Source organism: Ovis aries, chromosome 12 (assembly GCF_016772045.2).
Source record: "Ovis aries strain OAR_USU_Benz2616 breed Rambouillet chromosome 12, ARS-UI_Ramb_v3.0, whole genome shotgun sequence".
NCBI classification, from domain to species: Eukaryota; Metazoa; Chordata; class Mammalia; order Artiodactyla; family Bovidae; genus Ovis; species Ovis aries.
Window position 1 is genome coordinate 26,178,315 of NC_056065.1, and position 109,302 is coordinate 26,287,616.

At 48.0% G+C, this 109,302-nt stretch overlaps 1 protein-coding gene across 5 annotated transcripts; it reads right to left on the minus strand.

Moving 5' to 3' along the window:
* Window positions 1-915: 915 nt before the first annotated feature.
* Window positions 916-108,973, minus strand: CAPN8 (calpain 8). Of its 5 annotated transcripts, none has more exons than XM_060396341.1 (21): window positions 108,687-108,973; window positions 99,234-99,303; window positions 67,217-67,335; window positions 66,569-66,702; window positions 65,357-65,525; window positions 64,287-64,370; window positions 62,573-62,658; window positions 60,138-60,212; window positions 59,247-59,407; window positions 56,074-56,249; window positions 51,870-51,881; window positions 48,708-48,919; window positions 46,634-46,670; window positions 46,267-46,335; window positions 43,481-43,538; window positions 41,486-41,550; window positions 38,066-38,134; window positions 37,576-37,654; window positions 36,920-37,036; window positions 35,624-35,682; window positions 916-1,491 (listed from the first exon to the last, which is right to left on the minus strand). In XM_060396341.1, exons 1-21 carry the CDS (start codon window positions 108,921-108,923, stop codon window positions 1,426-1,428), a joined length of 2,154 nt encoding a protein of 717 aa, XP_060252324.1. In that variant the 5' UTR covers window positions 108,924-108,973; the 3' UTR covers window positions 916-1,425. The 5 variants fall into 5 exon arrangements, 4 of the variants coding, with proteins under 4 accessions (XP_060252324.1, XP_060252325.1, XP_027832092.2 ...); XM_060396342.1 differs by lacking the exon at window positions 108,687-108,973 and adding an exon at window positions 105,810-105,833; XM_027976291.2 differs by lacking the exon at window positions 916-1,491 and adding an exon at window positions 33,948-34,231.
* Window positions 108,974-109,302: the final 329 nt, after the last annotated feature.

Below are 109,302 nucleotides of genomic sequence, written 5' to 3' on the forward strand. Positions count from 1 at the left end.
CGCCCTCTCCCCATCCCCTCACCCTGCCCTTTCCCCATCCCCCCCACCCCGCCCTCTCCCCATTCCCCACCTCACCCCCTCCCCATCTCCTCCACCCTGCTCCTCCCTTTCTGTCCCTCCCTCCCTCACCTGCAGGCTCTCCTCCATCCAAGTTTGGTTTCACACACTCAGTAGACCGTCCTTGCCTAAATACTAGTAAAGATCACCCATCAGTCCTCAGTTATCTGCACAGTGATCAAAGGCAGCAAAACCAGCCCAGAACCACAGACACTGCCATTTGGAATGTGGGAAATGGTTTCATAAGCTACAGCTCCCCAGCATGCCTCTGCTAGTTACTGTTCAAATGAACCTCTGCAGGCAGGGTTCCTGGTGTGAGGTGAATTCTGTGTGGGGCCGAACAAGACTGCAGTGACAAGCAAACACAGTCCCCCGACAAAGTGCCACAGTCTCCGGCAGGCCTGGAGGCGGCTCTGCCTGGCTAAGCCTTTCCTCATGTCTGGCTTTACTTGGGAGGCACAAATGGCACCAAAGGACTCAGGATGGGTGGATGGAAAGACTTTTCTTCAAAAGGGAGCAGCCTGGTCAGAGCGTATGCTGAGAAGAGACATGAAAAAATAAACCCCCAGGATCCAAGCATAGAACAAGCAGTCAGCATGCTTTGGAGCAGACAGCTCTGAATCCCCATCACGGGGTAACTTCCCTCTAGCTGTGTGTGCAGAGTCTGCTTCCTCACGTCCGTGTCCCACACCACCCCCTTACCTCAGTACCTTATCATGTCACATCGGAGTCCCAACCTCCCAGCTCACCTGCCTCCCATTTCCCTTCTGTTACTGACCTGAGTCCTGGGACTCTTCAATCAATAGAAATTGATGAGTCCAGAAGAGAAATTCAGGCAAGGCTTTTTTTATTGGGACTCGTGCTACAGCAGGAGGGAATGAAAACTAGTAACAGGTGCCTTGCCCACTCTCTGGGGGATGGGGGGGGGCGTGCCAGCTGGTTCCTTAAATGGGGTAACAGCAGGCACAGGGTTGGGCAGGAGATGGTCTGCAGAATGTGAGGATCATGCACAGTCCCCTGCTTTTGCTCTTGGCAGCTCAGAAGTGGCAGTTGGTTTGTGGCCTTTTTGTATCTTACTGCTTATAGTTGTCCCAGCTGAGCATGCGAGCAGTTATTTTCAGTCCCTTGTAGTTTCTTCGTATTCTGTTGCTGGAGGAGAGGTTTGTCTAGGTGCAAGGACTCTGGTAAAGGATCCCAGGTCTCAGGTCCCAGCCTGTCTCCCTTCCACTCCACAGCTGTATCCGCAGAACCCGATACAGGGTAGAGGTAGTTCACTTATGTTTCTCTGCTCATCACCAAAGCAGAGATGAGCCTGGCTGTGCCAAGGTGAGAGGCGGTATAGCAAGTGATTAAGCCTGAAGCCTGGCCCTACCATCTTCCAGCCAGGTGACAATGGACGAGGAACTCACCTCCGCTATACTTCAGTGTTCTCCCCTATAAAGTGAAAGTGGAAGTGTTAGTCACTCAGTCATGCCCAACTCTGTGACCTCATGGTCTGCAGCCCACCAGACTCCTCTGTACTTTTCCAGGCAAGAATACTGGAGTGAGTGGGTAGCCATCCCCAACCCAGAGATTGAACCCAGTCTCCTGCATTTGCAGGTGGATTCTTTACCATCTGAACCACCAGAGAAGCCCCCCCTCTATAAAATGAGGCCAAAAACAATGGATTGCTTTTGTATGAATTAACATATGTATAAATTGCTTAGAACATTGTCTGATACACAGTGCTATGTGTTTGCAAGTGTCATTACTAAGATGTTTAACCCCTTGAGAGCGAGGGCTGTACCCTGCGTCCCCAGATCTCTATTCAGCTTATGCTACAAAACAGCAAAATCATTTAACAGAAAGGCACAGGAGAGAAATGAAGTTAGATTCAAGAACTGGCTGTGTGATCTTGGATGAATTATATGTTATTCAATACAATGACATTTAGTCTCGTGAAAAACTTGCAAGGCTGATGTAAGGCTTGGAATGATGTTTGTAAAACCTTTATTAGCATAGCGTCTGGTGCTACAGGACACTGGATAAATGGTGGCCGTAATCTTTGCTATTATTGCTGAAAGAATGAGCGGCGAGTGAGCTGCAGTCTCTCCAAAGCTGGAATTACATCAGTAAATCTTCAGGAAACCTGCATCCCCATGGGCGGGTCCTGCTAAAGGAATTGTGGGGCCCAGTGCAAAATGAAAACATAGGGCTCCTTGTCTACAAATATGATTCAGTATTTCAAGATGGTGATAGCGCAGCATTACACCAAGCATGGACCCGACCCAGGGCACAGGGGTCATTCCTGCCCCTGGGACTGACCAGCACTAGTTTCAGCTGAAGGGGCCAAGGCCGTCTTTTGAATTCAAGAGTCTCAACCCAGAGAATTCTGGGACTTCAGCAGAGTGAGAATGAGCATGCAGAGCTCCCAAGGCCAGGCCAAGTGTCCACAGTGACTTGACTTCCCAGCAGTGGCCTTAGCACCCCCTCCTGCACCTGAGACCTCAGTTCGCAAAGTGGGTGACTCAAGGCCATCCCTTATCTTTGATTAGGTGTGGACCAAAAATGTACTTGGTAGCTGCAGCCAATTGAATTACTGGCCCTAATCTCTCACTCCCCTCTTAGCATATTGACTTCAGGGTCAGCCTGAGTGCATCTCACTGCTGCTTGAATTTCATCCACATTACTCACTTTGAACAATAGGAGCAGCTGGGCTTGCCCTCTTGCACACCTGCCTCTCACCATGGGAAGTACACACCCAGGGTGGCCCCTGCCCCCCAAAAGAGGAGAGACACATGAAGCAGACCTGGGCCCACCTCACAATCTGCAGCCAAGCCCAGATAAACTCAGCTGAGATCAACTGAACCCTCCCGTAAACAAGGAGCAAATATTCTTTGTTTGGGGCCACTAAGCTTGGGGTAGCTTGTTGAGCAGTCACCTTGGCAATAGCTGATAGTTGGTATAGAACCTTGCAACCCAAAGAAACTGACACTCATCCCCCAGTCACTTGTTGAAAGTAAGGTACCAGGCACAATATATAGGGGTTTGCAAATAAAACACACACACACATCCCCCAGCCACAGTCAAGAAACCACCAAGAGGAGAGAGCAAATCTGTGTAACTATTACCTTGAGTCAACAACTCTAGTTTTACCTCCCAATTTCCTTTAAACCATATTCCTGGATGCCCATTTTCCCTGCTCATAGATGAAAAGATGGCAGCTCCATGACTCTCCTGAACACTCCTATGTAATACAACAGTTCTCCAGTCCTCGTGATCACAAATCTTGGTTTAATATTAATAATTAAAATGCCAGCCCTGAGGATTAGTCAAGACTCCACTCTTGATCCAAGTTAGAGACCTCTCCCTCCACTCCTGGATCTCACGCCTTGGGGGCAGCGAGGCTGGACAGGTGGGTGTGGTCACCGTCTTCTCCAGCCCCTCCAACCATAGGGTTCTACTCCTTCTGTCCAGCTTCAGAACTGGATTGGAACTGGACTGATGGAGGGAAGAGAAACAGGAAGTGGAGAGCCAGACATTCTCCCTCGACTGGCACTGCTGGGTGATCTGGCATGACTCCCTCTTAAGTGAAGGAAGACTGTTGTCTCAAGTGCATTTATGAGGGCACATCTGGAGACACCCTCAAAGCTGGGGCTCTCTTATCCACAGTTCCCCTGACCTGTGTCAAAGTACCTCCATTCCTGTTGGTTCCCTACTCTTTCCTCAGCCCCTAAGCTGTCAGCACTCCCTTCAACTTCTTTCAGCTGGTTCTGTCTGTCCTTCCAGGTGACTCTCTAGGACAGATCCTAAGATGGCCCACACTAGCCCTCTCTCACACCTGGTCAAAAGTGGTCCAGGGTATCACCCTGCACCCTTTGCCCTGGCAGATGCCAGGAGTGCAGGTCAATCCTGGGGTGACAGAAATTTCCCAGCCTTGCTCCTCTCCTCACAAAGCTGCTGTCTCTTGCCTTTTATATTTTCAAGGGGGGCTCAGACCATGGACTACGTACCCTCCAATCTGAAGGGGATCCATATTGAGCTGGGTGATCATATTTAAAACTCTTTCATCTGGACTTGAGATGAAGGAGGCTATATCTTCCATGTCCCTGTATCGGTCATGGTTCAGATAAGAAAATAGAAACCACTCATTATTTCCATCAGAAAGGTGAAAGAGTGTAAGTTTCCCTGGTTGGCAGTACTCTGTGTGTGTCGCCACACATGCCAAGAGACGAAAGCACCCTGGCTCCACAGGGAGAAGAAAATGAAGAGCCCACACTTGGAACTTTCCTGGGCTCTGCTCTATGCTTCTCTTCCCTTGACTGATTTTGATCTATCCCCTTTTCCTATAATAAACCATAATTGTGAATATAACGATCTTAATGAGTTCTATGAGTATTTCTAGTGAGTTATCATAACTGAAGGTCTTTTGGAAGCTCTTGAACTTGCAGTAGGTGTTAGAAGTGGGAGAAGTCTAGTGGAAAGTCCCCTTTAAATTTCCAGTTGGCTAACTTTGCAGAAATCAGGTGTCAGTCAAATTCTTGGAAAGGCTAGAGGAGAGAGATTTAGGAGTGCCTCTCCAGCCCATCACAGAATTTTAGGTTTATCACCATGGCAGTGATCCTAAAGATCATGAAGTTGTTGTGCTACCTGGAGTCTGAAAACTGCAGAAACCATTGCTGATGTTCACAGCCTCCCATCAGCCCTGAGGCAGGATACTGACTGGAAAACAGAGAATCCACTGGGAAAATTCAAATTGGCCAGAGCACTCACTACTTCTGCCATGCTGGAGGAGAAAGAATAGCTCTGACTGCTACTTGGCTTTCAAATCTAGCTCCAGGGCATCTCACTGGCAGAATTAAACCACTCACCAAACAAGTTAGTCTGAGAACTGGCCTCTAGACTTCTAAGGTGAAGGTGAAGTCGCTCAGTTGTGTCCGACTCTTTGCGACTCCGTGGACTGTAACCTACTAGGCTTCTCCGTCCATGGGATTCTCCAGGCAAGAATACTGGAGTGGATTGCCATTTCCTTCTCCAGGGGACCTTCCCGACCCAGGGATCGAACCCAGGGATCAAACCCAGGTCTCCCGCATTGGAGGCAGATGCTTTAAACTCTGAGCCACCAGGGAAGCCCCCTAGACTTCTAAAGAGGAGAGCTAAAGAGGAGAGAGCTAGAGTAGGGGTGGGGTTGGGGGAATGGCAATGAATGATTCCTGCCTTGGGCTCAGCAGGAGCTCTCTTTCTTGAAATCCATTTCCTAATTTCCCATCACCACTCTTCAAAGTCTTTACTAAGAATGAGGAGTTTGAGACTCACGTTACTAAATTTTGGAAAACTCCACAGTAAATCCTGCAGTCTCCCCACTCCTTTGAATGATGTATGTATGGTCCACAAGCTTCAGCCACAAGCACCATTTTAACATCACATTTTAACATCACACATGGAACAATTAGGATACACTAACACTTGGAATAATGAAGGTATGAACATCCTGAGTCTGGTCTTTGGAAATAATAGATGTCATCATACAGCCTGATATTCAGGAGAAACCTTCTCTTTAAGACACTTGTTTCCAAAATCTGAAATTAAACGAGATAAAGTAATACTGATTTGGTAAAGGATACCTTGTTTACAAAACACTTCATTCGAACGATAGGGATTTTCAGATGTTTACCACTTGTCAAAACAGAGGAAAGAAACTCTACAGTATTAAGAGGTGTTGTGAGTGGAAAACCAATCATTAGTTCAGGCAAAGTATCTTAGAAAGAGTTTTGAAGTCACTGGAGAATTATAACTGGTATAAAACGTAGTTTCTATGAAAGGATCTTTTTTAATAAAATAAGACCCAGCTATGCATTATGAGTATGGCATGAGTCAGTAAGGGCTTCCCAGAGGTCTCAGGGGTGCATTTCCCATCTCCCTTGGATGCTAATCTCCTAAAGGGAAAGATTCTACTGTGTTTATCAGTTAGGATGCTTTTGGCTGTAAGAAACAGAATATCATATCCCAACCAAAATAACTGAAACAATAAGGATATTGATTATCTTTCACATCAAGAAGCCTAAGAATATCCCCAGGTCTAGAACTGGTTAATTCAGTGTGATGAAGTCAGCAAGGACTTACTGCCTTCCGCTTTTGCACTCTTCCATCCGTAGTGTCTGCCTTTTCCCCTCAAAGTGGCAAGATGGTGGCCAACCACACAGCCTCAGGCAATCACATCACAAAATAGGAGGACAACCTCGTTTCCCACTTCTCTTTTTTCCACAGAGGAAATCTTTCCCTGGAAGACTTTCCTTTTGTGTGTGTGACTTACCTTGCAGGCTCCTTAATCAAGGTTGGGAGAGGAAGGAAGAGATTTGGAAATGTTATTGGTTCAGCAATTGGTAACCAACTCTTCCCCTTCCTGAAGCCACAGCTCAGTGTGCTGCACATAGTAGGTGTTCAGTAGACACAAGGTAAGAAGTAAAATATCCAAGAGCCAGCTGGGAGCAGCGCTCACTCAGTCTCAATGTCCAGGCTTAGTAGCCTCCATCACAGGCACCAAGAACTAGCCCCATTTTCCTTCTTCTTTTCCTAGAAGCGTCTGGTAAGCCTGGCCCAGGAATCAAGGAATGAAACTATTTCCATGTTTTGTCACCATCTCCTGCAAGCGTCGAGGTGCCCAGGCAGTAGGAGCCTGGAGACCCCAGAGGAGAAGAGCTACTGACAGACACACGGTGGTCCCCACAGAGATGAGAGAGCCCGTCCCGGGCTTGACCTCAGGAAAGCCTGCCTTCAGATCAGGAAATAGAGGGACCTGGTTCACATTCCCATGGAAACTGAGGGCAGCACTCTCGAGTTAAATGAATGCATCATGCAGGGCCCTTTAGAGGAGCTGAAACTCAATGGCTTTCGAGAGAAGAGAACAGTCGTTCAGAGGTGAATGGTGCTGGATTTGCAAAGGTCCCCATCCTCAACGGGGACACGTGGACCAGATGCCTCCTCTTTCCTCAAGATGGAGATGGGATTCACTAAAACGTCACCACCTCTTCCACTTGCCTTGGTGACCGAATCTCATTGATCTCAGCACTTACGTGGCCTCTGTCTGTGTCCACTCAGCTTCCTCCAAGAAACCACAGAAAAGTGAGATTTCAGCAAAGATCATGGGAAGTGAGGAGTCTGGTCACAGACTTAGCCTCAGCTGAGCCCGTGGTGAGTACTGGAGCAGCCCAGAGGGTGCAGACCATCAGGGCAGAAGGAAAGCAAAGCATTCATTTTATACCTAAGGAAACAGGAGCCCCAGAGAGGCACACAGGTACTTTGGCTCATTGGAGAGGCTAATGAGCCCACTCTCCACTCCTAATTAGTTGTATAATCTTGGACAAGCCGCATAACCACTTTGAATATTGGTTTCTTCATCTGTAAAATGGAGTTAATTATGTGGACTGCGCAGAACTGCCTCCAGCATTAAAAGAGATGAGCCAGGTGGGGGTGGCTCTTCCTGGACCGCAACGTCACCGTGACCATCTCCCTTCCTACTCCTCTCCCTGCTCTGCCTCCCGGCTCCTGGAAGCAGCAAGAGGCTGTATTTCGTTGCAGCACAGGTGTTCTCTCTCCCCAACACAGCTCTGAGCCTCTCGGTCAGGGAGCATGAGGCAGGCAGGGAAGCCCTCCCATGAGTCCCCACACTCGGAGCATCAGCCAAGGTCTGGATGGTTCCTTGGAGGAATCACAGGTGCACCTCTGGCCATCCCACTTGCTGGGAGCTGTCTTTTACTTATCCCCACAAAGGGGCACAGCTGCTGGTGTTAGGTCCGGGCTCCTCCCTCCTGCCTCTTCCTTCCCAAGCACCCAGCCTGGGTCTGCTCTCCCTACTCCCAGCTTCAACCACCTGGCAGGAGCAGTTTTGACCTTCAGAGACCAAGGACACCAGCCCCACCTCCCTCCCACCTCACCCTGGGAATGCCTGGACGGGACCCACCCGTGTCCCAGTTACACTGCAGTCAGTGATTATCTAAGTGAGAACAACAGCCTACGTGGACAGTTCTGGAAGCATGTCCTCCGGGAAGTCACTGTCTGTAGAGATGAGCTCTTCTGCTCCAAAATTCCTGCGACTCTGCCTTGAGCTCCATGCCCTAACCAAACACCAGCTACCCTGCTTTCCTGATCTTTCTAATCCCCACGAATCTCCCATTTTGAATTGGAACTATCTCCTGCAGAGGAAGCTTCCAGCATAAATAGAGATACCCTAAGCCCGTGGGCAGCCCTGGGGTGGCAGCCAGGATTCCTGTTTGTGACTTCTTATGGGACCCAAGCAAGAAGCATTATGCCTCCGGATCCTCTAAAGCTTGATGTGTAGACATGATCTTCGGCACAAGGGAGTTGTAAGGAATAACCGAATAGCAATTGTATTTTTAAAGCACTTTGCAAGGTGCCACATAAATAACTCTTCCTGTAAGTGATTGTCATATATATAAAATGCTAGAGATGGCAGGGGGAAATTATCGCCAGAGGCAGAGACACACGCCGAGTCAGGAAAGCAGGTCTCTCTGGAGGAAGTCATCGATGGCATCCTGAGAATTAAATGTCAGCCGGGACCATGTCCCTGGTCTTCATTCCCCAGTTGCCACGTGCAGACAGAAAGAGACATGTGCATGTGTTAAAAAATCACTGGCAGTAAAATCCACTTAAAATATTAAATCAGCCCTGATGTGGGGGACTCACAGTGGCGCTGATTCTACCTATGATTGCTTTTAATTCTTAGCAGAGAGTGAGATGATCAAACATAACCATTATTTTTCCATTTTATCTGGGGTTGCTAATTCTTTATTCTCCTGGAGCCTGTTAAGGGCAGTTTGCTTTCCTCCAATAGTGCGGCATTTAGCATTAGTTAGATGTCATTTACAAGGACAGCTTAAGGTCAAACTACCCTCACACATATTCTTTCCATGTTTAATTGGATGGTGTTAAGTCGGCTTCATTCCCAGTGTGAAAAAGCTCTCAGAAATAAAATACAATTGTGTAAAAGTCTGCACACAGTCCTTTAAGGAGGCAACTTTGGGTCCTAGTTCTCAGCTTGAAACAAACAAAAAGAGACCCATCCTGGTGACAAGCCAAGCCCGATCTCAAATGGTACAAACAGGGAGTATGGAAAGGCCAACACTTTGAAACACCAAGGAAATAGACAAGATTCAAACAAGATTTCATCAAAGAGACAGAGGATACAAAAAAAATACAACAGGAATGAAACAGGCTATGACTTCAAATACCTTAAACATTGTAAAAAAAAAAAAAATGCATGCACACTTTCGGGCCAATAAAGTTAAAACCTGGATGAACTGAATGATTTCCTAAACAACTTACTGACTTGAAATAGACTGCCCTGATGGTCCAGTGGTTAAGAATCCATCTTCCAATGCAGGCGACATGGGTTTGATCTCTGGAGAAGGCAATGGCAACCCACTCCAGTACTCTTGCCTGGAAAATCCCATAGCCGGAGGAGCCTGGTAGGCTGCAGTCCATGGAGTTGTTAAGAGTCGGGCACGACTGAAGCGACTAAGCAGCAGCAGCAGGGTAACTAAGATCCCTTATGCAGCTGGGCAACTACACCCACGTGCCACAATGAAAGATCATGTTCTACAACTAAGATCAGCTCAGCCAAATAAGTAAATGAATAATTTTTTTTAAGTACACTTCTGTATAAAGATAGTGGATTGAACACATGCCTCTACCATTTCACCCTTCCTTAAACCCCATTAAAACTACAGGAAAGGATTTTGTTTTTTAATTTGCTATTTTTAGGGTTTAGTCCCTTTTCAGCCCTGTTGAATGGTCTGGCTGTTCATTTCCAGTGAAATCTGGGGTTTTGTGTTTTTATTAAGACAATTTTTTAGAGCAGTTTTCAGTTCACAGTAAAATTGAGGGAAAGGTAAGAAAAAATGTTTTGCATATAATCTCTGCCCCCAAAAGGATTTTTTTTTTTTTTTTAATGAAAAAGACATAATCTAGAAGCTGTGAGTCAGCGGAATACGTGGGAGGTAACTCAGCTGTCTTGAGGTGGGGTGTCACACTGCGCCGCTGGCCCAGGTCTCCTCCTTTTCGATGACCACTGTCCAGAAGACACCTGGTGGCAGCTTCTCCTTGTGCCTGGTGGCTCCGGACAGAGCTGGAGTGTCCACCTGGCGCTTCCCCCCATGCTCCCAAAACCAGGAACACTCAGGGCAGAAGTAACGCCATGTTTCACCTCCATTCTTTTCTACCCATGGACTGGTACAGCAAGGCCTCCACTTCTGGGCTTCCCACTCCCCGGACCCTTGCCTCCCCAAGACGGAAAAGGCAGCTCTTCTGCTCCTGACACGGAGTGGAGGAGAGGACCAGAGTGTGAGGCCTGCACCGTCCTTCCTGTCCCACATCACACCCTACGCCCCTCTCCTCCACGCGTGCCCTCCCCCGACTGCACCGTAACACTTGGAAAACAAGGCCATGCAGTATCCCCTCCCCCATCATCCCAGAGGGCATGCCCAGATCCACCCCACAGGTTGCTATCCCCACAGGCTGTATCTTTTTAGATCTCCCATAGGTGTGAGGAAATAGAAAAATAGATCGTGTCTAACTTGTTTCCATTTAAAATAATTATATTTGGTAAATTAAATGTAAATGAGTCCCCAGTCACACAATATTTTTTAATGTAATAGAATTTACTTCAAAATGTTTTAAATTTTCATTTCAAATGGAGCTATTGGAAACTGAATTCTTCAGCAATATGGCATCTTGTTATTTTCATCAGGTTGGGAAAAATGAATGAAAGTCAGACAGTGGAAGCAGTTGTGAGAATTACTATAACAAAAGAAGTTACTGTATTTTCTCCACTAAGTGCCTTCCAATGTCAAGAAGGTAGAGGAATAAAATGTATTTTTAAAAGGTAAAATTTTCTGAATGGGATTTTTGCTTTTAAGAATGAAAAGAGCTGACATTGATGGAATGTCTGCTCTGGGCCCAAGCCTAAATCCATAGCTGAACATACATTAACTCAAGAACATATATTAACCCTCACAGCAACTCAGGTCAGTCAGAACCACTGTGGTTCCATTTTACAGATGAAGATACTGAGGTTTGATGAGGTTAAGTAATGAGGACTAAGTATTTCCTGACATATCAGTAAACATTACATCCGCCTGGATGGTGAGCCTTGAGGAAACAGGATGGAGACAAACAGACTGCCGGCTGCCAAGTCTGCCTAGGAATCTCAGCTGCTGCAACCACTCCCGATGGTGCACCTGAGGTGACTCAGGATAAGAAAACACACGATCCTGGCCCCATATAGCTGAGGTCCATCACAAAAGAATGATTTCAGCAAGCCCAGACTCTTGCATCTTTTCATACATAGTAAAGAGCTAAATTCCTTGAGATATCTGTGGGGTTTTTTTTTTCAGTTAACAATAACCTTTTGATTCCTTTTTATTCCAATCCTAAAGAAAGGCAATGCCAAAGAATGCTCAAACTACCTCACAATTGCACACTCATCTCACGTGCTAGCAAAGTAATGCTCAAAGTTCTCCAAGCCAGGCTTCAACAGTGCATGAACTGAGAACTTCCAGATGTTCAAGCTGGGTTTAGAAAAGGCAGAGGAACCAGAGATCAAATTGCCAACATCCGCTGGATCATCGAAAAAGTGAGAGAGCTCCAGAAAACCATCTATTTCTGCTTTATTGACTATGCCAAAGCCTTTGACTATGTGGATCACAATAAACTGTGGAAAATTCTGAGATGGGAATACCAGACCACCTGACCTGCCTCCTGAGAAATCTGTATGCAGGTCAAGAAGCAGCGTTTAGAACTGGACATGAAACAACAGACTGGTTCCAAATAGGGAAAGGAGTACATCAAGGCTGTATATTGTCACCCTGCTTATTTAACTTATATGCAGAGTACATCATGAGAAATGATGGACTGGATGAAGCATAAGCTGGAATCAAGATTGCCGGGAGAAATATCAATAACCTCAGATATGCAGATGACACCACCCTTAAGGCAGAAAGTGAAGAACTAAAGAGTCTCTTGATGAAAGTGAAAGAGGAGAGTGAAAAAGTTGGCTTAAGGCTCAACATTCAAAAAACTAAGATCATGGCATCTGGTCCCATAACTTCAATGCACATAGATGGGGAAACAGTGGAAACTGTGAGAGACTTTATTTCTGGGGGCTCCAATATCACTGCAGATGGTGACTGCAGCCATGAAATTAAAAGATGCTTGCTTCTTGGATGAAAAGCTGTGACCGACCTAAACAGCATATTAAAAAGCAGAGACATTACTTTGCCAACAAAGGTCCATCTAGTCAGAGCTTTGTTTTTTTCCAGTAGTCATGTATGGATGTGAGAATTGGACTATAGAGAAGGCTGAGCGCTGAAGAATTGATGCTTTTGAACTGTGGTGTTGGAGAAGACTCTTGAGAGTCCCTTGGACTGCAAGGAGATCCAACCAATCCATCCCAGAGGAAATCAGCCCTGAATATTCATTGGAAGGATTGATGCTGAAGCTGAAACTCCCAATACTTTGGCCACTTTATGGGAAGAACTGACTCGTTTGAAAAGACCCTGATGCTGGGAATGATTGAAGGTGGGCAGAGAAGGGGACAACAGAGGATGAGATGGCTAGATGGCATCACCAACTCAATGGACATGAGTTTGAGTAAGCTCTGGGAGCTGGTGATAAACAGGGAAGCCTGGTGTAATGCAATCCATGGAGTCACAAAGAGTCAGACATGACTGAGCAACTGAACTGAACTGAACTGAATCTTTTGACGTTCAGACTACCTGCCTTTTAAGCAAAAAACTCTGATATAACCTGCCCGCTCTACCCCCCTGTCCCCCAACCCCCACCCCAGCCTCCTCAGAGCAATCTCTCAGAGTTATTTGAGATGCTATCTCCCAGGCTTGGAGTCCTAAGAATGTTCACCAAATAAAACATAGCTCTTAACTTTTATACTGTACATTTTTTTTTCAGTTGATAGTAATTCATGGCTATGAAATGGGGATTCTGAGTTTGTCTGACTCAGATCCTGAGTTTTTAGTCAACACATATCCTGACTTTATTCTGGAATCTTGTCTAAACTTTCTCTATTTATGCTGCTTCTAATACTTAATTTTTTCAGGCTTAAGAAAGTGAAACTTCTGCCCAGAGAAAGAATGTTGTACCCATTTGGATGCTCACTTATTTCTTGATCCAGAGTGCAAATTCCAGAAACATTCTCTCTGCCAAAGTGAGTCAGAGCGTGATGTGCTGATGCTGCTGGATGGTTTTAGGATTGAAGGATTATTGGCAACCCAGCCTTCAGCCATGCTTCCCTGAGATGCACATTCTAACAGTTTTGTTTGACCAGTGGGGCGGTTGAAAAGAGCTTACTGAACCTCAGTTAGGCTGGTCCCCTGGACTTTGTCCACTAGCTTACAGCACTTTCATTGTGTGTCTGGGGTCAATCAGCCCCCATCCCCACCCATCAGAACATCCCTCCTCATCCTTCCTGGACACACAGCACCCTTCCAAACTATCTGTGCTCCATAGTTACCAAATGGGATCCCAACTGTCTCCCCTACTCCGACTCTTTTAACATACCCTACCCACCCCATAAACCCTGCTGTTGGTGTGACCATCTCAGCTTAAGAACCCACACCATGCACTTTGACCCTCCTCATCAGCAGAAACCCCTAAATTCACATCATTTGTTTCCCATCTGCCTTCGTGGTGACCTAGTTCTTAGACCATCCGTTCAGCTCAGACCTTGGCTGCATCAGACTCTGCTTCCAGCATCAGCTCATTGGCTCCCCTTGCCCGCTTCCCTGAAGGATCAGTGACCCCTATCCCACCCCCACCCCCTCACCCCCGAAGCTGTGCAGCCCTCCCCCACCCTCAGTGGGAAACAGACAAGAAATCCCATTAGGGAGGGAGGGGAGGAGAGTAAGACGTAAAGTGCTAGACATGTCGTAATTGTCACTTCATCTTCACAACTACCTGTAATTGATTTATCCCCCACTTTACTCCAGAAATGGGTTAAGAAGCCTTGTGAGACTACATAAAAGGCCAACTAGCATGAATTAAAAGCAGAAGCAGAAGAAAAAAGTAACAGGGCACATAAACCAAGATTAAAGTGCCAAATATGTCCATAAATTCTGTGCTCTGCATGGGCCATAGCTTTGCCTCGAATACCCACTGCAGCCAGGAGGACCCGAGCAATAGCTGAGGCAGGTGCCCTGTTCAGTCAAGGGTGAGGAAACTGACCAGAAGGTTGAGTGACTCAGCCAAGGTCACACAACCAGGTGACTGGAAGGTGGCCATGTGATTTAAATCTAGGCCCACATGAACAGAAGATGCTTCCTTGAGTCTGTAAGACCCTCCCCTGAACTCCCTTCTGAACAAAAAGCATCCATCAGCCTCCCTCCAGCCACAGTAGTGTCACCTGGACAATCAGAGAAGAGGCCACCTGGCTGCATGGAGCTTGTCCCTGGGCACCATGGCACTGAGGGAAGGGACCTCCAACAGTTGCTCTGTCCTGGGGGAAACGTAGAAGCAATCAAGCTGCAGCCCTGGGCAGAGGCCAGGGAGCCAGTGGAGGCAACCCGGCAGGACAGCCCTGTTTCACTTCTGTGAAACAGGCCTGCTCCCCTGTTTCACCCTGAAGGCAGCATACAACTAATAGGCTTGTCATCTGGGGAGATAACATTAGCCTCGTCATTACCATTTTACTAAATAAGTCATTTTCAATTAATTACATTGCACTCTGGAAAGCATTAGCTCTGGTTGACTTTTCCATTCCTGCTGATTATGGCGTTGGCAGAATTCATTAGTCCTGTAGATAAGCCAGGGTTTGTGGGCGTGGTAGGCAGAGACAAGCTCACGTGGACCAGTGCCAGGAGCCCCAGCGCCTCAGGAAAGCTCTAGTCTGTGGCTAGCAACGTGGCCTTGGGTCCGCCCATGGGCCCTCCAGGGCCACAGCCATTAGTCCTGAGAGCAGCATCCATCCAGAAAAGACCTCCTCCCTGGTTGCTTTGCCTTTTGGCCTTCCCTTTGATTCCAGGAGAAAAATCTGTGAATTGACTTGTTGATTGCTTTCCTCTCAATTTGAGAGCCTCCAAGAGCAGCTGGGCTTCCCTGGTGACTCAGATGGTAAAGAATCTGCCAGCAATGCTGGAGACCTGGGTTTGATCGCTGAGTCGGGAAGACCTGCTGGAGAAGGGAATGGCAACCCACTCCAGTATTCTTGCCTGGAAAATCCCATAGACAGAGGAGTCTGGCAGGCTATAGTCCAAAGGGTTGCAGAGTGAGACATGACTGAAGTGACTTAGCACCCACTCATGTCCCTCGTTTTAGTTAAGTGTCTTCAAGGAAAACCATGCAGTCCATGGGGTCACAAAGAGTCAGACATCACTGAGCGACTAACACACAAGAGCAGCTAGAGACTGTGCCCCGAGGGGAGGGAAGCCTGGACCCTGTGCTGAGGAGCAAGCTAGGGAGGACCAGTCTGGAAACACCGGGTGCTGTGCAGTAGACGTGTGTGAACAGTCACGGGCTGGAGTTCCTCCTTGACCACTGTGGATGAGTGTTCATGTCCCTCCAACATTCATGTGAAACCCACCCCTCAGTGTGATGGTGTTTGGAGGTGGGGCCTGGGGCCTCTGGCAACAATTAGGTCATGAGTGTGCAGCCCTCATGAATGGGATTAGTGCCCTCATAAAAGGGACCCGAGGGAGCCTCCTAACCCTCTTTCCATCATGTGAAGACACAATAAGATGATGGCAGTCTGCAGCTTGGAAGAGGGCCCTCCTCAGAACCGCCTGGGCTGACACTCTGGTCTTGGGCTCCAGCTCCCAAAACTGTGAGATGTAAATGTCTGTTTCACCTGGTCTACGGTACTTTGTTATAGCAGCTGGGATGGACCGAGACTGCCACCTACCCCCAGCCTCGCTAAGCCTCAGTTTCCTCAGCAGCCAGCTGGAGTAACAGTACCCTCTGACAGGTGTTTTGGGAAGGCTGTTACTTGTAGTGTTAGTAGCTAGATTTTAATGGAGTACTGACCACATGCTGGACACTGTTCTGAACACATGGCCCAATTCATTTAACCATGATCGCAACCTTATGACATAGGTACCATAACTTTTTCCACTGTCAGATGAGAAAATTGAGGATCAGAAAAGCGAACAATCACCAGGTGGCCCAAAGCCACCTGAGTGGCAGCTAGATGGCAGCTAGAGGGCACCTCCATGCCCCTTACTCTTAGCCAATACGCTCTGTCAATTAGAGGAGATAAAGCATAAAATATTTCATAGAAATTCTGGAATATATAAGAATTCAAATACTGTTAGCTGTTTTTGCTGTTAATTTTTCACATTAGTGGGATGGAGAGGAAAAGCCAAACAGGAGGGTGATGTAGAAATTCCACTGGAGGGACCCTACAACCCTGGGTCCCTTGATTCCCACTCTAGCCCACCTCTCTGCAGACAGGGTTCCATTTCAGAAGCTTCTCCCTCCACAGACACTTATGTAATTTTCCCAAAATAGAAGGTTGGGTTTGGGGAGCTGGGAAAGAACTGAGTGACCCTCTAGCCCAGGCTCCTCACGTTACAGGTGAGGAGGCTGAGACCTGGGAACGTCACAGAGCGGAGCCAGCAGAGAGCCTGGGTCCCCTGACAGTTCCTCTACCACAGGCTTAATGTTCCACAGTCTTCTTTGCATATTGCTTTCCATAAATTTGCATACTGCGCTCTAGAGACTCAGCATATGAAACAAAATAAAAGAATTTATGGATGCTGAATTCCAACGTAATAATCAACTCAACATACTTGAATTGCAGAACAGAGCCCCAGGCTGCCAGGAAGGGGCTGAGGGCCTGGTGAGGCAGGATGGGCATGCAGGATATAGCCTCACTCGGCGCACCATCAGGAGCATCATCCCATTCCCAGGACGACCCAGGAGCTGCTCCAAGGAGCCAAGGGACACCTCCTTGACAGCCTACCAGAACTAGGACACAATCTCCCCATATAGCCTTCACGAGGGCAAGAGAGGGTAAAGCAACTTCTCTAAGATCGCTGGACAGCTCATGACAGAGCCAAGACAGGAACTCCCAGCCCCCTGTGACATCCACCTTCCACATGAAGCTGTCATGAGACCTCTCTGAAGTGCGATCTTTTCCTTCTCTGGCTGGGAAGGGGGAGCCTCTAATCCCCTTGGCTCAGAGCTGTACCTCTAAGGAACTGTCCACTTGGAAAACCCAGAGACTACAAGCAGATGAGCCCGAGGACTGGTAAGCACTGTGCTGTATGGACTTACCCTGGGTGGTCCCTGGCAGTACATCCTGAGCCAGGCAGGCCTCCACGCTGGTAGGCTTCACTTGGGGGCATGGTTGGGAGGTGGGGCCAAGGGAGAGAGAGAAATAAAAACGCTCACCAGAGCCCACAGGGGAAAAAAAAAGAAGCCTACGAAGCAGTCACTGCCCTGCTGGGGAAGAACAAGCAGGACTGACCCAGGAATGCCCATCTTTCCCTTCTAGAGCCCAGGGGTGAGGGATTAGCATGGTGCTGAACAGAGGGTAGTCCCAGCTGCTGGAAGAGACCCAAGAAGGGGGTCCTGAGAGCTCCAGTTAAAGAGAGGCTTGCACAGGGGACCATGGGATACCAGGAACTCAGTGAGAGCAAAAGGCCAGAGACAGTCTAGAAGACGCCCCTCCAGTCTGCAGTGGTTTTCCTTGAAGACACTTAGCTAAATACAAGGGGACATGCGTGGATGCTAAGTTGCTTCAGTCATGTCTGACTCTGCAACCCTATGGACTATAGCCTACCTGTGTCCATGGGATTTCCCAAGCAAGAATACTGGCGTGGGTTGCCGTGCCCTCCTCCAGGAGATCTTTCCAATCCAGGGATCAAACCTGCATCTCCTGTGTTGCAGGCAGATTCTTTGCCCACTTAGCCACCTGGGAAGCCCAAATACAGGGAATTTGCTGGTTAATTCATACAAAGGCCTGCCCATGACAGACTGCAGCGCAACAGCTCCTTTTCCAGAGACACGGTAGAAAACCACCTTCTAGACTGGACTGAAATTGTGCCTGGGGTGGGCAGATGGGCCATCAGGGGTTCAAGTTAGGGTTCTGCAGACCCTCTCTGATTCATGGCTCCGTGCCTTCTCCTCTGCCAGGCTGGCAGGCTTGAACTGAATGGGACATAATTTGAGTTTGGGCATGTTAGAAAAAAGTAAAGAAACTGTCTTCTTCACCTTCATGGAGGCTGGGAAAAAGTAGAGTAGGGTGGGTGGGGCATTTGTAGAAGGGGAAGAGGGACCCAAGGAAAGCACAGGTGGAAGGAATAGTCCCAGCAAAGTTAGTGTGCTTGGTGATATTAGTTAACACTGAGTCATCGGAGAAGGCGATGGCACCCCACTCCAGTACTCTTGCCTGGAATATCCCATGGACAGAGGAGCCTGGTGGGCTGCGGTCCATGGGGTCGCGAAGAGTTGGACACGACTGAGCGACTTCCCTTTCACTTTTCACTTTCATGCACTGGAGAAGGAAATGGCAACCCACTCCAGTGTTCTTGCCTGGAGAATCCCAGGGATGGGGGAGCCTGGTGGGCTGCCGTCTATAGGGTCACACAGAGTCGGACATGACTGAAGTGACTTAGCAGCAGCAGCAGCATCCTGCATTATTAAAACATGGCAGTGAGTCTAGGCTGGAGTCTGGAAAGATAGCTTGGGACCCATCCCAGGAGGCTCTTGGACACTGTGAGTTTGACTGTCATTTTACTGGCAAGGACACCACTGAAAGCTTTGAGGGTAGACAGTGTGATGCACTGATGCTTTAGAAAGCAGTTTTGATGCAGGGGACAGAAAGGAAAGAGCTTCAAAGGAGAAAGATTAATTAGAAGGCCTCTGCACCGGGATAAGCCATGAGAGACGGGGAAATAGCCTGAATTTGAGCAGTGGAAAGGAAAGGCGGAAACTAGGAGGGAGTGAAAAGAGAGCTGATAGGAATCAGTGATGGATCAGCTCTGAGGATAAGTGAGAGGAAGGCATCAGAGATGCCTGCGCTTGGGCCAGAATGACTGGGCAATGATGTTATGTGACATCCCGGATTCGGGAGGGGTAGGTGCAAATCAGGTATAAAGGGAGAAGATTGAATTCATTTGGCTTCATTTGATATTCATTTGATAACCTCATGGGTCTTCAGGACAGTCTCGTGGAGATACCCAGAAAGGGGTTGGAAACTCAAGATCAAGTAAGAGGTAGTTGGGCTGGAGAAGGGCTAGAGATCTGGAGGCTGACTTCACTAAAGGAATCAGAGGATACTGAGAAGGGAAAGAGGAGAAATCAAGAAGGAAACTCTGGAGAATGCTGAGCAGATAAAGATGAGGACAGACACATCCTCTGTAGTGAGCAATGAGTCAGGGGAGGGCACCCAGGGATAGGTTGCAGGAGTCAAAAACGCAAAAACAAAATGACTTGAGAAAAGCCCCAGAGTGTCCAAAATCATTTCAACTCTTAGGGAATTGAAGTTAAATTCTTTTTCTGGGAAAATAAGAATTTTATAAGAGTTGTGAACAATAAGGGCTTCATTGGTAGCTCAACTGGTAAAGAATCCGCCTCCAATGCAGGAGACCCTGGTTCGATTCCTGGGTAGGGAAGATCCACTGGAGAAAGGATAGGCTACCCACTCCAGTATTCTTGGGCTTCCCTGGCCGCTCAGATGGTAAAGAATCTGCCTGCAATGCAGGAGACCTGGGTTCAGTCCCTGGGTCAGGAAGACCCCCTGGAGGCGGGCATGGCAACCCACTCCAGTATTCTTGCCAGGAGAATCCCCTCAAACAGAGGAACCTGGTGGGCTACAGTCCATGGGGTCGCAAAGAATCAGACACAACTGAGGGACAAAGAACAGCACAGCACAGTGAACAGGAAACATGCAAATATCCTGGATTATTCAAAATGATTTCTACCTCTCAGGTTATTAAGACTCCATTCTTCAGATTAATTTTCTCTAAATGAATTAAAATAAAAATTTTTTCATAACTTTATCATCATAGATGGCATAAATTTTTTTTTAACTTGCAGTTAATATCAGCTCCATCCTTCAGCCACTCCAGCCAAAAACATTGTAATCATCCTTGACTTTTCCCTCCCACTCATGCCCCATGTCTAACCGACAGCAGATCCTATAAACTCGCCTCACCAGCTCTGCAGATGCCAGGCTGGTCCAAGCCACCGTCACCACTCATGCAGGTTGTGGCCCCGGGCTCCCACAGCCCCCACTGCTCCTGGACTCACGTGCCAGAATGGTCCTCATAAAATACAGTAGGACAGGGGCTTCCCTGGTGGGTCAGTGGTAAAGAGTCCACCTGCCAATGCAGGAGACATGGGTTTGACCCCTGAGCCAGGAAAATCGCACATGCTGAGGAGCAGTTAAGCCCGTGCGCCACAACTATTGAGCCTGTGCTCTGGGGCTTGGGAGCTGCGATTATTGAAGCGTACCTGCCCTAGAGCCCACGCTCTGAAACAAGGGAAGCCACGGCAATGAGAAGCCCGCACACTGCCCCTAGAGAGTAGCCCCACTCACCACAGCTAGAGAAAGGCCTTGGCGGCAGTGAAGACCCACTGCAGCCAAAATAAATACATAAAATTATAAACAAACAAAAAATGCAGTAGGGCCTTGTCAGGCTTTGGTTCAAAACTTCCAAAGACTTCCCATCTCAAGAGTTAAACCCGAAGTCCCCAGTGTGATGCGTAGGGATCAGGCCCCCCATGACTCAGCAGCTGCTCCCTCTCTCCCTCCATCTCCTGCTTCAGCCCTGCAGGCCTCCTTGCTCTTCCTCGAACATCTCGTTTCAGCGTTCTTTCGTTTTCTCTACTTTGCTATTTCCGTGAGTATCCAGACAGCTCCCTCCCAAACCCATGTGTTTTTTCCATAGACCACATTTTCCGAGATGCCTTGCTATTCTCAGAGATGCCTTGCCTATTTAAAACTGAGTGCTTGACATATCCAGAAAAGATGGAAACTCTAATTCAAAAAGATACCTGCACCCCAATCTTCTTTGCAGCACTATTCACAGTAGCCAAGACATGGAAGCAATCCAAATGTCCATTGACAAAGGGATGGATAAAGAAGATGTGGTATATTTATACAGTGGAATATTACTCAGCCATATAAAAGGAACGGAGTATTGCCATTTACAGAAACATGGATGGACTTAGAGCTGATCGTGCTGAATGAAGGGGTCAAAGACAAATATAATATGATATCACTTATACGTGGAATCTTTAAAAAATGATGCAAATGAACCTATATACAGAACAGAGACAGACTCACAGACATAGGAAACAAACTTACGGTTACCAGAGGGGGACGGGTGGGTATCAATTAGGAGTATGGGATTAACAGATACATACCACTATATATACAATACATAAACAACAAGGACTTACTGTATGGGACAGGGAACTCAATTCAATGTCTTGTAATAACCGATAATAAAAAGGAATCAGAAAAAATATATATATAACTGAATAGATGTATAACTGAATCACTTTGCTGTATACCTAAAACTAACACATACTCTAAATCAACTATACTTTTAATTAATTAATCAATGCTTGCCCCAGACTCTGTCTCTCACATAAACTCACACACATTTATGTTTCATTTCTCTTCATATAAATGCAAACATACTATATAATTTCTCATTTATTTTTGTTTGTTGTCTGGCAGCTAGGATGTAAAAGACTAGAAAGAAGGGATTTTTCCATGCACCTATGGACAGGAAGGCCTGGCGTGCTGCGATTCATGGGGCTGCAAAGAGTCGGACACAACTGAGTGACTGAATTGAACTGAACTGAATGGACACCTTATCTTTGACAAAGGAGGCAAAAATATGCAATGGAGAAAAGACAATTTCTTTAACAAGTGGTGCTGGGAAATCTGGTCAACCACCTGTAAAAGAATGAAACTAGGACACTTTCTAACACCATACACAAAAATAAACTCAAACTGGATTAAAAATTTTAATGTAAGTCCAGAAACTATAAAACTCCTAGAGGAAAACATAGGCAGAACACTCTCTGGCATAAATCACAGCAAGATCCTCTATAACCCACCTCCCAAAGTAATGGAAATAAAACCAAAAATAAATAAATGGGACCTAATTAAACTTAAAAGCTTTTGCACAATGAAGGAAACTATAAGCAAGGTGAAAAGACAGCCTTCAGAATGGGAGAAAGTAATAGCAAACGAAGCAACTGACAAAGAATTAATCTCAAAAATACACAAGCAGCTCATGCAGCTCAGTACCAGAAAAATAAATGACCCTATCTAAAAATGGGCCAAAGAACTAAACAGACATTTCTCCAAAGAAGACATACAGGTGGCTAACAAACATGAAAAGATGCTGAACATCACTCATTATCAGAGAAATGCAAATCGAAACCACAGGGAGGTACCTTCTCAAGCTGGTCAGAATGGCTGCTGTCAAAAAGTCTACAAACCGTAAACGCCAGAGAGGGTGTGGAGAAAAGGGAACCCTCTTACACTGTTGGTGGGAATGCAAACTAGTACAGCCACTAGGGAGAACAGTGTGGAGATTCCTTAAAGAAACTGGAAATTGAACTGCCATACCACCCAGCAATCCCACTGCTGGGCATACACACCGAGGAAATCAGAATTGAAAGAGACACATGTACCCCAGTGTTCATCGCAGCACTGTTTACAATAGCCAGGACATGGAAACAACCTAGATGTCCATCAGCAGATGAATGGATAAGAAAGTTGTGGTACATATACACAATGGAGTATTACTCAGCTATTAAAAAGAAGGCATTTGAGTCAATTCTAATGAGGTGGATGAAACTGGAGGCTATTATATGGAGAGAAGTAAGTCAGAAAGAAAAACACCAATACAGTATATTAACACATATATATGGAATTTAGAAGATGGTAACAATGACCCTATATGCAAGACAGCAAAAGAGACACAGATATAAAGAACAGACTTTTGGACTCTGTGGGAGAAGGTGAGGGTGGGATGATTTCAGAGAGTGGCACTGAAACATGTATATTACCATATGTGAAACAGATGTCCAGTCCAGGTTCGATGCATGAAACAGGGCACTCAAAGCCCATGCACTGAGACAAACCAGAGGGATGGGATGGGGAGGGAGGTGGCGGGGGGTTGGGATGGGGGACACATGTACACCCATGGCTGACTCATGTCAATGTATGGCAAAAACCACTACAATATTGTAAAGTAATTAGCCTCCAATTATAATAAAGAAATTAATTTTTTAAAAAAAGAAGGGATTTTTGTCTATTTTGCTCACTATTTTGTCCCCAGGGCCATAAAGGTTTGACTTTTTGTGAATACTCAAAAATCTAAGTTGAATGAATGAATCTCCAGCTCCTGGGACTACGCCCACTTTCTCAACCTCTGCCACTGGCTCCATATTGCTGTACTTAGTCGCTGAGTGTGTCTGACTCTGCGACCCCTTCTCCTCCTGCCCCCAATCCCTCCCAGCCCATATTAGCGGCTACCATACTAGGCGCTACCATCTAGTCAAGGCTATGGTTTTTCCAGTAGTCATGTATGGATGTGAGAGTTGGACTGTGAAGAAAGCTGAGCACCGAAGAATTGATGCTTTTGAACTGTGGTGTTGGAGAAGACTCTTGAGAGTCCCTTGGACTGCAAGGAGATCCAACCAGTCCATTCTGAAGGAGATCAGCCCTGGGATTTCTTTGGAGGGAATGATGCTGAAGCTGAAACTCCAGTACTTTGGCCACCTCATGCGAAGAGTTGACTCATTGGAAAACACTCTGATGCTGGGAGGGACTTGGGGCAGGAGGAGAAGGGGACGACAGAGGATGAGATGGCTGGATGGCATCACGGACTCGATGGACGTGAGTCTGAGTGAACTCTGGGAGTTGGTGATGAACAGAGAGGCCTGGCGTGCTGCGATTCATGGGGTCGCAGAGTCGTACACGACTGAGACTGAACTGACTGATACTAGGCGCTGCCAACAGAGGGCGCCAGCAGCAGTAAACCCGCTCTGCGATTATTCCTACAATTGTAAAACCTGCCCCCTTGTGGTGCAACCTCCCTCTCCAAAGACACCAGCGTCTCGGACGGTGTGAAGTGGGCGAGGGAGGAGCCGGGTGGGAGGGAGTCTCTAAATTTCAATGTTTTAATAATTCGCAGCTGTTACCCCACAGTACCTTTAAGTACTCCTCTTATCCACTCAATTACTAATTATAACTTTCTACCTAGGTAACAATTTGCTATGTTTAATTCTTTCTGTTGAAATAACTGCTGTGGTTTCTGTCCCTTGATGGACTGTGGCAGATACAACCCACCGCTCAGGAGGACCCCTCATAGCTGACAGCCTTTGTACCTGGCATTCTACCTGTAAGCCAGATGCTGAGGGTAGGGGAGAGCTCCAGCCCTCACGGTCCAGGTAAAAGTGGAGGAAACTCCTAGTTCACACTCTCCTCTGTTCCACACAGACTTGCCCGAACCCCGAGAGGCAACTAGTGCCCTCGTGGCTCCCTGTGCCTGCCTCCAGCTCATGCTGAAGCCACTTGTGTAGACACCTGTCTCTCTCCTTAGACTACAGGGACAGACCTGCAGGCAGGGGCCCTATCTTATTTGTGTAACCCACTGGCTAACACGCCGCCTGCAAACAGTAGGAGCTCAGTAAGTTTGGTGAGCCCAATAGACATGTGATAACCCATCTATTCCAAAACAATATGAAAGAAAGCTACTTACTTGTTTTAATGTACTATCCAACCTAGTATTTAAAAAAAAAAATCCATGTGGCAGTAAAAACAAAATGGAAAAAAATTGGTCTGCTTTAATCACCACAATGCAACTCTCAGACGTGAAAACGTGGCCAGTCCCCAGTGAGTCTCTCTCCTCGTAATGTTCAGCTATAATTACGTTTGCATCCTGTCTGCGTGTTATTATTTACATTTCTGTGTTGGTGTTTGCACAGTTGGCAGGGCTCCCGAGGAAGCTTTCCTTCTGAGCCCAGAGACGTCTGCATGTCTCCTCAAAGGGTTGTTGAGGTTCCCCAGACAACTCTGCTCTTCCAGATGAGAACCAGCCTCTGAGACTAGGAGGACCCTGCCAGCCAGGCGTTCCTTCTGTCTCAATTGATCCAGTCAACCTCTCTCTCTCTCTCTCTCTCTCCCCACCCCCTCCTTCCTCCACCCTGCACCTCCATCTTTCTCTCATTTCTGGGAGAACATCTATTAGAATCGCTTGTGCAATAAATAACGACCCCTTTATAGCTTCTAGTGCTTCCCCTGAGTAATTAGGAAGCGCATTGTTGTGTAATTCAGAAATTAATTAGTAGTAAATGTTTCAGGAGTGCAGGTGGAAGTGGGAAGCTGGCTGCACTTCCTTCGTCCTTGCTTTCAGCTCCAGAGGAATGTTTCTTGCCTCCTTCAGGGGCTTTCTGGGGCTTGGCCCTCTCATCTTCACCCTGGGTGGTGAGAACACAGCTGCAGAGGCCACGGCAGGCTGTACATCAAGGTCCTCTGACCCAGTGCTGGACAGCAGCCACAGAAGGTGGCTCTCCACTGCCCAAAGAGCTCCTGGGGTGCCTCTGGTTCTGGGAGCAGAGGCAGTGGCTGTTACCCCACAACTGAACCAAGAATCCCACCCTCTCTGGGGAATAGCCTGAAATTCTTTCCCTGTGATGTAGAAAGGCAAAGTGCCCCCCACCCCTTGCAGGATCATTGCGCAGAAGACAGGAATGAGCAAGGAAGGTGGCTGCTTTCTGGCCCAGGAGGTCCTGTGGGGATGCAGTGATGGCCTCAATGTCATAGCAAAGCCCCGAATCTTCCAGAAGAGCCCAGGCCTCTCCAAACAGGCTGTCTTTTCCTATGCTGTTCCCTTTTCTCATGACTTTCCCTCCATCTGGAATACCTTTCCCTCTTGCTGACAGGTGCCTGCATAATACCTAGAATATTTGTCGTTGTTCAGTCGCTAAGTCATGTCCGACTCTTCGTGACCCCATGAACTGCAGCACTCCTGGCTTCCCAGTCCTTCACTCTCCCCTGGAGCTTGCTTAAACTCACGTCCATGTCAGTGATGCCATCCAACCATCTCATCCTCTGTCGTCCCTTTCTCCTTCTGCCCTCAATCTTTCCCAGCATCAGGGTCTTTTCCAATGAATCAACTCTTCACATCAGGTGGCCAAAAGATTAGAACTTCAGCTTCAGCATCAACCTTTCAATGAATATTCAGGATTGATTTCCTTTAGGATTGACTGGTTTAATCTCCTTGCTGGCCAAGGGACTCTCAGAGTCTTCTCCAGCACCACAGTTCAAAAGCATCAATTCTTCAGTGCACAGCCGTCTTTATGGTCCAATTCTCACATCCATACGTGATTACTGAAAAATACATAGCTTTGACTATATATACCTAGAATAGTGTGTGTGTGTATATATATACATATATATATATATATACATATACATGTATATATATGTACTTGAGAAGGAAACGGGAACCCATTCCAGTATTCTTGCCTGGAGAATCCCATGAGCAGAGGATCCTGGTGGGCTACAGTCCATGGGCTTACAAAGAGTTGGACACAATTGAGTGACCTAGTGCCATATATGTGTAATGTCTGTACAAATATACATATATATACTAGAATAGTAAATAGCTATGCTTAATATTTACCAAATGAATGAATGAATGAAGTCCTAGCTGCTCAGTTCCTATCCATCTGGCAGGAAGCCTGCTCCCTCTCCTGAAACAGCACTGACCTCTCTTCTCTTGTGGCCTGACTTTTCTGTACCTCCTCCAGCAGTAATGTTACACTGTTTTAAATTGTTGTTAGTTGTGTGTGACTCTGACTCTCCCGTTCCCCTGTAAGCTTCTGGCAGGCAGAAACCTCTGTTAGTCGTATTTGCACTGCCCACCTCACTTCACCCCCACCCAACCCCCCCTACAACTCCCTAGGTGAGCACTGATCCTGACTTGTAGTTGGTGCTTTAGACAGTCACTGATTGAATTAGTGAGTAGACTGAAGAGCGTGGCTCCACCTCCTGAGCGCTCATCCCGCTGCCCTCAGAAGGCTGAGGGGATTCCACTCCAGGTCTCCAGGAGGGGCCTAGAGACCAAACAGAAGCCCCTCATGCCCACCAGGAAAGCCCACCTTGCAAATCCACGCTTAAGTGTCTGTGAGGCTCTGGAACGAGCTGCCTGCTAATCCCCCCTGCCAGAGCATGAACAGAGTAACTGACTACAGGGACATTTTGGCTTGAATTTCATCACCAGATAATGTCTCTCATCTCCTAATCTTCTCTTCCTTGTTGAATTCAATTCAACAAACCGAAATTGAAGGCTTACACTCCACATGGAATCACCGTGCCTTCTAAACCCCAGAGAATTCCCTTGTGCTTTCCTGAGATTTTACTAACAGAGCCATTCCCCTCTGTGAATACTCAGAGGCAGATTGCTGGTCTACAGTGCCCACCCATTGCCTCCCCAGAGCCTGGTATCCTCAGGGTCAGGACAAGTACTGCCCAGACCACTGGCTGAAAGGAGTGCCTTGGTGCATGGACTCTGGGAAACTGGCTGAACCTTGGAGTCAGAGAACAAGAAAACTTGAACAAAAACACAGGTAAGGCCCAGAAGGGAGGTTCCTGCCTAGATGATCGTGGAGCCAAAGGGCCACCAGCAAGAGATGCCGCCTGCAAGACTGGGTGCGCTTGGATGGCAGCCACAGTGCAGGGAACACTAGACGCCCTTTTCTGAGATCCCAGCCCCTACAAACCATCCTGCGTGCTCCTGGGGAGAGGGAGGAAGCTGGAGAGGATGGGCACTCTGCAAGAGATTTAATTAGACTGAGAAGCAAGAGACTGCCACTTCATATTACCAACCTTCTTCCCTAAAACTGCAATTATGTATCAGTCATTCAAGACCTCAAAGAAAGGGAACATGGCTGTAGGTCAAAACTGGTAAAATGAGGACCTTGGTTGAATTCCCACTTTAATAAACCAACTGTAAAAGTACATTTTAAAGTCAATCAAGAAAATGTGGGTATAGGTTGGTTATAAGATGTGACTGAGAATTATTGCTAATTTTGTTAGGTTGGATAACAGTATTGTGGCTGTGTAATAATGTCCTTTGCTAGAGATGCGTAGCAGAGAATAAAATGTCATGAAACCTGTGATTAACAAAAACTTCTTCAGTAAAAAAACGATAAAACAGATATGGTAAAATATTAAAAATTATTCACTCTAATGAATAATACATGAGACTTCAGTATACAGTTGATATTTATTATGTATCTTAATATTTATATATCAATAATTTATAAACATAAAGTACATAAATGGATAATAATAAATAACATAAAATCATTTTAATAGAAGTAAATTTATAAAATATAAGAATGTGAATATAATGAATATAAAATTTTTCAGAAAGAAAAAGCAAGATTCAGCAGAAGGCAGTAGACTGCCCGGTGTCCCCACATGCCTGCCCCCCAGGCTCTGCACCAGGCACAGAAGGGAGCTGGGAGAAGCATCACTGGGCTTCATGAGACCTTCATAACTCCGTGCAGGTCAGTGTGGGACAGTGTTCCTGCCTTATTTCCATCCCCCATACAGCCCTATGTTTAATCAACTGGTGGAACAAGCACAGGCCTCCCAAAATTGTAAGGAGCTGACATCTGTCTTGATGACTTGCAAACTCCAAATCATCACCCTTTCCCCCACTGAGGGGCCCTCTGTCTCCATGCAGCTGCCACTAGTAAGTGACTGTGCATGTGCGCAGATGTGTCTGACTCACTCGACCCTATGAACTGTAGCCTGCCAGGCTCCTCCGTCATGGGATTCTCCAGGCAAGAGTACTGGAGTGGGTTGTCATGCTCTCCTCCAGAGGATCTTCCCAACTCGGGGAATGAACTCAAGTCTCTTGCGTTGCAGGTGGATTCTTTACCTCTGAGCCACCGGGGAAGCCCAGTTAAGTGACCGCTGCTTCCATTTCACAGACCTGACAGGTGTGCATCAGACAGAACTGATGGAGGTGGAATCCAGGCTGCATGTCTCCATCCTTGTCCGTATCACACAGACAGGCTTCCCATAGCCCCACCTGTAACCCAGAGCTGAGGAACAGAACAAAGCGGGCAAGCGTTCCCTCATGAGGTCCTTCCGGACACTGTCTGCTCTGAAGTGCAGAGAATGGCATTGGGGCAGAGGGTCTTGACTGTCCACTGTCAAGTATGTGAGCTCTCCAGGTTGACCCAGCCCATCAATCAAAGGGAACAGTTCATGTACGAAGGGAGATGACAATTGGGAAATGGGGCCCCCCCATAAGAGAAGCATAGAGAAGCATGGCTGGTGCAGGGGGTGGCTGTGTCCTGAAGCCAGAGCAGAAGCAATCACAGGATGAGAAACTGGGACATCTAAAGCTGAAAACACTGGGCATCTGAGAGGCTAGACAACCTGAAGCTTGGAGTGAGAGGAAAGAAGCCGGCCCTAGTCCGGCAGGTTGAGCACAGCTGACCAAGGAGGGGAGGACTCTGTTCCGTGGCCCCGCTGCCCCAGCCCAGAGGAGCGGCTGGTTTTAGGGAGGCAGAGAGGAGCAACAGGAGCACTGGGCAGGGCGGGGGCCTCCACCAGCTACAACGGCAGAATGCACAGGATGCTCTGAGACCCGATGCTATCAGGACCTTGGTGGGAAGAGCCCCTGCCACATGTGGCAGGGCCACTGCCCGGGTTCTCCCAACTCTGCTCAACGTGGCTTCTGCAATTGTGCATAACCACCAAAAGCCTTACCTGGGCACGTGATGTGAGAGAAAGCTCACATAACGCGAGGCCCGGAGCTCTCGCAGGAAAGCGGACCTGCTAGAGATGCCTTGCTAGTGTGGAATTACCCAGAAAAGTTGCTACACCCTGACTGCTTCCCACCCCATCATCAGGTTCCCTGTTCCCCAAGGTCTCAGTTGAGTCTGGGGGCTGCATGGGGCATGTGTGTCTCCGCATTCACTAATGAGGAAACAAACTCTGCCTTTGAGAGATGACAGGGCTCTGTAGGCGGGGGAGGATGGACAGGAAGGGAGGGAGGATCACCCAAGCCCCACAGCTGCCTCCCAGGCTATCTTGAGCTTCCACTGAGCCACTTCCCTGTCCTTCCAGAAAGTGGGGGACCCAAGAGCCCCCACAGATTCTTTGCACAAATCGCAGGAGGCGGCCATGTCACTGGTGGCAACAGCTCCCTCTACTCTGAATCTGTATGTGGTGGGGGCGGGGAGCAGCTCATCAAGGGACCCCTCCCCCCACCAAGGGGACACATCTTCTTCCCATCCGCCCAGCCCTTCACCCACCCACAGAGGCTGGCTCTAATCCAAATATCAGCAGTCCCCCTAGGGCTTCTGCTGCTGGAAACCGTTGTGAGGGACCTGTGCAGACCCAGTGTCTACTGGGGAAACCAAGTGGGACCCAAGCTACAGAGCCTCCTCATTTGCAAAGGAAAGGACATGGTTTTCATTCACTGAGCACCTATTCTGCATGGGCACTGTACTAGGCTCTGGGCGAACTGGGAACACTCTGCATTCACGGACCACCCATGGCAACAGGGAAGCCGTGAACCACGTTAATGCAACAGCGTGTGGGGAGTGCGGGAAGCCAGGGGAGCCTCCCTGGGGAATGCATCCAGGAGCCACCATTCAGGAGGGGCTGAGCTTTCCTGAGACACAGCCACATCTGGGGCGTGACGAGGCCACACCAAAGTGCAGCAGCTCCACTGCCTTAACCCAGGGGAAAGAACGGAGCATGAAGCAAACTCTCAAATGTTTAACAGGAAATCTATGCGGTGTTAAGATCCTTAACTGGCCTCATGGGCTGTATTGGTAAGAAGTCTTCAGGAAAAACCTTACCTGGGACCCAAGACCCCTAAAGCAAATCCATTTTGTATTGAAAGTATATGTTTTTTGGTTAGCAAACTATCCCCTAAAGTAGCCTGTAAGCCTTCAAAATAAAGCTAACTGTTGCAAGTCGATTATAACATAGTACTTTTCATTTAGGCAGCCATGCTATATGTAAAATATTAGAATTGCTTCGTAGCACTTTATATTTTTTTAGTTTATTTTTTTGAAGTACAGTAGATTTATGATGTTGGATTAATTTCTACTTTACAGCAAAGTGATTTAGTTATACATGTATATATTCTTTTTCATATTCTTTTCCATTATGGTTTATCACAGGATACTGAATATAGTTCCCTGTGCTATACAGGGTAGCACTTTATTTCTAAATAGGGTGGGACAGGGACCTGTACCTGATCAGTGAGCATCAAACTAACACCAGTTGGGCTGATGGCGCAGGCTGGGTGGTATCTCCAGGTAGCCTAGGGCACTTGGACATAACACCTCCTGGGTCCTGCTGATGGCAGATCTGGTGATGAACATTCCCTCATACCTCTGACTGGACGAGGAAGGGCCTCTTTCCTTCTGGGACCCACAGGCTGCCAACCAACTAGAGCTCCTTTTCCACCCTCCAATGAACTGAGCTTTCTCCGCAGGGGCGCCATCCCAAAGCCTCGCCCTAGAAGTGAGGTCCCAGAGCTCCTAGCATCCCTTTCACTTAAGGGCCTACCCCCACTTCCCCCCGGGCCTTGGGAGAGTTGAAGGCAGTAGTAAAGCTGACTGGTGGTCAGTCAGAATGGCCATCATCAAAAAGTCTACAAACAATAAATGCTAGAGAGGGTGTGGAGAAAAGGGAACCTTCCCACACTGTTGGCAGGAATATAAACTGGTGCAGCCACTATGGAAAAGAGTAGGAAGTCTTCTTAAAGAACCAAAAATAGAGCTACCATGTGATTTAGAAATTCCAGTCCTGGGTATATATCCAGAAAAAAATTGAAACACTAACTTGAAAAGATTACAATCGTCAAGACACAGATACAAACCAAGTCTCCATCTACAGATGAATGGATAAAGGAAATGTGGTATATACACATATACATGTATTTTATATATATATGTATACACACATACATATATATATACAATGGAATATTACTCAGCCATAAAAATAATGAAATAATGCTATTTGCAGTAACATGATGGACCTAATATCATACTAAGTGAAGTAAGTCAGACAAAGTAGAACAAATATTATATATCACTTATATGTGGAAACTTAAAAAATAATATAAATGAATTAATATACAAAACAGAAATGGACTCACAGACATAGATAACAAACTTATGCTTACCAAAGGGAAAAGGGTGGTGAGGAGAGAGAAATTAGGAGTTTGGGGTTAACAAATACAAACTATTTTACATAAAATAGATAAGCAATAACGATTTACTGTATAGTACAGGAAACTATATTTAATATCTTGTAATAACCTATAATAGAAAAAAATCTGAAAATATATATATAATTGAATCATTTTGCCTTACACCTGAACTAATACAATCTTGTAAATCAACTATACTTTATTTTTTTAAAAAAATCTCAACTTGTGTTACTCCATACTTGTAAGTCATGTTCCTATAAAGAAGATTCATCCAGTTGCATTTATAGAAGTCAAATACTAACCCTTAATCAGACTACTACCGAGACCAAGGTGTGAGTATGTGTTTTCTCTCCAGTAGCTCACCGCAGTGGACTGAATGGTTGTGGCCCCTTCAGATTTAGATGTTGAAACGCCACACCACACTGTGGTAGTTTTAGGATGTCGGACTGTAGGTTATAATTCAGTTCAGTTCAGTCGCTCAGTCGTGTCTGACCCTTAGGGTTAGTTAAATAAGATCGGGGTTTCCCTGGTGGCTCAGACTGTAAAGAATCTGCCTGCAATGCAGGAGACCCAGATTCAATCCCTGGGTCAGGAGGATCCCCTAGAAAAGGGAATGGCAATCCACTGAAGTATTCTTGCCTAGAAAATTCCATGGACAGAGGTGCATGGCAGGCTATAGTCCAAGGGGTCACAAAAGAGTCAGACACAACTGAGCGACTAACACACACACACACACACACACACACACACAACACACACACACACACACACACACAGGTAAGGTCATGAGGGTGGGGCCCTCATGAATGGGATTGAAGTGTTAGTAGCTCAGTCATGTCCGACTCTTTGTGACCCCATGGACTGCTAGCCCATCAGGCTCCTCTGTCCACAGGATTAGGATTATTGCCTTTAAAGAGTCAAGACTGGGAGCCTGCCTCCCCTCTGCTCTTGCCATGTAAGGACACAATGAGAAGTCCACAATCTGTAGCCCAGAAGGAGATCTCACCAGAACCCAAGAGTGCTGCACCAATCTCAGACTTCTAGCCTCCAGAACTGTGAGAAAATAAATGTCTGTGTTTTATAAGCCACCTGGTCTCTGGTATTTGCGAGCGCAGCCCAAATAGACTAAGACATTCATCTTCCTTTATACTTCATTCCCACAGTCAGTGCGCGAGAGTCAGCTCCGTCCCCAAGTGCCCATCAGGACGCTGGGCTATAGCATCTATTTTCTCACCAATAACAAAGATCCTCCTGTTCCACTGTGAGCAAAACTAACCTGAACCTCATCTCCCCTCAGGTAAGAATTCCCCGCAGCAAGAACTTTCCCTTCTTTTCCTTTCCCTTGGGCAATGCTGACTTTCAATGTAGCAATTTCTCCATCTGCAAGTGGGGAAGAAAGAACTCCATCCCTTGCAGCTCATCCCAGCACCTATCTCAGAAGGGTGGGGAGCAGCTCCTCTCCTGCAGGTGGTCCCCGGAGGCAGCTTAATCTGTAGCAGGCCTTTTCTCCAAGAAATCCACCCACATTTCTCATCTTGCAGCAGCTTTGGGCCGTAAGAAATGACTCGTCATTTCTCACGGACATCTTGTTTCCTAAAGTAGGAACACCCCAGAGCAACCCCCAGATTGTGTATCAATAGAGAAAGGCAGAAACCCTTTTGGCCCACAACTTTAATCAATTTCTGTCCCTCCATGGTGCCCTGGGACCAGCGTAAATGCTGTTGAAAGAGATTTCAGACTCCCTGATTGCTCCAGTGAGACAGGCCAGGATTTCAGGAAACAATAAACAACAAGAAAGAGATGAAAAGTTAATGAATGCCCCCTTAAGGATAAAAGTTCACAAAACTGCAAAGAAGGGGAGAAAAGATGCAGGCAGGTTGTCATGGAGCATCACCGATGACCAAAACCCTGGGTCAGACCAACACACAGCACAGCCACTGAAAAAGAAGGAGATAGAAGTAAGTTCAGGGGTCCTCTGGGAGCTGGTGTGATTGCACCAGCAATGTTCTCCAGCTTCACATGGGTGTGACTTGCTCTAGCTCCTTCCCCAGGAAGTGCCTCACTCCATAAGAGGAAGCAAGGAAGCCCTTTACTAAGTCACTGCTCCCCAGTCAGAGCCCCACGGAAACATGTTTTAGGAAAAGCTTAGCCCCACAAAGCAAAGCAAAGCAAAGCAAAATGAAGTCGCTCAGTCATGTCTGACTCTTTGCAACCCCATGGACTGTAGCCTACCAGGCTCCTCCCTCCATGGGATTCTCCAGGCAAGAGTACTGGAGTGGGTTGCCATTTCCTTCTCCAGGGGATCTTCCCAACCCAGGGATCAAACCCCGGTCTCCTGAATTCCAGGCAGACGCTTTAACCTCTGAGCCACCAGGGAAGCCCTTAGCCCCACAGGGACTTCCAAAAATTTCAGGTTCAACTCAATCGAGCCTAATGTGCTTCTAGGAAGGCCTTCCCTAGATCACTGGAAAGGGATCAGCAACACTGCCATTCTAGGGCAGAATAGAAGTGGTTGTACCCAGACAACTAGGCAGGACCAGGAATAAGCCGGTGCTCTAGCTCTTCTGCCTAAGAAGCAGGTCAAGTGCAATGCCCCACCCCTGAATCCTCAGGACATGCCCACATCTGCATCTCCACAGGCCAGTAAAGGCCCTGCTGTTTAGGCTGCAGCCCTCCACAGGGGAAGGGCATGGTGTTCTCTGCGTAATTGACGGGCCTTGTACGCAATAATTTACACCCATTTATTTTGCATCTGCTCTTGTTGCTGTTCACTCAGCTGTGTCCGACTCTTTTTGACCCCATGGACTGCAGCACGCCAGGCTTCCCTGTCCATCACCAACTCCCAGAGTTTGCTCAGATTCACATCCACTGAGTTGGTGATGCCATCCAACTATCTCATCCTCTGATGCCCCCTTCTCCTCCTGTCCTCAATCTTTCCCCGCATCAGGGTCTTTTCCAATGAGCTGGCTCTTCGCATCAGGTGGCCAAAGTATTGGAACTTCAGCATCTACTCTACCTTGCTGCAATTTAATTCTTTGTTTCTGATTTCCTTCTATATGTCAATCAAAGACCTTCTGCCTGAGAAGTTAGGCGTTTTAAACTGTAGCCACCACCCCCAATTTCATCCAAATTAATAAGAGCTTGCATCCTTGAAATGATCTGAGATATAATTGATGACAATCATACTCCTCCCAGAAATGCCTGTCACAGAACAAGCATTGTTTCCACAAAGAAATAAGATAAGCCAGTGCGAATAAACAGCGCTTGGCAGCAATACCATCCAAGAATTTTCAAGTACCACAAGCAAGCAGTTTACCAAAACTACTTACCTCAGCCAGAGAGAGCTGGACAATGCCATTCTGGTCCTTGTCCAGAAGTCTGAACAGTTCTAGAAAGCCAGAGAAGGAATGAAGTCAGATAAGGACGCTCCTGGACTTTGGAACAGCCGGAGAGCTGCCTCTGTCCACCCCACACCCACCTGGCACCCTCCCTCCATCTCCCACACCCTCTCCAGCTTCCAACTGGCTTCAGGGACCCCGGAAGTCTAGATCTGGACCCAGTGCCCAGAGCAATGGGCTTTTGGCAGCAGATGTCCACTCGCCCAATTAGACAAACTTCCAGTTGTGAGCAGAGAAGTTCCTTTTGCCATCTGCACACCCAGAGCTCTAGAAACTTGCAATTCTTTCAACAGGGGTGGGGGCTGGGGTCATGGAACAGGGGTGGTTGCCCCATGTGTGAGTAATCCAGATGCGAAGCTTCGCCTCTGGCTGCCTGACCTTTCCCCAAACTCCCTCCCTTAATAGGATATATTAGCATAAGCATGGGGCTTTCTCGATGGCTGGGTGGGTAAAGAATCTGCCTGCAATGCAGGAGATGAAGGTTTGATTCCTGCGTCAGGAAGATCCCCTGGAGGAGGAAACGGCAAGCCACTCCAGTATTCTTGCCTGAAAAGTCTCAAGGACAAAGGAGCCTGGTGGGCTACAGTCCATGGGGTCGCAGAGTCAGACACAGCTGAGGGGCTAAGCACAGCATTACAGCATAAGCCCAAGCGGGAAGAAGACTATCCACAGCCTCCCAGAAGGAGACCCCTATTCCCTCTCTGGGAGGTGATACCTGCTCTCATGATTCCCATCGATGCGAACAGATACCAAAAGCTTAAGGACCATTGCAGGACTCACTCATTTGTTGCAATGACTGCACACAATAGGTGCACAAAAATCTCCCAGAGAAGGCAACACCGTGGGCATGGCCGGCTTCCTCAGCCCCTTCAGTTTCTGCTGCCCCTCCCCCAAGGATGCCACAATTACCTAAGCCTTCCTGGTTCTGCCTTCTGGCCCTGCCCCCTGCTCCTTCCTATACCTCAGGAGAAGTGGGATGGGTCAGGGTGGGGGTGAGGGGGCTTCCTTGGTGGATCAGATGGTAAAGAAACTGCCTGCAATGTAGGAGACCCCGATTTGATCCCTGAGTTGAGAAGAACCCCTGGAGAAGAAACGGGCAACCCATTCCAGTATTTTTGCCTAGAAAATCCCACGGACAGAGTATGGTGGGCTACAGTCCATGGGGTCGCAAAAAGTCAGACACCACTGAGCAACTAACACTTTCACTTAAAGGAGAGCGTGACTCACTGAAGAGGGTCTCCAGGCGGATCATACAAGCAATGAAGCTGTCAAAGTCCATGGTGAGCTTGCTGCATGCATACCGCATGGCGATGGTCTGCTGGACCTGGTCACTGAGGGTGAAACCTGTGGGCAGAGGGGGGCCAGGGTCATAGATGGAATGGGGGGCCTCAGTTCTATCTCCAACAGAATTCAGGGCTAACTCTCGCCTGATGCTGCCCCCTTCAAAGGATTCCAGAGGATTCTGGTCATCAAATCAGCTTCCTTTTAGAAAATCCTCAACAGGATGAACCCCACTCCCTGGTCCAAAAATAGGCCTGGAGCTCCAGCACTAACTTAGCTTTGCATCACATGGACCATGGCAAAAAAAAAAAAAACAGGGAAGGTGAAGGGACTGCCTCTCCTGCCCATCCCCTTCACAGCCCAGTCCTGTGATTGCTGTCACCTTCCCAGGAACAGGCAAAGTCCTTGGAAAAAGTCTAAAGAATCCAGCAACATTCCCTGCTCCCCAGATAAGGAAGGTACTCAACACATCTTTGTTATCACACAGACATCCAGCACAAGATAATTACCACTGATGGTCATCAGCAACCACCACTATATTAAGCACATTTTCAATGAGCACATCCCGGTCTCGGGATCTTCCCTGAGGGATGTGTCCTCACCTGCCTTCTTGAGGGCTGTCCTCATCTCATGGGCATCGATAGTCCCCGAGTGGTTATGATCGGTCTCCCGAAAGATCTCCTAAAGCAGGAGAAAAATTCCAGGTGAAAACAACTGTTTGCAGCCCCTGCAGAACCATCTCCCTCTACCCCACTGCTTCCTCAAGAGGCCAGGGACACTCTCAGAGGTTTCACTGATTCCTCCCAAGAAGTCTCCAGAACAAAAATAGGAGCTTGTGCTGAGAGCCAGCGGTAGTCCTTGTGCTCTGTGAACAGTGGGACTTCCGCTGGCAGCACTGGTGCAGGGGCCTGCTTAGTCCTTCCTGGACAGTGTGCCCAGGTCTGGTGTTCTCTTTGACCATGATGAAGGATCTGGTTAGACCAGTGCAGGAAACTGATCAGGAATGGGTGTCAGGAAGGGCAAGGTGCCAGAAAGAGAACAGAGGAGAGTGACCAGAGCCCAGAGGTTACCCAACAGGGAGAAAAGGGTTACCAGATACTTCTGGATCTTCAACCAGAGCGTCTTGAATTCCACCAGTTCCAGGGAGCCTGTCCCATTGCTCTAGGCGGGTTAAGGCCAACACGATCAAGCCCAGTTTCCACATGCTTTATGTATCACATTCTCTGTGACCTTGCACAGTGAGTGTCTTAAGACCTCAGTGAACATCCATGTCTGCAGTAAGCAGGGCCCTGGGGGTCATGGTGGGAAGGATTGGTGGGAGACAAGTTCAAATAAAGATTAAAGAAGTCAAACGCTCACAAAGGCCCTTGTTTGAGGTCAGGCACAGAGCTAGGGGCTAAGGGCAAGTCAGGAGCCTAATCCTCCTACAATATCATTCATTTAGTGTTCAGCATCCTCATCACCGTGGGATTTTGAGAGGGTGGAGCTAAATAATCTGTAGTAAATTCTCTTCCAGATTTAAATGTCTGCCATTGATATTAGAGTTGATGGCAAAATGGTACCAGAAGAGTCCTCAGGAGCATGGGATTGGGATTCTTAGCCACACACAGTCTACACATATTTGTCTGGTGCTTTGAAGAGGCTCTGAGCTTCTCACCATTGATTCCCAGGGATCCTGGGACATGGTCCCAGCAGGACAGCTGGCTCAGCCAAAATGGACCAGGGGTTCTGTGCAATCCTCTGTGTCCAGTGAATACTGATTAAGCACTGGGCTAGACCTGGGGGGTGCTTTTGAACTCTTTGTGAAGTTCAGTCTCTTTGAAACTACCCTTTTCTCAGCCATCCCAATTAATCAATAGACACCAGTGTGTTACAACTCAGGTGTTAAAATTCTGAAACAGACCATCATTCTCACCTCCTTCAACTAGCCAAACAAAAAGTCATGTTTGCACTCAAGACTGTAAACCTCACCCTTTAAGAAAGTCTGTGTCTTTTATCTCCACAATCTATGCTGAGTGTTGGATGCACCACAACCTTCCAATCCTCACTAATGTCTACTAACATACCTGAGGATAGTAATCCGCAAAGAGGGCTATCACTATGGTCTAGCCAGACCTGTGTATACTTGTATCTCATTTCAGCCTCACAAAACTACAGGAGCTACATTCTGTTATCCCATTTTCCAGGAGAAGACATGAGGTTCACAGTATTCAATAACTGTAGTAGGGCCAGAACTTGGATCTCCTGTCTGTTCCAAAGCACTGTCTCAGAGCACCAACATATCCTCAATTCCAGATGAAGCTGCCGACTCCCAGGCCTTGTCCCAAGTGCCCTGAATCAGCATCTCCAGGAGCGAGACCCAGGCAACTGGATTTTTAAAACTCCATGATTTTTCAGTGCTGATACATGCTACCCTGGACTACATGCTATACGATTCTATTAACATGAAAATATCCGGAATAGGCAAATCTATAGAGACAGAAAGTGATAGTAGGGCAGAGGGTTTGGGGTTGTTGAGCGGAAAGGTGAATGACTGCAAATATGGGTGCAGAGTTCCTTTTAGGGGTGATAAAAAGCTCTAAAATGGATGGTGGTGTTTGCACAACTCTGTGAATATACTAAAAAAAAACATGAAGTTGTATCCTTTAAATGGGTACATGGATGGTATGTGAATTATGTCTCAATATCGATAGCTCAACAGGTAAAGAATCCACCTGCAGTTCAGGAGACACAGGAGACATGGGTTCCATCCCTGAATCGGGAAGCTCCCCTGGAAGAAGAAATCACTTCCCACTCCAGTATTCTTGCCTGAAGAAATCTCATGGACAGAGGAGCTTGGTGGGCTATAGTCCAAAGGGTTGCAGAGTCAGACGCCACTGAATGACTGAGCAAAAATACGCAAAAAGCTACACAAGGTTCCATGGGGCTTCCCTTGTGCCTCAGATGGTAAAGAATCCACCTGCAGTGTGGAAGACCTGGGTTCGATCCCTGGGTTGGGAAGATCCCCTGGAGAAGGAAATGGCTACCCACTCCAGTATTCTGGCCTGGAGAATCCCATGGACTGTATAGTCCCTGGGGTCGCAAAGAGTCAGACACAACTGAGCAACTTTCACCATGGGCAGTTCTGCTGTATTTTCTGGTTCAAAACCACTGCCCCCAAAGCATCTAAATGGTGAAACAGACGCTCTTGAAGAATGATTGAGTCACAGTCCTCTTAGAGCCATGAAAATGCAAACACCCCTGGGAATAATGTTTGAGGGACCACAAGGTCACCCTCAAACCTAAATGATAAGTTCACAGGCAAGTTTAAGAAGAATGACTCAGAAATCAATGACTGTTTGCAAAAAATGAATCAACAGTTAACAGTTCTTCATGGCCCATGGCTTCTTAAACATGGACCTCACTGAAGGACCACACTGGCCTCAAAGAAGGCCACAGGGCTGGGCAGGCCCAGCATCTGAAAGTCCAGGACCACAAGGATAGAACCAGCTCTCCATGGTTGACACCCCCAGTAGAGGTCAGCACACTCAAGCTGGCTGTCCAAGCCCTCTGTGCCTGGCCAGGGGGCAAGTACAACTCACTCCTCCCACCCCAGAGGTCATCATATCTCATCATAGATGAAGCCCCCAGAGCTGAAGTACATTCTCCAAAGCTCCAGTTTACAAAGAAATCGCCTTCACCAGCAGCACCATGGGACACGGTAACCTGGACCCACCCAAGACCAAGTTTCAAGGAAGGGGTGCCCTGCCCTTCCCCACTCTGCGCTCAAGGTTTTCCTTCCATCTAGAATGCCCTAACCTTCTCCATTCCTCCCCAAATCTCTTTCTCATTCTTCAACATAGAACAAGGGTCAAATCAGGTCAGAGCAAACAAACAGGTTTATCCTGTGTGATCAAATTCTCAACAATTGGTGTCAAGGATGGGAGACAGAGACAGATGGGGACGGAGAGAGCCAGGGAGAGGAAGGAGAGGAACCGAGCCCTGTGGGAGGAATGCCGTGATAAGTGGAAGGCCACAAATGCCATTTTTGCTATCTCTGAATTATTGATATGTATACGGAACTCAGCATGGTGCTCGGTGATGACCTAGAGGGGTGGGATCGGGGTAGGGCGGACGTTCAAAAGGGACGGGATATATATGCAATTATGACGGATTCACATTATTATACAGCTGACACCAACACAACACTGGAAAGCAATTATGCCACAATAAAAAAATTAAGTTCTTGGTGAAAATGAAAAAAAAAAAGTGAAACACCAAAAAAAAAGAGGATTTTAAACAAGTCATTTAAACATGGCACACCTCAGTTTCTTCACCTGTGAAACAGAGAGCATCTCAGGCTTACTGGAGAGCAAAAATGAGATGACATTTTTCTTTCCAGCTCAGGCATGTAGCTGCCATATGCTCAGAAAATGCTGGTTCCCTTCTCTCTCTTTCCCCTGCCTCCATCTCAGGTGGAGGAGTCAAGAAAACCAGGATCAAAGTAAAAATAATGTGACATTTAAAGGATACATCCATCAGGCTGATCATCTCTCTGCAAGTGTTGATGTCAAATCCATCAAATTTGACGTCTGTTCCTAAATATTTAAATAGAAAGAGGTGGGGGGGGGGGGCAGAGTCAGGATCATTTGAAGGCATGGGAAATAATCGCCCTGGTAGGAGGCCACCAAAGACACCAGCCAGAGTACAGAGCCGAACGTGAGCTTCACATAAACGAGTGAGCTTGGTGGCGGGCTCCTGGGAAGAGGCCCCCTGGAGTCCCAGAGGTGGATGCTGGCCTCGGGATTCAGTGTCAGAATCTCAGCTTTGCTACTCACAAGCCACGGACTTCAGCAAGCTAATATCTCTGAGCTGTGCTTTTCTGCTCCATCAATAAGAAGAACAATAATACTCACCCCCAAAGCTAACATGATAAAATTAGATAATGTAAGTGAAGTTCTTAGCATGGTGCTTGGTCTATGACAAGTTCTTAATAAATCAGCTAACTTTTTATTGGCCAGGTATTGTTCGAAGCACTCTATTTTGTTTAGTCTCTGCATCAAGTCCAGCTCTTTTGAGACCCCTTGGGCTGCAGCCCAAGTAGCTCAGCAGAAAAGAATCTGCCTGCAATGCAGGAGTCTCAGGAGATATGGGTTTGATACCTGGATTGGAAAGATGGAAAGAGGGCATGATAACACACTCCAGTAGTCCTGCCTGGAGAATGCCATGGACGGAGGAGCCTGTGTCCATAAGATCACAAAGAGTCAGACACGGCTGAAGTGACTTAGCATGCATGCATGGACTGCAGCCCTCCAGGCTTCACCATCCATGGACTTTCCCAGCCAAGAATACTGGAGTGGCTTGCCATTCCCTTCTCCAGGGGATCTTACCGACCCAGGGATTAAAGCTGCATCTCCTGCGTTGGCACGTGGATTCTTTACAACTGAGCCACCAGAGGAGCCCTCTAAGAACTGTACCCCATGTGGTAAATACCTTCATACCGATTTTATAGATAAGGAAACAGAGGCCCAGAGAGGTTAAATAATTTGCTGAAGATCACAGAACCCAGGCAGAGTTGGGATCTAAACACAGGCTATCTGGCTCCATAGCCCAAGATTTTAACCACAACACACAGCCTCTCAAATAGTAACTGTTAATGTTACTGCTAAATTGCAGGCATCTCTGGGATCTACAGCCATCCCTGGCTCCATGCTCAACTTGCTCACACTTGAAAGCCAAGGCAGGAAGACACCAAAGACCCTGCAGCCCTCTCCACTTCCCTGGGCTCTTTCTCTGCCAGGCAGGAGGAATAGCTGGAGCAGAGGGTGCGGAGGGCCTCCAAGCCTGGGCCCTCAACCTCAGGGAGGTGCTCAGCCCCAGGGTGGGCTCACATCCGGCTTTGCCCCTGTGCCCTTCACGCTCAGACCCTTTCTGGCTTCCATGGGTGAACATCCCCATCGCTCAACCAGCCTGAAGCCTTAATCTGGCCCATCCCCAAGCTGGGCAAGAAACCAGCTCCATGGATCTGCAGTTCATAGGAGAGGAACATGCTTTTCCTCAGCCTGGGTGCAGTTTGATCCTCTGCCAGCCCTCAGGACTTTAGCTAACGTCTAAAGACGGAGAACTGTTACGATCGAGGACAGGCAGAATCCTCCCCTCCACACGCCTTCCCCAGAGGGGCACTACAGAACAGGATTTTCAAGCTGCATAGCTTCCACAGTAGCAAGTTATTAATTTTGTGGGAGAATTTCATTTACATCACTCTCAGCCCAATTTCTTTCCTGCCAGGACTCAGGACTCTTTGCTGTAGGGCCAACTGGCCCCAGCATCAGCCCTGCTCTCACCCTGCCCACCACCCCTCTGCTCCAGCCTCTCCCACCTGCCAGACGCTCTCTTGGTACAGATGGAATCAGGGCCCTGGTCTCCATCTGCAGTGCCCCTGGCCCAGTGCCCACCCCCACCCTCACTGGCTCCCAACATCTCTCTTAGGCTCCCAGACTTCCTGAAAAGCCCCCAGGAAGAACTTACGTTTGGAAAACACTTCATTCAGAGCTGTTCTGAGTTCACTGGCCCTGATCTCAGAATCCTAGAAAGAGGAACCCGAATGCAAAGCATGTCAGACCTTAATGAGTGTTTCAAGACACAAAATGAACGTAGATTCAGACACCGGGTCCACTGACCCTATGATTTTTAAAAGGCTATGTTGGCTTTAAAAAAAAAAAAATCGAATTCACAGCTTCTCTGGGGCCCCCACAGCCCAGTGAGAAGTGTATATTAATGGCATAGGCAGGGCACACTCATAGCAGAAGGCTGCACACAGGGTCTACTGCCTTTCTCAGACTTGCCCAACCCGAGACCAAGACGGGCAAGAAGCAGAAAAGGAGCTGGCGCTGACGGCCACGTGCCTGACAGCACCCTCAAAACCTCACAACAGCACTGTCCTCGTGTTAGGGTGAAGGAAGCTCTGACTCTGTAAACTGCGGCGCACCATATGGGCTTCCCTGGTGACCCAGTCAGTAAAGAATTTGCCTGCAATGCAGGAGACCCAGGTTCAGTCCCTGGGCCAGGAAGATCCCCTGGAGAAGGCAATTCACTCCAGTATTCTTGCCTGGGAAATCCCATGGACAGAGGAGCCTGGAGGGCTATAGTCAATGGGGTCGCAAGAGCTGAACATGACTTAGCGACCAAACCACCACCAAACGCCATATACCTTTACCATGTAATTGCCATTTGCCTGCAATGTAATTGCTGGAGTTCACAGTCACCAGTGGCAGAACTGGCATTCGAAACCTAAGTCTGTCTCACCCCAAAGCACTCGCTCTCCCCACTGCATCTGTGGGAGCTGCCATTTCACATAAAGCCCACCTCATCCCGGAAGTAGAGATTTTGGGGACTAGGGTTCTTCACCTGCACGGGGCGGAGGATAAACACTGAGCATCAGGATTACTGGTCCCTTAACAACCAGCTGGAGGACAGACCTCAGGCAGGATGCCGAAAGAAGTTCAGAGACAGTGAGGCTTAGAGAAGGGGCCCCAGACTAAAATCTGGGTTCCAGTCATACCTCCCCCACTTATTCGCCATGGGACCTTAGCCAAGTCACTTCCCCTGGTGAGGTGTGGTCTTAACACTTGTCTGCACGGGGCCCCATTTCTCCCCTCTTCCACCAGCCAGGCCCAAGCTGCTCGACTAGAAATAATCGAGGTGGAAGCTGTGAGCTTGCCTGTGAGTGCAGCTGGCCTCATTCAGGCACAGAATGGTCAGTCTCAATAATAAGACCTGGGGACATCCTGAAAAGCCTCCAGGCCAAGAATGGGCTGTTGAGACCTTGATTGTCCTTCACAAGGCCTCATGCCCCAGCCAGCTCCTTAACTTCTCTGGGCCCGACCCTGCACCAGGAGAACAGTGACAGTGACTGATATTGCCCCACCAGGCAAGAGAGAAAAGATAAGGTACATGAAGAACTACACCAACAGGAGCTTTCATTTTGTTATCAGTCTTGATGTTCCAAATAAAATATGGTCCCTTGGAAGCTAAGGCAACAAGGTTTTGTTAGCAAAAACATTGGTCTAAGTGTCTATCTAAAACATAAATTGCCTCAATTTTGCAAAGCCTTCTTTAATGGCTATATAAAGGAACTGTGTTCCCAAGTTTTATTTTCTGCCAGGGATTTTAAAGTATTTTCTTCTACTCCATCCTTAAGTCTATAAAGTGGCTCAGAGCTTTCCAAGGGTGGAGAGCATTGTTTTTCTCCTTCTGTTACAGAATGAATGTTTGCATCCTCCAAAATTTGTATGTTGAAATCTAACCCCCAATAGTAAAGTATAGGAGGAGGGACCTTTGGGAGGTGATTAGGTCATGAGGGTGGAGCCCTCGTGAGTGGAATTAGTGCCTTTACAAAAGGGACCCCAGATGGATTCCTAATCCTCTTTCTGCCACATGAGACAGTGAGACGTGAGTCCGCAAGTTAGAAGACAGCCCTCCCCAGAATCTGACCAGGCCAACACCCTGATCTCAGACTGCAAGCCTCCAGAACTGTGAGAAATAAATTTCTGTTGTTCAAACGCTTTCCAGTCTGTGGTACCTTGTTATAGCAGTCCAAGATGATGGACGCCTTTCCAGGCCCTCTGGCAAACCTATTATCCTTCAAAGAGCAGTGCATTCGCTGTATTTATGGGGCCAGTTGTGACACTCGGAGTCCGGAGTCTGCTCTGACTTACAGCCCCTCAGGACCAGAATCACAATAAGCCAAGTCAGCAGGATGGGGCAGGAAGGAGCAGTGGGCACACCAGCTCCACAGGCCCCCGAGCGGTGCTGGCACCTGGGCCAAGCTTGACTCCCACAAGCCCAGCTCCGCCGGTGTCCCTGGGGGCGGGCGAGGCAGCAGGACATGAAGCACTTAGCCCAGGCCTGGTTGACTGAGCCGCCGGCCACCTGGGCTGGGCGAGTCCTCTCATCTCTGAAGGATATAGGGAAGTTTAGCCTCTTGGTTTTCTAGTCAGGGCTCTGATCCGCCAGGATCAGTTTACACACAGAAAGGCTTTTGGCAGGACCTGGAGATTCAAATTTTCTACTTTCTCAAAATGCAAGACGACACAGCAAGAAAACTGCCCGTGGTCAACCCCACAGTCCTCTCGCCAGCAGTGCAGGAAAGACCTCAGGCTTCAGACAGGAAGAGGCAACAGACAGACCTGGGAGGCCTGAGACCTGTGGCCCTTGTTACTCAAGGGGATGCAAAGGACAAAAGACTCAGGTGACCTGAGCTTTCTCGAACACTCTCCTGTCCGTGTGGGAGCTCGTGTTCGCCCTCCACTCACCTTCCCGGCAAACTTCTCAAACAGGCTCCTCAGCTGGCCATCTTCTTGCTCCACCTCGCTGGGTCGTGGCTAAAAGGCGGGGCAGTTACAAAGTTAAGATGGGACTCACTGAGAAAAATGAAAGATGAAGATTTAAAATTCATCCGTGCATCATTCACTACATCTGTCGCGAGTCTGTTGTGTGCTGGGCACTAGGTGGGGATGAGGTGGGGCATGGTGATAAACAGGAGGGGTCCAGGGTCCTGGCCCCAGGAGCTTTCCATCCAGCCAGGCTCAGGGGTTGAGGGGATTCCTAGGTAATCAATAAGAAGCCCCAAATGACTGCTACAGGTCAGTGTCAGAGCTTGGTGTTTTAAAGGTGGCATACCTCATGTGGGTTTCCAACTACCACATCCCCAATTTCCCTGAAACACAGAGAAAGGAAATAGCAAACATGGGTAAGGATTAACAAAACATATAGCTAAAGGCTAGGTTCTTTCAGGAAGTCTGTGGCCCAGCTGAGGGACCAGCTTCCCAACAGAAAACCTGGTTCCTACTATCACCAAACTGCATAAACTGAACCAGGATCCCTCCCTTCATGCCTCCAACTCCCACCCCACCCTGAGTTTTCCCCAGAGACAAGAGCTGCCAAGTTCAGTGGGCCCTTCATGGAATCCGGAATGTTCACCCTGGAGGACTACTCTTCTGAGGAATCCTCTCCCCATCTTTCCCAGTTACTAATCTCATCTTTCCAGCAATGTGAATCCCTGCTGAAATGGTATCTGGGGAATGAGTCACCAAGCCCACAACCCACAAGTCCATGCATACATGTACACGGTATGTGGGGCAGTGTGTGTGTGTGTGTGTGTGTGTGTGTGTGTGTGTGTGGTGTGGGGGGGTGATACTACATGTTAAGTGTGTGTATGTGGTGTTTGTGTGTGGTTTTATGTGTGTGGTGTGTATGTGTGTGATACATGTGATGTGTGTATATCAGGTGTGTGTACGGTGTGTTTGTGGTGTATGTGTAGCATATATATGTAAGGGATATGTGATCTGCATGTATGTATGGCATGAGTGTATGTGCACACGGTGTGTATGTAGTGTGTGTGGTATGTCTGTACTGTGTTGGTAGGAAGGTGCACAGTATATGGGGTTTGTGTGTGGTGTATGGGTGTGCAGTGTGTGGGTATGTGTGGTGTGTGTGTATGTGTGTGGCGTGTGTGGTGTGTGTGTGTGGTGTGTGTGTGTGGTGTGTGTGTGTGGTGTGTGTGTGTGGTGTGTGTGCGTGGTGTGTGTGTGGTACGGGCAGCTATACTATGTGTTAAGTGTGTGTATGTGGTGTTCGTGTGTGTGTGGTTTTATGTGTATATGCAGTATGTGTGTCGTGTGTAGGTGTGTGGTATATGTGATGTACGTATGTCCAGAAAGTATATATCAGGTGTGCGTATGGTGTGTATGCGTGGTATATGTATGTAAGGGACATGCAGTCTGCCTGTATGTATGGTATGTGTGTATATGTGCATGGTGTGTGTGTGGCATGTGTGGTATGTCTGTAATGGGTTGCTATGCAGGTGCACAGTATATGGGGTGTGTGTGGCATGTGTGGTATGTCTGTAATGGGTCGGTATGCAGGTGCACAGTATATGGGGTGTGTGTGTGGTGTGTGGGTGTGCAGTGTGTGGGTGTGTGGGTGTGTGTGTGGTGTGTGTTGTGTGTGTGTATGTAGTGTGTGTGTGTGGTGTGTGTGTGTGTGGTGTGTGTGTGGTACGGGCAGCTATACTATGTGTTAAGTGTGTGTATCTGGTGTTTGTGTGTGTGTGGTTTTATGTGTATGTGTGTGGTGTATGCGTGGTATATGTATGTAAGGGACATGCAGTCTGCCTGTATGTATGGTATGTGTGTATGTGCGCATGGTGTGTGTGTGGCATGTGTGGTATGTCTGTAATGTGTTGGTATGCAGGTGCACAGTATATGGGGTGTGTGTGGCATGTGTGTGTGGTGTGTGTATGTGAGATGTGCATGCATCGTATATGTGTGGTGTGTGATGTGGGTGTGTGTGGTGTGTGTATGTGATGTCGGTGTGCATGGTCCATGCAGCGTGTGTGTGTGTGATGTGTGTATGTGGCGTATGAGTGTGTGGTGTGTAAGATAAGTGTAAGAGAAGAGGCAGTGTTCTCACCCAGCTCCTCCTCTATGTGGCGCCCTCCCCACTGGGAGGAAAATGCTCTCACCCAGCTGTTACTGATGCCCTCTCTTGATCTTTTTAGAAGGAAAACTCTTCCCCTCCTACAGACCAACGTAGAGGAGCAGGAGGGGGCCCCCTCATGAAGAACCCTTGCAGGGGCGACAGATTTCCTCCGGGGGCCGGGGGTGGGTCCCACACACCGACAGCGCCCTGCACCCTCGCGGGGCCAGCTCCCTCTGCGGCCCCTGCCACCAGCCCGCAGGGGAAGGACACGCACAGGGCCTTGGCCTTTTTCTCCGAGAACACCCTCAGGCAAAAGTCGCCGTCCTGGAAGGGCTCGAAGGTGGCCGGCACCACCACGTACTCCCCGGGGGGCAGCCGCACGCGCGCCGAGACTTCGCGCAGGTTGACGTAGGTGCTGGAGCGGGCGGCGGGCGGGCGGCCCAGGAAGAAGTCCCGGCCCAGGTGCGCGTCCGTGTGACTCTCCAGCTGCGCAGAGCAACATCGGGGTCAGTGTCTGCCCACATCCTTGAGGATGAGGGCCGCGGAGCTGGGCTCTATTGCGTTGATTTGGGGCTCGCTGATTTTAAACCCTGGGCTAAGAATCCCGGGTGTTCATTGGAAGGACCGATGTTGAAGCTGAAACTCCAATACTTTGGCCACCTGATGCGAAGAGCTGACTCATTGGAAAAGACCCTGATGCTGGGAAAGATTGAGGGCAGGAGGAGACGCAGACGACAGAGAATGAGATGGTTGGATGGCATCACCGACTCAATGGAGATGAGTCTGAGTAAACTCTGGGACTTGGTGATGGACAGGGAGGCCTGGCGTGCTGCGGTTCACTCTTTGCGGGGTCTCAGAGTCGGACACGACTGAGCGACTGAACTGACTGACTGACAGAATCCACAGCCCTTGGACTCTGCAAACCCACCCTGTGTCCAGCAGCAGGTGCATTCTGAACACCTTCTGGGTGCCCGGCCCCCAGTCGAGGCACTGACCTTGACTACACAACCTCGGCCAGACCCCTTGCCCTCTTCCCAGCTAAGTAAAGGTTGGTCAACAGGGTCTCCATTGTGTGCTTGGCTTCTCTCTGGATATTTGTCCTTGTGAATCACCCCTCATTGAACCCAACAGACTCTTTCTCTGCATCTATACCTGGGGAGTGGCTCTGAGCTACCCAGTACAGGCCTGTGGCTGAAATCCCAGTTCTCAAGCATCAGCAGCCAGAAGGGCCTGTTCATCTTTATCTGGCTGGGGAAATTGCCCTGCCAGGTAACCAGGGCATTAGGCTGGACAGTCAGGGAGGCAGACAGAGGAGGCGGCCACAGCCAGACCTCCCTTGGTGCCTTGGCTCTCATCTGAGGGAAAAGATGCTCCCATAACCCACTTGTTTGTTGGAGGGAGGCGGAGGCGAGGAGTGATGACACCAGCTAATTAGTGGCTGCAGAGTGCTTCGAAAACATAGGTGCCCATGTTATGATTGCTGTAATTAAGCCTCCCCTTAGCACTGTATTTTATGATCAATCTTCATCAAGATACCTGTGGCAGAGGGCAGGTGCTGGTAAGCTACAAGGGCAGTGACTTCTGTGTGACCTGGAGCTGGATTGCCTACCCCAGAGTCCAGTGTCCACTCATGGTCACCAGAGCCTCTTTAGATCCCAGGTCTGCTAAACAGGGGAGGAAGACAGGGCCACCAGCCCCCACTGCCCTGGTCAGGACCCCACAGGACCCACCAGTGAGCACCTGATGACCTGGGTGCAAGGGCAGCCACAGCCTTGGGATCCCTCCCTGAACATTTGTATACTCTGGGGGCATGCCAGCAAGGTCTTAGCCAAGTCTAAGCATTACTGGGATAAATGTCATTCTTGCCGTCCCTGATGACAGCAATCAGCAGGGGGAGGTACCAGTAACGTAGGAGTGGGGGTCGGGGTTGTGTTGGGAGAAAGGCAAATCGAGTTCTAGTAAGAACCGAGGGCTGCGACAGATTACAGAAGCCTCATTCGGGAGGCCAGAGTGAGAGACGGAGAACACAGATGAAGGAGCTGGCACCCCTCTGTCTTACTGGAGACTCCACACGCACGTGCTCCAGGCTTCCGGCTCTCGCACCTCCCTGTGGCCTGGCCCAGCCACCAGTGTGTGGGCCCAGGACCAGCATGAGCAGCCCTGGGGGACTCGCTGGAAACGCAAGTTCTTGAGCCCCATACCAGACCTACAGACTCAGAGATTCTGGGGTGGGGGGCAGTGGGCTAATGCTTTCACAAACCCCCAGGGGCTTCTGAGCAGTGGTTCGGAACCACTGACCAGAGATTCCACACCACTTGGGGATCACGGGATCCACAGAGTCACTCAGAGGGCACAGGGAAAGTCTGCAGGTAGAGGCTCCTCCAGGCGTGCAGAGGAGCCTCTCCCAGGATCCAGCCATTTCTGATGGGAATCACCACCCATCAGACTTAACACAAGTCTGTTTAATTACTTTTGAGTGGTGACAAGGGCTTGCCTTGAATCATCCATACCCCCTTTTCATACCCCCTTTTCTGTTGCCGTCATAACCAATAATATGCATCTGGGAGTCAACGGGCAGGGTATATTAGTGGTCAGCACCTTTGGAACAAGGCATGGGCTGGAGCCTGTGAACTTGGGCTTCACTGGCACATGCTACCAGGTGGCCAAGGTTGAGAACCCGGGGGGTTGGGGTAAGCACAGCAGGGCAAATGTACTTCTACATAACTAGAATAACAGACTCTGGCTGGGGGAACTCCAGACAGAAGCATTTCCTAACCTCAGCTGCACATTGGAATCACCACAGAGGTTCTGCTACAATTGCTCAGGGCATGAGATGTCTAAGAGTTGCCTGGTGTCCCCAGCGTGCAGCCGAGGGGAGGCCTGCCAGGTTGGGATGAGCTGGGGCCTGACTGGGTACCAGCTGCGTGGACAAGACACTCTTATAAGTGTGCCCTACCAGCCCCTGCCCATGAGGCCACTGGCATTGCTGGCTGAGGTCTGGGACAGCAGCAGGAAACCCCAGAGGTAAGGAAGACCTTGATGATGTTTCTCTCAAACCCAGCTGTAAATCACTGCGGAGCACGGGAACAGCCAGGAGCCAAAAAGATAAAACTGGTGCTTCCTTTTCTTATCAGACATGAGGGCATTTATTCCTGTTAGCTAGATAAACAGGAGCCTGAGTGAGCTACAGTCATCTTGTTTGGATCAGAGCACCAGGCACACATGGGGCAAGGGTTACCACTGTGCCCTTCTTGGTGGGTGGGTCCCAAGTATCTTTACCAGGTCTCAAGGTTACCAGCTCACCAGATCCTGTAGAGTTGGTCTGTGGGAGAGCCAGCTTCCATCAGAGGAAGCTGATGTCGCCAGGTGCCCATCTGTAGAGGCTGCCCAGCTCTTCCTTACCAAAGAGGGGACATCTCCATCAGCATGAACATACCTCTTTGGGTATCTACAGGAAAGGAGAAAAGAACAGGTCACCCAAGGGTGCCTCGCCCCTCCCCTTGTGGTGTTTCGTCCCTCCCCACATGTAGCGCAGACTGTGCAGTCCTGGGCCACTGGGAGGAGGCCTGTGCTAAAGTGAGAGACTCATCAGCATTTCTGAACCTGGAAAGTCATTGGTGAAGAGCAAGACCATCTGTAGACTAGTGAGCCCTAGAAATCTGAAAGAAAGGGGAAAAAAGAGTTCTACTTAATTTTCTAGTTGCGTAATCTACCAGGATCCCAAATGTTTTAAGAGTAATAGCCTTGGGGTTTACATGAGAACTAACATCTTACAGGCCTACAGACCTGGCCTCCAGATCAAGGACTTGTCCGGAAGAGGGTGTCACTCAAGTCAAGACATAATTTAATCACCATTCACTACAGAGATTGGTCCAGGAAGAGGCATGTGACCCAAGTCGAGTCCATCAGAGACTTCTCTATGATTTTCGAATTGGAACTAAGGGAAGAGGGTTCTTCTTTAAGTGGACGACATTAGTGAGATTGTGCAGAAAGCGAGTCTGGGAGGATAGCACTGACACCAGAGGGCAGATGTGGAGATAAAGGGTCCTGAAAGCAGGCAAGTCCCCTGTCCCAAGCATTCCTGTCGTTCTCTGGGTTTGTTTACATGAGCTGGTAGATTCCTTTTCACTAGTCTGTGTGCATGCTTAATCACTCAGCCGTGACCAACTCTTTCCGACCCCATAGACTGTAGCCCACCAGACTCCCCTGTCCATAGGGATTCTCCAGGAAAGAATACTGGAGTGGGTTGCCATGCCTTCCTCCAGGGGATCTTCCCAACCCAGAGATTGAACCCAGGCGTCCTGAATTGCGGGTGGATTCTTTACCATCTGAGCCACGAGGGAAGCCCAAGAATACTGGAGTGGGTAGCCTATCCCTCCTCCAGGGGATCTTCCCAACCCAGGGGTCAAACCCAGGTCTCCCGCATTGCAGGCGGTTTCTTTACCAGCTGAGCCACCAGGGAAGCCCCTAGTCTAGCTGGGTCTGTTATTTGCAGCTGGAAACTGTGATGCCCACAAGAGATCTTGAATGCAGAGTGGGAAGCCCCACGTGCCCAGATAGAGAAAAGGTTCAACCCCCAACTTGGCCCCTGCCACACAGGCTGTTTAGACCAGAAGAGCCGGAAGGGCATTGTTTGTGGCTTAGGTCTGTGGGCAACTGCCAACACTGAAGGAAAAAAAGGAAATCTGGATCAGCTGGCATCCTCACTCTGGAGCCCCCGTTTATAACTGGCAGCAGAGGTGGAAAAGTCTGGGGCCACTGGCACTCCTCTGACTTTGCGACTAAAGCTGAGATCCCCCATGCAGAGGCCCTGGCTGTCCGGGAGAGCAAAGGTCCTCAGGGGACTGCCTCCTAGTACCTGTCTAACCGCCTTCACCACCCGCTCAGCAGAGACTCCCTTAACCACCTCAGAGGTCTTTCCATTTAACCTGCCCACCACCTCGGGCAATATGCTCTGAAACCACAGCCAAGAGTCCCTGGACAGGAACGGAGCCAGGCAGCATCCAGGCAGAAGACAAGGCCAGCCTCGCCCAGTGATGGATGGAAGGGGACAGTCACCTTTGAAATGTAGGATCCTGAATGCAAATGACAGGCCTGCCTGGCAGGAGCCTGTTGTCACCACAGGAAGATAACAGGGGAGAGAATGGAGGCCAGACAAGCAGGGCTCTTTAGCCTTCAGGGCTTTCTGGCTGCTTCTCAATCAGTGTCAAGTTCCCAACCTCAAGCCAGACTCCAGTTTACAGACAGTTAAAGCCAGAAAGGCGGAGGGGCGGGGGGGGGGGGGGCAGGTGTTGCTTCCCAGGTGGTGCTAGCAGTAAAGAACCCACCTGCCAATGCAGGAGACATAAGAGATAGGGGTTCAATTCCTGCATTGGGAAGATCACCTGGAGAAGGAAATGGCAACCCACTCCAGTCTTCTTGCCTGGAGAATCCCACGGACAGAGGAGCCTGGTGGGCTACAGTCCATGGGGTCGCAAAGAGTTGGACATGACTCAGCGGCTAATACTTTCAAAGCCAGAGGAGGCAGTTCCAAGGGTCAGAGAACAGTACCCCCTCCAACCCCTGCACTCCCTCTGTCCAACACCAGGTCCTTTGAACAAGCCCAGACACTGCCTCCACCCTCAGACATCCCTACAGTGCTGCACATGCCCTCATCCTAACCCTAAAGTTTGTGTTCACAGATGTCATGCTCTAGATTAGAAGCCTCTGGCTATAAGCAGGTCCACGGATCACATACATGGCGTTATTTTAAAAGCAGCTATAAACTGATGTCTGAAAAACTGACATGCTGTATATATTATTTATGAGAGCAAATGCCATGCCCACAAAGCTATTTCCGGGTGTTAGCTCATGTTCCAAAGAAAGAAAGCTTTTCTGATCCTGTTATAGAAGGTAGAGCCTGTGGATGAAAGCTGGTGGCCACAGTCCCTGTTGCAGCCCACCCTTTGGCCATACCTGCCTACTGCTCGCTCTCCAAAACTGTCGCTTTCTCTCCTGCTGTCAAGAAGCACATGCTGTCCCCCTGTGGCTGGAAAGTTCTCCCTCATTCATCTTTGAAATCCAGCTCACTTTTTGATGCCCTGATCAAAGTCTTCTCCACGAAGCTGTCCCTCTCTGAGGAGGCCTCAGCCCACAGTGTGGGTCCTCATCACAGCAGATCTGACCACCCCACAGTCAGCGGTGTGTGTGTGTGTGTGTGTGTGTGTGTGTGTGTGTGTGTGTGGTTTTCCCCTTGAGGGCAATAACCTTGTGCTATTCCTCTGCATCTCAGCCTTCAGCAAGGGACCTGGTGGATACACACTAAAGATGGGTTGAATTGATATGCACGGGCTAAGTGCTTCCTCAGTTTTGATAAAGAATCTGCCTGCAATGTGTGGAACCTGGGTTCGATCCCTGGGTCAGGAAGATCCCCTGGAGAAGGGAATGGCAACCCTCTCCAGTATTCTTGCCTGAAGAATTCCATGGACAGAGGAACCTGGCAGGCTACAGTCCATGGGATCACAAAGAGTCGGACATGACCGTGTGACTAACATGTTCACTTTCTATAAAAAAAGAATCTGGTTGAGTGCTACTTACATTCTAGGTGGAGGTGGAAGGGCTAAGCTGGAATAGAACTGGAGCTTATTTATTTGAAATTCTTTTCTCCAGCCATCAAACAGCAATTATTTTTCAATTCCCCATTTCTTCAACACAAAATACACACACACACACACACCCCAAACTCTAAAGCCCTAAGTTCTTAAATAAGAGAAAGAAAGGGGCTGGAAGCTGTATGAGTTTAACAGTCACAATTTCCTTACTGGTTTCTTATTATAATACTTCTTTTTCATGTAGTAATTTATACTGAGGTGTTGGGCCTCTAGCCAGCTCTTGGTCCTTCTGATTAGAATTGTATTTTTCCCAAGAAATTCATTTTTAACAAAAATCTATAAAAACAACCACCACCAATTCCTCCAGAATTCATTATAGAAAGTCTTTGCCTGTATTAAAAAGTGGATTCCAATTTGATCCTGGCTAGGCTTATCAAGACCCACAGGTCTTGCTCGAACGTATCTGTGAGGCTGTGAAATCTATACTGAGGTGGTTACCGGGGCAAATTGGGGTATTAAGCCAGGCACTGCAGCCTGGGCCAAGAGCCAGCTATGACCTTCAGTCCAGAGATACCAGAACTGAAAATGACCTGTGGCTCCTTTTATCCCAGCCTGGTGTGTCCCAACAAGTGTCTTGGGGTTACCCCAAGAGGAGGGTGTTTGTCTTTGGCTTCCATAACCAGCTTCCCTGTCCCTGCTCTGTGGTGTCCTCAAACTCCTGTGTCACCTTCTTGGCTCCTGTCCCCTGAGAAGCCTATACCTGGAAAGAGTCTAATAAGTATGTTTACACTGAACAGGCAATGACAGGGAAAAGTTTAATGAATTACACATCTCGATGTTAATTATAGAGATTTAAGCCAAAAGAATGAATCTCTAATTGTGAAATTCGGGCCTCAGTAAGGCCATTGAGAGAAGCATTTTAGGGGAGCAAGGAAAAAGCTTGATTAGGAACAGCCAAACAAAAAGAAAGATGCACTTCAATTGCTGGCCAAAATATTCCGACCAAAGACATTAGGTGTGCCATGATGGCTGACTCCAGCTGCGGAGTACCTTGTAGACAGCATAGCCGATGCTGAGCATGCCCTGTCCCATCCTCTTCTGTCGCCGGCGATTCTTCTGCATCAGCCCCAGCAGTACCGTGCAGCAGGGTTCACTGACGCTCTCCTCCTGGTGATCGTCCACTTCGTCCAAATGGATTTTGAACTGGGGATTGGTCCAGTAAGTGGCTGGAAGTCACCCAGGAGATGGTGGTTCCCCACAAGGCAGGTGAGGAGATCAGGAAGAACAGAATGAAAGGGAGGAACTGTGATCATCCCCAGAAAGCATAACTCTGGCCAAACTGTGCCAGGTAAGCGGGCCTCAGCAAGACTGCTTCCCAAGGTCGTCGGCATTTCCTCCTATCTCCCTACCCTGCCCACATACCAGCACACACACACCCCCAGCATGTGCAAACTCTGCACTTGTCCATTTCATCAACCAAGGGCCCTGATATGCTTGACTGGGATATTCAAGGTCCCGAGGCCCCAGGGCTACACGAGGTCCCTCTGGGAAAGGCCACGTCTTCCTGGGGAAATGGTTAACATCTCCTTGTTCCCAGCTCCTGGCCTGTGAAGATGAGCCCAACTCCTGGAGAAAGGAGGTGTCTGGGGAACAAGCAGGTCTCCAGCTCAGATGAGAAAAGTCCAGTGAAGACTAGGAACCAAGGGGGCCTCTCCTGACAGGCTGTAAAGATGACCACTCTTGCCCCCAGGAAGCCCCATCTGATGGGCCCCTGCTTCAGATCACAGCCTGAAACAGCCCTGGTTACAGATCCTCTGTCCAGAGGCCCCGAGGCCTCTCTAGATGATTCGGCATTGCAGCCAGTGATGAGATACACCCCCTCAAGGGTACAGTGGAGAAGGAAGTGGCAACCCACTCCAATGTTCTTGTCGGGGAATCCCATGGATGGAGGAACCCAGTGGGCTATAGTTCATGGCGTCGCAAAGAGTTGGACACGACAGACTGACTAGCACTTCAAGTCACTTCAGTAGTCTCCAGCTCTTTGTGGCCCCATGGAGCATAGCCCACCAAGCTCCTCTGTCCATGGGATTCTCCAGGCAGGAATACTGAAGAGGGTTGCCATGCTCTCCTGCGGGGGATCTTCCTGACCCAGAGATGGAACCTAAGTGTCTTATGTCTCCTGCATTGGCAGGCGGGCTCTTTACCACTAGCACCACCTGGGAAGCCTAACTGGCAATTAAGAAGCATGTCTGCCACACCACCTGTGGATATTTTAAAAGACTGCTTCATTTCAAATATAATCTTTAAAAAAAAAACTCTCCAAATAGCGACTGTACACGGTAAGGCACAGAGAGGGCAAATGGGTCACCCAGGGGCAGACAGCAATTCTATGTCAGACTCGAGTAGCAGAACATAATTGAGGAAGACGGGCTTGATGGGCCATCTCCATGCCAGGGCCTCAACAATGTCAATAATGATGTGCCTGGGGGCAGGCGGGGCAGGGGGCAGGGGGCAGGGGGCAGGGAGTAGTAGGAGAAGAAGGGATCCTCTAAATAAGGGTCCAACTTGATGAAATAACAAGGCTGTCACAAATGACCAACAGCCACTGGTTATTATACTTTCTTAACAATAAAATTACAATCCCACCTTCCCAGAACCTCCACTTTCAATTTTTTTTTTTTTTAGGACACAAATGTGTAGATTTTAAAGCCAAATATCTGCGACTCCAGAGGAGCCAGAGACAATTCTGCAATCTTCTGTACTTACATCATTACCAAAGGGCAGGAACCATCCATCTCTTCTCGACAGCTAGCTGGCGGCACAGATGGGGTCGCGATTTCATGCATACAGATACCTTAGGCACCCCCTACAGTGCCAAGCTCCCAAAAACGATCCATGCAAATTTCCAACACATTTTCTAAGAGCTTGCTAATGGTGAGCATATTTTAATTTCTCCCAAATGCAACATCACTGCAATCCCTACATATTTTTGTTTACTCCTTAACGGAGCTCGAAGAAGAGAATGGGTCATAAAAATAATACATCCCATTTGTATAACACTACACCGTTTACAAAGCACTTCCAAAAGCTAGTATTATCCCTCCACTTTGACTATTGGGAAATTGAAGCTTAGAACAGGGAAATGACCCTCCCAGGGTCCCAGAGCCGTTAGACTGAGCATCTGAGCAACTGTAGCATGAAAGGAACTCCCTCCTCCATCTCTGCTCAGTGTTCATCTCGGCCATCAGAAATGGGAGCTTAGGTTGGAGGGGGACAAAGAACCAGAGACCCAGTCAAGCCCCAGGATTCCACCCACGTGGGACTTTGTTCTAATGCTGCTTCCACACCCTGAGCACAGGCCCGCACTGAGCTCTGTCTTGAGAACGAAGCCCAGCGCTTACATGTCCATCAACAATGTCAACATCAAACTAGGAGAGGGAGCATGGAGCCTGGGGAGGTGGGAAGTGGAGAGGGCGGGTTTTGCTCTCTTTCATTTCTCCTGAGAGATGTGGGGCTGTTTTTCGGAGTTTCTTCCTCTGCTGCTGCCTCAGGTGATTCGACCTAGGAGGAGCCTGTATGTGTAGATATTAGTGATCTCCTGCCAACGGGAAGGCTTCCCACCTTTAAGGACGAGGGCCCAGGTTAGCACAGCAGCAGTGGTTTGCACCAGACTCTCCCCACCAGGGAGGGTGCTCCGATGACTCCCAGGGGGAGCAGAGAGTGGCCACTCCCACGCCCTGCGTGTGACCACCCCTGATCAGGCTGTCAGGCCCCGCCACCTCCAACTCAGGTACAACAAAGCAGAACAGCCACTCGGATGCGGTCTCCCGACACAGTGACGCTGCACCTGTCCCAGGGCGCAGTGGGCCAGTGCCAGCCAGCTGGGCCAGGTGGAGACGGAGGAAGCCCCAGAGAAGAACAAGAGACCTTGGTGAAGGATGCCAAGTGCATGGTTAGTACAAAGAAGAATAGCCTTTGGGGGCAAGGGGCAGAAAGTCTGAACACGCAGAGATGCTGAGATCAAGCCGCAGGTGAGGGGCTGCAGAGTCACCACCCACCCCTGCTGCCTTGGCCTCCAAGCCCCAGAAAGAGGCTGGGCCACCACGTGGTGTCAGGAGCCAGAGGACAGAGTGCAAAGATTAACGGATAAGGATGTCCAGCCCAGGGAGGACAATACAGAAGACGAGGTGGACACAGCATTACCCTCCTCCCCCCCATCTCACCTGGGTAGTTCTGGCAGCCTCCAGCCGTGGAGCCCCGAGTCCAGCGCCCATTGAACAGCACCAGGCTCCACTTGTGCACCTCCTCACTGCTCAATGAGTCCAGGGACAGGTTGCAGATCTCCAGCCGAGAGAACTGCCTCAAGAAATCCGAAAAAGACATCCTGGGGGCAAAGGGATCAGTGAGCTCTTGGTCAAGAGAGATGGGCTGGAAAGGTGGTGGAAAGTGTGGCCCAGTGGGCACAGGACAGAACAGAGGCCACGGGCCAACTAACTCTTTCCTACACCCCACTGTACAAATACGCAGTGATCATTGGCTAAATGTCTCACTTTCTTTTTAAATGACTTATAATTTACCAGTCAAACAATGGTATTTTAACAGCAGTGAAGAAAGTGTACAGTATTGGCAACTTCCTCACTATTGCTTGCACCTCTATTCTTAAAACGCTCCCCTCATACATCCAACCAACCACCAAAGAGACTGAACCGTAAACTGCAGAGACCCTGGGAAGTAAAATGAACCAGGTCACCACCTCAAGGTGACTGGTTAACTCTGATTGGTGTCCAGCCTAGAGATGGTCCCTAAGCCACACAGTCTCACCGTGTCCGTATTATCTTCCTTAGGGAGTGAAGGAAGTTATCGTATTTTGATGCTAATCTAAACCTTGGACTTTGAAAATATACAGAAACTGAGAAAGTCAGGTTCATAGCTAATCCATGTTGAGGTCCAGATATCTTGGTTTCTACCTTTTACTGGAGTAAAAGGGGAAGAAGAAAGAAGCCCCCTGGCCGGAAACCACCTTGACTTCCTGGAACACCTGGAGAGAACTGCCCATGTGCAAACCAGGAAGGAACCCACAGCCAAGAGGACAGCGCTCCTGCAGACCCTCTCACCAAAACTCTCCATCCTCGGCTTTCTTGCCCAGCTGTTCTTTCTGCCTGGGGGCTATGTAATTCCACTCCGGTGCACTGGGAAAGAAAGAATCAAGTTGTTGTTTTTTTAAGGAAGCAGAGGTGATGGTTCTTGAAGAGCTTGCTGCAGAGCAAGCTGTTTACTGCAGCTCTCAGCTTCCGACCCTCCCCAGCTCCCAGCCCCGCCACCAGCCCCAGACGTGGGGGATACTGAAACACCTCCCAGCCCCGCCACCAGCCCCAGACGTGGGGGATACTGAAATGACTGAGGTGGGGAGGGTATGAGACGGTAGGGGGTGCGGCTGGGGAAGGGACGGGACTCCACAGGCACACGAGCAGGGCGAGCCCAGACATGCAGCAGGAGGAAGCCTGGGCCACGGCTTTGCTCTAATTTCACTCTCCAGCCAAGTTCTACGTTCACGTCTCATTCAGCCCCCCAGGCCCTGGATCACAGGCCTGGGCAAGTCCCGGGGGAGAGCTGTGAGAATGGCCAGCAGAGAAAGGCCCCCTCCTCCTCTTCTCAGCTGGGAAGACATTCTTCTGGCTTGTCTGAGGTGAAGATACCGTGAGAGGGGCTAAGCATCTCAGACACATAAACGTAGTCCCCTTCCCGAGCCTGCCAATCACACCCAGTTCTGTGACAGTTTCCCTGGAGTAATGGCACCCCGCGAGGCCCCCTGCTGGCAGCCTTTCCATGGCAATACCCACATACTTTGTTCAAATGCCATCTCCAGCTACCTGACCTTTAAGAAGTGAGGTTTCCCTGAAATATGTATGCAGTGTCTAAATAACTAAGCAGCATCGAGATCCATCTTTAAAAAAAAAAAAAAAATCCCTTCTCTGAATGCTTTCGGCAAAACGTGAAGACCTCCCCTTGGCTGCATGAACACCAGGACTAAGCCCAGCCTCTCCCTCCAGGGGGGCTCTCAGGGCCTCTGTAATTCATGGAAACAGTCACTGAATCAGAACCAAAGCTCAGAATGTGCTTGTCATAAACAAAGATTAGGAGACAAGTTGGAGAATTTGAGATCTGACCTAAATATCCCAGTTGGTTTCTTGAAACTAACTGGAAAAAAAATTTTTTTTTTAATTTAAAGGCATTGGGCTGAGGCTAGGGGGCGTCTCAAAGAGCTGCAGCACCCTCCCCTACAACATCCATATATAAACACCCTAGGCTGCGTCTCCAGATGGTGGGGCCCGCCAGTCATCACCTCGAACCCCTGGACCTGTCCCAGCCTGTTATAGACCGAGCGGCATCATGGAAAGGAGATAAAGTCCCATACACCCTGTCAACAGCTTGGGAAACAGCTGCTGCTTAAAATGGCCAAAACTCAGGGTTTTGATTTCATTCAGCCATGACACGCTTTGGGGCAGTTGGTGGAACTAAGGTTTTGGGTTTTGCTCCATCACAGGCAGTAGAATGACAAGTCTTTCATACAGGAGGCCATCTGTGGCCCTGGGTATGTGTGTTTCTTCGGGACACAAACCTAAGGAAAGGACTGCAGTTAAGAGCAGTAATGACGTGTGATTCGTTCATAAAAGTAATAAAGTTCCCTTCCAAAGCCCTGGTGGCCTCATGCAGTACAGACAGAACATAGGGTACATATGAGGCTTAAGGATGTGCTTTTTGGGGAGGGTGTTTTTATGACCATTCCCATTTCTGGCGGCTCTTCATCCAGGACACTGGTGAGTGCTCATCCACCCCCAGCGGCGCCAACCTGCCTCCCCCGTGCCAGCAGCGCTAACTAGGGCGGAAACCAGACCATGCTCTCTCCATCTTCCCGCACCACGGTGGCACTGGTTCCAGAACACAGCTGTTCCTGGACACCACGGAAGGTCTGGGTTCAGGCACCATCTCTGAGAGGCCCGGGTCCCTCGAGTCAGTAACGGCTTTGTCCGCAGAGATCAGTACCCGCCAGAAATGAGCTCTCAGCGAGCGGGCCCCGGTCCCGTTCATCCTCCTGCCTGCAGTGGCCAGTGCCGCCTCTAAGATTCAGTTCCTCTTTCTAAGCGCGTTTCTTCCTCGTGCTGAGGGGTTTGGCCTTTGTCAGAGTAACCAGACTTTGCGAAGTGGAAAGAATTCGATCGAGAGTGATGGGTCTCACCTTTGGATGGCCACCGTGGTACACAGAAAACAAGCGAACCCTCGGGCGCTAAGTAAAATTCCACTGAGCTGCCAAACTTGCAAATGCCAGAGCAGAGCAAGGAATCAAAGGCTACTGCTGAGTGGGTTTTGTTTGGCTTTTCCCCACCTGGAACCGTCTAACGTTCTTTTCTAAACAGGCTGTGTGGTTTGCGGACAGGAAGCGCCGCGAGCGCACTGCCCTGGGGGGTCTCAGAATCACTGCGCGCGTTTTGCCTGATGCCTTCCCCGCAGAGGGAGGTGGGCACAGGCAGGGAGGGAAGGGAGAACCTACTCGTCGCTCCAGGCCCCCTTCCACTCCACTTCACCCCACGGGTTCCGCAGTCTGATCAGCCTCTCTGGACAGCCCCGGAAATCCACCTGCAAGGGCCCACACACAAAGGCAACTGAATCTCCACACCCACCCCTGCCGCCCTGCATTCTTGTCTGCACCTGCGTGGACTTGCATTCAATTCCTCAAAGGCCCCTAAACACGTCTTCTTCTCACACATTTTTTCAGGCCTTAGCTCTGTTTTTCACAATCTGGTTGAATAAATAGTGAGTCTAGCATTAAAAAAAAAAAAAAAAAAAACAAGCATCTGTCGGCTTTAACTTGACTTAAAATTTTATAGTTGACTGACTCAGTTCTTAACATATGAGACCCATTGATAATAAATGCCCCCAACAAATACTAAGAGCAGAGCAGTTAGCATTTCATGAGCTGGTGCTATGACCTGGGCACCAAGCTGGGCCTTTCAGATGCCTTATCACCTCCTTTAAACTTCACAACCATCCTATAAGCTGGGTGCTATTATTATCTTCATTTTAATCTCCCTCAAAACTCTGAGACAGAGTGGATATATGTACATGGATAACGGATTCACTTTGTTGTACACCTGAAACTAATACAACATTGTAAATAAAATATATTCCAATAAAAATTAAAAAAAAAAAACACTTCTGAAACCTAGACAGACGGGTTGAATTATCCAAGATTACCTAGTTAGTAAGTAGTAGGTGGAGGACAGGCACCCAGGCAGCCTGTCTGAAAGCCCATACATTCATCCACCTTCCCCTACTCTCTATGGAACCCCATTTGTGTATTTGCTCACATACACAAACACAATGAACTATTCAGTCTTCAGTATCTGACCTTCCTTCATATCCTCCATCATGGCTTCAACCCAGTGTTTACACGTACATGCTGAATTCAAGTTTGGGAATTGACTTCATTAAGGAGCGTATTTGTGAAACACAAATACACACAGTGAACATTAAGGCCTTTTTAATATATAACAAAAACTAAGACACCATTGCATTTCCCTTTTTGCCTTAGCCCTCAGGAAACCCAAAGCAAAATCAATTTCTCCACTGGCGCACTGTCTTTAGCTTGGACTGTCTTCTGTATTTTGCCTTTGTTGTATGGTTTCATTGAGTCTGTGCTTTTCATTGCAAACCACTGCACATCCTTTTTGGAAGTAGGCAGACTATAGTAAATAAAAATAATGAAAAGCTTAGCCCATGCTTTCTCCTTGGGTTGGAGAGTAAGGAGTATCTGCGTTCCTCTCACTATCACACCCCCCACCTTGAAAGCTGGGGCAGGTATTGCTGCCTTTTTTGCCTTGAGAATCCTATGGGTTTCCAGTGCTTTACCTGTACAAACATACCTCCTAGAAAGAGTGTGGATCTAACTGACAATTTCTACAACTTTCCTCCAAAACCTTCTGTCTCTTTTTGGCCACATCTCAGAGGAGAGCCTGCATTTAGTTAGAACCCATAAAGCTGTGGCTCAGAGAGGTTACATAATCCATCTCTGAGTGGGTAAGAGGAAGAAGGGTCCTTGTAATGAGCAGGAGGGTGTCAGGGGCTCTGTGCAACCAAAGAGGTTGCACCCCAGCAGGGCTGGGAAGCACTAGGTGGCGATCCCCTCTCTTTCTCTCTAGGATGCCAGGGATTTACGGTAATTCCATCATGCATTACCCTACCCATCTATCCCTGCCCAATTTTACCTCTTCGACTCCAGTGACAGAGTATGCATGACCCTTAACCAGCTTCTGGCTGGTGATGGCTTCCGTTTCGGCTGCACTGGAGACCTGAATTGAGAATAACGAAGTCCACTCAGAGTGACTGACCCTGACCTTCTTGGGACCAGTCCTACAAGGCTTTCTAAGCACATGCTACACAGCCAGAGGGTCACAGTGCGACTGGGGATATATGCAGGCAGAGCAATTAGCCCCAGGTAAACAGAGCTCTCTCCATCCCCTCCTCTTTGATCAGGCCTGCCTGGCACTCCTGGAAAATGACTTAAAAGCCTTTAAAATGACATAGGAAGCTGGGAAGTCATTTATTCCCCAACAGGGATCCCACAACTGCCTGCAGAAGACTAACCATGACAACCCCTCTGGACTGGTCCCCGTTCACCAACGGGGGTCCCTAGAGTCCCTCCTCAATAGTCCCATACCCTCCCCAGGGTCCACAGCACTTCTCTACAAAAAAAACACACATATCCTGCTGGGATTTTTATAGAGAGGAGAAAGGGAGGTTGTTCCTGCCTGGTCATTCATATGTGTGAGACCACCAGGTAAGGAGAGAAAGAGCAGGTGGAGGGGCTGGTGGCATCCAGGCTCTGGTGTCCAGGCCACCTTGGAATCGCATACCGCCATCCCCCAGACAGAGCCTCACCCCTAGTTCAAAACCTCTTTCCTTTTCTTCAGTGAGCTCCAAGCCCCCGTCATATATTGTTGATCGCTATATTTCCAAAATCCCAAAAGGGGGTAGCAAAGGTAAGGCCCAGGATCAAGGGGTCAAGACTGCATTCTTAGGGCAATTCCTGCAGAACTAAAGGGGCTTGACACTTAGGGCTCTTAAAATTTCTGAGTGTATGAGACCAAACTCTGGTTCCTATCCATTAATTAGGTCTTGCCACCAGCTCCCACCAGCTAGGGACCAATATTATCATGGGACTTACCCCGTAAGCCCCAGACTCTGGCCCAAAGCCTTCCCAGCCTTGAGCCCCCGATCTGGTCCCTTCCCTACCACACACAGAGAGGAGAAGCAAAGAGAAGCCATCCCAGCTCACGTCAATGGAGCAGGCCAGCAGAGACCCCGAGCGGAGGGCCTTCCGGATGATCTGGAACAGACCGGCCGGTGGCTTCTTCAGGTTATAAAACTCAGAGATCCCACCTGTGAAATCCTCAAACCCCTCTACCGTGGACCCTCCAGTGAGAGCCTCGTAAGAACCGTTGAGCCTGTTGGACAAGAAAGAACACGGGTATCATCCACAGCCGTTAGCAAGGGGGGCACATGGGATGGGGCAGGGGCACTGCTAGGATGTGGTGCGCCCTGGAGGGCACAGGAGGGCCTTAGTTAGTTTTGTCTGTGGGCCAAGGAGGGGTTTAGGCACAGTTTCACAAGGCCAGCTCAGCACTCTGCCAGGAATGGATCTCAGAACACCTCTCACAAAGGCAAGTGCTCTTTCAAAAAGCAAAGTGCAGGACTTCCCTGGTGGGGTCCAGTGGTTATGAATCCGCCTGCCAATGCAGGGGACACAGGTTTACAGGACACTATTGAAGCCTTCATGCCTATAGCCCGTGCTCCACAGCAAGAGAAGCCACCCCAAAGAGAAGCCCAATCACTGCAAATAGATACTTTACTCACTGCAACTAGAGAAAGCTTGAATGCAGCAATGAAGACCCAGCACAGCCAAAAAATAATACATAAAAATAAAAAGCAAAGTGTAATCATTCCAGAGCTGACATTGACATCTTGGGTTTTGGGGGAGTTGAGGGCATGAGTAAGGATGAAGGGGACCCTCCCTCAAGGCTGAGAGGCCTCCTTTGGGGCTTGCTTTGGGAATAGGGCTGGGAAGGAATAGGGGTTGCATTTTATTCATCAATAAAATGAATTAAAAGAACCCCAAAGAAGGCTTTGAACATTGAATGCCAGGGAAGAAGACTGACTCCCAAACAAAGTGTAGAGACTTTGGTGAGTCTGATATCTAAGCATATTTGCTTTATTCTTCTTCATTACTCTTTAAAGAACTCACATTGACCTAAGAACTGACCTGAAGGCTTTAAGAAGACAAAGCCAGCATCCCAATTCACACATTCATGTGGGACAGAGCTGAGCTTTGAACTCCTAGCCCAAATTTCTGTTTCTCTCAGTTATTGAGGATACTGTACATGTGGGTTCTGGGTGCTGGGAAAGACTTGGTCAGGGCACCCAGAGTCGGGGGGGGGGGCAAGCTCCCCCAGCTCTGCGTGGTCTCCCAGCTCCTACCTGCACCACTTACTTGGCATAGGCCTTCTCCAGCAGCGCGCTCCAGAATTCACTGCCTTCTTCGGAATGCAGGAAGAGCAGCTTTCCATCCTTGGTGGGGAGCCTGTCGTCCACGACCACCTCCACCCACTCTCCATACTGCCAGAACTGGGGGAGGGAAATACAGCATCCGCTTACAGGGATGAGCCGCCAGGCAGAATCAGCGTCCTCAGGGGACCTCGGAAGGAGCCTCTGAGCTGGTCAATGCTCCAGCCTTTTAATGAACTGGATCTGTCATTTAAGAGCAGGATCTGTCTTATTTGACCATGCCCACGGGAGACGCCAGTGAAAGCGGAAAACAAGTTCAGAGGCCGACTTTGTGAATAAGAGGACCTGCACCACGCTGTGGCAGCAGTGGGTGACTCAAGCCCACATCTCCTGACCCTCACTCCAAGTGCTTTCCTCAAGGCCATGTGGCCTGGAGGAGACGGAAGGGGATAGGCGTGTGGGTGATTGGATGAACACGTCAAAGCAATGGTTCTCAAACTCAAGGACTCATCAGAATGCCCTGGAGGGATTGTTAGAACCTAGGCTACTGGGCCCCAAGCCCAGATTTCCGATTCTTGGAGTGGGTCCCCAGACTATGGAAAGTAGGGTCATTGCTGAGAGTTAGGCGGGATACCTGAAAATGAAAGATTCCTGCATAGTTCTCCTGGAAGCTCTGGTCCCTAGGAACCACGCGGTACAGCAGCTCTCGGTTCAAGGTGAGGGAGGCAATGGCCGCCAGCAGCCAGCAGTCACCTGTGCCGGGTCAAGGGCAATACACACTGGTCAGGCCGGGCCTGCAGGCTCGCTGCTTTCTTTGATTCACTGGCCCATTCAGTCCAGAGTCATGTGACTCCCTTCTAGGTCAGATAGTCGGACTCTCTTCCTCAGTGTGTGAAGGTCCCACAGCCTTCTTGGAAGTTCTTAGCGCCTCCCCTCACCACCTCACACACACACACACACACACACACAGACCATTTCACATGTCCTAAGCACTCAAGAGTGGAGTAGAAAACAGAAAAGAAGCAAAAATCAGCCTCTTTGATTCCTTAACAGCAACGTTAAGAAAACATCTGGGGACTTCCCTGGTGGTCCAGTGGTTAAGAATCTGCTTTGCAATGCAGAGGATGTGAGTTTGATCCCTGGTCAGGGAACTAAGATCCCAAATGCCTCGGAGCAACTAGGCCCACATGCCACCACTACCGAGCTCACGTGCCACAAGTAGAGAGTCTGTGCTCTGCAACGAAAAATCCATGTGATGCAATGAAAATCCCATGTGATCCCACATGCTGCAACCAAGACCCGACATAGCCAAATAAATACATATTAAAAAGAGAAAACGTTTGGTTGGGGCAAACACTGAGGCGATGTGGTGAGCGCAGGGGTGTATGTGTGTGTTCCTTGCTCCTTGGCCTTGGGTAACAGAGTTGCCTCTTCATGTCTGTTGGAAGAGTGTCTGCCCTTTTACGTTTCAGAGCTCACCATGACAGGCTTGATCTCTTGCTTATAACACTCCTGAGATATTAATTAGCATGAAATTATCATACTTTTACGCACAACAAATAAAAATTGAGAGGTTAAAAATGATAGGGCTCAGCGCTGGTCACTTTGGAGATCCAAGTAAATGCAAAAGAAAACAGAAAAATGCTTTCTGTGCCAGTCAGGGCACCCCCAGGCCCAAGCCCCTGAGCGCTGCCTCCATGGAGGGCATCTTAATCCCCCACGGTGTTGACTCCAAAGGTGAAGCACAGGCCCCAGACACCCCTTACTGACCTTAGCATCCTGTTAGCATCCTGGGGTGGATCTCGCATCCTGGAATTGATGTAGACCTATGTCACATCCATCTGCCTGCTTATTCTACACCAGTCCCTGAGATCTCAGTGTCCCGTGTGTGCTGCTTGTTGCATGAACGAATGAGTCCATCCTATGTCCAACAGCTGCCTCCTCCCCGTTTCATTCCAGAGCCCTACTTCTAGGAGTCTAGGGTTTGGTGACAAGTTTGTCCCATTCCTGTCCCACTCAAATGGCTCCAAAACCCAGCCTGTGTGTCACAGCCTTCACCTTGTCCACAGAAACAAAATCTGAACATCCTGAGGTTATCTTCAGAAGAAGTCCCTTCACCCTCCTCTGAGGACCTTGTCCAACTCTCTGTTTTCTTTCAGTGCTGTGGACCAGGTTGCATACATAGTCCAAGATGAACACACCAAGCTTCTCTCAGATGCAGGCTACCTAAGCAGGCAGTAAGTGAATGGTGGTCCCAGAACCCACCTCCGAGCATCCGTCACCTGCTCAGAACAGCTCCATCACAGGTCATCCCAGCAAGCCTTTTGGTCTACCTGCCCTCATCTCTCTCAACAAAAAGGTTTCTGGTTTGGTCCCATAGTAATTCCTTTCCCTCTGCCTTCACCCAATCAGGCTCATGTATTTTCTCTCTCTCCCTCTCTCACACACAGTTATTTTTTGAAGAGCTTTTCTGACCCAGAAGTCAGCCTACTCCCTGCCTCCCACTCTCACTGACAAATGCCCTCCTCCTTACGGCAGCAGGGCCTCCAGGTGGGACCAAACCCAGTAGCTGGAGGAGATAAAAATTGGTACAGCAGGCGTGGGACTGCAGCTTCTCATTAAAGAAGACTCAAGGAGGCCAGCGCCTCGTTCAAAGACAACTTCCAAAGAGTGGATAAAATAACATATTCCCTTCTCTCATGCCAGCCTTCTTCCTGTTAACATGTGACCATCTTATTCCTCTGCTCAGAAATCTTCGACTTCCTCCACTTCTCAAGAGCAAGATAAAAACTAATGGAGCATCGAGACCCTTCACGACATGCCTCCTTCCTACTTCCCCTGCCTGCCTCCCACTGTCCTCCCACCGTGAGTCCGGTCTCCAGATGAACTCGGATCTGTATAAACACCATGCCCTGGTCTTTCCCAGCTCACGTTTTCACTCACCCATCCACCCGGCTTGTAGAGTCCCTGCTCTAAGACCATCCCCTTTCTCCTCCTCCATGAAGCCTTCCCTGATGCTTCTCATCCTCCAGGCGCAGGTCACCTATTTTCCTTTGTGTTTCCCAAAGACCTTGTTTATATCAGGTTGGCCAAAAAGGTTCGTTCGGATTATTCTGTACGCTGTTAAGGAAAAACCTGAACTAACTTTTTGGCCAGTCCAGTACTTCTCGGTGCACAAGCTCTTCCCCGTCCAATTCCTGACCCACCTCGGTGCCCCATGTGCTCCATCCCCAGAGCCCCCAGCACCTTTCTGGGCCTCTTGAATGAGACTGGCTTCCCCACCGTCGTCCCCACCCCCTCCCCCGCCCAGTCCTCTGCAATCTCTTCCTGCAGAACAGGCACATGGATCCCTTCATCTTGGCAACCCAGCAGGTAGCCAACACATAGCAGGGACTTAATGAATGTTTAATGAATAAAAATAAATGTTTGCAAGAGAAAGACAAGTATCACATGATTTCACTTATACGTGGAATCTAAAATATGATACACATGAGCTTATATACGAAGCAGAAACAGACTCATAGACACGGTAAACAACTAATGGTTACCAAAGGGGGATGGGGAAGGATAAATGAAACTTTGGGGATTAGCAGATATAAACTACTAAATTAAACAGATAAACAAGGTCCTACCATAGCAGAGGGAGCTATTTTCAATACCTTGTAATGAACCACAGTAGAAAAGAACATGAGAAAGAATTTATATATGTATAACCAAATAATTTTGCTATACACAAAAGTTGTGAATCAACTATAACTTAAAAAATGTTTAAGAGTTTTAAAAAATTTGTAAATATGTGAAGGTAGTGCTAGTGGGAAAGAACGCACCTGCCAATGCCGGAGACATAAGAGACGCAGATTCAATCCCTGGGTGGGGGAAGAGCCCCTGGAGAAGGAAATGGCAACCCGCTCCAGTATTCTTGCCTGCAGAATCCCGGGGACAGAGGAGTCCAGAGGGTCGCAGAGGCAGACACAGCTGAAGTGACTTAGCCCCACATACATGACCAAATGGATCAATGATTCATATGTTTGTTCTTGTGCAAATTCCCAACAGCACCTCTCATGTCTGCACCTGAACATCCCCGGTGTGTGGAGAGGTGGAGCCCAAGGAGGACATGCCCTGAACGTGACAAGAGGCAGCTCCGCCAGTATCAGGGGCCTCGGCCTCTAGAGCTAGAGGGCAAAAGGAGACGAGGGAAGGCCACCGCAGAGGCGCAGGCCTCTGGGAGTGGGCAGTGGCTGGTCCACAACCCTCCCTGAGGCTGGCGGCCTCTCAGAGATCCGAGCACACCTCCCTTCACGACAGTTGCCACCTTGGTTCTCTTCTGATACCAATGCTCTTGCTGCCAGACGGGCTGCTTCCAACAGCCCAACCAGCGTACTCCTTAGACGCTACAATTCACCGCAAGGACACAAAGTGTCCCTCAGCTGCTGACATCAAAGGGGCTGCCCAGCTGGAGGAGAGTTTAATTTGTTCTTAATTTGCCTCATTCCTGACATTTCCCCGGGTCTGCCTGGCTCTCGCAGCCAGCACAGAGCTGTGAGGAGGTGCAGCGGGTACCCGGGCTCTGGGATGCCTGCCAGGGGCTCCGTAAGATGTGATGCACAATCATCACAAAGATGCTTTCTCTAAGGCACGGATCCAGATGAGCGCGTTCCTCTTCCCAGAACCCTCTTGGGAGGATGGACGTTTATGCTGTCGCTCAAAACATTTCAGAGATGTGTCTGGGGATCTGCCTGGACACCTGCACATATACATCGACTTCTCCGTGGACACACAGCTTGATCTTTGAGCGCAATGTTAATATCCAAAAGCGACCGAGCGGCTTTTGGATCTAAGTTTAGTGGTGAAAAAGATGACAGAAAAAACTGGGAAAGAATCATGATGGTCAAGGCCCTCCTCCCCAACCACCCTCCAACGAGGGCAGGTCGCGGTTAGAGTCACCGACCAGGAGGCTAGAGAATGGCTCCTGTACCCCTATCCTCGTGGGAAGTCTGGAACCACCTGAGCTTTGCTCTTCCCACTCCTTCTTCAGGTTAGATATTTAATGGGTTTAATATTTATTAAAATAATAAGCTGACTTATTTTTTTACTCCACTCAAACTTCCCACTCATCGCATCAGCAGGCCTCAGGGCTCTAGTAAACAGCAGGTAGATCCCAGTCATTATAATGGAGCTGCTGCCCTGCTTTTGTGAAAAACATGTTTTAAGCCACTGAGGAAATAATAATTCAGGGTCAGGCTTTGTTAAAAACAAACAAACGAAAAACTCCAAATTCAAAAATTCCATTTACATGTTACCATCAAAGCTTGATGATCTAAACACCCAGTGTTAGGATAAGCCCTAGGTATCAAGAACTGGGGCTATAGTCTAAACGAATTTTTCAAGCATCAAGGGAAGAAGCGGAGATGCTTCTGGGCTACCGGGAGGAGAGAGGAAGAGAAAAAAAGAGAGAAAAGGTCAGACATTGGAACCCCTGTCATCATTCCTCTTCCACCGGGAGGTTGACCAATAGCCGGAGCAGCAACAATAGCAAAACCACAGAGAGTTTTAAAGAGGAAGCCAGAGCAGAGAGGATTTATGCCCAGCTTCCCACCGAGGACACGGGGAGCAGAATAAAAATGGCACCACGGGGAGCACGGGGTTTGGCGGGGTGGGGGCGCTGCGCGGGGAGATGCGAGAAGGTGGTAAAGAGCGCCCTCTAGGGACTTCCTGGCGCTGCAGCAGCTGAGACTCGACGCGCCCAGTGCAGGGGGCCAGGGTTTGACTGCTGGTCAGGGAACCAGATCCCACATGTCACAACTAAGAGTTTGCATGTCGCAACTAATAGCTACTGCAGCCAAATAAATAAAAATACTAATATGCTTAAAAAAAAAAAAGAGCACCCTCAAGTCTTCCTCTGCCATCAGGGCTAAGGGCAGGGAAGAGAAGGCAGGACAATCCCACCACAGAGGCCATGGGTGACCGCCTGGCTCAAGGCCATGGAGGTGTGCCAGCATACTGAGGCAAGCCTAGGTCAGCCAGGGAAGAAGGTCCACTGGACCCCAACAGCACCAGCAGCACAGACCGCACACCGCACACCATTCCCAGCTCCACGAAACCAGGGGGACACAAGAGCCAGCCACTCCCCTCAAATAGCCTGGAGGACATTTGGCCTTTCCTTCCATGCAGGCGCCATCCTGGGGAGGCTGGAGAGGGGCCAGCCCTGAAGAAGCAAAAAAAAAAAAAATCACCCAAATAGAGAGGCTGAAGGAGGAGCATTTACCCAAAAGGGACAAGAACCCGAAACAGGCCGAGGCAGAAATACCTTTTATTGGTCAGTTGCTGGGTCCCTCCCACTCACGGTCAGTGGAAACTGGGGCTCCCCAGCAAGCTGAGAGAAGCGAGGAGGATACAGACTGCGTGACGATTGCATATCTGAATGTAACGCAGAGACTCTGACGTGCCGCTGTGTGCTTGCTTCCTAAAAACCTGTTTTGGTTACTGTTTTGCCACAGCTGAGGCTTCCTGCGTCCGCTCCTCCCTGTAAGATGGCTGCAGGGGTTCACACTCGGGTGGCTGTTTTCACTCTGCCCATCAGCTCCAAGCAATCGCTGATGCCTCTCTCCTCCCCTCCCTCCCATGGGTGGACAGGCCTTTCCCAGCCCTCTGCATCCAACTCCTGCCTTCTTGGATGAACTCAAACACATACACACGTGCTTGTGGCCATTCTCGCTTTGTTGACAATTCCCAGCTCTCTGGCTAGACCAAAAGCTGACTGGAGGCAGGCAGTGAGCGCATGTCTTCGTAGACCTCAGCATAAAATGCTTCAGTGAGTGAAATCATTCCAGTAGGAAACTGGCCGACCTGATCTGAAAACTCATACCTTAATTACGAGCAAGAAAGTCTCATAACTTAGCCCATTTAGCAGTTGAGATCTTGAACCGGGAAAATAATACAGCATACATTCATGCTGCATAAGACCAGAATCAGACTGAGAATTTAGAGTTACTATCCTAGTTAATAGGGGCTTTCCTGGTAGCTCAGCTGGGAAAGAATCTGCTCACAATGCAGGAGACCCCAGTTCAATTCCTGGGTCAGGAAGATCCCCTGGAGAAAGGATAGGTTGCCCAATCCAGTATACTTGGGCTTCCCTGATGGCTCAGATGGTACAGAATCCACCTGCAGTGCAGGAGACTTGGGTTCAATCCCTGGGTTGGGAAGATCCCCTGGAAGAGAGCATGGCAACCCACTCCAGTATTCTTGCCTGGAGAATCCCCTTGAACAGAGGACCCTGGTGGGCTACAGTCCACGGGGTTGCAAAAAGAGTCAGACATGAGTGGCTAAGCACAGCACAGCATCCTAGTTAATAAAGCTCCTATAAGTTTGGGATTAATAGATATACACTATCATGTATAAAATAAACAACAAGGACATAATGGAAGCACAGAGAACTATATCATGATGGAACCTAACAACCTAATGGAAAAGAATCTGAAAAAGGATACATATATATTATTTGTGATTCTTCAAACAGAATCACTTTGTTGTACAACTGAAACTAACGCAACATTACAAATCAACTTTAAATTGTTTTAAAAGGAAAAATATTAATTTAAAAAATCTCCCATAACATAGTATATCCAGCCAGAGCAGGTCTCTCTAGCTGACACTTGGCTGGATGGCTCTGTGTTGCCGGCCATCCTGTGCTCTGTAGATGTTCAACAGCACCTCTGGGCTCTGTCCACCAGGTGCCAGGACTACCTGCCTCCCAGCATGACGACCAAAAACGTCTCCAGACACTGCCAACATGCCCTGGGATAGGGGATGGAGGATCATCTCCCACCCCCATTAAGACCTCATGAGCCAGAACATCCACAGCAAAATCGGGGGGTGAGGGAAGTCTGTTGGAAAAGACTGGACAAAATGGCTTTGCATATGTCTCCAATTCTCAACAATGGCTCAGTATGAAAAGGTCACTGATGAGGATGATAACAATGTTTCCTTAGTCCATTACTCCTAGAGTCTTCTGGAAGCCACTTTTTGCTTCCCTCTTCCTTCTTTCACACCTGTCTTTGCTAAAGAAAATTGTTAGCAACCAAAGGAAAGCTCTGACTTGCTCCTCAAGGTCGGCACACAAGCCAGAGTAGGGTGTCATCTTAGCCCGCTTCCAGCATTCGCTCATCTCAGGATCCCAGGTGTAGCATGATTAGACTTAGGCCCCTCAACCTGGATTTGGAAGAGTGACCGTTTGACCTCTTGCAGACCTCCTGAGCTATATCATTCTACCATTCATCTTTTCTGCAAATCATACAGATGCCAGCCTTCACCGTTGCAGGTCAAGGCAAAGTTAGACATTCCTGAACTTGCATGACGTAAGTGCCACTGGGTCCGCTCACCCCCTCTCTGCAGCCTCGGTGGCCAGCCTCCATCCCAGATGACCCTTCTGCCCTCTCTTCAGGGTTGGCCCAGAAGCACAGATGCCTGCCAGCCCAGGAGAGTCGGCTCCAGCTCTGCAAGGGTCTTTTGGCACATCCTCAGGGGTCCTGTTTACTCTGACATTACTGTCAACCTCTCCCTGCTCCCCCAAGCCACATCACTCCCTCCCTGGAGCAGTGCCTGCCCAGGCTGGTCTGGTGGTGCACAGGACCAGGGGAATGAATGAATCAACCACATTCACACTCCCTGCATCCTAGCAGAAACCTCCATTGACATGCCAGTCCTCTTTGAATCACTTAGTACATCTCCCCCACCTCATACCTGCCTCCAGCCCTCCTTGGAAAACATCTCTGGGAGGTTCCCTTCCTTCAGGTTTAGGGAGTATGTCTTGTATGTCAGTCACCATCACTCACCAGCACTTGGCAAGCATTGCTGGTATAGAACACTGGGACAAGAGAGATGCAAAAGACATGACCCCTGCCTTCAGGAAGCCAGCAAGCTTAAAGGAGTCAAAATAGCACAGCTTTTGCCCTCAGAAAGCCTGGGTTTAAATTCTCAGGCCCCGCTTTGCCTGCCAAGTAACATGTTCAGTTCAGTTCAGTCGTTCAGTCGTGTCCAACTCTTTGTGACCCTATGAATCGCAGCACGCCAGGCCTCCCTGTCCATCACCATCTCCCGGAGTTCACTCAGACTCACATCCATCGAGTCCGTGACGCCATCCAGCCATGTCATTCTCGGTCATCCCCTTCTTCTTCTGCCCCCAGTCCCTCCCAGCATCAGAGTCTTTTCCAATGAGTCAACTCTTCGCATGAGGTGGCCAAAGTACTGGAGCTTCAGCGTTAGCATCATTCCTTCCAAAGAAATCCCAGGGTTGATCTCCTTCTGGTTGGACTGGTTGGATCTCCTTGCAGACCAAGGGACTCTCAAGAGTCTTCTCCAACACCACAGTTCAAAAGCATCAATTCTTTGGCACTCAGCCTTCTTTACAGTACAACTCTCACATCCATACATGACCACAGGAAAAACCATAGCCTCAACTAGACGGACCTTAGTCGGCAAAGTAATGTCTCTGCTTTTGAATATGCTATCTAGGTTGGTCATAACTTTTCTTCCAAGGAGTAAGCGTCTTTTAATTTCATGGCTGCAATCACCATCTGCAGTGATTTTGGAGCCCCAAAAAATAAAGTCTGACACTGTTTCTACTGTTTCCCCATCTATTTGCCATGAAGTGATGGGACCGGATGCCATGATCTTCATTTTCTGAATGTTGAGCTTTAAGCCAACTTTTTCACTCTCCTCTTTCACTTTCATCAAGAGGCTTTTTAGCTCCTCTTCACTTTCTACCATAAGTGTGGTATCATCTGCATATCTGAGGTTATTGATATTTCTCCCGGCAATCTTGATTCCAGCTTGTGTTTCTTCCAGCCCAGCGTTTCTCATGATGTACTCTGCATAGAAGTTAAATAAGCAGGGTGACAATATACAGCCTTGACGTACTCCTTTTCCTATTTGGAACCAGTCTGTTGTTCCATGTCCAGTTCTAACTGTTGCTTCCTGACCTGCATATAGGTTTCTCAAGAAGCAGGTCAGGTGGTCTAGTATTCCCATCTCTTTCTGAATTTTCCACAGTTTATTGTGATCCACACAGTCAAAGGCTTTGGCATAGTCAAGAAAGCAGAAATAGATGTTTTTCTGGAACTCTCTTGCTTTTTCCATGATCCAGAGGATGTTGGCAATTTGATCTCTGGTTCTCTGCCTTTTCTAAAACCAGCTTGAACATCAGGGAGTTCATGGTTCACGTATTGCTGAAGCCTGGCTTGGAGAATTTTGAGCATTACTTTGCTAGCATGTGAGATGAGTGCAGTTGTGCGGTAGTTTGAGCATTCTTTGGCATTGCCTTTCTTTAGGATTGGAATGAAAACGGACCTTTTCCAGTCCTGTGGCCACTGCTGAGTTTTCCAAATTTGCTGGCATATTGAGTGCAGCACTTTCACAACATCATCTTTCAGGATTTGAAACAGCTCAAGTGGAATTCCATCACCTCCACCATCTTTGTTCGTAGTGATGCTTTCTAAGGCCCACTTGACCTCACATTCCAAGATGTCTGGCTCTAGATTAGTGATCACATCATCATGATGATCTGGGTCGTGAAGATCTTTTTTGTACAGTTTTTCCATGTATTCTTGCCACCTCTTCTTAATATCTTCTGCTTCTGTTAGGTCCATACCATTTCTGTCCTTTATCAAGTCCATCTTTGCATGAAATGTTCCCTTGGTATCTCTAATTTTCTTGAAAAGATCTCTAGTCTTTCCCACTGTGTTCTTTTCCTCTATTTCTTTGCATTGATCACTGAAGAAGGCTAGCAACGCCTTAATTTTTATGATCCATGGTTTTCTAATCTGTAAAATGGGTTTACGTCTCACAATTTATCGTACAGGATCATTTGAGCAAAAAGAACTTATTTGTAGCAAGAGGGATGTTTAAACATAAATAGCAACTTTCAGTTGGGTAGAGAGGACATCAGGACATAAAAAATATGAGAGATGCACATGGGTGTACATGTAACAGCAGACATATTTTTAGAGGGTCTCTTGAGTATCTTGATTAATGGTCCCCTGAGGGTAAGCCAGCTTCTCTCTACCCCAACCCCATTTACTAATACAGCTTCAGGGAGGGCAGAGAGGCATGAGCAATAAGAGGTGGGCTCCAGAGCAAGCAGCAGGGGCCCGAATGGGGTGAGATGAGCCCAGAGAACAATGTCTCTTGGACCCTCCCCAGTTGGGATTCAGAGAAAACCACTGTGGGGAAACTTCTACAACACAGAGGGAGTGGGCAGCCTCCACAAAATTAAGAATGTAGTGAGCCATGAGCTGACTCTCAGAAAATCCCCCAAGCTCCCCTGTGGCCTCAGCAACAACAAAAGAAAGGCAGAGGCCACCAGCGTGCAGGCAGGAAGCAGGCTGAGCAACCCTGGCAGACACAGCTAGTGTGCACACTGGGCCCCAGACGACCGGGCCTCTGGCGCCATCTTGGGCCTCGGTCATCATCTTGGGAAGGAGAGGGCAGAGGAGAGGGATCTGGAAGGCTAAACAGTTACCCCAAGGGACCGAGCTACACCAAAGAAGGCTCTTTCAACTACTGGGTTGGACAAAGTTTCAGGCTGAACTGGACTAAGCGTAGTTCCCCACTTCTCTAGGCAGGGCTCCTGAGGAAGATGAAAGCAGCTTTAGATCTCAGACATGCGCTAAGTGCCAAACCCAGAGACTCCAGAGAGGCTGCCTGAGATGAACTTTCAGAAAGTCTCCCGCGATAAGCAATATTTCTGCTCAGAAGCGACGACTCTAGTGGCCTTTCTAAGGCCAAACAGGAGCCTCTGTGCCTCCTGGAATAGCAGCCGGGGGCTTTCAGGCTCTGTCTGCATCGGTCTCTTTCCTGGGTCAAAGGAAACACATCCGGGAACAGGTCACACTCACACGGCAGACATGAGCCCCTACATCCGGCTTCTCTGCCCGGGTCCACGCAGCATTCGCACTTCCCGATGTGGGTCATGTGTAAAGTGCCTGCACCTTCTTGGAACCTGCAGGTGTACTCTGGGCTAGAGGACTGTGCACATCCCATCCCCAATAAATCCTGCCAAGTCCTGAGGTAGATTAATCTGATGGTTTCTGTGAGTTCTTACAAAATGGAAAATGAGAGGAAAAGGCATTCCAGACTCAGCCCTTCATCTTCCAAGAGTTTCCCTGAAATCACATGAGTGCCCCTGTCCTTGTTAGTGTTCCCCACAGCAGGAGGGTGTCTTCCTGCATTTGAACCTTTCCAGCTCTGCACTGGGTGAGGCAGGGATCTAGTCCCCACTTTCCAGATTCATAACACTGAGGCCCTGAGCAGCTCAAGGTCAGTCAGCGTCAGAGTCAGGTCTAGCCCAGCAAGATGATCAGCCCGCTGCATTCCCACACCCCACGGAGCCCTTGGAAGCCAAAGCAAATGGAATTAACCCACCATATGAAATGTTATGTCCTAGATGTCTGGGCAAGAGGATCATTTGCAGGATTTCGCGAAACTGATGAAAGTGACTTTGGAGACCTGTTCCTGAACCAAACCCAAAAAGAACCTGGCAGAGTGACACCAGTGCCAGCTAAGGAAGAGAAGATGGGGTTCCAGGCACAGTGGGTACTGCAAGGAAACAGTGAGAGCAACAAAGGATTGAGAATGGACCTTGGGGAAAGTGGGGAAGCCTTGAACGCTTCCATGATTCTGCATCAAAAGTCAAAGGAGAAGTGGAAGGTGTCACATCCCATGGCCTTGTCTTTTTTTTAATTATTCAGAAAAAACACACCCCTCAAAAGTCAACAACTGAGACTTCCAGGGTGGTCTGCAGGTAAGACTCTGAGCTCTGAATGCAGGAGGCCTAGGTTTGATCCCTGGTCAAGGAACTAGATGCTGCATGCCTTAACTAAAGATTCTGTGTGCCACAGTTAAGACCCAGCACAGCCAAATAAATAAAGAATATTTTTCTTTTAAAAAATCAACAATTGAACCAATCGCAAAGACTAATAGAGTTTTGCCAAGAAAATGCACTGGTCATAGCAAACACCCTCTTCCAACAACACAAGAGAAGACTTTAAACATGGACATCACCAGATGGTGAACACCGAAATCAGATTGATTATATTCTTTCCAGCCAAAGATGGAGAAGCTCTATACAGTCAACAAAAACAAGACCAGGAGCTGACTGTGGCTCAGATCATGAACTCCTTACTGCCAAATTCAGACTCAAATTGAAGAAAGTAGGGAAAACTGCTAGACCATTCAGGTATGACCTAAATCAAATCCCTTATGATTATACAGTGGAAGTGAGAAATAGATTTAAGGGCCTAGATCTGATAGATAGAGTGCCTGATGAACTATGGACTGAGGTTCGTGACATTGTACAGGAGACAGGGATCAAGACCATCCCCATGGAAAAGAAATGCAAAAAAGCAAAATGGCTGTCTGGAGAGGCTTTACAAATAGCTGTGAAAAGAAGAGAGGCGAAAAGCAAAGGAGAAAAGGAAAGATATAAGCATCTGAATGCAGAGTTCCAAAGAATAGCAAGAAGAGATAAGAAAGCCTTCTTCAGCGATCAATGCAAAGAAATAGAGGAAAAGAACACAATGGGAAAGACTAGAGATCTTTTCAAGAAAATTAGAGATACTGAGGGAAATTTTCATGCAAAGATGGGCGCGATAAAGGACAGAAATGGTATGGACCTAACAGAAGCAGAAAATATTAAGAAGAGGTGGCAAGAATACATGGAAGAACTGTACAAAAAAGATCCTCACAACCCAGATCATCATGATGATGTGATCACTAATCTAGAGCCAGACATCTTGGAATGTGAGGTCAAGTGGGCCTTAGAAAGCATCACTACGAACAAAGCTAGTGGAGGTGATGGAATTCCACTTGAGCTGTTTCAAATCCTGAAGGATGATGTTGTGAAAGTGCTGCACTCAATATGCCAGCACATTTGGAAAACTCAGCAGTGGCCACAGGACTGGAAAAGGTCCGTTTTCATTCCAATCCCAAAGAAAGGCAATGCCAAAGAATGCTCAAACTACCACACAATTGCACTCATCTCACATGCTAGCAAAGTAATGCTCAAAATTCTCCAAGCCAGGCTTCAGCAATACGTGAACCGTGAACTCCCTGATGTTCAAGCTGGTTTTAGAAAAGGCAGAGGAACCAGAGATCAAATTGCCAACATCCTCTGGATCATGGAAAAAGCAGGAGAGTTCCAGAAAAACATCTACTTCTGCTTAATTGACCATGCCAAAGCCTTTGACTGTGTGGATCACAATAAACTGTGGAAAATTCCGAGAGAGATGGGAATACCAGACCACCTAACTTGCCTCTTGAGAAATCTGTATGCAGGTCAGGAAGCAACAGTTAGAACTGGACATGGAACAACAGACTGGTTCCAAATAGGAAAAGGAGTACGTCAAGGCTGTATATTGTCACCCTGCTTATTTAACTTCTATGCAGAGTACATCATGAGAAATGCTGGGCTGGAAGAAACACAAGCTGGAATCAAGATTGCCAGGAGAATTATCAATAACCTCAGATATGCAGATGACACCACCCTTATGGCAGAAAGTGAAGAGGAGCTAAAAAGCCTCTTGATGAAAGTGAAAGAGGAGAGTGAAAAAGTTGGCTTAAAGCTCAACATTCAGAAAACAAAGATCATGGCATCTGGTCCCATCACTTCATGGGAAATAGATGGGGAAACAGTGGAAACAGTGTCAGACTTTATTTTTGGGGGCTCCAAAATCACTGCAGATGGTGACTACAGCCATGAAATTAAAAGATGCTTACTCCTTGGAAGAAAAGTTATGACCAACCTAGATAGTATATTCAAAAGCAGAGATATTACTTTGCCAACAAAGGTCTGTCTAGTCAAGGCTATGGTTTTTCCTGTGGTCATGTATGGATGTGAGAGTTGGACTGTGAAGAAGGAAGAGCACCAAAGAATTGATGCTTTTGAACTGTGGTGTTGGAGAAGACTCTTGAGGGTCCCTTGGACTGCAAGGATATCCAACCAGTCCATTCTGAAGGAGATCAACCCTGGGATTTCTTTGGGAGGAATGATACTAAAGCTGAAACTCGAGTACTTTGGCCACCTCATGCGAAGAGTTGACTCATTGGAAAAGACTCTGATGCTGGGAGGGATTGGGGGCAGGAGGAGAAGGGGATGACCGAGGATGAGATGGCTGGATGGCATCATGGACTCGATGGACATGAGTCTGAGTGAACTCCGGGAGATGATGATGGACAGGGAGGCCTGGTGTGCTGCAGTTCATGGGGTCGCAAAGAGTCGGACACGACTGAGCGACTGAACTGAACTGAAGGTCTATTGAAAGGGAGAAATAGAGAGATATTAAATTGATATAAAATTTCAGTTGTCTAAGATTAATTCTAGAGATCTGCTATAGGACATACTATATCTGACATGGTGCCTATATTTAACAATAGTCTATTGTGCATTTAACAGTTTAAGAAGGTAGATCTCATGTGAAATGTTCTTACCAGAAAAGTCAATAAAATGACACAAAGGAACACGAGGAAACTTTTGGAGGTGAGAGATATTACTTTGATTGTGGTGAGTTTCACAGGTGTATGCTGTCTCGAAACTCATTAAACTGTATACATTAAAAAAGAAAAAAAAAAACTATAGTCATGGAGATCTAACATGGCCTTTTGGAAGTACCTGGATCTGTGAGGCCCATGAAAGAAAAAGGATGAAAGGACAGTCCTTGTAGATCAAATAAAAACACAAACCGGAAAAAGAAGCCAACAATTGATTCATTCTAAGATCTAGCACAAAGCTGCAGTTATTACATGAGTGCCGCAAAAATCTAAGAAAACATTTTTCAGAATTTTTTGTATCATTTTTCAAAGTGGCATACACCAAACCTTTTTAGACACTATTTGCCAGTGAAGGTGGGCCTCTTCTGATACAGCTCATCCTCATATAATGAGGGTTTCTCATCTTGCGGCTTGTCTGTCGAAGGGTGTTCCCACTCTCCCCACTACTACAGCACACCTAGGAACCGGCCCTTGGTGACAAGCTTCCACATGGCCCCACTGCCCAGGGCCAGAGCCCCGAATTCTTCCGCCAACATCACGGGCCTGCACCACCTGGCAGCTCCCTGCTTTCTGTCCCCAGCCTCTGTGCCCCTGCTCCGCTGGGCTGCAGCCCCGCCACTTTCCTTCAAGTCCTCCCTGGTGTCCTGCTTTTCCTAGATGAAGGACCCTTGCTTATATTCCTTCTGTTGCCTGGAACCCTCCTCACTGGGAGAGGAGACACCATGCCAGTTTGTTCAAAGAAGACACTTAATATGGGTAAAATGAAGGAATGAGCTAAGAAAGTTCTCCCTGATTCTGACAGATTCAAATGTCTGTTAAGACATACATCACTTCACTCTTGGGAGCATCCCACTGTCAACCACCCCTGGATCTGCCACCTAATCCCCACCTCCTTCTGTACCTGTAAATGAAGAACCTAGCACACCTTACTGGAACATCTTCTTCACTTAATGGTTGCACTAGAGCAAGGTACCGTTTTTCGAGAAGCAGGATCCCAGAACACATCAGTTCAGTTCAGTTCAGTTCAGTCGCTCAGTCGTGTCCGACTCTTTGGACCCCATGAATCGCAGCACGCCAGGCCTCCCTGTCCATCACCAACTCCCGGAGTTCACTCAGACTCACGTCCATCGAGTCCGTGATGCCATCCAGCCATCTCATCCTCTGTCGTCCCCTTCTCCTCCTGCCCCCAATCCCTCCCAGCATCAGAGTCTTTTCCAATGAGTCCACTCTGCATGAGGTGGCCAAAGTATTGGAGTTTCAGCTTTAGCATCATTCCTTCCAAAGAAATCCCAGGGTTGATCTCCTTCAGAATGGACTGCTTGGATCTCCTTGCAGTCCAAGGGACTCTCAAGAGTCTTCTCCAACACCACAGTTCAAAAGTATCAATTCTTCAGCACTCAGCCTTCAAAAAAGATCTTCACAACCTGGATAATCATGATGGTGTGATCACTAACCTAGAGCCAGACATCTTGGAATGTGAAATCAAGTGGGCCTTAGAAAGCATCACTACGAACAAAGTTAGTGGAGGTGATGGAATTCCAGTGCAGCTATTTCAAATCTTGAAAGATGATGCTGTGAAAGTGCTACACTCAATATGCCAGCAAATTTGGAAAACTCAGCAGTGGCCACAGGACTGAAAAAGGTCCATTTTCATTCCAATCCCAAAGAAAAGCAATGCCAAAGAATGCTCAAACTGCCGCACAATTGCACTCATCTCACATGCTAGTAAAGTAATGCTCAAAATTCTCCAAGCCAGACTTCAGCAGTATGTGAACTGTGAACTTCCTGATGTTTAAGCTGGTTTTAGAAAAGGCAGAGGAACCAGAGATCAAATTGCCAACATCCGCTGGATCATGGAAAAGCAAGAGAGTTCCAGAAAAACATCTACTTCTGCTTAATTGACTATGTCAAAGCCTTTGACTGTGTGGATCACAATAAACTGTGGAAAATTCTGAAAGAGATGGGAATACCAGACCACCTGACCTGCCTCTTGAGAAATCTGTATGCAGGTCAGGAAGCAAGAGTTCGAACTGGACATGGAACAACAGACTGGATCCACATAGGAAAAGGAGGATGTCAAGGCTGTATATTGTCACCCTGCTTATTTAACTTCTATGCAGAGTATATCATGAGAAATGCTGGGCTGGAAGAAACACAAGCTGGAATCAAGATTGCCAGGGAAATATCAATAACCTCAGATATGTAGATGACACCACCCTTATGGCAGAAAGTGAAGAGGAGCTAAAAGCCTCTTGATGAAAGTGAAAGAGGAGAGCGAAAAAGTTGGCTTTAAAGCTCAACATTCAGAAAACGAAGATCATGTCATCCAGTCCCATCACTTCATGGGAAATAGATGGGGAAACAGTAGAAACAGTGTCAGACTTTATTTTTGGGGGCTCCAAAATCACTGCAGATGGTGACTACAGCCATGAAATTAAAAGATGCTTACTCCTTGGAAGAAAAGTTATGAGCAACCTAGATAGCATATTCACAAGCAGAGACATTACTTTGCTGACTAAGGTCCGTCTAGTCAAGGCTATGGTTTTTTTTCCAGGGCACATCAATCCCTAATATTATGAATGTCCAGAAGCAGGAGGTGTGATACTGGGGTAACCCTGGGAGGAATATCACCAATACATTTTCCAGGATTAGCCCCCAAAATCCTATCGATATTTTTCTGAACAATAATGGCATGACTCCTTATGGCAAGTATAATTTTTACATCCTCAAAATCACTCCTTTCAAGCTGCACTATATATAATAAAGCAACTAAATAATCCACTTCTGCGGTTCCCGCCATAGGTCATCTCGCATCACCACTCCTGGTTCCCATGACTACCCAGAAGGTAGCCTTCATATATGACAGCAGAGCTGGGCACCCAAGGCAGCTAGAACCCATCACTACATTCGGCAGAGGGTAATTCTGGGCGAGGGGATGATGGTGGGGGGGTCTTCAGCTTCCAGGAGCTCAGAGCATCCCAGAGAGTTAATGCAGCATCAAAACAGAAGAAGAAAATGGGAACGGTTGGCAGGTCATCTTTTGAATCAGAGGCCATCTTGCTTTACCTTCAAAGTGATCAGTGGGGAAGAAAAAAGAAAACTTCACAGTTGAGGGAACTTATTTAAATTATTTCAGAATTTCTTTCTAGTTGTTCAGGGAGCCCCTCCCCGAGGCCAATTCTCATCTAATTTCTCCTATTGTTGAAGGAATAAGGTTGATAACATGGAACTGCTTGAGGTCATCCTATCCCCAAGCCCCCTGTTTCAAATCATAACTTTAATGCTATTTAGAAGGGGAAATTTCTTATATAGATTATAAAAATGAAATTGATTCAAAGGAGGGGAAAAAATCAGTAAGTAAATACATTGGGGGTTTATGTAAATACATCTCAGAGCTAGTTTCCAGGAACTGGCTTGCTTACTGAGTTTAATTATAATATCCTTTGGATTCAAACGCCAGAAGCCAGGTTCCAGTGGAGAGAGAAATAAAAAGATAAGTGCTAAAGATTCATCACAAGCTCTGGCCAAGGCTGAAACACAATGAGGTAAAAAGTGATCCTTCACTGTTTGTGCTGAGGCAGAATAAGCATGCGTGTGTGCTAAGTCGCTTCAGTCGTGTCCTACTCTTTGCAACCCCGTGGACTGTAGCCGCCAGGCTCTTCTGTCCATGGAATTCTCCAGGCAAGAATATTGGAGTGGGTTGCCATGCCCTCCTCCAGGGGATTTTCCTGACTCAGGGATCGAACCTGCTTCTTTTACATCTCCTGCACTGGCAGCTGGGTTCTTTACTAGTGCCACTTAGGAAGCCTGAACCAGAGTCCATGGCTTATCAAACGCCTAATTCCAAAAACGATGGTAAACGGTGTGGCACCCCCAAATCGGTCCTGGGATCCTCAGGCTTTCAAATGTACATGTGGGTCCTCAAAGTGCGACAAACGTGAAACACAGCCTAAAGGAGAGTCTCCACGGCAAGATGAGGATGGCCTTCCACATATTAAAACATAAGGTGAAAGGACTTCCCTGACAGTCCAGTGGTTAAGATAAGTGCTTTCACTGCAGGGGGCACGGATTCAATCCCCATTTGGGGAACTAAGATCCCACATGCCATGCAGCACAGCCAAGAAACAAACAAACAAAAAAAAGAGCAGGTAAGTGAGCTCAGATATAAAGTACCTGGAGCCCAGTAGGGTGTTGTCAACAGAAAACAAGGTATTTTTATGCTGGGGAAACATCCTGAGTACAGTGACTAAGAGTAAAAAGATGCAAAAAGAGACAGAAAGGAATCAAAGCTCTTAGGAGGAGAGGCAGAGGCGACCCTAGCCAGGTTGCTGGGCAGGGGACCACAGAGAAAGCAATTTCCAGCAGCAGCAGTCAGGGCAGGTGTGCCTGGGGCTGGTCTACAAAAGAACAGCGTTTCTTCGAAGAAACACTAGAGTAAGGACGGTGAGCAGCAGTTCAAGAGGCTCAGCAGGGTAGAAGTTGATTAGAATGCAGAAAATCCAAAGGGCCAATGGCATAACTTGAGCCCAGTAGGGCCATAGTGTAGAGAAAAGAGGATAAACCAGTCGCACTGGCTTGCAGATCTGCTGGGCTTGGGCAGTGCTGGCCCGCATAGTGATGAGCGTGTCTGAATTGGGAGGTTTCACATAAACAACCGGATTTCTGGCTTCTCTTAAAAACTACCAAATCCAGCCAAAATTCCTCTAGTCATTCTACAAATATTCATTAAGCATCTACTCTGTGCCAAGCAATATTCTAGGCCCTAAGGATATAACAGTGGGCGGGGGGGTAGAAATCCTCCATGTGATGGAGTTTCCATTTTAGTGGGAAAGACAAGCTAAATAAATCCATGTGCCAGGTGGTTATACATGCCATGAAGGAAAAGGAAGCCAGGTGGGATGAGTGAGAGTCACGAGAGGGCTGCATTTGAAGGTAGGGCAGTCGGGGTTAGCCTCCTGGTTCCTTGGGTACCATCCAATTCAAGCTGGGGGACAGCTCCCTGCCGTGCAGGGCGTGGTCTCCCGCTTGCCACAGTTACCACTGCTCTCTCTTGTTACCTACTCCTGGCGTAGAGGAGCAGGCAAAGGGCAAAATGGCAAGAGGGAGGCGACAGAAATGGACAGGACCAGGAGAAAGTCCCTGAAAGCGACGAGCATCTGGGAAGGGCTTGTAAAAGGCTTAAACCAGGGTAATGGAGACACTGCTTGTTCTCCGTCTTCAAATCAGTGCAGCCTCTCAGAACAAAGGAAGCATCTGTCCTCCCTCTGGTGAGCAGGTGGCATGGATTTGCTTCCAGGAGGACCAGCTCTTGAGGGAGGAGACAGCAGAGGAGGGGGAAGGAGGACCCATGTTTCTGTCCTGCGGTGGTGGGAACCAAAGGTATAACCTGTGGATCGCAGCTCAGATGCACCTGCGGAAGCTTCTAGTAAACGCCCCCAGACTGAACCAAACTTCATGGAGGCCCAAGCACAGCCGGTAGCCTCACACTTTCTGCTCCTGCACCAGGTGGTCTCCAGCTCAGCTGCTCCTCTCGGTGAGGAGCCCCCGCACACAGCACACACAGGCTCCCTGCAGGCTTGGGGACCCGATGTAGCATCCTCAGTGCTCCGTCAATGACACTGTCTGCCACCAGCCCCCGGGCTCCTGGAGTGATGCCCTTTGACTGGCCTCATTTGAGGGGGCAGTGGTGTGCCCCCTAAGAAGCCAGAGAGGGTGGAAGGAACCCAAGACTCACAGCCAGTGCCTAATGGGGAAATTGTCCTTGGACCCTGGGGTGGTGTCTGAAATGTGGGAACCTAACCCGGGGATGGGAGTCCCCTGAGGCACAGAGTCGGGCCTTAACAGTGGGGGTCCTATTGGGTCCGTGGATGACGCTACAGTTATGGTCCTCTAAAAATATAGGACAGAAGTATTGGGTTGGCCAAAAAGTTTGTTCGGGTTTTTCCATAAGCTGCTACGGAAAAATCTGAACACACTTTTTGGCTGACCAACGTGTCTGCCACCACTTCTCTGAGCAGGAATCAACCACACTCTGAACTGGGTTTTCAGACCCAAACCTCAGGCTGCTCAGCCAAGGTGGAGCTCGACAAGCACTTCCCCCACCAGCTGGTATCACTTGCCACCTCCTTATCAATTTAGTAACCTCCAGGGCAAGAGGCGGTCTCCCTAGGAACTCAAAGGCTGGCCTGCACTTTTTGCATCTCTCTTAGGAAGTGAGGGATAGTCAGGACATCTCTGAAGGGCACTGATAAAAATTCCCTTTGCTGCAAAATGAAATCTACTCCTGGTAGAAGCAACCTAATATCCTAGTAATGCAGAGTTCTTAATCTTTCCTATGTCTGGACCCTTTGGCAGTTCAGTGAAATCAAGGTCTGATCCCAGGATAATGTTTCTAAATGAATAAAATAAAATATAGGACTACAGAAACTATATTGAAACTATCATTGAAATATGTTTTAAAAATTATAGTAAGGTTCTACTTCTTTATTAATATTCTATATAAAAGATTTGGAATAGGGTCTAATAAACAGCATAATTATTAAGTAAGATGAATATAAGTGGTATTTTGAGATATTTGCAACAATCGTATGTAACATGAATATAATCCATGATTTCTATTACTGTGCTTCACTGCTTGCACTCATACCAAAAGGAAGTGACTTAGTGAGGGTTCAGTTCAGTTCAGTCGCTCAGTCATGTCCGACTCTTTGCAACCCCATGAATCGTAGCATGCCAGGCCTCCCTGTCCATCACCATCTCCCGGAGTTCACTCAGACTCACGTCCATCGAGTCAGTGATGCCATCCAGCCATCTCATCCTCGGTCGTCCCCTTCTTCTCCTGCCCTTAATGTAACTAAAAATTTAAGAGTCCAATTCTTTCATGCTCTTAAGATTCTGTTCTACATACAAATCCTCCTTAATACATTGGTTCAAATTCATACTAAAGTGTAAATGGCTGTCCTGGGCCCTTTTTCTCAGAGTGGATGAGACAGTGATGTTAGTGGGACCAAACATGAGGACATTAAGCACTAGGGATCAAATAGAGGGAAAGATATTTCACAAAGAAGGGGACTCACTGAAAGCAAGAGAAGACCATTAACAAAAGCAAACTTCCCCATGTCACTTAATGACTGGGCTACAAGTTACTGTCATCTGCAGAAGTCTAACCCTGTACTCTCCAGAACCAATGAGGGGGTCTGGTCCCTTTGAGTTCTCTGAGGCTTCTCTGGATTTCTCATTAAAAGTAACTAGTGAATTGACTTACTTTGCCCCAGCCCTCAAAGGATGCTACAGATCAAAAGGTACCAAGAAAAATGCCTGTGAAGATGCTGACACCAGCCCCAACTGCTGAGGGCTGTGGGGGCCTGGCCTCTGTTGCAGGAGAGCAGGCCTCTCTTGGTGGGGGAGTGTGGCTCACAGAGAAAAATCGATGCAAGGGTTGCATCAGAGAAGGTGCCTGGATTTAGGTGTCCCTGTTCACTCTTTTTTGTCTATAGAGACAAGTGAAACCAGCCAGTCACTCCTTTTTTGAAACAAAAATATCAAATATAAAAACCCTACTGGAGAAACACAACAAAGATGAAAAAGACATCAATTTCATAAAGGTGAAGAGGAAAACCAAGTCACTAGAGAAAGGAAGAGATAAACACACATGAACACACACACACAGAGAGAAGACGGAGAGTGGAAAATAGCAGGATAAAGACAGAGACCCCAGTACTCACCAAACCCTTCAAAGGAAAGTTTAGCTCCCTCACTAATCCTGCTCCGCATGGAAAATAAATCATCACTAGATCAAAAGCCTGGATAAACATTGTTTCACATTTGTTATTCAGAAAGCATGCTAATTCCTGTCTAAATTCTTTAATTCTCTGTCTCTCCTTCGTTAAGGAAGAAAATCTCCTGCTCCTCATTCCTGAAAGCAGCAGGGCACAAAAGATGCCCAAAGACACATAAAGTCCTGTTGCATTTTCACAACTGTAGGCATAAGTGATACCCTGTCTCAATGTTTCCCCACCTGAGGATGCAGGATGGTGAGCGTAGTGGGCCTGCGTGGTTCTGCTAAGCCTGGGAGAGACAGGCTGACTCAGAGCAGAGTCCTCCCTTGGAGACCACAAGATCCAGCAAGCAGAAGGAGCTGGCTTCCTCCCCGTGTTCCTTTACTCACAGCCACCACAGGGCCTTGGGACAACGTCATTCCTGATGTCCCTGGGACCTAAGTACTTTTGGTGATCTGAGGATAGATAAGTCAACAAGCTGGTTTGCATGAACTTTGAAATCCTTGAAAAATAAAGACAACCCACAAACTGCAGAACAATTATACCAAAGAAATTCTCACACTGTTAGTAAAGTTCTAGGACCCACAACAGATTTCCCAACCTGGGGATCTAGCAAAGGGACTGAGAACCCCCAGAAAATTTACCCAGACTTGCCTGTGAGTGTCCAGGAATCTCCAGCAGAGGCATGGGTCGGCGGTGGCCTGCTGCAGGGGCAGGGGCATTGAGTGCGGCAGTGTGTGCATGGGACCTTTTGAAGGGGGTCACCATTATCTTCATTACCTCCAGGACAGTTTGGTCTCAAGTCAAACAACAGGGAGGGAACACAGCCCTGCCCATCAACAGAAAATTGGATTAAAGATTTACTGAGCATGGCCCCACCCATCAGAACAAAACCCAGTTTCCCCACAGTCAGTCTCTCTCTCTTAGGAAGCTTCCATAAGCCTCTTATCCTTATCCTTATCAGAGGGTGGACAGAATGAAAACCACAATCACAGAAAACTAATCAAATTGATCACATGGACCACAATCTTGTCTCACTCAATGAAACTATGAGCCAGGCCCTGTATGGCTACCCAAGACGGACAGGTCATGGTGGAAAGTTCTGACAAAACGTGGTCCACTGGAGAAGGGAATGGCAGACCACTTTGGTATTCTTGCCTTGAGAACCCCACAAACAGTAACAAAAGGCAAAAAGATATGACACTGGAAAGATGAACTCCCCAGGTCGGTAGGTGCCCAGTATGCTGCTGGAGGAGAGTGGAGAAACCATTCCAGAAAGAATGAAGAGATGGAGCCAAAGCAGAAACAACATCCATTTGTGGATGAGACTGGTGATGGAAGCAAAGTCAGAGGCTGTAAAGAGCAATACTGCCTAGGAACCTAGAATGTCAGGTCCATGAATCAAGGCAAATTAGAAGTGGTCAAACAGGAGATGGCAAGAGTGGACATCAACATTTTAGGAATCAGTGAACTGGAATGGGTGAATTTAATTCAGATGACCATTATATCTACTACTGTGGGCAACAATCCCTTAGAAGCAATAGAGTAGCCCTCACAGTCAACAAAAGAGTCTGAAATGCAGTACTTGGGTGCAGTCTCAAAAATGATAGAATGATCTCTCTTCATTTCCAAGGCAAACCATTCAATACCACAGTAATCCAAGCCTATGCCCCAACCAGTAAAGCTGAAGAAGCTGAAGCTAAACGGTTCTATGAAGACATACAAGACCTTCTAGAACTACCACCAAAAAAGATGTCCTTTTCATCTTAGGGGACTAAAATGCAAAAGTAGGAAGTCAAGAGATATCTGGAGTAACAGACAAATTTGGCCCTGGAATACAAAATGAAGCAGGGCAAAGGCTAACAGAGTTTTGTCAAGAGAAAACACTGGTCATAGCAAACACCCTCTTCCAACCACACAAGAGAAGACTCTAAACATGGACATCACCAGATGGTCAATACTGAAATCAGATTGATTATATTTTTTGCAGTTGAAGATGGAGAAGCTCTATACTGTCAGCAGAAACAAGACCAGGAACTGACTGTGGCTCAGATCATCAACTCATTGCAAAATTCAGACTTAAATTGAAGAAAGTAGGGAAAACCACTAGACGATTCAGGTATGACCTAAATCAAATCCCTTACATTTTATATAGTGGAAATGACAAACAGATTCAAGGAATTAGATTTGATAGTGCCTGGAGAAGGCAATGGCACCCCACTCCAGTACTCTTGCCTGGAAAATCCCATGGACGGAGGAGCCTGGTAGGCTGCAGTCCATGGGGTTGCTAAGAGTCGGACATGACTGAGTGACTTCACTTTCACTTTTCACTTTCCTGCATTGGAGAAGGAAATGGCAACCCACTCCAGTGTTCTTGCCTGAAGAATCCTAGGGATGGCGGAGCCTGGTGGGCTGCCGTCTATGGGGTCGCACAGAGTTGGACACGACTGAAGCGACTTAGTAGCAGCAGCAGAACTATGGACAGAGGTTCGTGACATTGTACAGGAGGCAGGGATCAAGACCTTCCCCAAGAAAAAGAAATGCAAAAAAGGCAAAATGGTTGTCTGAGGAGGCCTTACAAATAGCTGAGAAAAGAAGAGAAGCTAAAGGCAAAGGAAAAAAGAGAAGATATACCCATTCGAATACAGAGTTCCAAAGAATAGCAAAGAGAGATAAGAGAGCCTTCCTCAGTGATCAATGCAAAGAAATGGAGGAAAACAATAGAATGGGAAAGACTAGAGATCTCTTCAAGAAAATTAGAGATACCAAGGGAACATTTCATGTAAATATGGGCACAATAAAGGACAGAAATTTTTTGGACCCCACAGAAGCAGAAGATACTAAGAAGAGGTGGCAAGAATACACAGAAGAACTATACAAAAAAGATATTCATGACCTAAATAACCACAATGGTGTGATCACTCACCTAGAGCCAGACATCCAGGAATGTGAAGTCAAGTGGGCCTTAGAAAGCATCACTACGAACAAAGCTAGTGGAGGTGATGGAATTCCAGTTGAGCTATTTCAAATTCTAAAAGATGATGCTGTGAAAGTGCTGCACTCAATATGCCAGCAAATTTGGAAAACTCGGCAGTGGCCACAGGACTCGAAAAAGTCAGTTTTCATTCCAATCCCATAGAAGGGCAATGCCAAAGAATGCTCAAACTACCGCACAATTGCAGTCATCTCACATGCTAGAAATTAATGTTCAAAATTCTCCAAGCCAGGCTTCAACAGTACGCGAACCATGAACTTCCAGATATTCAAGCTGGATTTAGGAAAGGCAGAGGACCCAGAGATCAAATTGCCAGCATCAGTTGGATCACTGAAAAAGCAACAGAATTCCAGAAAAACATCTACTTCTGCTTTACTGATTATGCCAAAGCCTTTGACTGCGTATATCACAACCAACTGTGGAAAATTCTTCAAGAGATGGGAATACCATACCACCTGACCTGCCTCCTGAGAAATCTGGATGCAGGTCAAGAAGCAACAATTAGAACAGGACATGAAACAACAGGTTGGTTCCAAATTGGGGAAGGAGTATGTCAAGGCTGTATATTGTCACCCTGCTTATTTAACTTATATTCAGAGTACATCAAGTGAAATGCCAGGCTGGATGAAGCACAAGCTGGAATCAAGATTGCTGGGAGAAATATCAATAACCTCAGACACACAGATGATACCACCCTTGGGGCAGAAAGTGAAGAGGAAGAGAAGAGCCTCTTGATGAAAGTGAAAGAGGAGAGTGAAAAAGTTGGCTTAAAACTCAACATTCTAAAAACTAAGATCATGGCATCTGGTCCCATCACTTCATGGCAAATAGATGGGGAAACAATGGAAACAGTGTCAGACTTAATTTTCTTGGGCTTCAAAATCACTGCAGATGGTGACTGCAGCCATGAAATTAAAAGATGCTTGCTCCTTGGAAGAAAAGCTATGACCAACCTAGACAGCATACTAAAAAGCAGAGACATTACTTTGCCAACAAATGTCCATCTAGTCAAAGCTATTGTTTTTCCAGTAGTCATGGATATGAGAGTTGAACCGTAAAGAAGGCTGAGCACTTACGAATTGATGCTTTTGAACTGTGGTGTTGCAGAAGACTCTTGAGAGTCCCTTGGACTGCAAGGAGATCCAACCAGTCCATCCCAAAGAAAATCAGCCGTGAATATTCATTGGAAGGACTGATGCTGAAGCTGAAGCTCCAATTCTTTGGCCATCTGATGTAAAGAACTGACTCGTTGGAAAAGACCCTGACGCTGGGAAAGATTGAAGGCAGGAGGAGAAGGGGACGATAGAGGGTGAGATGGTTGGATGGCATCACCAACTTGATGGACATGAGTTTGAGCAAGCTCTGGGAGTTGATGATAGACAAGGAAGCCCTGCGTGCTGCAGTCCATGGGGTCACAAAGAGTCGGACATGACTGAGTGACTGAAGTGAAAAATAAAGACATGTCAACTTCAGGATGGGATTTTTTTATTCCAAATATATTCCAAATGCTTGATCCAGCCTGATTGCTAAGAGTGATATTGGCAATAAAAGGAAGTAAAAACACAAGTAGCCTCTGATTTAGGCTACCCTGTTTCCATGATTTAATAATGATAGAAGGCAAAGGTTTTAGAAAACATATCAGATGTAAGTAAACATTCATGGAGCCCTGCCACATCTCCAGGCACTGTGGATTATAGAGACGCAGAAGAGAGTCAGTCCCATGGTGCATATAGGCAGGGCGCCCAGGGATATTAGATTCAATTCTGCCCCCATTTACTGCCCCCTGCTTGGAGAACAAGGAGCCGTGTCAATTCCCTACCCATCACAACCACCAGGCAGGCTGGGTTTGATTATATCCCCACTGTTCAGCTGTACTAACTGAGGTCATGCGGCCACAGGCAGACCGTGAAGACCCAGGTCTCCCTGCAGGGCTCTTTGCACTCCAGCTGTGAACTCCATACTGCTGGTGAGACTTCTGAGATTAAACCAAAGCTGGTTCATGATCGCACCAAGTTGACATCTGGAACTCTAGATGTCTCTTCCACTGCTTGGAGCCTGCCTGGCACGGGAGAGGGCGGAGCTGACTCACAGAGGCCAGTGGAGACGTGACAGGCAGAGAGAGCTCCAGGAACATCTAGACCCCTGGACCCAGCCTTCCCCAGGCCGGCGCTGCCCTTCCCTTCCCATGGTCCAGTGGGAGGAGCCAACAACTTCCTTTTCCTTAAGTTGACTGAGTTGGACTCCTGAAGCCAGTGACAAAGGAGTCCTGGCCGGCGGATGGTCATGACATATCGCATCAGGTGAATGAAGCCAGAGACATGAACTTCATGGTGGGACAGGATCTATTTCTGTGGCCCCAGAGGAACACGCATGGGTCAATGAGAGAGACAGACAGTGCAGGAACAAACAGCAGAGGGACCGGAGAGGTGCCTGAACTTCCCTGGGCGATGCACCAGCCATGAGCCTTCGCCGGAAATGGGCACCACAGGCGTGCCCTGCAGGGAATCCCACACTTACCAACTTACTCGCTTGTAACACGGTGAGGCCCCTAGATCCCCTGATACTGGAGGGACACTGTGTTTGTGGCCCTTGCTAGATCTGGTGAGTGTGGGCTCTGCCAGGAAGATGGAGCATGGAAAGGCTGAGACTGAAGGGGACCCCTTCTTAGTGCACCAAGGTGATGAGCGCCAGGCCTGAGGATCCAGGGAGTGCTTTTGTCTAGGAGCTGTTTCATCACCAGACCCCCAGTTAATGTGTGTGAGGGCAAACCACCGTGTTCTCTGGCAGAGACTGAGTCACCCAACAAAATGCAAACGACACTGTGAGTAATTATCTGGAGCAACCGAACCTTTAGCACTGCAGACTTCCCAATCCTTCATCCTATAATGATGTCTCCAAAGAAAGTTAGCTCCTGGACTGCACGTGAGCACAGACTCTGGTGCGAGCCAAGGACTCTCACAGGGTGAGGACTCACATGAAGCTCTCACAAGAACTAGATTATATATGCTGCTGCTGCTAAGTCACTTCAGTCGTGTCCGACTCTGTGCGACCCCATAGATGGCAGCCCACCAGGCTCCTCTGTCCCTAGGATTCTCCAGGCAAGAACACTGGAGTGGGTTGCCATTTCCTTCTCCAGTGCATGAAAGTGAAAGTGAAGCTGCTCAGTCATGTCCAACTCTTCTTGACCCCATGGACTGCAGCCTACCAGGCTCCTCCATCCATGGGATTTGCCAGGCAAGAGTACTGGAGTAGGGTGCCATTTCTTTCCCCCCATAGCATGAGGTGCAGCCAAAAAATAAAAATGAAAAAAAAGAACAAAGCCCTTCATATACTGTCTTGGAAAGATCTCCAAGATATTTTATTAAGTGAAATAATGACAAATAATGGCAAGGTGCCAAACAGTATTTCCTGAGTGCTATCTTCAAGGCAAAAAAGAGATACATATTAGACTACGTTTTAAGGTTTACTTGAATTTGTATAAAGAAATACTGGATGGAATTTAAAAAGGTTGCAGGGAAACATTAGAATAGATGGAAATATATGGAAAGCCAAATTTTCACTGTGGACCTTTCAGTTGTCATTTTTGAACAGTGTGTACTAAAAATAAAAGTAAAACAACAGTGACACAAAGCAGTGTAAAGGACATCATTTTCATTATATAGATAAACTGTAAAAAAGTAACAATAATATTTAAAATCTGCATTAGACCCCACTGCACTGTGTTGGACTCTGTCAAGCCTGCAAGGCACTGGGCAAGCATTAATCCCTGTCACTCCCTGACAGGTGCCACATAACACCGCCTCTTAATCTCTCCACCCAGTGTTAAGGCCACCAGGCTCAAGTCTCATAGGCTACACGGACTGCTGCCATTCAGCCCCTGGCATTCACCCTGGGGCCAAGTTACAGGCCCAGCGCCCAGGTACCCACTTCGATGCTTGTTGCAGCTCCATCTGGTCCACAGGCCCTCTGGCCCCATACCAAGCACCCTTCAGGAAATTGGACTCAACAAGCCTTTCCGCTCTGTTCATTAAAATCCACCAAGGCAGCGCTGGGCTAACCCAGGGCGGCCTCCACGGCGTAGCCCCAGCACTTTGATGTGAGTTGGATTCGGGGAGTCAGGTTCATTTCCTGCTCCTCCAGCCGCCGGCTTCATCAGCAGCACACGCTCACCATGGTAACGCTCTGGTCTCTTTTGGGAAACTCGCTTTCCTCTGAGCTTAAAACTATTCAAAGGAGGATCTCTCCAAGTCAATCAATTAAAAGACACTTACTAAATACCTTTTCCAAAGTCAACCCTTCTACAGCAAGAAGTTGTTAAAAGCATAAATGTGAAGTTGTGTTTCCCTGAGATGCATGCTATATTAGGTTAAACATTTCGCTTGAAGTAAAAAGGCACAGCACACTTACCAGAACAAGAAGAGGTCAGAACACAACCCTCTGGGAGCCCTCACCTCACTCAAAGGCTGGGGACACAGAGGCTGTGGCTTTCAGGGACTGGGGCACATGACTGTGTGGGACCCGAATGGTTCTCACTGCTTTGTACTCACGCTCCATGAGCTCTGGCTAAGGGGATATTTGCTATACTCATTAAAGGAGAGAACATTGGAAGCATTTAAAATGAATGCCAGTGTGATCTTCAAAATCATAAAGGTTTCCAGCATGCTGAAGAGAACAGGTTTGCGGTGCAAGGAGAAAAAGACAGAGGGGAAATCTCCAGAAAGATAAGGGGCGGTGGCGACACATGGATGCGGAGATTTTGTTTGTTTGGCTGACTTTCAAGCAAGCAGGATTTGTTTCCTCCTGTCTTCGTTTCCAGTTCTATATCCTGCAGCTGTCACCGGCTGGCCGTTTGGAAAGCCGGTGAATTCAATTCAGAGCCATGGTGTCCCTAAAATGTTAGTGTTATCCAACTCAATGCAGAAACCATGAGATCCTGGGATCAGGAGGGCTTATGAGATCAACAATGCTAATCTGCTATCAAACAGAACCTTGGTTTCCAACACTTAAGGCTAGAACTTACAAAAAAATGAAAATGAAGTCGCTCAGTTGTGTCCAGCTCTTTGCGACCCCATGGACTGTAGCCTACCACGATCCACCGTCCATGGGATTTTCCAGGCAAGAGTACTGGAGTGGGTTGCCATTTCCTTCTCCAGAGAATCTTCCCAACCCAGGGATCGAACCTGGATCTCCCACAATATAGGCAGACGCTTTACCATCTGAGCCACCAGGGAAGAACTTACAAAACAAAATACATTATTCCTCTAACTTAACTGTGCCTGATTTGGAGGGAATATGAAAGATTGGGAAGTGAAGGGTCTTAATCCCATGATTCCTGGCCTAGGATAGAAAGCTTGGCTACAAAGCTAGGATTTTTTTCTTACTCATGATGAGAGCATCTATTGTGACGGCAGGTGGCGCTAGTGGCGAAGAATCTGCCTGCAATGCAGGAGACCTAAGGGATGTGGGTTCCATCCCTGGGTCGAGAAGATCCCCAGAGGAGGAAATGGCAACCCACTCCAGTATTCTTACCTGGAGACTCTCACAGACAGAGGAGCCTGGCAGGCTATGGTCCAAGGGGTCACAAAGAGTCTGACATGACTGAAGAAACTTAGCACGCTTAATTGTATACATGTGGCCACTCCACAGGCCGAATCATGTCCACTTACAGGAAACTATTATCAAAACACAGCACAGGGACTCCCCCGCTGGTTCAGTGGCTAAGACTCCGTACTCCCAACGCAGGAGGCCCACGTCTGATACCTGGTCAGGAAACTAGATCCCACATGTTGCAACTAAAAGTTTGCATGCCACAACGGAAGATGCAGCATGCTGCAACTAAAACCTGGAGCAGTCAAATAAATAAATATTTAAAGAAAGAACACAGCAGCACACTTTGCTGCTGCTGCTGCTGCTGCTGCTGCTGCTGCTGCTGCTGCTAAGTCACTTCAGTCGTGTCTGACTCTATGCAACCCCATAGACAGCAGCCCACCGGGCTCCCCCATCCCTGGGATTCTCCAGGCAAGAACACTGGAGTGGGTTGCCATTGCCCTTCTCCAAGCACAGTTATCTACCATATGCCTATAATCCTAGCTTGTGACTCTAGCATTAAAAAGGGTTAAATGAGCATATGGAAAGTCTCTTGGTTAAAAGGAACCAAAGGGAGTTCCAGTATTCCCTGGAGAGTGGGAGCCGGAGTGGAGAGCACAGCCTCAAAGGTCCATACAGGTGAGGGGCAGACCCAGTGTAGACGGCCAAGCCTAACAGCGTAATCTGATGTTACTCATCACACACACACCTGCCCTCTCCCAAAACAAATAGGCCTCTCCCCAGTGACTCACCTAGGGCACCCTGACAGATGTCTGTGCGCGTGGCTCCACCAACGATAAACTGAGGGCTGGGGCACAATTCCTGGAAACAATCGGGGACAAAACACAAGTCACAAAGATGCCCAGTGATGGTGGCACCGAGGGTGAAGGAGCTTGATCGTCATAAAATTCATGGAAGAAACCCAAGGGATCATCTATTGCATGTACCGCATTTTATCACTGAGGATTCTGAAGCCCAGAGAAGGCAAGAGAGCTGCCCACAGTCACACAGCCAGGGGTGGCAAAGCAGGAGCTGGAGCCCACAGCTCCCCCCGTGAGCAAGATTTTTATCACTATGCAAGCAGTGTGGGTGTGTGGGTGTGTGGGTGTGAAGGCGGGGGAGGCAGGAGAAAGGCAAAGGCTAAGATAATGACGGGATGAAATATGATCTCACCGTTTGGACAACACCCCTACTTTTAGGGAGAGGATGAGGCTAATGTTTAGCACTCTAAGAAAATGCTCTGCACCCTACGGACACTCATTAAACACTTGCCTCAGTGATGAGGACCCTGTGTGCTGATGGAAACACTGGGGCTTCAGGAAGTGTCTGTCCAGAGAGGAGAACTCAACCTCACTCCCACATCTGACCTGCACTCCGTTGCCTCCCTGCTCATCTGTCTCGGAGTGGCACTTGTCACGGGCAAGCTCATGGCCCTAGAGCTCTATTAGGGCACAAGAAGGCATCCTGTAGGCCTTCTTTCTTTCTGGTTTACCCAGCAAGTATGTACTCAATGCCTGTTCTATACATGGTACTGGTTGCACCATATCGGGCAGGGGAAAGATGGGAGCATGGTGACACAGAGGGAAAAAATACGCGTGGTTCTTGGCCTCCAAGTGCTTTCAGCCTACGTGGGAAACCAAGATAGACATCCAGGATAAAAATCAGAGGAAAGGGACTTCCCTGGCGGGCCAGAGGTTAGGACTCTGCGCTTCCACTGTAGGGGGCTCGGGTTGGATCCCTGGCTGGGGAACTAAGATCCCACAGGCCACACAACATGGCCAAAAAAATAATAATAAATAAAAATGTTCTTTAAAAAAACAAATCAGAGGAAAAGCCTAGTGCCTAACACTGGAATGTAGACCACAGAAAACAAAAGGAGAAAAGGGAGAAATGCCCACAAGGGATTATGCCTGAAAAGACTTATTAGATGGGAGAAGATACATGTGCATGAGAAAAGCAGAATCTAGGACAGGCTACGGGCTTCCCAGGTGGTGCTAGTGGTAAAGAATCTGCCTGCAACGCAGGAGACATAAGAGACAAAGGTTCAGTCCCTGGGGTGGAAGGTCCCCTGGAGGAGGGCATGGCAACCCACTGCAGTATTCTTGCCTGGAGAATCCCACGGACAAAGGAGCCAAGTAGGCTACACAGTCCATCGTGTTGCAAAGAGCTGGACATGACTAAAGTGACTTAGCAGATGTGAGGAGTGGTTCCCAAAGGAGAGGCAGGTCTGCCTCACCACCAGACGCACTCTTAGGGGAAAAGGGTGGGAACCTCAAGGGACAAAAAAGAAGCCAGCCTGGTTTTGCTACATCAGGGACTGTCTGACCACAGAGAATGGGAAATATTTCCATCTTACTCCATGAGTGACTGTGTGCTAAGTTACTTCAATCATGTCCGACTATTTGTGACCCCATGGACTGTAGCCCGCCAGCCTCCTCTGTCCATGGGATTCTCCAGGCAAGCATACTGGAATGAGTTGCCATGCCCTCCTCCAGGGGATCTTCCAACCCAGGGATTGAACCTTATGTCTCTTATGTCTCCTGCATTGGCAAACAGGTTCTTTACCACTAGCACCACCTGGGAAGCCCATCTTACTCCATAGAGATTTTTTTTTTAAATGGTGGATCAAAAAGGAAAGGGGAAGCAAGAGAATGATGGGCTGAAGGCAGACAGAGAGAGTGGGTATGCAGCTATGAGCCGGGATTCTGAGGTTCCAGGACCATGCAGGGTAGAGGCTTCTGAGTGGCAGCCCTAACACCCTTGTATAAAGCTCCTGCCTAAATGGTCAGAGATAGCACTTTGGGGCTGGCTTTTTTTTCTTCCAAATATTAAAAAAAAAAAATCACTAACTTGTTTTTTATTTAAATATTGTGTGCCCATGGGTTTAAAAAAAAAAAGTAACAGCAAATAATGCTATAAAAACAAAAAAATTCCTTTCATTTTGATTCCTTGCTGTTAACATTTCTTGTATACCCTTCCAGAAACTCTTTTGATGCAAAAGCATATTTACATATATATGGCTTCCCTGGAGGCTTAGATGGTAAAGACTCTACCTGCAATGCAGGAGACCCAGATTCAATCCCTGGATTGGGAAGATCCTCTGGAGAAGAGAATGGCTACCCACTCCAGTATTCTTGCCTGGAGAATCCCATGGACAGGGGAGCCTGGTGGGCTACAGTCCACGGCATCACAAAGAGTCAGACATGACTAAGTGACTAACACCTTACATATGTACATTTTCTATCTTGTGTATCTTTGCTCAGCACATATAGAGCTTTATCATTTCATTATAAGTACCATGAGTTATTTAGCCAGCCTTCCAATAATGGAGCTTAGTTCTGCTTGTTTGTTTCAACCTCTAGTGGCAACTTTTTGTTTTTTTAATGTGTCTGCACCAGGTCTTAGATGCAGCATGCAGGATCTAGTTCCCTGACCAGGGGTTAAACCTGGGGCCGGTGCATTGGGAGCGCGGAGTCTTAACCACTGGATCACCAATTGTCCTTCTAGCGGCAATTTACAGACAGAAGTGGCATAAGCCAAACTAGGGGTTCTAAAAGTGGGCAGCAGCAAATTCTAATCCCAGGTGATCAAGAAGATCCCAGAGTCCAGACATCCTCTCCTGGTGGGCAGAAGGTAGAGATTTGAAATTTTAATTAACAAAAATGGAGAGACAAGAAGAAATGTTGAATGTAATTTGTTTGTTTTGCTTTTTAAAAAAGGAAGGGCTGAGAGCACACCAAACAGAGGTTTGGCAGAATCTCTCTGCTTAAAAACCTTCTTTAAAGAGTCTCCAGCTCCTCATCTCCCATCAATCCACCTGTCTCCCGAAGCCTGGCTCCGATCTCCCAGGGCTCCATGAAGCTCCTCTCACCTGAGTCACCAGCACTCATAGAACGAGCTTCGCTCTCCTCCATCTCACTGCTCTTTACACTTGATCCTGTTGCCTGTTCCCACCTTCTGAAACCCTCCTCTCTTGGCGTCTATCCTCACTCGCTCTTGACTTTCTCCCCTCTCTACTCCTTGTCAAGTCTCCTTCAAGAGTTCCTCTGTTCTGTTCATCTTCAGGACCAGGGAACCCCTGAGCTGGGTCCTCAGTCCTGGGCATGACCCCATCTCACAGAGCAATAACATGCCTGAAGCCTTCTCCCTGGGTGACGCCATCCAGACCTGCGGCTTCAGTTACTAACTATAGAATATGCTGATGCTCCCAAATCACTCCCCCGAGCTGTACATTCAATTACCCATGTCACACTGTCTACATGTTAGAAGCGCACTAGACTCATACCTAATAGGTCTACCAAGCTCAGCTAAAATGGTAAGTTTGGCTTGGAAAACAGAGTGGTTTGCAAAGGCTAGAGACAACAGGAAGCATTATAACCAGAGCGGTGCTCAGGGGTTCCTGTGTGTGCCTGCTAAGTCACTTTAGTCGTGTCCAACTCTTTACACCTCTATGGATCGCAGCCTGCCAGGTTCCTCTGACCATGGGATTCTCCTGGCAAGAATACTGGAGTGGGTTGCCATGCCCTCCTGCAGGGAATTTTCCCAACCCAGGGATCGAATACACGTTTTCTTATGGTTCCTGCATTGGCAGGTGGGTTCTTTACCACTAGAGCCACCTGGGAAGCCCAAGAGGGTTCCTAGGCGATGGAATGCTCATTTGATTACGTTATTCATTAGCATGACTAAAATGTACACCACCACCCACCAAGAGAAAACAACCAAGAAATTCCCTGACTTATATGTTGTATGAATCTCTCAGGGGCCACAGAATGTCCTCAGCCTTGCAAGGAGATCACATCTTAGCATTATGCCTGAAGAATATTTCCAAAGTCTTCTCTCCATTACTAACTCTATCAGAACTCAGATCAGAGATACAAAGTAACCTGGCAGTCAAAGATGTTTAAAAGAGGCAAGCCCCTGCAAAGAGGGAGGTCTTCCTCAAAAACAAACATGTCTTTTTAGCAATAATGTTTACAATTTCTCAGGTAATTAAAACACACCACAAACTCAATTACTCAAGCCTCATATCAGCCCCTAATGAACAGTCACAAGAGAAATACCGGTATCAGTAAGAAATTCAAGGTAGGAAGTGATTTAACTCACACTCTCAGTGACTTGATGACTTGGAAACGCTGCCCCCTAGGATATTAGTCCGTGTCTGATAGTCGATGTTTGGCATCTTAGGAGCCCTGGCTGTGCACTTCCGGGAAACCCAATGATGCTGTCCTATTCATCAGCAGCAGCATTGGTTATGCCCATGGGACTCAGCCCAGCACTCCTGTCCCTCTAGGGTCTGGCCCCATTGGACGTTTCCAGGCTTGCCCTCTGCTTCCCACGGTGCTCTCTCTCCTCTGACTACAGGCCACAGCCGTCCTCCGAACAAGCTCTGAATGCACATCCACGGCCCTGACCCTCTTCTTTCACCAGCATCCCCTCCACTTCAGATGTCTGCAGTAATTAACCAGCCCCAATCCCACAGTCAATTAAACTGTTTCTGCCCCTGAACTCCTGTACATTGTGTCCATATTTATATTTCACTCTCTGGACGTTTTGTCTCACGATAATAGCTAGAGACAGCTCATAGAATCAAGAATCTATTACATGCCAGGCACTGGGTTAAATTCATCCTCTCATTCAAACTTCGCAATAACCCAATGAGGTAAGTCATATTATTATTCTTTTTTTTGGCCAAATTGCATGGCATGTGGGATGTGGAATCTTAGCTCCCTGACCAAGGATTGAACCCACATCCCTCGCAGTGGAAGCATTGAGTCTTAACCACTGGACTGCCAGCGAAGTCCCATGTTATTCCCATTTTATAGATGAGGAAACTGAGTCCTGGGGAGGTCAGTAACTTAGCCACACAGCTAACAAACGGCAGAGAGGGAACCAGAATCCTGATCCACCTGTCACCCAAATCCAAGCTTTTGGCCATTCTGCTGTTGGTCCACTATCTGACCGTCTCCCCAGCTAGCAAAACCTCACAAAGGCTCCACGCTAGCATCTGTACGTGACCAGCACTCAATAAACCAACACTGAGTTGAAAATTCCCAAATTCATTCACCTAAGCGGCAGGCAAAGTGGAAGCCCCACCCTGAGGCCTCGTCCCCTCATCCTTATCCGAACCTCCCAAAGGTCAACCCAGCAGGTTTCTCTTAACTGAAGTTGGCTGTTCCATGAGTCCTTACCATGCAGTTGACATTGTCTCACTTCTCTCTCTCTCTGTATTTCTCCTTAGGATCAATAAACTGCTTAATTACAGAAAGAAAGAAAAAAAGGACAGAGAAGAAAACCATTGATTGGGCCGAACTGGGGCCTGCACCCACTGAGCATCCCTCAAACCACAGAGGCCGGGCTGGGCATCAATCCAGGGCCATGGGGAAGCTGGGAAAGGAAAGCTGCTTCTAGGAGTACCCCTCGCTCTCACAGGCAGTCATATCGTCTGTGACAGGACTGTGGTCCATGTCTAACACTAGTAGCGGAAGTGTTGTCTTAGGATCATAAATAGCCAAAAGTTTCTCCTGAGAACCCAAGCTTGACCATTAGATCATCCATGTGCACAAACTTGTCCTCCAACCCTTCAAGAGCCCAACCAAACCTCTCACTCAGGACTTCAAATAGGCAGAAACACCCGGGGTGGGGGGGGGGGCAGGATGTCAAATTTTATGATTTTGGAAAACATCCAAGTATCAAGCTTTATGTATAATTGAGAGGGGGAAAAAACAAATATCCATATAAATTTAGCCCATCTCATCGCCTTTCTCCCAAAAGGAAATAAAAATTAACATCTTTGTGGGAACAAGGGTTCTAAGAGCCACACCTGGGCAGCTGGCTTCAGGTGCCTAAAACCAGGAGGTAAAGGGCCACCCTCAAGAGCAGCAAGTAAAACAAAAAACAGACAACTCAACGGACAACTGGGCACTTGAACAGGCATTTCTGCAAAGACGATTTATGAAATGGTCAACAAGCACATGAGGGCTTCCCTGATGTCTCAGTGGTAGAGAATCCACCTGCTAATGCTGGAGACACGGGTTCAATCCCTGGTCTGGAAAGATCCCACATAGTGAGGAACAGGGGAGGCCACGTGCCACAACTACTGAGCCTGTGCTGTAGAGCCCAGGAGCTGCAGCTCCTAGATGGGCCCGAGAGCCCATGCTCTGCAACAAGAGAAGCCACCACAACGCCCAGCACCGCAAGTAGACAGTAGCCCCCACTCCCCAAAACTAGAGAAAGCCCACGCAGCACCCAAGACCAGCACAGCCAAAAATAAATAGAGAAAATGTTAAAAGAAAGAAAATTTACGGGAAAAAGTATGAAAAGATGCTTACCATCACTAATCGTTAGGGAAATGTAAATCAAAACCACGATGAGATTGCACTTCACACTCCCTGGTATGGCCACCACCACGAAACAGAAAACCAGTGAGGGTGAGGCTGTGGATGTGGGAAAATTGGAAGCCTGTACACTGCTGGTGGGAATATAAAACGGTGCACTGGCTGTGGAAAACAATATAATTAGACCTCAAAAATCAAAAATAAATTACCATATGATCTACTGATTCTATTTCTGGATCCAGACCCAAGAGGAATGAAAGCAGAGGTCTCAAAGAGCTATTTGTCCACCCATATCCACAATGGCCAAGAGGTGCAAGCAACCCAAGTGTCTACTGATGGATGAACGAATAAGTAAAACATGAAATAGTCATACAGTGGAATACTATTCGATCTTAAAAAGAAAATGCTGTCACATGCCACAACATAGATACATCTTGAGGACATTATGCTAAGTGAAATCAGCCAGTCATAAAAGGACAAACATTGCGTGATTTCACTTATATAGGAGGCACCCAGAACAGTCAAACTCATAAAGACAGAAGTAGAAGGGAAGCAGAGACGTGGAGTTATTGTTTAATGAGTACAGAGTTTCATGTTTGCAAGCTATAAAAGGTCTGGAGATGGTTGGTAACAACAGTTGCATGGCCATCAATAGGAGCAATCAATGCTCCTATTGTTACTGAACTATACACTTAAAATGGTTAAGATGGTTAATTTCATGTTGTGTGTATTTTACCACAACCTAAGAAAAAGAAAAGAAGGAAGGAAGGAAAGATGGAAGAAAGAGGGAGTGGGGAGGGGAAGAAGAGAGGGGAGGGAGGGAAGAAGGCAAATGAACTCCCTGATGCACCTCATTTCTGGACATCCCCAACCTTCTTGTGGGCCCCTGAGAGACCTCAAGGAAGAAGGAAATGAAGCATTTGGGAACAGGCTGACTTCCCCAGATCCTGAGGCACATCTCTAATAATAGAATCAGGGTCATTACCAAGTCAGGAGCCTATTCAAAAACCTGTAAGACTGTACAGGATAAAGCTGGGTCCTATAACATGCCTCGTGATATGCGAGCACAACCTAGCCGAAAGCAGCCATGTGCGAATCCTTATTGACGACTGGGAATGGAGAGGGTAAATTGTGACAGGCTTTTATTCACTCATCTGAAAACTCTCAATAATGGGAGTACTTAGGTTTCACATTAATCAGGTTCTACTTACTACCTCATCATCTGGATTTTATAGCATTTTGCTGACAGGCACAAATCAGCGCTCCATTCTGAAATTAGCAGATTTATGTGGATAGTGAGGCCAGGTGAAGACACAGTCTAGGGCAGAACGTGGTTGAGGAGGTGAGAGCTCGAAGAATTTCACACGAAGGAGGGACTTCCCTGGTGGCCCAGCAGCCAAGACTCTGTGCTCCCAATGCAGGGGGCCCAGGTTCCATCCCTGCTCTGGGAAGTAGATCCCATAGGCCACAACTAAGCGTTTACATGCCACAACTAAAGATCCTGCATGCCACAGCTAAGTCCTGGCACACACAAATGTATATATATATATACACACATATATATACACACACACATATATATATACACATATATATACACGCAAATATATACATATATATATATACACAAATATATATATATATACACACACACACATATATATATACACATAGGCTTCCCTGGCAGCTCAGATGATAAAGAATCTGCCTGCAATGCAGGAGACCTGGGTTCAATACCCGGGTTGGGAAGATCCCCTGGAGGAGAGCATGGCAACCCACTCCAGTAGTCTTGCCTGGAGAATCCCCAGGGACAGAGGAGCTTGGCAGGCTATAGTCCATGGGGTCACAAACAGTAGGACACAAATGAGCAACTAAACACAGTATATATATATATATGAATTTCAAACAAAGGAGAAACACTAGGCAAAGGCTAATGATACCTGACTTTGGTCACCAGATGAAGCTTTCTTCCGTCCCAACTCATCCATCTCACCTCCCCCAGGCTCCCTGGGGTCTTTCATTCCACTCGAATGCATCCTCTTCCCTTAAGTCTTCCCATCATTCAGTCTTAACATCCCAGGGTCCCACACGCATGGTTTATGTCTCTGTTAGCATTTCCTTCATTCTGCCCAGGATGTCAGTCCTTTATTCACTTGTCTGCCTCCCACAACCTCCATCAGAACTGAGACCACAGTTGAGCCCACAGTTCTCCCCAACCACCTTCCCAAACAGGGCAGAGCCAATGCCTGGCCCAAAACAGGCCTAAAAAAAGGAAAAAAAAAAAAACCCCATCTGTTGAAATGAAACATGGCTGTCAACTCCTGACATTAGACTATAAACCCAACCTGGACGTTGCCAACATCTCAAAGTACCCAGATAGGCTCCAGAGAAGGGTGGGAAATGGCCATGGGAGGGCTGGAGGGAGGCCAGGCCAGGGAGTTATGCTCAGAGGCAGTGCTCAGTCGTGTCCAACTCTGCAACCCCATGGACTGTAGCCCGCCAGGCTCCTCTGCCCATGGGATGTTCCAGGCAAGAATACTGGAGTGGGTTGCCACTTCCTTCTCCAGGGGAGGTAACTGTTTTGTAAAACTGATTGGATGAAAACAGAAAGGGAGGAGATGGCTGGAGGTAAGGGATGATTCTGATCCCAGGATTCCAATCTAACTTGTCTTGTTCCAAAACCCATGCATACTCTTCCCTCTATACTTTACTGTCTCTGAAAAATAAATTTTAAGTGGGGGTGCAGAGGGTGGCGGTTGTCTGAAATATGGGATCCAGGAACAGGGTCAAGAATCATAACTTCTCCCTCAACTACTGCCCAGAAGTGAGGGACTTCCATCCTGACTCTCAGCAGCATGCCCACCTCCTTACCGTGGGCCGCTTCCAGACAACGCCTTGAGTTTGAGGGGAGCAAGGTCCGAGATCCTTGTAGCCCAAAGCTGACGGGCACGCTGGGAACTCTGGGTCCTTAAACAGGAGCCCCGAGTCCAAGCACTGCTGCCTCAAGGTCTCGAAGTCCTGGCCCAAGTACCTCACGGCCTTCTGGCTGGAGCCAAGGCCTTCAGCGGCCGCGCGCTGCCTGGCTATGCGGGCCGCCGGGGCTGCCATGGCCGAGGGCTCGGTTGGGTAGACAGAGGGCAGGGCTGCTCCGTGCTCTCAGAGACCTGCCCCGCTGGGAGGGAAGCTATAAGGCATGTGAAGCAGGGGAGGGGAGGGTGGAGCAGGTGAACATTTCACCTGAGGGCCCCCACCCCCATCCAGAGGGCAGTGAGTCAGGGCCAGGAGCAAATATGTACCCAGGGTGCAGGTGAACCTGCCCTGCCCTCCCCTTCTGCCTTCCAGCAGACAATTTGGAGGCTAGGAACCCTCCAGGGCCCCTCCCAGGCCATAAGCCTAAGACATTCTTGAGGATCACAGTCACCCATCCCCATCTCTTTGCAAGACCTGCTTACCTGCCATTGGCACCATCAGCTGAGATGAGAAGGCC

Coding starts and splice junctions, on each gene's coding strand:
- CAPN8 (XM_060396341.1), bottom strand. CDS start 108,923: ATGGCAGCCCCGGCGGCCCGCATAGCCAGGCAGCGCGCGGCCGCTGAA. Junction 60,213..62,572: donor AAGGGGGCCTGGAGCGACGA/GTAGGTTCTCCC, acceptor TTTCTTTCCCAG/TGCACCGGAGTGGAATTACA. Junction 35,683..36,919: donor CCGCCTGGAGACCCTCTTCA/GTGAGTCACGCT, acceptor CTGGCTTTCTAG/AACTGTTCAGACTTCTGGAC.